General features: G+C 32.8%; 2 protein-coding genes and 1 long non-coding RNA gene across 3 annotated transcripts; 1 reads left to right on the plus strand and 2 right to left on the minus strand.

The window, feature by feature from the left end:
* Nucleotides 1-3,181: 3,181 nt before the first annotated feature.
* Nucleotides 3,182-18,200, minus strand: LOC123272189. Its single transcript, XM_044738888.1, has 5 exons — nucleotides 18,178-18,200; nucleotides 8,272-8,439; nucleotides 8,040-8,186; nucleotides 5,509-5,707; nucleotides 3,182-3,231 (listed from the first exon to the last, which is right to left on the minus strand). Exons 2-5 carry the CDS (start codon nucleotides 8,425-8,427, stop codon nucleotides 3,182-3,184), a joined length of 552 nt encoding a protein of 183 aa, XP_044594823.1. The 5' UTR covers nucleotides 8,428-8,439; nucleotides 18,178-18,200.
* Nucleotides 18,201-57,468: 39,268 nt separating this feature from the next.
* LOC123271204 lies at nucleotides 57,469-58,377 on the minus strand. The gene is made up of 3 exons (XR_006510807.1): nucleotides 58,200-58,377; nucleotides 57,898-58,104; nucleotides 57,469-57,589 (listed from the first exon to the last, which is right to left on the minus strand). It is a non-coding gene; the product is annotated as an uncharacterized LOC123271204 (long non-coding RNA).
* A 19,299-nt stretch (nucleotides 58,378-77,676) lies between these two features.
* On the plus strand, nucleotides 77,677-79,289 carry LOC123272190 (putative uncharacterized protein DDB_G0282129). The gene is made up of 3 exons (XM_044738889.1): nucleotides 77,677-77,880; nucleotides 78,162-78,275; nucleotides 78,327-79,289. The coding sequence occupies exons 1-3, from the start codon at nucleotides 77,677-77,679 to the stop codon at nucleotides 79,287-79,289; spliced, it is 1,281 nt and encodes a 426-aa protein (XP_044594824.1).
* The last annotated feature ends 46,384 nt before the right edge of the window (nucleotides 79,290-125,673 follow it).

Raw genomic sequence — 125,673 nt, forward strand, 5'->3', positions numbered from 1 at the left:
TTAGAATCTGGTACTTTTACCATCACTAGAAGATATCGACGATCTTTCTAGAAAAATACCCTTGTTTGAAGGGTCGATCCAGGAAATCAATTAAAAACTTGGGTATGGACTAAAAGTAACTCTAAAAACAACCTGGCAAACTACGAGTAATTAAAACGAGCCAGTACGATTTCTGATCTGAAAAGTGATAAATAAAAGTGATTTATTGGGCACCTAGTGCATAAATTTATTATTTATTGATATTCTATTAGAATTGATATATGCTTAATGAAAATCATTTGCATAATTCTCTTAGCTATTGTTTTTTTATAATTAATTTGAAATAAGACATTAAAATCTATGTTTCAATGAGCCTAATAAGTATTAAAAATGTTGATTTAAAATTTATAAATATTTGAAGAATCGACATGAATACTCTGCCAAATGTTTTTATTTTATAAATTTTGTCTTTATAAAATTCAACTAAAAATTTATGTTTTGATTTAGTTATTAAAATTGAAAAAATTATTCTATTATTATTATTATTATAATTATTATTATTATTATTACTATTATTATCTATGATTATTCTATTATTCTGTAATTTTTACAGGCAATTTTGAATTTAACAAATGTTAAATAAATATATTATGCTTAAAGCTATTTTTCTATATGGTCTAAAAAACTATTTTTCTGTGAACTCTAAAAAAACTAGAGATCAGTTTGCAAAAAAAAAATAGTGGTATACGTATTGAATAAAAAAAGTTTGAAATCAGTTATATTAATAAATGTAAATATGACTGTACAAATTTTGTTCTCCAGTCAAGAAATTTTTTTTTTCTGTGTGCATCAATTCGGAATTGAAAATTCGAAATTACAAACTATGAATTAAATCGTAAGGCTTAATGATGTTTTTGCTTAATAGCAAAAACACATTTTTATTGCGGATCAGCTGATTCGATTATGGAATCCCGTTATCAAGAATTTTGAATAAAAATTTTTAATTTGCTATCTCTTCCAAGAAAAAGTTCATCTTAAATTACATTGTAGAATTCGCGATTTAATTACTAATGAGTTTTTTATGCTGTTTAGATTTTTTATATGGGTTTAGGATTATATTGTTAAAATAAGTTATAATATTAGGTGTCAGCTGATTTAATATCATGAGTTACTTATTAAGTTTTTTCTTTGGAAAATCTATTTTACTTTTATATTAATTTTGATGAGAGAAGTTTGATACTCTCGATTAGCTGATACTGTTGTCAAATTTAGAACTCAAATTGCTTACATAAAATTTTCCTGTAGCTATCAGGTTTGCAAGCAATTTAATCATAAAACTTGTTTTGCAAAATTATATCTAGCGTAGATTATTATTGAAACGCGTATCTTGTCAATTTTATTTTAAGGTATTACATAACTTTTTTTCTATTATTATTGTCGTTTTTTCTACGAACGTAGAATAATGCGAAAGATAAAATTTTTAAAAAGATTTTTATCTTGTTACGCCAAAGAAGTATAACTTCTTACATGCGTGCATAAGTACACATACTTTTTTTTTGCGGAACTAAATTATTATTTTTTTTTTTTTGTCAAAAGAACTCATGGGAAATTCTTATCTATAAATCCAATTCACACTATAAGATGCAATATCAACTGATTAATTTTTATAATTAGGGCTAGGATTTTTCCCCGTTATTTTGAAATAACAATTCATAATTAAATAAATAAATAAATAAATAATCAATAATGTCAAATTTTTTATATCATCGCAAAAACTTTGGTTGCATAAAAGAATTTTTAACTTCCCGTTAAAAATCTTAGATTTTCAAAAATCGGGAAGTTATTGTTTTCACCCCGTCTTGCAAAAATCGAGTTTTCATCAGATCTCGACGTTTTAAGGTCATAGGAAGATTCCCTGACTACCCACGCGGTGGTGTCTGTATGTATGTATGTATGTATGTATGTATGTATGTATATATGTATGTGTGTGTGTGACCAGCCCTTTTGAATAGTGCCAGCCGCGATCGAATTGGTCAAGCCATCCAAAAGTTATGAGAGGTTTACATACTTACACACACACACACACACACACACACACACACACACACACACACACACACACACACACACACACACACACACACACACACACACATGCCAACATATACACACAAACATACTCACACACATACATGCAGACATACAGACACTATCGCGGGAATAGTCAGGGAAGCTTCCTAGAACCTCAAAACGTCGAGATCTGATGAAGACTTGATTTTCGAAAAACGGGGTAGAAACATTAACTTCCCGATTTTTTAAAATTTTCAAGTTTTTTAGCGTGAAGTTAAAAAAATATTATTGTTATTATTATTTTTATTTTATAATAATTTTGATGAATCAATATCAGTCTTTCATGGTTTTAATATTTTTTCAGGTCTATTTTTTTCGGGTCTATTATTTTCAGTCTGTTTTTTCCGGGATTCAAAAAAAATCATAAGAAACATTTCTTATTGAAAATGGAATTCCCTACAACTAAAAACTTTTTTTATGAGATCAATAATTTCACTGTAATATCAAATATTTATACTAATTGTTGTTTGATTAAGGCAAAAGTCTTGGCCTTAATTAAAATATTTAACTAAAAATAAAAAATTGACATGGTTGTGAAGTAATTATAAGTTTTTAATGAACTAACTAATCAACAATTTCAGTTAGCTTTAGCTTACAAGTATATCTAACTAGAATAAACACTTTAAGTAACTAATGCTAAACACTTCCAATATTTAAATTCAAAAAACCACTAGGAATTCAAATTGCGTGCATACGCGCGCGCTTTAATCCTATCCAATCAGGAATCAGTATCCATTCTTCCGAAATTTTCGATACTAAACTAACTTTTAGTTCAACTAAAAATTCAAATTGCGTGCATACGCGCGCACTTTAATCCTAGCCAATAAGAAATCAGTAACCATTCTTTCGAGATTTTCGATACTAAACTAACTTCAGTTCAACTAAAAATTCAAATTGCGTGCATACGCGCGCGCTGTAATCCTAGCCAATAAGAAATCAGTAACCATTCTTCCGAGATATTCGATACTTAACTAACTTCAGTTCAATCATCAATTTTATATTATAGGATTTGATCATAAATGACTTTTTAGTTAAAAAAGCCATAATAAAGAATTTTCATTTATAAAAATCATTAACATTCAGTTATGCCAGCATGAGCTAATTGACATTCATCATAATCGCCTTTAAATAAAACATACACGTTGGGTGTTATAATTAAAATTTTCTTACTATTCAGCTGATCAGCAGTTTCAGTTTTTTTTAATTAAAATATTAATAGCTGACTAGTGTACTTAAAATAATAAGACGTAAATAGCTTTTGAATAAATTGATCAAGCTTGATGGGCTGAGTGGTAATAATTGACGCAGTTTCTTATACTTTGTAGAAAGTCTGAAAATATAGAAATAATTTCTTGGAAAGTTAAAAATTGATCTAAAATATTTTCTTCGATGAATCAACCAATAAAAAGTTTTCATTCATAATACGTATAAACATTATGAGAAGTCAATATCAGCTGATTAATAGAATATGTGAGAATAGAATTTAATATTCTATAACAGGTATAATGTTAAAAATACCCCACGCGTATAAAACAGATATGCACTGCTGTAGATATGAGCGAGAGTGAGATTCCCAAATGAGGTCCTAAAGTTGGGGTGTCAGATACTCCCCACGCGATTAATAATTTAATACAATTTTAATTTTTGACAATACACAAAAAAACATCGTATATATGAACTTATTATGTCATATATTGAAAATATATACAATAAAATAGCACGTGTCCAACGGGTCCGCGAAAACCATACTGGATAAACATATATATATATATATATATATATATATATATATATATATATATATATATATATATACTACTATATATATATATATATATATAAATTATGAAGCTGAAAAAAAGTGAGCTGTTAAAACCTTAAGTGAAGTTTAAGGACGTACATAGATTTAAAATTATTGTAGTAGATTTTTCACCATGTTGAAAACAAGCAACAACGTTCACTATAAATAGGTATGTCAAGACACTTAAAAAAAAACAAAATCGAATGTAGGTTATTCTTAAATCTGTCAAATGAAGTTAGATGGGGCTAATGAAAAAATTTTCTGAATCATTTTAAGATTATTGATGAAATTCGGAATTTTTTTTTAATCTCGAATAGGGCTGTACAATTTGGCCGGTTAGGCCGGCTAAAAAAGTTAGCTAAGTTAATTAGCCAGTTAGCTGGCCAGCTTAGCTAATTTAACCGATTAGACGAATTAGCTTAGCTAATTAGCCAACGGCTTAACCGGTTAACCTAGCTTAACTCAGCTAATTAGCCAACTGCTAAACCGGTTAAATAGTTAATTTTTTATATGCTATTTGTTGTATACTGAGATGTGTATAAGTATTGAAATTAATGTTAACCTCATTTTATGGGAAAAAAATCATGAAGAACAACAGAAAAAACGAGAGTAAAGTAATTTAATGACCTATGAATTAACTAATTTTTTTTAAATAGAAAACAGTAATAGAATAATTTATTAAGTGGGTCATTCCATGTCAAATCGACCAATAGTTGGAATCGACTCTTTCCGATTTGGATGAAATTTAATCACAAGTTTGCTTTTATCATAAAACAAAGTTGTGCCAAAGGAAAAAATTTTTTTCGAAAAGTTATGCAAAATTAAAACTCACAATTTTCAGATTTTTCAAATTTATTTTTGTAATATCTCGGAAACTATTATAGTTACAGATATAGGCTAAAGTTAATTTTAAAGGGTATACTTAGGACTGTAATAAAAATTTTTTTCGGGTAAAATTTTTGAAAAATCAAAAAGTAGGAAAATTTTGAAATTTAAAAAATCGTAAAAATCAAAGCTCACTATGAAATTTTTGGCTCCTTTTATTTACAGAGTACCTCTTACTAATCTTCAAATATACTGAAATTTTCAAGAGGGTCTTCTTTTTTTCACTTTTTTTATCATGCATGTTCATGCGCCAAAAATGTTTACAATTTTTTCTTGTGACCAACTTGGGAGTAGTACAGATAACATTTGCATTTTCTTATTATTGAGAATAATAAAATTAAATAATTATTTAATTTAACATCATTCGAAGTTTAAAAAAAAAAATTTATTTTCCCAAATTCAAAAATTAAATCTTCGAAAAAAAAAGAACACTCTCTTGAAAATTTCATAATATTTTAAGATTAGTAAGAGGTACTCTGTAAATATATCTGTAACTATAATACAGACAATAAAAGTTTCAGTTATCAATTGATTTTAAATCTCGCGAAGTGTGCATCACTGCACATCGTTATTTATGAAATGAACAATTGAAAATTTTATTATTCAAGTACTGTAACTTTATAAAACTAATTTTCATACCCTTTGATTATATAATTCTTTACATAAAACATAGAAGAGACCCAACAATGTTCATATGAATATAAATAATTTACCTTTTATATTACTTATATCATCCTGTGATACTTCTTGAAGATGCTTATGATCTGATCTTATTTTTAGGCAGAGTTTTATAGCTATTTCATCAGACCAGTAGCCATTTAAAAGACAATTCACTCTTGTTTTTATGTCAATGGCGTCTTGCGCTCTTTCGTACCAGTCCTTATCTATGGCGATACCACTCAGTACTTCTACCTATACACAAGAATAAGTTGAATAACAAAATTAAACAAAAGAATTGAAAATGATAGAGTACTCTACTTCATTGGGTTACAATGCTTATATTTATCAATGTTGACACTTTTTATCAAAAAAAGAGTCGAGCTTTGGACATTTTAGCAGTCATAGTTGATGTTGAGTTTAAATAATTATTACAAAACTTTAAGAAACATTAGGATAACGGTAGACCCTCAAGGCCATCCCTGGAACTTCCCGCCTATTCTATACCTAAACGCTTGAAGTTGCACTTACGACGTTTTGAGCTCTTCGAGCTCATAAATACAATTTGTGCGTTGTTTGAGCTCTTTGAGCTCAAAAAAATAGGTTTTGTATGCTTTTGATCTCTTCGAGCTCAAAAATTTGATAGTAGTTAGATAAAACATTTTTTGAATTTTCAAATCGCAATAACTTTTGAATGAATGAACCGATTTTTACACGGTTGATGGCATTCGACGCAGTTTTTTAAGCTAAAAAGATAAAGAATTTTTAAGTTTCAATTGATAGAACGAAAAATTCCGGAGTAATTCCGAAAAAACACTTTTTTCGGTTTTATTTCGTCAACTCACGAACGAATCAACCGATTTTGGCCGGACTAGCGGCGATCGACGTGGTTTTTTTATGTTAAGAGCTGATTAGTTTTTGAAAATGATCGGTAAAGGCGTTTAAAAGTTATTCCAAAAAAACCACATTTGAAAAAAATTTTTTTGTAATTTTTTTGCAATTCAAAATCTAAGTTCAGTCAAGCCCTTTCGAATGGCACCAACCGCGATCAAATCGGTTAAGCTGTTCAAAAATTATGAAAAGTTTACACACACACACACACACACACACACACACACACACACACACACACATGCATGCATACATACATACAGACACTATCGCGGGAATAGTCAGGGAAGCTTCCTAAGACCTCGAAACGTTGAGATTCGATGAAACCTCGATTTTAGCAAAACGGGGTGAAAACAATAACTTCCCGTTTTTTGAAAATCTTCGATTTTCATAGCGGGAAGTTAAAAAATGTTATTCATGGATCGGCACAAAAAAAGATGATCTCGATAAAATTTTATGAATCCCATTATTTTTCTAATTTCATTCATGCTATAAATAAATTCTTAAAGAACCAAAATTCACAAATTCTGTTTGTGACTGATAAATTGAAAGTAACTTACAACTTCCAGAATTGTAGCTCCAATATTTATTTATTTAATTGTTATTTTAATTTAACGTCTAAAATTGGCTTTCGCGCAACAGTTCTGGCATGCGTGCGCCACCACTGTAGTGAGCGTAGTTTTTAAATAATTTTTTTGTCCAAATAAATATTAATTGAAAAATTTGAAAAAATTCTGATGTCATTTAGACACTTCAAAGAATATAATTTCGCGATAATAAAAGTTGTATTACCATTATTCAAATGTTTATAAACATTTTTTACGAGTTTATGTAGTAACAAAAAGCGGTATGAAAGTATAAATAATAAATCTATAAATTTTTCGTTTTTTAAATCCTTTTCATAAACATACTTAATAAGAAAACGTTATGAAAGTTAATGAGAAATTTTTATTCAATTAATTATTAATTTTTGAAGTAAAATAGTATTTAATATACTTTCATTATTGTCAATGTTGAGGATGTGAAGTTAACATTACAAAGTTCATATTTTTAACGAACTTAAAAAAAATTGATTAATATTAAGCTGTTTAACTTTAATGAAAATTGACAGCAGAAATTTTATAATTTTTCCAACAATAAAATTATCGCAAAAAAAAATTTTTTTTTAAATTGACATGTGAAATTTAAAAAAAAATAAAAAATGCAATTTTTTATAAATTATTTTTTAAAACAAATTTGTTTGTTACAAAAAATTAGTAAAATTGAAAAGTGACAGCTAAATTTCATGTCATTTAATTTTATGTATTGATTGTTTCAAATAAATTTATTTTTTGTTAATTAATATTAATTACTTTGTATTTATTATTTGAAATACATTTGTTTCTTTTTTTTTTCAACTTTTCATTTCGTTTTTAGAGGCTGGGGAGGCCCCTAAACCCCGATTTTGTGCCCGCATATATGGCCGCATTTGTAATAACAAATAGTATGTGCAACTCATGTAGCATTGTCGATTACCCACTCAAGCGAATGAGCGCAATCGCTTCGCTCGTGCGTTCAACTTCGCTTTCGCAAACAATCGACAAATTGTCCCACTCGCTGCACAACATACTATTAGGATTAGAAATAATTCTTCATGATTCAAAATTTTTAATAGTAATCAAATTATATTCAATCATAAATAGATATTTAAACTTACTTTTTTTCTTGAACTCGTTTTTGGTTCAGAATTTTTTTTAATAGAAGTTACTTTAGTGTCTTTGTTAACTTTTAAATCAGATTTATCGAAGGAAGAAGATGAGTTAATTCCAAGTTTGTTTGTTTCTGGTAATACGGTAGAAAAGCTCTGAAAATAATGAAAAGTTGAAAATTTTTTCGCAACAGCTGTTTTTGCAGAAGTTGTAAATTATATAAATGTTTCGAATACTTACGCCCGCTTTACTTTTATTGGTATCGATCATTTCTGTTTCGTCCAAGATTTTCATATGAAGTATTTTAGGTTTTGATGATAAATTATTTTCTATGCCACTTTGCTTAACCGGACTGATGTCATCATTTAAATTTACAATTGTTGAAGCTTCCTGCATATCCTCAGATAACTGTAATTTTAAGAATAAGCTCTAATTAATAATGCATTTCATAGTTCAAAAATCTAATAGTTTTTAAAAAAAATTAAAAAATTTTTTTTTTTTATCAAAGTAAATTTTTTTTAAATTGGCCGACAATGAGAATATGAATTGTTACATTTTTTTAATGTTTAGCCAATTAAAAAAAAATTTTTTCAAAAATTTTTGAAATTTTTTTTTCAAAAAAAAATTTTTTTCAATTGGCTATTTTTGATAAGTGTCAATTTAATCTCCATTTAATTATCTTGACAATAGTATGCAAAATATATTGATTCCGTGAACTAACAAGACTATAATAATACAAATAGTTGCCGAAATGAGGAGAGATAAATTTGTCGATCGTAAAGCATTCTTTGATGCTTCGCATCATAAGTCGTGCAATTACAAAAGCCCAAGGCTTCATAACCAACTAATAATGTAACAAAATATTTATTATAATGATGGAGATAGACATTAAAACTTACCGGTTTTTCACTACCCACTGTACAGGTTTGCTCATCTACACCTGTACTTAGTTTATTTTGTTTACTCGTTTCAATAACAGCTTTAGTTATTCCACTTTGACTTGACTCTGAATCAGATTCAGTTGACCCATAGTGAAAAGAGGCAGAAGTATTGGTCTTATTACTATGTTTCGATAAATCGTCACCTGAGTCCTGAAAATTTTCAACAGTTGGATATTTTTTTCGACAATTTTTTTTTTAAACAAAAATATTCAAGAATATTTGAAGTATATTAGTTGTTATCAACACTGTCCAATTCTTTTATTCATTTTCTATGCTATACTTTGTGGACGTATAACATGTAGTCATTTTGAACTCTTTCATTCAATAACAACTGCTCAAAAATTATAAATTAATTCTGTAATTCGATTACTTACATACGGTGAAATTTCATCGTAATTAATCGGTTTTTCTTTATTAACGTCTTCAGTTTTGCGTCCAACAGATTTCGAGGTGTTATTAATTGAATCCGTTTCTTGTAAAACCGCAGAATCCTGAAATTTAAAAATTCAATGTTAGTCAATTGTCATTGTAAGTTCATAGAATTGAGTTGCTTCTATAGAATGTTAAACCAAAATTCATTAACGATTGGATATTATTGAAACAAGCAATTTGTCACACATAAAAAAGACGCAGTTTAAAATAAAAAGATTTACTGGTTGGGAATTGTACTGTTGAGTATCATTTCCATAACCAAAGTAGCACCTGATGGCTGTTCCCAGTATGTCAAAACCAAAATTAATTAAATAATGGTTCATTTCATTGTAAAGTTCGAAAGAAGATGATAAAATATACTTTCCAGTTTTTGAATACTTTTCAAATGTAAATATTACAATCATCAAAATTTTTTGTAAATACGATATTAAAAATCATTGAAATGTTATGCCCATTCCCTGTGTAGTTTAAGTACTGGATGTTTTATTTTATGTTAATGACCAATATATTAAATAAATTAGCATGAAAAAGCTGTGGTTTGTGCTAACCGGCCATGAACTTATGCAGCTAATCACAACAAGCTTTCAACTATTCATATATTCATTCATACTACATTAAAAAAGCATTCCAACAAAATTCAAATTAGTGGCTTGGATATAGTGGTGGTGGAAACTGAGTACATATTCATGTTAAAAGAAAAAAATTAGTATTTATAAGTTTCATTCAAGCATTATTGCTAAAAACAATTGTTGTAATAACTTACTTTTTATCACCATGATGATTTTTGTAAGTTGCTGTTTAATATTAAAAAACTGATAATCATATCCTAAATAACAGAGTCTATTTTTCTGGTAATACGAAAAATTTTTGTTATTCTATTATAACTAAAATTATTCTTATTACAGTTATTGTTATTTATGTAAATATATTATTATTGATATTTCATATGAATAAAGGCATCGATTTTTTTATAAATATTTTTAAATTGATTACCTTTCTTTGAGAAAAATACATTCCATCACTAGAGTTAATCACATCTTTTCTGGCATCGGATAGTCTTTTCTGAAAAATGAAAAGAAAAATAAAATCGAAAAATGAAGAATGATTTAGGATGAATCGATTAATAACTGAACTTACTTTAATTTTTTTAGTCTCGGTAATTTCATCCTTACGCGAATCAGCTTTTCTTTTCCGGTTAGATTTTTTTTCGGGTTTTTTTTTCTTTATAACTCTCTTCAATTGTTTTGAATTTTCATCCTTTAATTTTTCAGCTGAATCTGTAAGGAAATCATTACGCAAATAAACACGATTGAATATTTATTAGAAAAAAAAGAAAATAGACACAGTGTAAATTATTTTCAAAATACAACACTGAAGTTCATAGACATCTGACACTTTCTTAAATTTTTAAAACAATTAAAATATTATGAATTATTAAGGACATCTCAATAGAAAAAATTCTAAATGTAACAATTGGTATAAATTATAAGAAAGAATTTTCAAAACCCTTTTCCCTTATAAAAATTCGGTATAAACATTAAAAAATTTGTCATTTATCTGTTGAAATCAGTGTCATCGTATGAATAAATGTTTTTTATATTACCATCATTTCCGAGAATTTGTACATAAATGGCCTTTTTGTTATTAAAAATAACGAATTTCTCCTCGTCATTGTATGTTCCAGCGGCTGCAATTGGATTATAAACAAGTTTGCCATTTTCTTCATTTTCGATGAATATTTCCTTTCTTGAAATAATTTCATCTCTGTCAGAATTTTCGCGATTAATCAAGAAAAACTTGCGAATAGCCATTTTAACTCTGAAAAAATAATAAATATTAATTTGAAGATATACGTTGACCATTCATTTATTTTTTTTTATTTCACAAATTATTATAAACGCATTTTATCATGATACTGAAATTAACTAATATTCGGCTATTTTTTTTATTTTTATAATACAGAAATTAAAATGAAAACAATTTTTTTGAAAATTTACACTTATATAATTTCTTGGTTAACTTTTACCTGAGAAAATTTATTCGGAATAATAGAATTGTTATTAGAACCAAATACTTACTTGTTGATTTCAGTATCATATTTTATCACCATACAAAAAAAATCACTTAACCTAGCTTTCAATTACCATATGAATTCATTCGCATATACATAATTAGTTTTTCAGATCAAACAAATATAGAGTACGTACCTTCTTGAAGGTGAAAATAATAAAATTCTACCGATATTTGCAAACAATCACTTGAAAATATTTATTAATAAAAATTCACTTAGAGGCTAACGATGGATAAGTGAAATGAAGTATGACAACAACGTCTGCGAGGCAGTGATATGAGATGACATGCGCAAGCGTCTTTAGCGAAAGTAAAAAATGGCCGCTTTTGTAATGCCTCTAGATGCATCCAGCAGATGACGCTACCAGCAGTGAAGTGCAAATTTAAATGTAATTTAGATTATATTAAATTATTTTATTAATTCATAATTTAAATAGTGAACACTGTCCAAATTAGAAAGTTTAGGTTCTGTATCGTTGAATATTTATTTTATAGAGTATATTTTGTTTCAAATAAATGTATATTTTGTATATTTTGTTTCAAATAAATACTTTTAATTACGAATTCAAAATTTTCAAAGTAAGAAATTTATTTTTTAAATGAACTTTAGATATCTGAAAATTTTTAATTATTGTAAATACTTAGCAAAATACGTCAAAATTCTTCTAAGATAGAGACCATGTTAAAATGGAAGCTTTGAATATTTCTGATTTCGAAAAAATAGATACTGATTAAAAAAATTAGAAAAGAATCCGCAAAATTCTGTATTATTTTTACGTCATAGCAACTGACGAAATGTCATACATGTTCACTAAATTAATTAAGTTCTCATTAAACCTTTATACTATTTATCTTCAATATGAATCTTCAATGAAAATATGAAATTACTCAAAATTGTAGCATTGGATTTCCACAAGATTTTGCAAAATGTTATGAAATTTTATCCCTGAATAAAAAAAAGTATTGAGACAAAGAAAAAAGTATTGAAAAGTATTGGATTGACTACAAAACCAATACTTTTCAACACTTTTTTCTCAATACTTTTTTTTTTATCAGGGATGGAACTTCATCAGATTTCAAACAAATTTATCAAGTTTTAATACCATAACTTCACGAAATTTATAATATTAAGATTTCGTGAGTCAATTTTATTCCGTAGATTGTCATCTTATAATGAGCTATCAAAATACTCGAGATACATTTTCATAGACGGATTTTCAGAAGCTTTATCTTTATTCTGAACGAACTTTTAATCTTATTGCCAAGCCAATTAAATAATCTTACGTTTATTTATGTTGAAGTTTAAATATTGATGTTAAGTTCGCTTATAAAAATATCTTAGTTTTAGGATCTTATATATTTTGAGAGAAACATTTGAAAATAAGTTAACAATCAATAACAATTTCTTATTTAACATTGAGTATCATAATAACAATAATAAAAAAGGCCATTCGGCTGTCAAAATAGAAGTAAATTTAATTTTATTATTCTATTAATCATAGTTACAATTAAATTATAACGTATGATTTTTATTGTAATTATAACAATCGAAGTTTAAACAGTTATTACATTTAATTTGGTTTATTAAATTAATTTTGTATAATATCGACTAAAATTTATAATTTCTGAAGTTTCTTTAAGTAGATTTGATTAGAAATGTAACTATTGCATTAGTCCTCATGGTAAAATTTTCACCTGATTTTGCTATCATAGGTCATAATTAGTGAAGTAAGTTCCAAAAATACCATTGGTTAAAAAATTTATGCATATAAATACATACATGTATAAACTTTTGAACGAACTACATTTTCTGACTCAGCTCGACAAACCGAGTCAAAAAATTTTTAAAAGTTTAGACGGCTGCAATAGTTTCAATTTTCACGAAATCAACTAATAATAATAATAATATTCATAATAATAATAATAATAATAATAATAATAATAATAATAATACCATTAACAATAATATTGATAATAAATCAAGCAATCAGTCGGTCTCCCAACAATTTGCTAATTTGAACACAAAAGTTGCATTTGTATTTGAAATTTTTATAGCTGGTACAAATTTACTAGTTAATTTTACAAAAATGACTCTTTTATTATCATTTACTTGTTTGATGAAGTTGGTACCAAATGAATTTCGCAATATTTTATAGCAATTAAGAAAGATACCGCGTATAGTAAGATTATCAAATTGAAAGCTCACAATTCTAATCATTTCACCGTAACCGTAACCCTTGCAGTACACAATAGAGTTACAGTATTTGAGATCTTTATTAGTTGTAGAACAGTAATGTATACCAGCAATTTTTATTTTATCGGAACTTAATACATTATTAAATCCGTCGTAACCAGCTTTCATTAGAACCGCTTTTTCACAGTCAGTCAGTTGTGTGTCTTTAACTTTGGTTAGTTTAATATCTTCACTTGCTTTAATACCCCTACATCAATACATTTCAACACTTTTTGTACAAATTTTCTTTTCTCTAGGGATATGCCTTTTTTATATGTTTCATTTTCAATAAACTTATTCATAAAAAATCTAGTAACAATTTGTTGTTCTCTTCCTTGTGGACTGGTCACTTTATCTACTACAATCTTCTTGTTCCAACTTTCATAAATAAAAGCATTATTACACCACATTGGTCCCCAGTTCTTGACAGTATCTGCCAAGTGGGTAAGCAAGTGAATATTTGAGCTAATATTAACGATTCCAAAATAATTTTCGAAAAGCTTCACGAATTTTGTGACAAGATTTCGGGCAGTCATTAAATCATTAATGGTCAAAGAGTCGCTGTTAAAATAGTGATAAGCCTGAGAAAGCATAGCGATATGATTAACATATTTTGGTTTCAAAATACCTTCCAAACATGCTGGTGCGTACTCAAGCCAATTCCTCCACTCTGAAGCCTTCCAAACTGAATATTTTGTGATCGATCGAGGTGTACGAGAGCGTCGTGTTGGCGGTCGTATTGACAAGAGCCGTTTATCAATTCTTGCCATAACGTTTTTAGAGCCAATATAATAGAGTTCGTTTGTGTTTGTGATCAATAGTGTTGTGTATTGCTTGACTACTCCAAGATAAAGGGCATGCATGGAGTCAACAACTACACCTGATTGTAGGTTGAATTCTGGTAATTTGCTCAGTGAAGATATTCCTTTTACACCTTTGATTACTGATTGAGTTGTGTATGCTGTTTCCATATCTTTTCTTAGTTCCTCATCCGTCCTGAGTGGCCCAAAACTGTGACTAACGGGATAAACATGCTTTGATGATGTGTGCATCCCGTCGGCGTAGCAAAAAGAGCAACCAAAGTACCCATTATATTGCGTAGTTCGTAATACTTTCACACGTGCTGGGGAATCAAAACAGCGAGTTGTTACGATGAATTTAGATGTTTTAGTACAATTAACGGACATTTTCCATGTAAAACCACTTTCGTTAATTTTCATCAAGATCTGTTATGATTGGGTGAAAAAAGTTATTCATAACTGGTTGATCAATGTCCACGTATATTCCAACCAGAAGTATATATACTTTTTCCGTAGATGAGGTGGTAGTTCGTTTATTTGTAGATATACAGGCCAAGCACTGGCTTTTGACGATTTTGATACTTGGCATCCGTCGGTGTTTAATGAGAACGAAAAATTATCAGTATTACTCGAAAATTTTCCTGGTAAACACAGCTGTCGATACGATTCCCCATCGTAAATATCTTCTATAGCGTTAACGTTCTCTTTAGTCCTCCAAAATCGATATTGCAATAATCGATAAATATTCGGAACTCTAAATATTTCATTCAACTGAGCTATTAAATTTATTTGTAAGAAATAACTTGGCTTCTTATCTTGATTATCAGGACCATATGCTTTACACGGACATTCGCGTTCTATTTCTTTCCCTTTTCCAAGTGGACCTTTACAATTTGGACAATATAAATGCCTTATCACTACCTTATTGTTTCTATTTAGAAGCTTCCATAACATTTTTTTTGTTGTTGGTAATTTGTTTCCATTATTAGTGACTTTGATCCACTTCAATATATTCAGTGTAGCTTCATATGAAAGATTGAATTTAGTCGAAATGGCCAAAATTGCAATTAAATAATCACCATGATTTATATTAGGCTTGCATCTTATCGGTAACTGGAACAAAAATTTTGAAGCTCTCATAAATCGTAATGCCATATCATCATCATCATCATCATCCTCATCATCATCATCATCATCATCATCATCATCATCATCATCATCGTCATCATCATCATCATCATCATCATCATCATCATCATCATCATCATCATCATCATCATCATCATCTGCATCATCTTCATCATCATCATCATCATCACCATCGTCATCATCGTCATCGCCATCATCATCATCATCATCATCATCCGTAGTATCTGCATCAGCATCATCATCATCATCACCACCATCATTATCATTGTCATCGGAGTTATTGAACCTAGTAGCTACAACATCAGTGTTCTGATTATCATCATTGGCATTGTAATCAGTAATATTAAAAATCATTCTATCATCGTGGTTCGTATCTGTGGTTGAAGCTTCACTATTACCATCGCTAACATTATTATGGTTAGGGAAATCATTCGTAAATGGATTTAATTCTGAATCTATCCTATCGTTTGTATTACTTCGGTCCCTTTTTTTCTTCTCAATGTTTCGATGCTTGATATTATTGCCAATGACAATATTGTTAACATTCGGACTTCTATCAATATCATCATCATCATTATCATCATCATCATCATCATCATCATCATCATCATCATCATCATCATCATCATCATCATCTGCATCATCTTCATCATCATCATCATCATCACCATCGTCATCATCGTCATCGCCATCATCATCATCATCATCATCATCCGTAGTTTCTGCATCAGCATCATCATCATCATCACCACCATCATTATCATTGTCATCGGAGTTATTGAACCTAGTAGCTACAACATCAGTGTTCTGATTATTATCATTGGCATTGTAATCAATAATATTAAAAATCATTCTATCATCGTGGTCCGTATCTGTGGTTGAAGCTTCACTATTACCATCGCTAACATTATTATGGTTAGGGAAATCATTCGTAAATGGATTTAATTCTGAATTTATCCTATCGTTTGTATTACTTCGGTCCCTTTTTTTCTTCTCAATGTTTCGATGCTTGATATTATTGCTAATGACAATATCGTTAACATTCGGACTTCTATCAACATCATCATCATCATTATCATCATCCACATCATCATCATCATCATCATTATCATCATCCACATCATCATCATTATCATCATCCACATCATCATCATCATCATTATCATCATCCACAGTATCATCATCATCATCATCATCATTATCATCATCCACAGTATCATCATCATCATCCACAGTATCATCATCATCATCATCATCAACTCATCATCAAAATCATCATCATTATCATCATCATTATCATCATCCACAGTATCGTCATCATCATCATCATCATCATCATCATCATCATCATTATCTACAGTATCTTCTTCATCATCATCCACAGTATCTTCATTATCATCATCCGTAGTATCTGCATTATCATCATCTGCAGTGTCTGCATCAGCATCACCATCATCCGCCGTTTCTGCATCGTCATCATCATTATCATCTTCCGCCGTATCTGCATTAGTGTTATTATCACTATCATCGCAATCATCATTATAATCAGCAACGATAATATCTGCATCACAATAATCAGAAACAGTTCTGAATTTCCTTGGTAATTTCCTAAGTGATTATATCGATTATTACTATATTTCAATTAAAAGTTAAATTGTTAATGGACGTTTTACATACCGCTTTTCTATACGTTGAGTAGTCATGAGATCATCATAAGAAAAACTGCCAACCATTGTCGAAAACCGATGAGACGCTGAGAGTTTACGAATCTATAGCATAAGAAGTTATTGAATTTAATGAGGAATATAAGGAAAAAAAGAGCTATTATTAAATCTGATAGTTTAAAGTTTTAACAAGCCTGAACAATAAATTTTAATTTCCAATGAATTTTAGAAAATTTCAGTCATATCAAACAATTTCATTTAATTTAATTTTGAAATTATTTTTTTATCGAAAAATATTACTCCAAATATTTTCAACACAAGCTTGTGCCCTTTTTGGTGATTTTTGTTAAATTCACAATGAAAGGTAGAAGACCCAATACGGTTCAATGGTAGAATGGTTGAATGATACAATAAATGGTAAAAGATCCAACATGCAATCATGTAGATTCAGATAGACTCCTGACATGGTCCAATGTCAATAGTGATTCAAGTTTTTTGGTGCACTTTTTAGTGAGTCTACATTAATTTTTATTGTTCATTAAACAAAAACCCCCAAAAATATAGGTTTTTGCTAAAAATGTTGTGATAAATCATTTTGATAAAAAATGATTTCAAGATTGAGTGGATTGGAGTAGCTGTCATGAGATAAAATTAATTAACAATTTAGAAATTTACTAATCTTCACAATAAATGATATTAAAAAAAAAATTTTAATATGGATTTTATTCAGCTGAGTATTTATCTCAATAATAAAAAATATAAAAATGTATACAACTTTACTTCGATAAGAAATGTAGTACTGACACAAGATGAAAAAGCAAAAAATGCGAAATTCAACACAATTATTGAATAATTACCTTCGCAAATGAAGCTTTCGGTGAGACAAAATTGGAATTACGAATTTGTAAAAATGCCATCACTTGATATACATTAATATTCTATTCAAAAGTAATTCACTTCAATTTATTTTTTTACTATCGCACATTTGTTTACATTAATACTCTGTCTTTAATTTTAAGGTTATGAGTATATAGTAAACTTTGCTCATCAAAAGTAAAGATATACAGTACAGTTTACGGTATTTTCACCGTACTTGTATACGATACGCGCGCACGCGCGCGTCAGAATGTTAGCATGGAATTATATATATTATCGTGCTTATGATATGTTTGACCGATCACGTTATGAATCGTTGGCTTACACGGTATATTTTAATATTTTTAATCTAAATTATACTTATGGATGAAATATAATGGAGTTAGAAGAAATGTGCAAAAACATTCATACTCAAAGCATTGTAAATTTTTAATTATATTACGGTATATACTTCTGAAGTTCCCGCACTACCGTATTCTAATGATAACCTACCGTCGAATATACCCAATTACAGCGATAAATTACCGTACAATTACGGTACACTACCGTATAATTATGGTACAAAAACAGTAGTTTTTTACCGGATAATTATAGTATTTTACTAATAATAACGGTATTTTACTGTACAATTACGGTACACTACCGTACAATTATGGTACAACCCTGTTCAAAAACTCCCATAGGATCCCATCAAAAGCGACAAAAGCCACTTAGAAACCAATAAAATGTATTGGTTTCTAAGTGGCTTTTGTCGCTTTTGATGGGATCCTATGGGAGTTTTTCAACAGGGAAAAACAGTACTTTTTTACCGGATAATTATAATATCTTACTAATAATAACGGTATTTTACCGTATAATTACGGTATGTTCCCGTACATTCACGGTATTTCACCGTACAATCACGGTATTCTACCGTACCATCACGGTAAATTACTGTACAATCTCCGTAATTTACTGTATCATACTGTATTACGGTAAATAACTGTACGTACCGTACCCTACCGTAACTTACCGTAAATTTACCGTACTTTACCGTATTTTGGATCCGTCAGGGACTAAAAAATAACAGACATCCATCAATTAAAAGGAATTTTTTTGAGTGATGAATTATTAAAATAATTCTCTGAAGAGAAAATTAAAAAAAAAAAACCCACTTCTAAAAAAGAAAAAAAATATCAATGCAATATTTAATAAATATTCTTCTAAGCATTAATTAATTCCTTTGATCATTTTACAAAATTATTTTTACTTTTTATTTAATCACAAATTCCCCGAAATTTTCTGATGTCTGCTAATTTCAACTTAATTCATCAAAAATATTGTGTAGGACATTTTTATTTTTCTTAAACTCTTACAAAATTATTTACTTGATACAAAGTAATAAATATCAAGCCAAAATAATTATTTTGTATACTTTTATTATCATTAAACATTATCAGCTATTATTTTCTTACTCCTACAGTTTCTTTTTTCCATGATAATAGATTGATATAGATATAAGTATTCTTTTACCTTTATCTTTATAAGCTGTCATTACTAACCCTCACGTTCCTTCACTATTGTCAATTATTGTATCACTGTTGGTTGAATGTTTGCATGTTGTATTGTTGGGGATTATACTGTTGCGGAATAAATACTTGTGGATTATATGGTTCAATATTTAAAGTTTGGGGGTTGAATGCTTGATGACTGTATGATTGTGGATTGTATGGCGGGGGGTTGAATGTTTGAGAGTTGTATATTTGGGAATTGTATGTCTGGGGGTTGGATGCCGGCAGATTGGTTACGTCTTGAAAATGGTTGGAATGATAAAATGTCGGATTGTTATTTTCATTCATGGCTTCGTGATCTACTTTTTGAGGTATATGTTGCAACTGGAGACTTACAGAGGGCTGTAAATTTGAATTACTCGGTTGCAGTATGACCTGCTAAATATTTAAATTGTTTGATTGTGGGATTAGCGGTTGGATTGATTGTTTGATTTCGATAATCGCGAGTATGAATTTCTGTAAATTGTTGAGGTTGACTGTTAGGGAGATTACTGTAAAGCTGAGGATCGCCAATGGCTTGATGATAACCGTTATTTAGCGGCTGAAAAAAGCTATTATTCAACTGTACGTTTGGTGAATCTGAATAATTCAAAGGTTGATAATTTCGCAGTGTTGTTTCGAATGCTCGATCAGTATTGATCCGTTGCGAGTGGACAATTGTATTGTTTGACTGTTCACGTAATGAACGTGGATAATTGTATGTATTAACATTCCGTGAATAAGACCTTTGCGTTGTCTGAGGTTGATTTCTAATTTGACGTGATTTATTATCGTCTAGTGTAGGTCTTTCATTATTATTTTCATTTGCTGGTGGCGAGGTTTGGGTACTTGTCTTTTGTTGGTTGAGTGGCCGATCTGATTTTTTTGAGTTTGTTGCAGTGGAATTTTTGAAACACGGGTTCTTTAAGTAATTGCGACTTTCCTTCAAGTCCTTTAAAATTTTTTCAGCATCTTTCAATACAATCATCAAGTCATTCGCCGAAACTTGAGTTGCATTGGAGGCAACAATATTATTTTTTATTTCCTCAATCCTACTAGAAGTAACTGCGGCAGCACTATCGTTTTGAGCTTTCTGTAACAATTGTATTAATTTAGTTAATAAGAAATTCGATTTTTCATACTCTTCGTTAGTTGCATCTTACCTTCGTTTGAGAGATTACTTTCAACACCTTTTTTAACAATCTATTTGAGACGGGAGCGCCAACACTTTCATTTCCTTTTTCTGACATCTAAAATAAATCAATAATTATTTTCATTATTTGTACCTAAATTTTTACCTATTACTGATGCAATAGTTAATGAAATAGAGAGGAAAACAATCAACTTTGAGAAAATCTGGCATTATTTTCAATAATTTATAAAGATTGAAGAGTCTATGATTCTAGACCCAATATAAATGTATTGAAGACAATAAAACTAGATTGGTTCAACGAACTTTACACTATCCTTAAGATTATTTTATTTATTTATTTTTCTTTTTTTTTTTAATTTAAAAAATATTAAATGATTAATTTAAATTAATAAATTGAAAAAAATTTTTTTTTTCATTCAACATTCTTTCTCTTTAATGAACCGAATGTTTTCATATTTTTATGTACTTTTTTATGATTATATAAATTAATAATACCTTCTTTGTCTTATTTTTACTTTCCTCGGGCGAAGGAGTATTACGCGGCTCTACTTTTATATCTTCAATTGGTGATTGGTTTTGGCAAATTCTCTGTGTACCTACAATGATATAATGTGTAATACCAACATGTAGAACAGAAGCAAACAAATTTTTTAGCGTACAATTCTGTTATAAAATCTGCTTGGCTGAATTTGCAGTCCCTACAATAATTTATAATAATTGTTTTTGCCTTTATCTTATAAAATATAGTTTGCAAAAATTTTAAGTTTAATCGTTTCTCATAATGTCAATATATATTTATGTCTTTTTATTATCTTTCTTTTGTTTCTGATTTCTTTTTGGTTTTCAAGCGGGAGGCTTGGGCAGTAGTTGCTCATTTAAATCTATGACCAGTGGGTCTTTCTTAATAATTTCACTAGGAGTATCTGTCCTACGATCTTCTGTAAAAATTATCCGAACAAAAACAGTTTCACTGTAAAAAATTGCGCCAAGTCCACGATCATAAAACTCATCTCAATAACATTTGCACTTTACAAAAAAAATTAGGCTCGTTTTAATAATTTTCATTCTCTACAAAAAGATGTGAAATACAAAAAAATACCAAGAAACCGTCATAATGTTGAAAAAATTGAAAAAAAATTTGTCGAAAATTAAAAAATAAAAAAAAAAATTTTTTATCGTACTTGGCGCGCGTCATTGAGTACCCCAAATTTTTTCGGAAGAATTTCAACTCAAGAAAAATCGATTTCGCTTGTATATATATAATCATATTATATATTTATATATATTTCATTAGTCAAGGATACTGAACTCATTGAAAACATTGCTTAGTGTATTAATTATCGGTTTTAGTGAAAAAACCCGTTCTTAAAATTTTTTTTAGATCTTCAGTGAGAACAACTGTCAATATGGTGGTGTGTTCAAAAAATCTGAAATTATATAAAATTTTTGGATTCATTTTTTTTCAGCTTCGTCATTAATCTTTAATGAAGAACCTTATGCAATATTAAAGTTTGATATTGCTTCGTTTAATTGTAATTAACACATTTTGATTGGCACTCACACCGCATTGTCCCAATTTAGTCGGCCATATGTTTTATTTTTTAGTAAACACAATTCTCACAATGCAAGCGACCCAACGTATGCATGCGCATCGACTTATATGTAGTTTGCATAACTGCGTATGACATGTCAATTTTACCTAACTTTTGTAAAACTTATTATGAAATAACAAAGGTTGACTTACTTATAAATTTCTCAGCATTAAAAGGATGTTTATTTATCCTGAAAAAATTTAGGGTACTCAATGACGCGCGCCAAGTACGATAAAAAATTTTTTTTTTATTTTTTAATTTTCAACAAATTTTTTTTCAATTTTTTCAACACTATGACGGTTTCTTGGTATTTTTCTGTATTTCACATCTTTTTGTAGAGAATGAAAATTATTAAAACGAGCCTAACTTTTTTTGTAAAGTGCAAATGTTATTGAGATGAGTTTTATGAACGTGGACTTGGCGCAATTTTTTACAGTGAAACTGTTTTTGTTCGGATTTCAGTATTTTTTGTAATTATAATAAAAATTGACAATTTTAATTTAATACATTTTCGGTGGCAAACTATCCCCTTTAAGCTATAGTTCATGTAAAAGTTATTCTTGCGCCGCCTGGCGTGTGTAATTGCAAGCTGTCAAATATCTTTTTTTCACTGTAGTTTCCCATCTATTATAAGATAAGCATGCATCCTTATATTATTTAGTCTCTGGCCGTCCGCTTTTTACATAAGAAAAAAGTTAAAGTCTAAAAATCTGGGTCGCTATAGTTTGTGCTGATTATTTTTAATAATTTTAAATAGAAAATATGAAGATAATTGATAATAATCAAGTAATACGCGTAATAAAAAGCATGAACTACTATTATAAAATATCATATAGAAAAAAAATCAAAATAAATTTGAAAAAAAATTTGTAACCTCAAAAAACCGTTCTGCTTACGGTATATACACACTTGGTAGTCTGGCTTGAGAACGGAACTTGGCGCCAGACTCTATCGAGTCTGTTGATTTTTTCATTTTTCTATTTTATATCTTTTTGTAAAGAAAAAAAAAAATTTTTTTTTCCTTAATAGTCTTATGAACGTGGACTTGGCGCGATTTTCTTACAGTGAAACTGTTTTTGTTCGGATTATAATTACTATTATTGTTGTTGTTGTTATGATTACCAATATTATTTATGGTTATTATGATATTGTTGTTAGTAAATGACAAAATGTATCAAACGCATAGTTATGTTACGTATTATCAAGAGATTAAGATTATTTAAAACCCGCCGAATTGAATGACAGTGCTATCTACAGGAAACAACCATGAGATTATAGAATGTACACTATCTTCAATGAAAATTCCCCAGACACTGAACAGCTGGTTTATCCCAAGAAAGTAGAACTCGAACAACGTTTAGTCTGCTGTGTATTTAGACTGGTTAATAAATATTATGTAAGAAATATCATCGTTTCAAACTTCGGTTACTTAACAAGTAGTGCCACCTGCAGGCAACAATCATTAAGACGTTTGTAGTATCTGTACATTGCTCGAACAGAATTACTCAGATCTTGATCAGCTGACTTTTCCGAAGAAAGCAAAATCAAACAATTCTAGCTCTTTTAGGGCCAGTTTTTCAAATCAAGATAAAATTTTATCCAGGATAAAATTATGATGCCAGTATATTTATATATATGAAATATATATATATATATTTTATCATTAGATAAAATTTTATCCTAGATTGAAAAACTGGCCCTTAAATATTGACTCTAGTTAATAAATACAACTAAATGAAAAGAAAGTATATTTAGAAAAATACGAATGGAAAGTTATTTAATAATTAATTCTAGGCATTTTATATTAAAAAAAATATTTTTTCATTTTTTGTTTTTAAAAAAATTTTCAATTCAAAGTTTGTATTTTTCCCGCGGAAATTGAATGTTTATAAAGTTTCAATATAAATCATTTAAAGTATCACTTTTCGTACAATATCTAGCAGCATTGATAAAATTTAATATCAATAGGCCGCGAATACTTTTTAGCTCAGATTGATAAACTAAATGATCAGTTGTAAGCTTTTAATTTCACATATATTTTGAAAAATTTTTTACATTTTTGTAGTTGTGATAGTTGTAAATTTGAATTTAATACTTTAATACTTAATAATTAAAAAACAACATCAATGATAATAATGATAAACCATATTATCAATTTATTTTTACCATTATAAATATTTTTAGTATTATCCTTATTGTCTTTATTAATATTGTCGTTATTTTAATTATTATTATTTTCATTATTATTTAGAGTCAATATCATATTGTTGTTAGTAAATATCACAATTCGTAAACTTATAAAAAATATTCGTATTATGTAAGAAATATCATCGTTTCAAATATCGCTTAATTAACAAGTAGTGCCACTTACAGGCTACAATCATCAGAACGTTTGTAGTATCTGTACAGTGCTCGAACAGAATTACTCAGATCTTGATCAGCTGACTTTTCCGAAGAAAGAAAAATCGAACAATTCTAGCTCTTTTAAGTATTGACTCTAGTTAATAAATGCAATTGAATTAGAAGAAAATATATTCAGAAAAATACATATGGAAAGTTATTCACTAATTACTTCTAGGGATTTTATGTTAAAGAAAAATTTTAACATTATTTTTTATTAAAAAAATTTTCAATTCAAAGTTTGTATTTTTCCCGCGGAAATTGAATGTTTATAAAGTTCCAATATTAATCATTTAAAGTATCACTTTTCGTACAATCTTCAGCAGCATTGATAAAATTTTATATCAATAAGCAACGAATACTTTTTAGCTCAGATTGATAAACTAAATGATCAGTTGTAAGCTTTTAATTTCACATATATTTTTAAAAAATTTTTACATTTTTGTAGTTGTGATAGTTGTAAATTCAAATTTAATACTTTAATACTTAATAATTTAAAAACAATATCAATGATAATAATAATAATAAATCGTATTATCAATTTATTTTTACCATTATAAATATTTTTAGTATTATCCATATTGTCATTGTTAATATTGTCGTTATTATAATTATTATTATTTTCATTATTATTTAGTGTCAATATCATATTGTTGTTAGTAAATATCACAATTCGTAACATTATAAATAATATTCGTATTATGTAAAAAATATCATCGTTTCAAACTTCGCTTAATTACTAAGTAGTGCCACCTACAGGCTACAATCATCGAGACGTTTGTAGTATCTGTACAGTGCTCGAACAGAATTACTCAGATCTTGATCAGCTGACTTTTCCGAAGAAAGAAAAATCAAACAATTCTAGCTCTTTTAAGTATTGACTCTAGTAACTGAATGCAATGAGCCTTTTTCCTGAGAGTAGTACAGCGAACGTGCCACGAGAGGCAGCACTCGTAGTAGGGACAGACATAAAATATTTTCATTTAAGACAGTGTTATTTACGCTATATTATTTTATTATTTAAAAATAATATTTAAACACAAAAACATTTTTTTAATAACCACTATGCCAACAAAACATTGTAGTTTTGCAAAGTGTACGTCGGATAATCGCTATCCAGAGGAAAATCTGTTTTTTATACCATTTGTAAAACCTCATATCGACGAGGTTAGATTCCAATAAAAGATTACGAAATTATAAAGTTCTAAATAACTGATAAACTAATTACTTAGAATCATCAATTACATGTTTTCAAAATTATTTTTGAAATTAATTAAATGAATAAAAAATGAATAGCAAATTTTTTTCACACACTGATAGAAGGATTTATTTGTACCAAAAAATATTTGTTAATAGTTAACAAATCATTTATTAGAGACCATTTTTTAGTATTAAATAAATATTTCTTAGTATTTAAAATGATTTGTTTGTATTTAATAAATCTGATGTTCATTTATTGAATATTAATAAATCTTTTTAAATACTAAGAAATATTCATTAAGGATTAAAAAGTGGTCTCTAATAAATGATTCGTTAAATATTAAAAAATATTTTTAACTAGAAACAAATCCTTCTATTAGTGCAGTTATTGGATATAAATTAAAATGACATATAACCTCTGTCTGTTACTTAATCGTATTCATTTATTACATATAATAACGTTTATTTATTACCATTTATATTTCATTCATATTTCACTCTGAAATAAATCTTAAATTTATAATTATTTTCAATTTTTCTTGTTACAGTTTGAATTTACCGCTAGTTTTTTACTAGAGTTTGTATACTAACCTGTCAATTAATTCATTTTTTTTCCGGTAACTTTTAAGTTACGGCACGCAAACCAACGTTTTAATGTGACAACATTATTGTCTTTTACAGTTGCAAATTTTAATTTTGCTCCGGGAACATCGTCTTCGGTCAAAAACATGTTTTTTATGTCCACTTTACTATGTGATTAAATGGAGCTCTGACAATGTTTGTCCCTACCGAACCACTAGCGCCGCTAGTGAGTAATTTTTCGTACTTCAGGAAAAAGGCTCATTGAATTAGAAGAAAATATATTTAGAAAAATACATATGGAAAGTTATTCACTAATTAATTCTAGGGATTTTATATTAAAAAAAATTTTTAACATTATTTGTTATTAAAAAAATTTTCAATTCAAAGTTTGTATTTTTCCCGCAGAAATTGAATGTTTATAAAGTTTCAATATAAATCAATGAAAGTATCACTTATCGTACAATATTTAGCATCATCAATAAAATTTTATATAAATAAGCCGCAAATACTCTTTGGCTTAGATTAACAAACTAAATTATCAATTGAAACGTTAATTTTACATGAATTTTTACATTTTTTTGTAATTGAGATAATTATAAATTCAAATCTAATCTTCAATACTCAATAATTTAAAAATGATAATAATAATAATAATAATAATAATAATAATAATAATAATAATAATAATAATAATAAGCGGTGCTTGCTACGTGGCCTCCAAGCGGCGCATCGCGGGAAACGCAGACCATAACACCAGGTCTGTAGGCGAACGACGTAGCCGATGCAGTGGGCCAACTACCCACTGCATTGAAATACTGAGTTACAACAAGACGTAATCTCAGAAGTGCTCTCCACAACCGGTCCTTTTCGGATGAGGACCATTCATCAGGTGGGAGGAGCACGCCGGACCCGATGAACGATGACGACCCTGGCGCTTTAAGGACTTACTTTAAGTGGACGGAGGAACTACGAGTCGACCTCTTGGTGTGCTACCAACGTAGCGAGCCGGGGGTGAGCGGTTATATGGCCCGGATGCACACTCTTTGGAGTGATATGCATCCGGAACTAGAACATTTTACGCCTAAACACCTGCGTAATTATGCCGCTTATCTTCGGCGTAATAGAAGATCGCTTGTGCCGGATAGAAGGCAGTCTAATAGACTTTCCTTTCCGGCGCAATTACACCAAGAGCGACGCCGTTCCTTCTTGGATGACAACAATCCCTTTATAGGACGGCAAGTAAGTATATCTAAAAAGATAACTTACTCCCAACAACAGCTAGAAGCGGTAAATGAAGATCTCCGTGCAAACATCCTGGAGAATTCCACCCTGCTCACTGTGAGCCAGGTTGTGTATGATGCAGCAGTTTCGGCTTTTCCGAGAGAGAGACATTGTCTCTCGATCGAGGCAAGGTTGAGACAGCGCATCTCACAACTTGGACTCAAAATTGACAGATCCCGGAAACAGGTCTCCCGCATTCAGTGTGTGATTGAGTTTGAAACAACTCAAAGAGCATACACGCCCCGAATTCGGCGCATTGCTGCTGAACTTCGGTGGCGTCATCACACACTGAATAAGAGTACTCTTCTTGTTATCAAGGAAGAGTCTCTCAATAAATTGCGGGCTCTAGTGACTGCCAAAAAGTCACTAGAGAAACGGCTGAAGCGGTTGGTCGACAACTCGTTGTTTCGATCCAGCCCTTCACGCTTTCTGACACCAAAGACCGATGTTACCGGGAATTATCCAACACCTGAGCGGGTGGAAGCTTTTTGGACTGAGTTGTATGGAGATCAACCAAACGTTAACGCCAATACTCCAGCTCTGCACGACTTTAAAGCATTCTGTCGGGAACACCGTAGACAGAATGCTGATGAAGAGAGCCCTGCAGTCAGTGTGAATGAAGTTCGTTCAGCTCTAAATGGCAGCAAAAATTGGGCTGCCCCGGGACCAGATGGCATAAATGTCTTTTGGTGGAAGAAGTTTACTTCTACCCACCTCCATCTGGCCCGTATATTTACATCGTACATTAGAGCTGACGAACCGATTCCAGACTGGCTCGTGGAAGGGCGAACCGTACTGATACCAAAAAAAGGTGACTTGTCTGACCCAAAGAATTACAGGCCTATCACCTGCTTGAATGCGGTTTATAAAATTTTTACAAAAATTTTGAACAACCGTATTTTGCAGGAGATAGAACCTGTATGGCAACAGATATATGAACAGCGTGGCAGCAAAAGAGGCCTGTCAGGTTGCAAAGAGAACTTGATAGTTGATCGATGTGTCACACAAGATGCGATCTACTATCAACGCAACCTGTCAATGGCCTGGATCGACTATCGCAAGGCATTTGACTCAACTTCTCATGAGTTGATTTTATATCTCCTCAAATGCCTGGGGGTCAATCCTGAAATAGTGGAATGCATTCGGCGTACAATGCAGCTCTGGCGAACGCGTTTTCACATTGGAAGTGGAAACGCATTGCACATAACCGGAGTTGTAGAGTACAAACGAGGGGTCTTCCAAGGTGATTCCTTAAGCCCTCTGCTGTTTTGCATCTCACTGCTGCCTATATCTGTTGCTCTCCGTAAAACTCGTGGGTACTCTGTGGGGCCTCCGGGTGATCGAAAATACTCGATTACCCATCTGCTTTATATGGATGACCTGAAGCTTTATAGTGCTGATGAAGATCATCTACAGGCGGCTCTTAACATCGTAGCAGAGTACACGCGGGATGTCGGAATGTCTTTTGGGTTGGACAAGTGTGCGGTCGTACATCTGGCGAGGGGTAAGTGCTCTGTTACGGGTGATGATGTCGAGTTGGTAGATGGGAGCGTTTTAAGACAATTAGACGCCGGAGAGTTGTATAGATATCTAGGAATGGAAGAGCACCGCATGCATGCGGTCTCCGAAGTCCAAGCAACTCTCCGTAGCGAGTATGTTAGGAGACTCCGGAAAATTTGGTCCTCCGAACTTTCCGGTAAAAATAAAGTCTCCGCTTCTAATATGCTCGCTGTCCCAGTCTTACTATACTCTTTCGGTGTCTTAAAATGGGCCCGAAAGGATCTGCGAGATCTCGACATCAAAACCCGTAAGACTATCAACATGAACCGGAGCATGCACCCCAATTCATCAGTCGCCAGATTATACCTCTCCCGGTCCATCGGTGGGAGAGGTCTGCAGAGTTTGGAGCGGCTGCATGATCGTTTGGTCCTGGGTTTAACACACGAAGTTGTCAATTTCACTGCAGACGAGGATGACTTTCTTATGCAAATTGTTCATAAACATGAGAATGCGCATAAGGGGTCGTTCTTGTATAAGGCAGCTATATATGCAGCAAGAACCCTTGGTCTTGGAGAGATAAACGCTCTTATGGAACTCCGAAAGGAGGAATTCAAGAGCTTCATCAGGAGCGCCGAGGAAAAACTACTCCTAGGCGAACTGATGGACAAGTCCATGCACAGCGTGTTCTTCAAACACGTGCGTGATCATGGCTTGTCCACCCAGCTGACGTTTTCCTTCTTAAAGTCAGCTGGCCTGATGTCCAAGACTGAAGGGTTCATATTTGCTTGCCAAGATGGTGTCATTAACACTCTAGAATACCGTAGCAAGGTGCTCCAGGTGCAGCTTCTGGACACGTCATGTAGGATGTGTAAACAACACCCGGAGACGCTCATGCACCTTTTGTCAGCATGTCCTGTGCTGGCGAGAGGTGCATATATCCAGCGTCACAACGCTGCCCTGAGAGTACTGTACTACTATCTTCGTCATTACTACGGTATTGATATGACACCAGTGCTGCTTTATCTGCCAGGAGATATTCCCCAGGTTGTTGAGAATGACAGTTGCAAAATTTATTGGAACATGCCGTTTGCAACAACTCGGCGGATCGATCACAACAAACCTGATATTGTGCTCTTCGACAAGGCTACTCGTGACATTCATGTCATTGAGTTTTCGGCCCCGGCTGAATACAACATCTCAGCCAAAGAAGAGCACAAAAGACAGATATATCAGGATCTCCTGTTTGAAATTGGCAAACTTTACCCAGGTTACCGTGTCAAGCTCGTCGTCCTGATTGTTGGCGTCCTCGGAGGGATGAAACAGTCTTTTGTATCCTCACTTGCCAGAGTTCCAGCTTGCTCACCAAAAGCTGAATTCTTGGCGGTCAGGATGCAGAAGGCTGTCATACTAGGTTCCCTCCGTCTACTTAGGAAAATGACTTTGGCCTGCTGTGATCACTAACCGCCTTGTTGTGCGGAGTGGTCCAGCAGTAATGGATGGAGCTCAGGCTGGGCCCTCGGAGAATCGGACTCCGGGGACAACCCCCCCTGAGCATTTAATAACATTTAATAACATAATAATAATAATAATAATTATAATTATAATAATAATTATAATTATAATAATAATTATTATAATAATAATAAATATCGTTGCTATTATATTTATCAATTTATTATTAACATTATAATTATTTCCATTTTTTAACTATTATTATTATTATTATTATTATTATTATTATTATTATTATTATTATTATTATTATTATTATTATTATTATTATTATTATTACTTCATTTATTCTGTAGTATGTGTACGACTTCGTACATGTGCCATTCTACAAGCGTGTATTACGTATAAAATTTGGATTTCCCGGGATTTGTAACACTCCGTATATATACGGTGCTGTTTGTATACCGAGTCGTATCGTTTGCTTGCTGTACCTTAGTCTCATCGTTAGTTTATTATATAAAATTATATACAACAATACTTTTTCGCAGTGATCTCAAAGTAAATAAATAAAAGGATAACTGCAAGCAATTTACCTTAGTTTATTAACATGTGTGTGAGCACCTTTAAGATTGGAGTTTACTTTTCTACGGTACTAACTTAAATCTCGCGTTGGCTGTATTTTTTACCGCAAACTATCCCCTTGAAGCTACAGTTTATTTAGATATAATTCCAGTGCGCCCTGGCGGCCGTAAATGTAAGCTGTCAATACTTTTTTTAACTGTAGTTGCGTATCTATAGGAGGATTACTACACATTTTTATTTTATCTAGTCTGTGACGCTGACTTTTCTCCATCAAAAAAAAGTCAGGATCGAAAAATGTGAGCGCGCTATAGTATGTGCTGATAAAATTTAATAATTTCAATTAAATAAATTGTTATAAGTGAATATAAATTAATTAATACGGTAAAATTAATTATGACCCACTGTTATAATATACAAATTAGTGAAAAAAAGTACCGTATAATTAAATAAAATTATACAACCTCAAAAAACCGTTCTGCTTACTGTAAACACATTCGGTAGTCTGGCGCTCCGTTTGCAACGGGATTTTTGAACGGAACTTGGCGCCAGATTCTACCGAATCTGTAGATGATAATCAAATAAGCTGATCTTTGATAATTGTTATGGTACTGAAAGCAGTACACATGTGACAGTTTAGATATTTTTTATACCTAATCAATTAAAAATAAAATTTTTTCCCGAGTGTGAATTATTACAATTTTATAAATTTTATAAACGTTAAATTTTTTTAATTAATTTTACAACAATTTTTTACTAACTATCAAAATCACTATAATTATTAGATGTATGTTGGTTTCAATTTGGTTAACTTATATGAATCATTTATCAAACAAATCCGAAAATAATTTCCTTATAACAAATTTCTATTTCATAGTTGTAAAATAGCCAGTCCCATGGCTAAGCGGTATAATGCTTGTCATGCTTGCTTGGGACTGGTGAGGCGTGGGTTCGAATCCCGGTGTGAGCTGAAATTTAATTTTCAGTGAACATCGGTGCTCGTAACTCACGCCGGGCTGTACAGGTTTGGGTTTTTCGATGGTTTCCCCAAGCCCTGTGCTACCGGTGGGGCACAGGCAAATGCGTGCAGTTTCCCCAAAGTCGGCCCATCGCCGCATTACTCTCCAGGCTGAAAAAGTATGTAATACCGCCAAAACTTATTCTGCCAAAACTTAATGTACCGATCAGCCTGGAGTCCCCTTCCGGTCTCGGCCGGACCCCCATTGAGACAGAAGTCTGAAAAGCGGGGTTAAAATAAATAAAAAAAAATAGTTGTAAAATAGTATGAACTTTTTTAAAAAACCGCGTTTAGGATTTAATTACTTATTTAATTAAATCTGTTCGTTGTCAATTAATTGCTAATTTCAGCATCATATAATATTTATAACAATAGCCATTATCAACAATAATTATAATCCAGGTTATACTGGAAATTACAAACGAGGATATATGGACACTTACTATTTTTTGTGCGTCGGTCACTACCTGTGGTTCTATATTTTTTCAAATAAAAATCCCGAGACATTATTTTTTAAATTTTACACTCACTGGACATCTTTTGTTGTAATTAATATTTTATATTCACCAAATTTTACTAAATAAGCTATCAAATCACTGCAGATCATGCGTCACACCATCAGAGGAACGCTTTGTTATTATGTATGATAGTAGTATGCATGTAAATGTGTTCTCATTTCCATTAGGCGCGTACTTGCGCGGGCACATTATTTCTAGTCTTTGTTACTAGCGAAGTACGTGTGTACATTAGACTGGGCCAAAAAAACTGACTATTTTTTTTTTCTATCGATACTGTGAAAATATCATTCATGATGATAAAAAAAAATTATTGTGCAAGTTTGAGTCCTTAATAATAATATTAAGGGGTGTATCGTTACGACTATTGATTTTTCAACAGTAATCGCATTTTTTACTCAAAATTCGTTAATTATCAATCTGAAAAATTTTAGCGATATGTATTCTTATAGGAAATTAAATTTCCTAAAAAAAAGTTATCTTTGTAAATTACTGTAAAACAAGCCGTTTCCTTGTAATCATGCCTTAAACAAAGATTTATTTTTTCAATTTTGCGTTTCAATTTTGGATTTTTGTAGCTACCAGAAATATCAATATTTTTACAATTTAAAATACTTATTTTCAAAGGAAATTTAATGCTCTACAAAAAAGGTCTCTTAACATTTTTGATTAAATTCACTCCTTTCAAAGTTATTCGACGTTGAAGTTAAATTCAAAAATAATTTATCGTTTTTTTCGCGTTACACATGATTTTTTCCTTTTGATTGAAAAATTTATGACTTTAATATTGAGAATAATTTTTTTTTGTTGGAAGACTAAATTTTTTATAAAATCATAATTTACCAATGTATTATTTTGCTTTTTAACGATTAATTATCGACATAAATTCATTTTTACTGTATTTAACTAACTCCAATAGTAAAATAAATTCGGTCCCTTTATTATAAATTATTTATTTGTATAGGGATATATTTATTTCTATAAACTTACACTTTTAAACTTCCGTTTTAGCCCTCTTGTTGTTTTGTCCTTTTTAATGTCAACGAGAATTTAATTTTACTCTCCCTCCACGATTACATTTGTAAGTGTTTATTAGCGAAGTCGACCACCTGAAAATGACCTTGAAAGTTTCACGTTACAGCGCTGCGAGTTATCGTGAGCTTTTCCGTAATCTGTTACCGAAGCTGAAAACATAGCCTTCCTTTCTCCCACCACCTTGCTTCTATTATTGCGCTTTTCAAAAACGGAATACTATCCGTGTATAATAACTTTGATTTCCTTTGATCGGAAAATGACCTTGATTGTTATACGCTACAGCGCTGCCTTTCTTCACGCCAAAGCGCTGCGAGGTATCGTGAGCTTTTCCGTAATCTATTACTGAAGCTGAAAATATAGCCTTTCTTCACTCCCACCCCCTGCTTTTTATCATTGCATTGTTCAAAAAAATGAATACTCTTTGTGCATAATTACTTTGATTCTATTCTTCATTGTGCAAAGTAACTTAAACGTTGTCAACGCAAATTTGAGTTTTCATTAAGTATTTATTTATTGTTTGGTATATAATTTTCTTCTTTATTTCTTTAGATTGTTTAATTGTAATTGATAGTTTGAATTTATTTATGGTATCTAATTGTTTCAGTATTACAAATTAAGCGTTTAGTTAATTCTGTGTTTGTGAATTGTTTCATTACGTTACTTTGTAACGTTTAAGTTCGATTTGATAAAAAACTCGCCACTATGTCATTGGAGAAAACTTATTTAATCGGTGTTCCTATTGAGAAAATTAATAACCGTAAGCTTCCGACTGTCAAAGAAGTTTTATCATTATTTTTTTATCAACATCAAGTTCTCAAATTAAAAATTTATGATAGTGCTTCAAAAACTGCTAGTGTCGTTCAAGACTACTGGAATAATTTGCAGATTTCAACTTCTGGTTTTTGCAACATTGTAAAGAAAATAATTAGTATTTTCAAAAAGTGGAAATATTTACTGTGCAATCGCAAAAAATCACGTGCTCAAAAACAAAGAGAAAATAGCTTTGAAAAAAAACTCGAACAATTATTTGACATCGCTGGGAAGAATAGTTTAAAAGGTTTCGATAGAAATAATAATATTGATTTTCAACTTCCAATGTCTTCAAATCTGCAAGAAAATAATAATAATATCTCAGACGAAAAACACGAAGAAATAATGGAAATAGAGGCGATAGGTACGTATTCATTAATAATAGTTTAATAAAGTCAAAATAACTATTTTGTACCGTGCTAATAATAAGTTACTATGTTCTAATGAATAAATACTTATCTAAATTATTATATTCAATAAATTTTTAAGTTTTACACAAAGTAAGAAAAAAATTCTTCAATAAAGAATCAATTTTCTCAACTGATGAAAATATATCTAAGAAAACTAAAATAATTTGATTCAAATCGAATTGTTTTAGGCCAATGAAATTATTTCACGCTCGAAAAATCTCGGATTTTCCTAAAATTTATATGGCTGATGATATAATCTTTTTTTCTGTACAATTAACTTAAATTATGTTAAGATTGACAATTTTATAACTTATTTTTGCATATTTTCTACACAAAAATAATATTTTAGTAGTTAATTGCCTTGCAAACTTACACAATTGTGTAATTTTTATCATACTCTTACAAAAATTAAGGAAGTAAGAAAGAAATCCAAGTATTCGGAGGATTTCCAACAGGCTGTAACTTGTGAAAAAATTATCGTACAGTAAATAAAAAAAAAGGAAATTGCAGCAAATTTTGATTAGGCAATTGATTTTTTAAAAACTACGAAAAGCCCTTTTTTGTTGCTTTTTAAATTCATGTAATGATTAAAAAAAAATTTTTTTTCAAAAAATCAATGGCTAATTCTTGTAGAAAATTCATCCAAGTTTTCAAAACCCATCTTGAATTTTCTTTACGATCATTGGTTGCTGAGGTATTGATAATCAAAGACAGAATGGTCTTTTTCATTAAAACGCCGATATCTCAGCGAGAAATGCTCAAATCGAGGTTTTCAAACTAACAAATCGAAGCTCAATGAGCAAGATATCCAGTCCATATAGAGATTAAATCAAAAAATTTTTTCCAAATCCATAAGCTAAGAATAAAAACCAAAAAAAATTTCAAAAATTTTTATCTCGGTAGATTTCTTAAGATTAGGAATAAAAAAATTTTGGAACTCAGATCCAAAAATAAAATACTGAGAGCTGCAATTTGCTTTTTTATTTGTTGTACGATAGTTTTTATAAGTTACAGACTGTTGAAAATACCCCAAATATTTTGATTTTTCTTGCTCCCTTATTTTTGTAAGAAGTGTATTTTCTATTTAACAATGTCAAAATAATTTATATTTTTCAGAAGACACCTCTCGTGATTATAACAGTAATGATGATTGTGATGCTACAACATCTAGTCAGGAGTTGCAATCAAAGTCAGATTCATTTATGAGTCAAAAATTCAAATGTGTCTAACTTTTGAAACAGATTTTTAACAGCAAAACGGACACCAAAAATTAATATTATGACGCCAGAATTAGCTGCTGCACTGGATCGTGGTAATGTAAGTAGCCGAAGCGCCACATATGTTTTGGCAGCTACTTTAAAAGTGTGGGATTCGATACTCGGAATGTAAATTTGAGTTATAAAACTATTCAACGACAGCGTATAATTCATCGGAAAGAAATTGCTAAAGGCTTAAAAGAAGACTTAAAATTCAATGACAATTATGTGGTCCATTGGGATGGTAAACTGCTAAGTGATATTGTTGGGACAGAAACAGTAGATAGGCTTCCGGTGCTTTTTAACATCGTCTGGCAGTGAACAGCTATTGGGTATTCCAAAAATTAATTCAGGATCTGGGATTGAGCAAGCTTTAGCTGTATACTCAACTATGGAGCAATGGGGTGTCAGTAATTACATAAAAGCGATATGCTTTGATACTGCAGCAACCAATACGGGTAAATTTTAATTATTAGTCTTATTTACTTGAAAAAGCTCAGATTTGAAAAAGTAGAGAAAAATTATACTTAAGATCTTTTCACAATTATTTTCAATATTCCAATTAAAAACCTCTAAAAACCGACAAGTTGATTTTTTTGCCAAAAATAAAGTTTTCTGTGGTCAGATGATAATATTTAAAAATAAACTTTATTACAAAAATTAACTCCACTGATTGTTATATTTTCAGAATTTATGGAAGTAATATAGTTCAAAATAAAAAATCACTTGATTTGCCATTCATGTTTCTAATCAAATCTTTATCTTTCTAATCTATAGGAATTCATCATGGCGCTGGCGTAGAGCTTGAGAAAATTCTGAAACGAAAGCTTATATGGTTACCCTGTCGTCATCATGTAATTGAACTTGTCATAAAAGGCGTTTTTGAAGCTTACTGGCCAGTACAATCAGGTCCGAACGTTCCATTTTTAATCGATTTAAAATCGGTTGGAATAAAATCAACACATCCAAATATAACGCTGGCATCAACGATAAGATGAGTGGCTAATATACTATTAAACAAAAAAGATGAACTATTAAGTTTTATCGATAATTATTCGCAGGTATATTTTGAGTTGTTATTTGAGTTGTAAAAGTACACAGAAAAAACTTTTTGGTCAAAGAAAATTTTCATTTTAGGCAAGATAGTGTTCTTTTTAATAATTTTCTTAATTCAAGTTGACCACGTTTTGTGTACACAATTTAAAATCTCCAGTTCTCATGTAAAGATATTACCTTTCAATAATAACAGAAATGATCATATTTTTTTGCAGAAATTTCTTCCAAGAAATGACTATCGAGAATTTTGGAGTTATCATCTATTTTCTTGGGAGCTACGCCAAAGGATAATTACACTTTTAAATGTCCGGGAGCAATGAGTCATGCTCGTTGGATGTCGAAGGCGATTTATTGTTTGAAAATATTTATTTTTCGAACAGAGTTTAAGATTACACCTAAAGAGTTAAATAATCTTCGTCATATTTGTATTTTCATAGTTACAACTTATATAAAAGCTTGGTTTACTTCATCCTCGGCAATTTTGGCTCCACATAATGATTTGACTTTGATGCAACAATTGATATTATATAACAAAATAAACTCGACTGTATCGCAAGCTGCTCTCAAGAAAATGGTGAGACATTTATGGTATTTGAGTGATCAATTAGCCATAATGTCTCTATTTGATGATTCTATTGACCTGACTGTGAAGAACAAACTCATTGAAAATCTAATAAATAATAAATCATCAAATACTAAAACCAGAAAATATGAAGTAGCAAGCGATTCAGATGAATTGCTAGAAAAAGATATCAGTGACTTCATTTCTGTAGAATCGCTCACCATATTCAAAGAATTTGATTTGCCGTATGATTTTATCGATGAAGACATAAGCAATTGGTCCAATAATGATAGTTTTCAAGAGTGTAAGGAATTTTTTGGAAAATTAGCTGTCGTCAATGATGTTGCAGAACGTGGTGTATCATTAATTGAAGATTACAATAAGTGTCTCACTAAAAACGAAGAACAACTTCAGTATTTGTTGTTAGCCGTTAGTGAACACCGGAAAAAATACCCAAATTGTAATAAAAGTAATTTGATTGAATAATTATTTTTTCAACTGATCATTTGCCATGATTTGATAACAATTAAAGAATTTTTTTTGTAAAATATAAATTATAAGTGAAAATAAAATGATTTTTTATCTCTTTTATTGATTTAATTTGTTTTGACTTATTATTCAATTTTTTTTCTGTAAGTAAAAGTATGTCACTAGGCAAATAATTAAATAAATTATTAATTATTTAGAAAATAAATAATTTATAATAAAGGGACCGAATTTATTTTACTATTGGAGTTAGTTAAATACAGTAAAAATGAATTTATGTCGATAATTAATCGTTAAAAAGCAAAAATAACACATTGGTAAATTATGATTTTATAAAAAAAATTTAGTCTTCCAACAAAAAAAAATTATTCTCAATATTAAAGTCATAAATTTTTCAATCAAAAGGAAAAAATCATGTGTAACGCGAAAAAAACGATAAATTATTTTTGAATTTAACTTCAACGTCGAATAACTTTGAAAGGAGTGAATTTAATCAAAAATGTTAAGAGACCTTTTTTGTAGAGCATTAAATTTCCTTTGAAAATAAGTATTTTAAATTGTAAAAATATTGATATTTCTGGTAGCTACAAAAATCCAAAATTGAAAAAATAAATCTTTGTTTAAGGCATGATTACAAGGATACGGCTTGTTTTACAGTAATTTACAAAGATAACTTTTTTAGGAAATTTAATTTCCTATAAGAATACATATCGCTAAAATTTTTCAGATTGATAATTAACGAATTTTGAGTAAAAATGCGATTACTGTTGAAAAATCAATAGTCGTAACGATACACCCCTTAATATTATTATTAAGGACTCAAACTTGCACAATAATTTTTTTTATCATCATGAATGATATTTTCACAGTATCGATAGAAAAAAAAATAGTCAGTTTTGGCCCAGTCTAATATATATATATATATATATATATATATATATATATATATATATATATATATATATATATATATATATATATATATACGTTATAACGCGGCTTGTCAGCACGATAGAGTTTTCAATTCAACATGCTTTATCTATCGATCAAAACCAAGGTTAAGTTCTATGATGAGCTTAATCGGGCGAGTAATTTAAAAATTACAGGATTTTGAAATTTTGAAAATCGTAAAAATTGCTCTTTTTACTACTGCAACTTGGTATTATTACCGAACTAGACAAGATATTAAAATTCGGTAAAATGCATCGTAAAGGTCTTTTAATAAGCTTCAATTTCCACTACTCAGATGTGGTAATAGCCTCAATATTACTCTTTTTAGAGTTCGTTTAATGAAACAGTTTTACTGTTGCAGCCGTTTTAGAATTATTGTCTGCATCATAGCTTAATCATGATGTTAATTCAATAGTTACGATATTGATTAGTCTTTCGTGTAATGTTTTTGTGTGGGTCGTCAGTAAATATGTCACAAATTAGTTCTAAATATTGTTTTCTTCAATTAAAATTTTGTCCGGTTTTAAAATTCTGATTAACTTGGAAACTGTTGTTCCTAAGCGGTTACTTAAAATTTGGACATTTATAATTCAAATCTTATAATCTTTGCAATTGTTTGATAAATATTTGAGAAACTTTTTCTTCACAAAATAATTTTTTTTCCATAATTTGTTCTAAATAGTTTTAAACTTATTATTGAATTTTGTTTTTAATTCATAAACTAAGTTATACGTTATTAGTATTCATATTATTTTATTAAAAATCGATTTTCTTTATTTGAAAAATCTACTTCCATTTCGGCTGCCGAATGGCCTTTTTAATTATTCAATCGATTTTACGTCATAAATAATCAATTTAATGACAAAAAGATTGATTTTGTACTATAAAAATTAAATATAAATTATGAATTACTAATTTAAATGATAAAAATCATTTTTAGATCATAAATATGCAATATTAAATTATAAGTATAAATTCTAAATTATTTAAATTAATTTTGAAATATAAAAATCAACCTCAAATCATAAATTATAAAATTAAAATTAATTCAAATAATTAATTGATAATTAATAGATCGATAGATTTGTTACATTGTACAGCAGTAAGAACTGCCTTTTAGAATTTTTTCATCACAATTGTACTGCCTCTCTCTATTTCACTGCGTTCGAATTTCTTTCAAATTTTTCACTGCTTTCAAAGTATCTGCCGTTCAAATTTCGCACATAGATATCGCAACCTGCTCTTTCAACTTTTTATAATCTTTGCGTATCTCTTGTGGCTGTGGACCGACTTGTGCTTCCTGTACTGTATTTACCGTATTCCTCACCTCTTTCGAATAGCTGTTGGAATAGTGGCGATGGAAAAACCACAGAAAAAACCCATGCTAGTACAAGTCGGCTACCGGAGCGACCCCCGACGGTTTGGAACTATTCAAATAACCGTCGGGGCTCGAACCCTCACCTCACGGCATGATGTACGAACTAATGAACGATATATTGACTTAACCCGCTCGGCCATCCTGCCGCTTTAATTAATAATTAATAATTTAATAATAACAAAAATGAACTCTAGCCAATAAATTATTAATTTTTTACTATAAAAATCAATTTTAGATCATAAATAATTTATTTTATCATAGAAAAATCGACTTTTTATAAAAAAAAAATAAATTTAAATAATGAATATTAGATTTGAATTATTATAATTAATATTTTATCGTAATAATTAATTTTAGATTATCTACATTAATTTATTATCATACTTAATAACTTTATACAATAAATAATTGATTGTATATCATAGAAGTCGATTGAAGATAATAAATAATTAATTTTAAATTTTGAAAATTGATTTTAGATTATGAAAATTGAATTCTAAACTATGAATATTAATTTTCATTATTAAAATCAATTTCATATTATAAAAATCAATTCTAGATCATAAATAATCAATTTTGATTCGTGTAAATTAATTCTAAATTTTTAAAATAAATTTTTGATTATAAATAATTTATAATTATAACTAATAATTAATAATTTTGAATACATTCACAATTTTGTTCAAAAATTCATTTAACATTGTTAATAATTGGTTTTTCTTTGTGAAAATTAATTTTAAACAGTTAATAATCGATTTTAAACTATTTTTATTAATTCTATAATTTAATAATGCTTTTTAGAATATCAAAAATAGATTCTTAACGATACAAAATAATTCTAGAGAATAAATAATTGACATTAATAATATAAAATAAATTTAGGCTGTGAATAATAAATTTTATGATTTTTAGATTAATTTATTATTGTAAAAATAAATTTTGACACTAAATAATTAATTTATATCTTAAAAATTAATTATAGATTACAGAAATATAATTTCAATCCAAAAAAATTAATTTCGCATCATTGAAATCATTTTATATCATAAAAATGAATTTTAGATCACACAAATTCAAGTTTAATTTATGGCAATCTATTCTAAATTATTAAAATAAATTTTTGATTATAAATTATCAATTATTATATCTAAGAATAACTATAATAAATACATCATCAATTTTTTGTTCGAAAATTTATATCATAAATAATTTGTTTTTTTTTTTTTTTTTTTTTGAGAAAATTAATTTAAGATCATGATTAATTTATTTTAAGCTATTTGAATTAATTCTATAATTTAATAATATTGTAACGTTGCGGAAGGTTGGAAGGCCTCAACCCGAATGTTTCTTCAAAGTTTCCTCCGGTGGAATAGCTCGCCGGATATTTTTTTGGAGGATCACACAACTACAGATAACTTTACTTACTTATACTTAAACTATACTTAAGCCATGCTTCTACTGCTACAGGAGTAAGGTTCACTCATTTAACAAAATAATTCAAATAAAATAATAGTTTATTTTATTAATAATTAATAATTAAATGATAAAATAATAAGAAAGTTTATAAACATTTCAATGTCGTGACTTAGATACACCTTACAATTTTGTCAATTGAAATATAATACTAATAATTAGAGTCAGAAAGTTAGCCCTGCTAAAAAAAGCGCGAGACAGATTTTTATAACTACAATTTTGATTGGCTGGGAGAATATTTGAATAAATTGTTAAATTCGATAAAAACAATTGAAAAATATAGATTCAGAACATTTTTAAGTATTAAAATAATATTTGTAATTGATTTCTGACATTCTTCGCAAATAAAGTATAAAAAAACATTATTTTTACTCAAAAAAAAAAAAAAAAAATGGAGATAAAATTTAAAATAATATGAAATAGGATATTTCGGAGGTTGTTTTGGAGGACATATAAAGGATTGTTCGCAAAGCGATATTTAGGCTGTTAAGCAGCATGGACAGTAAGGTTAAGATATCTTGGTGGTGAAACTCATGCAAGAGGATAATCGGACGGATATCGCGCTGGACATTGCGCTGACGGTCTTGCTAGAATCTCGTTGACGGTCTCGCTGAATATCTTGCTTAATATCGCGCTGACGATCTTGTTGGATATCGCACTGACGGTCTTGCTAAATATCTTGCTTGATACCGCGCTAAAAATCTCGTTGGATATCTTGGTTGATATCGCACATACGGTGTCGCTGACGGTTTCGCTGGATATCTTGCTTAATATCGCGCTGATGATCTCGCTGGATATCGTGCTGGCAATGTCCCTGGATATCTCGGTTTATATCTCGTTGATGATTTCGATAGATATCGCGCTAATAATCTCACTGGATATCTCGGTTGATATCTCGTTGACGTTCTCGCTGGATATCTTGCTTGATATCGCGCTGACGGTCTCGCCGGTCATCTCGATCTATGTCGTGCTGGATATCGCGCTGACGGTTTCACTAGATATCTCGCTGCATATTGCACTGACGGTCTCGCTGGATATCGCGCTGACGCACTCGCTGAGGGTCTCGCTGACGGTCTCTATGGATATCGCGCTGACGGTCTCACTGGATATCTTGCTTTGAATCACGCTGATGATGTCGCTGAAGACATGAAGCGCGATATCCAGCGAGATCATCAGTGCGATGTCATGCAAGATATCCAGTGAGATCGCCAGCGCGATATCCAGCGAGATCATCAGCGCGATGTGATGCAAGATATCCAGTGAGACCGTCAGCGCGATATCCAGCGAGATCATCAGCGCGATGTCATGCAAGATATCCAGTGAGACCGTCAGCGCGATATCCAGCGAGATCGTCAGCGCGATATCAACCGTAATATCCAGTGAAATCACCAGCGCGATATCCAACAAGATCGTCAGCGTGATATCAATCAATATGTCCAGCGAGATCGTCAGCGTGATATCGAGTGAGACCGTCAGTGCGATATCCGTCCGATTACCCTCTTGCATGAGCGTGACCACCAAGATATCTCAACCTTGCTGTCCATGCTGCTCACCAGTCTAAATATCGCATTGCGAACAATCCTTTATATGTCCTTCTAAATATCCCCGGAAATATCCTATTTTATATCATTATAAGTTTTATCAACATTTTTTTTTTTGAGTAGAAATAATGTTTTCTCATACTTTATTTGCAAAGAATGTCAGAAAACAATTATAAATATTATTTTAATACTTAAAATTGTTTTTAATCTATATTGTTCAATTGTTTTTATCGAATTTAACAATTTATTCAAATATTCTTCCAGCCAATCAAAATTGTCGTTACAAAAATCTTTCTCGCGCTTTTTTTAGCAGGGCTAACTTTCTGACTCTACTAATAATAATGATCAAACGATAATAATAATTATATATGCGAGCAATATATACGATGTTTATACACGTGTTCTGAGAGACGAGTCGCGACCTCTATTCTTGGGACTCGCGACGCGTTCCACGAAAAGCTAACCCCTACTCGCTTCTAACGGACTTGTACTCTTCCCCTCTACCTACAGAGTTAAGCTCTGTAGCCAAAAGCGTTACTTGAGACGTAGGACGTACCCACAATCTCTCCGCCCCCACCTGAGTACCCCGATTAGACAATCTAATCCAGGAAGTACCCCGCCTAGGTTCTGGGCATAGACGCGACTATGAAGAAACGTCCAGGGATACCTGTGCCGTAATCTCCAACTACTACCCGATAAATAGGTATTACCTCAGTGAGCGTAATACCGCTCTCCTCCATTACCTCGTCTACTAGGGTGTATATCCGATCGTAGGAAATACCTACAATCAAAACACACACGGGCGTTCGGCGGTTCAAAAAGAGTGAATGAATACTGGAGCACAGTACCTGTTTCCGTCGATTCACGACAATCTAAGTAAGCTCAGCGAGACACACTACACTTCACAGCTCAAATAAAATTGACGAAACTGGGCGAGAAAATCGCAGTTAAGTACTCTCTTTCGCAGCGGCGCGCGCACGCTAGATCGATAGATAGATAATAATTTTATTGGATTCTGGAGCTTAGGCTCCCTCAGAACCATCATCAAATATACATTTACAATTAGTGTATGATGTACAGAGTTTTAGATACATAAAAATAAAATCAAAATAAATGTAGTCATTAACAGTAATAACATGTTAATCATGCTTATAAATAATACTTGTGTTATAAAAAGCTCAACAACCTTCAATAGCAGTAATAAACGTTCAACATAGCAGATCAATAATTTTGGAAATAATAATCATAGCACAGTCTACGGAATATCTCGAAACTTTCAGCTTTTGTGATTTCAGCTGGCAGCGCATTCCAGACGCGTATACCACGAACAAGAAACGAGTTATCATACATACAACAATTAGATCTAGATAGCCGCAGATAATCTTCCCTTACATCGCCTCTACGCAACGCAACCGGCAAAAATTCTAAGTGACATTTAAATAGCTGACGATAATTTAAATATATTTCTTTGTAAAAGAGGCATATTATAAAGTAGTTTCTTCTGTCACTCAGCTTTAACCAACCCAGCCTCTTAAAGTACAGAGTAATGTGTTCAGCCCTCGCAATTTTATAGATATAGCGAACACAGCAATTCATTTTGCGCTGTAATCGCATTTACGAGTCATTAGTAATATTGCAGTAAGCCGCACAACAATAATCAAACACTGGGAATATTAACGTGGTGACAAGCTTTATACGCAGTTTTTCGTTGAAAATTTCATTATTAATCTTCAACTGCGCCAGAACCCGCATTGCCCTATTACAAACACTCATAACCTGATTTTTCCAGGTGAGAGTGCTATCAATTAACACGCTAAGATACTTAATTGTCCTATCGTGGTGAATAATGCAATCATTTACGCAAATACAATCAGCATACTTACAATTATTACAGTTAACTTTAACTCTACTACCAAAAATCACAGCTTTTGTCTTCGATGCATTTAACTTAAGGTAATTGATATTGCACCATTCTAAAATTTTAACTATTTCCGCATTCAGGGCAGCAACACATTCATTTATCTGTTCTGGATAGCAGGGAAAGTATATTACTAAATCATCAGCAAATATCGACAGCTCAGCTGTTGAGAGAGATCCGAAATATAAAGCAAGAACAATAAAGGGCCAAGCACACTGCCTTGTGGCACACCATTTAATACATTGCTCCAAGAGGATGCGCACTCATTAGCAAACACCTGCTGCTTTCTTTAAGTCAAATAAGACCTCATCCACGTAATGGCATCAGTAGAAAAATTCATCAATAACAACTTATGTAATAGTCTGTTGTGATTTACAGAATCAAAAGCCTTACTTAGGTAAACAAAACAGCTACAGTGACTTTAGATGCATTTATTGCCAAGCGAATATCATCACAGAGATTTATTACAGCAGTCTGTGTATTCAGGCCCTCCCTAAAAGCTATCTGGTACTCATCTATGAAATTGTTCTCAGTAACATACTTAATAATCTGATCATGTACGCATCTTTCAAGTGCTTTCGACAAATTAATCGTCAGCGATATAGGTAGGTAATCAGCACATATCTCAGCATTTGCTCTCTTCGGTATTGCGACAATACGCGACAACTTCTACTCATTAGGAAAGACGCCAGAATTTAACGAATTATTAAAAAGTAATGTAACAAATGGCAACACAAACGATATGAAGCATTTATACGCCTTAATTGGGAAATTATCCAGACCTACAGAGTTGGAAGTAAGTCTCATTATTGCCTTCTTAACAGTAACATCATCAAGTGCTGAGAAATCAAAGTATACATTACCATCGCCAGTGCAACGGGACTCAATGTCAGATACATCAACATTGAGATCAGAGTAGCCAGACGACTGCACAAAGTAGTCATTTAGCTGATTCAAATCCACCTCAACAGTAGACTGTGTACCCTTCCGCCTTACCAAGCCAAGTCTACGCAGATCATTCCACATCGCTTGCGTATTTTTTGCCGAACTTAGCTGATTGTCAAAATAACACTTTTTAGCTTCATTTATCCGCTGCTTGACCAAACGCTGCACACTGGCATACTCCTTATAGGCATAGCTAGTTCTCCTGAAGATCCTGTACAGCTTGTCACGACGAGCTTGAAGATCCCTGATGTAACTAGTAAACCATGGTGTCGGGGGACGACGAGGATGTATCGTTCTTTCAGGAGCAGCAATGTCAGTAATCCGACGAAGTTGCTGCTGAAACCAAGTATTCATATCATCCACAGTCGTTTGTGATTCCATATCTTCAATGTTGACTCCATCAAACAGCCGTGCCAACACATCACCGTCAATACTGTGCCAGCTCCGATACGTGAAACTTCTCAATCTCTGCTGCTCTATCTGCAAGAACGGCTGGGCAGACTGCTCAGAAGAAAGGACCATTGCTGCATTATTGACGATACAGACATCGATCCAGGTATCAGAATTCTCCAGGTGATGCGTCACTTGATAGGGAACAATATGCAAATTAAAACCAACACATAGTCTACGTAGCTGATCACCGTAAAAATTACTGCAGCTTAAATCAGCGTTGAAGTCACCAATAATAATCATGTTTCTGTAGGTTGCAACCAAATTTTCAAGATCCTTCTCTAAATTGTCGAGATGGCCAGTATTAGGGGGCTTGTAAACAACTCCAATTACGATTTGCTCTTTAGACGACCCGCAAACTTCAATAAACAGATACTCTGGATGTTTATCTTCCAAATTTGCAGACGACAGTACAAACTTAGACACTAGATCATCTCTAACATAGAGAGCAACTCCACCACCGCTCCGCAGACGACGATCATGACGATGAAGTACAAATGATGGCGAGGACATCATTTCATCAGACACCAAGTGATGTAACCACGTTTCAAACACAGCAATAACATCATACTAATTAACTCGGAAATATTCTTCAAATAGTTCAAAAGGACGCTCATTTCTTAGTGATTGAGCATTTATATGACAAACTTTTAAACAGTTCTTTGTAACGGGTGTTGTTCGGTGAACAAGGCCCAGTAGCGATTAACTCGCTCCTGGGGAACTCCCAAATTCAAGAGACGCACCTGTCCACCGCTAGTTCCCGCAAAATCAAACCGCCAATGGAAAATCAGCCTCTCGATCACGCCATGAATCGACCGCTTTATTGGCTGATCGCTCCCGCTAGACATGCGCAATACGCTTCTTCCCCAAGTCAACGAGGAAAAAGACGAACTATTATTATTATCTTTTGCTTCTACGCTTTCGCTGCATCAAGTCGCCATTAGTTTTCTTTTTACTTTCGCTTTTCGTTAATAAACCGCATTTCGCTTATTTAATAATTTAATTTGCTTAAATTAATTGTTAATAATTCGCTTTAGTTTGTTTCAGATAAGTTGTGGTATTTGTGCATTATTTTCACCGCTTTTTCAGTGCCAGCAAAGTGTTCAACCACGTGTCAACCGGCTTCGCTTTTGCAACCCACGCTGTAATTTATAAATCCGCTTTTATCTTAACAACCCGCTATTAAACATATTAAATATTGAGTGTATTTAATGTAAATAAATTCCTAGTGTTATTTTTGATAATAATTTACGCGTTTTAATTGAGATATCCAGACCAAAACCTGATCCTCGCTTTTCCGCTCTTTCAGTAATTATTCGGGTGTGTTTCCGCTCATTGGCCCCTTAATTAATTTAATAGAAATAAAACAATACCTAGCAAAAATGATTCTAAATTAACAAGGGCGCAACCAGAATTTTTCAATGCGGTTCCTGGAACCGGAAACCAGAGCTGAGCTTAATAATCTACAGGGAGAGAGAGTGGAGGAAGGTGGTCTGAAAGAAATAAATCTTTATTTAACAACGGCACCAAAATTTATTAACAAAATAAAATAACAACCCGTGCACTTGCATGCACTCCAACTCACTTACAACTCACTCACTTAATACTATGACTTATTACTACGGTTTTCTTACTTCACGCTTCCCACCGGGAAGTCGCTACTACAACTTATATCTACCTATCAACAAGACACCTCGTACAAAGACGTCAGTGTACGAGGGCTGTCAATAACGCCTGGCTACAGAAGCAACAGCCTAGTGACTGCAACGTAAGCCAAGAAGCCTCTGCAGCTCACACACACACTCCACACTATTCTTACGTCGCGCTGTCCACCGGACCCTCACGCTCTATGCCAGCAAAACTCCTCGCAAACGGACTGCTCGCTTGCGAAGGAACGTTGGTAGCATTCACACACACATAACCCACGCGTCTCACACACACACTGACTCTACTTTACTTTTAATTTCCGGATTACAAAATTACTCCAAAAAAGTCAACGTTAAATTATCACTAAAAATTCCTTCAGTCATTAGCTCGAGATTAAAATCATAAACAATTTTCACAATTAATAATTACTACTTAAAATTTCCGACTTAAAAATCGACGCCTAAACTTATTTCAAAATTACCACGAGTTTAATACTCAGTACATTGTATAATCCTCAGATTATTCTCTATAAAATTTACTAAATTTCTCGGACGTAATCCACACTGATAAATAGTTTTTATAAATAATTTTACCGGAATAATGGTATTAAATTTTACTTATTATAATTTTCACAGGCTTCAATTTCAATATAAGATTCATCCGCGTGGAATTTCCGACTAGACAATTATTATTATTGTTATTGTCGACTGGATAATTAATTAACAACAATTTTATCTCGATGTAAAAATAAATTCCGAAAATCATCCGCGGTTATTTCAATTTCTAATTTCGTCGCAATTTTCTCAATACTTAATTTTCCAATAATAAAATAGTATTTTTAAATAAATAATGTTATAATTCAATGAAAAATAATAATTACTTGATAATTCAATTGCTATAATTTATAATAATAGTCCAGTTATTAATTTTATGAATTTACTGCGTCATACAATTCACAAGGAATTTGCGCGCTCAAAAATGGACTCCGTTGTTCGTTACAGCGTACTAAGCTCGACCTCGGGTACCGAAGCTTGACCAGTCGTGAGTTGCTGATTGGAATAATTCTCGATGTTCAGAAATTAATTAAATTTGATTAATCAAAAGATGAATTTAATTTAGCCGATCTTAAGATGTTAATAATTATTAACTGGCCATTTCAATAATCTAATTACTCACGACTATAAACCCAAGAGGTCTAGAACATTCCTCGGGTGTAAAATCCCCAGGAGGAAATGTTCACAAGCTAGCAATTAACGAATCAATTCAATTAAATAATTAATTATTATTGAGCAAAATTATTAAACAATTGAATTATCCAAACTTGAATAAATAAAATGAGAAGTATTGTGTTTGATGAGCCGGGTATATGGCCCTAAGGCTCATCATTACCAAAGTCCAATACCTGGTGTAAATTTGGTTGAAGAAACTCTATGGTTGATACTCGCTTCCTTCTTTGGACTTCTTGAAGTTACTCGTTCCAACACTTTACTACTTCTGCGGACACCACGCAAGGCTCGTCTATATAACGACCCCAAAAATACCCCCTCCTGATCTCTCTCTAGGCCCGAAGATCGATGCGCTCAAATGCTAGTCGAAAAGTTATCGATCTCTGGCGACTTATCGATTAAGGGTAATTTACCCTGTTACATCTTATTTGTCGGAGGTCGCAACGTGTCAACATCAATATTAGACACACTCCTAGATGATGATGATGATGATATAGAGGGAACCACTCACTGTTAATCAAGTAGACCTCGCAAAGGACCTACTCCCGTTGAAGGCAACAGTTTCACCGGAGCTTTGTCATCTGCGTATCGAACATTGACAGATGCATATAAAATCTAATCATTCTTAGCCTGGATATTGGGATAGGCCTTACGTACGTCAGAATGAAGCTTATAAAGAGAAGGAGGGTGTCGCCTATGAACATAAATCGGAACATCTGGATCCTGCACTGCAGGCATTATGGCACCTAGCTTCACTCCTCATGATATCATCGACATATCTCTGATTGGCAAACTTGACTCGTACATTTCGATTTTCAGCACCAGCTCTACCAAGTCGCTCCAATTTAACAATATTATTTTCAGTAACCTGAACTCCAAAAGTAGTGGAAAATAATATAACCTTCTTCGTAAGTTTCTCACCCCGTTCCTCAGGAATTCCAGCAACTGTTGTCTCATCTGCCGAAAGTTGAGATTCAAGTTGGAGTGTTCTCAACTCCAGACTACCATCACACACCATCTGCGCAGCACACTTTGTTTCTTCAGCGAGGTCAGCAGGAACACCAGGATGTACCTCTTCAACACAAGCCACACGCTCCTCAAGCTCTTTAACAGTAGTTTTCAGCAAGTTATAATCAAGGCTCAACTTAACCATCTTCCCCTATCTTGAAACAATAGACTTTTTTAACCCATGTACTTTGCTCATCATACTATCTACCTTCAAGCTTACTGCTTATCTCATTGATCTTGTTAGCATCGATTTTTCCCAGCTTTTTACTTATCTCATTGATCTTGTTAGCATCAATTTTTTCGAATTTTTCACTCATTTCATTAATCATACCAACGCTGTCGAGTCGTGCATTTATCTGTTTTAGTATTTCTGAAGAATCCGGAATACAGACTGGACATGTATTTGCAACTCTCCCAGCTGCGTGCGATTTGTTTGGCGAACTAAGACACACTTTGACACATGAATCATGGTAATAATGTCTACAATCAGCTTTAGTTTGGACAGTAGCTGACTCATCGGTAATACTGCGACAGCAGATCGCACACCCCACAGCTATTGTAACTGACATCGCTAGATGGCAGCAGGCTACAGTTACAAGCGAGCGAGCCAGAGAAAATGTGCTCAACAAAAACGCAACCTCAAATCAAGAAAACAATAACTATTTTACTCGGAAATAAAAAAACTACACCTCTGACAGTAGAGATTAATGTCTCAAAATACGCACAATAATCTACACTTTAATATTAAACAGCCCAAAGCCGTGCAACAAGCAAAAAATAGGCAAAAAATGCAAATAATCAGGACGAGAAAAAACAACATCCGCCCTGTACACTTTATACTAATATCTTTAATCCCACTCTTCTCGTCTCTGCTTTCTCTTCTTCGCTCAGCGCGCTCGTCTCTCTGGTCGTTCGCGCTGGCTCGTCTCTTTATATCTATATATATTTCTCTCTCTTTATCTTTTCATTTTAATTCTATTTATTTTTATTTGAATTAAATAAATATTTTTTTTACAACATTTTAAAATAATAAATATTATTACTAAATTGAATGAATGACGTGCTCGTCACACCCCCCTTTCTTGAAAAAGAAAAAGGCTGTGAACTCTTTTTACGGACTTTTTTCGTTACTACATTGCTAACAAGGATTGAGAAATATCAACTTTAATTTGTTTTTCAAACTCTTTATTATAACTAAATACTCTATTATCACATGCGTCTTCACTTAGATTATTCTCTACTTTCTCTTTTATACTCTCTTCTTGAAGTAAGGTAATACTCTTAGTACATCACAATACTTAACATTTAAGCGACATGGTACTTTAGATCTTTATGACATGAAAAATAAACGATACAAAAATAAAAGTAAAATAGAAAATTCAAATTCTATAAAAAAATATAAAAATTTTCAAAAATCTCCGGGACTATTGCTCTTTGGGCCGAACTGCTTTCGTCAACTGGCGGGTGTTGGGGCCCTTCACGTATTTTATCAGAGTACCATCTCTCTTGCGATATGACTGGACCAGCATTCCGTCTCCTCTTACGCGGACATGACGCTCTTGACGGTTGGAGCGAGGCTATCGCTTGCGCTTCTTGCTGCAAAGCGTCGGTGGTATCGGATCTGAATCAATAATGACGCGTGGAGTAACTATTGGTGGAGTTACTCGTGATGGCGCTACTATCGGGATGGGTTCATACGTCCTAGCTTCTCTTATTCTCTGATGAGGGATAGCACCCATTACTAATCCCGATCGAGGTAGAAGATTTACCGCTGGTTGATTCGGCGGGTAAATAGTGATTTTCCTGCTTCAATAATCTGGCCTCTGGACTGATGCTGCGGACACAGGTTGGAGAGCCCATTTGTTACGCCTTCGGTCGGTCAGGGCGACGGTGGCATGACGAGTAAAATCTTTCTTCGTGGTGGGAACGGATTCTTCACTACCAGTTTCTTCATGGATCTCACGATCCTCAGCTAACTTATGCAATCGTGCAATAGTTTGGGCTAAATTCGCAGACTTAACTGACCCTTTGAGCTTGTTCTTTTAAAGCCGTTTGTTCATGCGACTCTTCAAAATTTTCTTCTGCTGCTCCCATTTGTAATCAACCAAAACTTGTTTTAAGTTTTCCTTCTTCTTGGTCTCTTTCTTCTTACCAACCGATTCATTACTTTCTTCGATACCAACCACTGCCTTCAATGCTCTCATCTTCTCCTCTAACGATCCTCCTTTGATCTCCGTTCATGAATTATCTCCACCTATTATGCTGTTTGGTATTTTAAAGCAAAAAGCAAAACACAAAAAATAATACAAAGCAAAAGGCAAAATAAAACTGTTTAACATTACAATCAATAACAAAATAGATGTGTCTAAGCGCTTAAAAATCATTCTCAAACGACTTTTTTAACCGTTAAACCGCCAGTATACTTATTTGCGAGTTTTGCTGAGAGTTTGTCAACCGCTGATGACAAATAAAGCTCCCTTTTCGCGACCAAATCACCTACTTTGGGTTCCCAACAACTATGTTTTTGATCATAATGATAACTCTGTTTAGAAAATGCTTTGGCTAAATTCAGACGAACTAATTCCATCGCTTCTGATAATTTACTGAGACTATCTGTATGATTATACTCTGAAATTGGTTGCCCTTTCTCTAATCTGTCGCGTAAGGTATTCGGTGGTGACAATTCGCGTCCGTAATTCAAATGAGCGGGCGTAAATTGTCTCGACTGTGTTTAGACGTATTAATCGCGAACCCTAGTTCTGGTAATAATTTGTCCCATGATCTCTGATTTTTGTTAATGAATTGGGATATCATTGTACCTACAACTCTATTCATCCTTTCCACAGGGTTACATTGTGGTGAATAAGGCGGTGTTGGTAGGTGCTCAATTCCATACTCTTTTAACAGTGACGTAAACTCTTTACTAATGAATTGACTGCTATCATCAGATATGACAACTTGGACGTGACCGAAACGTAATAAGACTCTCTCTTTTAGAATTTTTACTACAGTTTCTGCTTTGGCTTGCCTTATCGGATGCATTTCTACCCATTTTTTTAACTTATCTTGGAGAACTAATACATAACACATACTGTTTGAGAATCTAGGCTTTGGACCTATTATGTCGACCGAGACTACTTCCCAAGGACGTGTAGCGTTCACTGTACCCAGTTTACCTGGACTCGGTGTTTATGCAGGTTTGTATTCCTGACATTTCTTACAACGAAACACGTATTTTCCTATGTCGTGATACATCCGCGGCCAATAATAGTCCTCGCGATCCTGTTAATTGTTTTCGTAACTCCAAGATTTCCTGCTGTAGGTAGGTCATGATTCTCATCCATGACTTCGTCTCTTAAGTGCTCTGGAACGCATAACTTCCATACATCCTAACACTCCGCGTAATTTAGGCTGTGGTGTACGTGTCTGTACAAGTTACCGTTCTTTAAACAAAATAAAGGGTATTTCTCTGGACTTTTCGTTACTCCTTCAACGACCCGGGCGTACCACTTGTCTTTAACCACTGAGAAAGCCATCACTATGGTCTCGTGTAGGTTTTCATTTTCCTCTTCGGCTTGTCCCTCGTTGCTACGAGATAACGCGTCAGCTACTGTATTTAATTTACCCTCACGATACTCTACAACAAAGTCGAATTGTTGTAAGTACTAACTCCATCTGGCTACCCGACCTGCTGGATTCTCCAGTGTCGTTAACCATTTTAAACTCTGATGGTCAGTGACCACGGTGAAGGTATAACCTTCTAAGTATGGGTGCATCTTCTGTATGCCTTAAACTACAGCTAAGCATTCTTTCTCGGTTACTGTGTAATTTAACTCACTTTTATTTAATGATCGACTCGCGTATACTATCACGTGTTCGTTTCCATCTACTTCTTGGGTTAAAACAGCGCCTAAGCCTTCATTGCTTGCGTCAGTCTGCAATTTAAATGGCTTATTGAAATCTGGTGATATCAAAATAGGAGCAGATTTTGAACGATTCTTTAACTTATCAAATGCTGCTTGTTCCCTCTCGCCGCAGTGCCATTTCTTTCGTTTTTGTGATAGAGCGGTTAGCGGTTTTGTTAGGTCAGCACAGTTAGGGATAAATCTACGATATCAGGACACCATTCCGATGAATTCTCGTATTTCTTTTACACAAGTAGGTGTCTTTAATTCATTTATTGCTCTAACTTTTTCTTCATCTGTTCTATTTCCGTTACCGTCTAACACGTGGCCTAGGTAAACTAATTTCGTCTCTAAAAATTTACTTTTTCCTATGTTTACTCTCAACTTGGCCTCTTCCAGGTGTCAATCGACTTCTTTCAATACACTCATATGATGTTCCAACGTATTGCCAATGACTATGATATCATCAAGATATACATACGCGTATGGCTCTAACTCTAGCCCTATAATACTGTTTAACAACCGTTGAAACGTCGCGGATGCAGAGTGTAACCCGAACAGCATTACATTAAACTGGAATAACCCTCTTCCAGGTACGGAAAAAGCGGTTATTGGTTTACTTTCTTCGGATAGTGGCACCTGCCAGTAACCGTTCTCTAAGTCAATTGTCGAGATGTACTTCGCGTAGTTTGTCGAGGGTAGCGTTAACTTGCGGGAGTGGATAGGTGTGTTTTTCTGAAACTTCATTTATTTTGCGAAAATCAATACAAAATCTGTACATTTTATTCTTTTTTTTCACCAGGACTACTGGTGAGCTCCATGGGCTACTTGACGGCTCTATTACTCCTTTTTGCAACATTGACTCTACCTCATCGTCGATCACTTTCTGCATAGCCGGGTTTCGAGGTGAATACCTGAACTTAATCGGTTCAACACCCGAATTGACTTTGATTTTATGCTCTGCTAAGGTTGTTGGTCCTTTGAACTCTGAATTTTTACATAACTCTGCTTGAATCTCATTTCTCGCTTTGGTCATGGGGTCAATGAATGTGTACATTAGGGTGTGCCAAAATGTAACTTCCGTGGAGAACCTTTTAAAATTGGAATTTTGAGTTCCGCTTTCAACAGGGGCTGCGTTTGGGCATTTCCTGAGATATTTTAGTGTGAGATGATGTATTTAATTTTCATAGAATTTTTAACAGGAGATTTAATTGGGCACTTCTGGTCAAATTTTGAATTTCCACCGGAAATACCTCGTCTACTAGGGTGTATGTCCGATCGTAGGGAATACCCACAATCAAAACACACACGGGCGTTCGGCGGTTCAAAAAGAGTGAAGGAATACTGGAGCACAGTACCTGTTTCCGTCGATTCACAACACTCTAAGTAAGCTCAGCGAGACACACTACACTTCACAGCTCAGATAAGATTGACGGTACCGGGCGAGAAAATCGCAGTTAAGTACTCCGCGAGCCGCTCCGCCTCGGGACGCCGCGAGCTAAATTGCGACACCTAGTGGCGGCTGGTGAACTAAGGTACTTTCTCTCTCTTGCAGCGGCGCGCGCACGCTAGCTACTAATCCCAATCTTCTCGTCTCTGCTTTCTCTTCGACGCTCAGCGCGCTCGTCTCTCTGGTCGCTCGCGCTGAATCGTCTCTTTATATCTATATATAGATATAATTTATATATATTTCTCTCTCTTTATCTTTTTATTTAAATTCTTTTTATTTTTATTTGAATTAAATAAATATTTTTTTTACAACATTTTGAAATAATAAATATTATTACTAAATTGAATAAATTACGTGCTCGTCACAATATATTTGAGATCATCAAAGATAAATTCTTAATTATATAAATTAATTCTAGATGATGAATAATTGATTTTAGATCATAAATTATCAATTTTAATTTATAGAAATCGATTCTAAATTATAAAAATAAATTTTTGATGATAAATAAATAATTATTATATCTAAAAAACGCCATTCGGCCATACCCGACATGGATAGGTAGATTTCTTAGATGAATATTGAAAAAAATACGTAATTTAAAAACAAAATACTAGAATAATTTTTTTTTATTCTCAGGGTGAATCTTTGTTTTATAACTCTAAAAGTTTCATGCATTTAATATTATATTGTTCAGCAAAAGATGACATATTTTATGAATGATATCCATCGCTATGTCGAGCAAGTAAAGTTCACTTTTACTTAAATTTTGTGTATCGTTGATAACAGCTTGATCTGAGCTATTATTGTTTAAATTAATTTTACAAGTATTGAAAAAATTAAAAAAAAAAATTAATCAACTATTTAATATTTAACATTTTATTTCCATGACAGCAACAATAATAACAATCATGACAACGAATAATAAATAATAATGATTCATAACAACTTTTATTACGGTCAATTTTTAATCATTCATCTTCTTTTAATTAATTTTATTTTTGATCATTTATTAATTAGTTCAGTATTTTTTTTGTTTGAGTATTCCATCGTTAAGATCCAAGGATGACTTAGTTAATAATTTCCTGAAACACAAGATAACAGAAAGGACAGTACATCTTCTTAATAAAATACTTATGAATATTAATTTATTTTTTTATTCATAATTATTTTTTTCATCTGTATAATTTTATTTCCTTCAATATCATTATTTCAAGTATTCTCCAATAGTCTTAAAAACATTTTCTCTTTGTTTATTACTTTCATTATTTCAATTTCTCATTATCTCTCTTAGTTTTAGTTTGATCAAATAAATATTTTTTTGTCGTTCCATTGTAATTAAATAATAAAAAAAATATCTACTATAATTATATATTATTAATGATAAGATTACCTTATCAAGTATTTATTCTTCATTTTCCGATTCAAGTTCAATTTCAAAATTAGGCATATTTATGAAGTCATCAAGTCCTAATATTATCTTTGTAATTTTCAAATTCCTTATGTTATTAATTTCAAATCTGAATTCATTTATGAGAGGATCATTAATTAACTCACGAAGAATTCCAAGCTTTGGTCTGGATCGTTTAATGATGACAATCTTAAATTGATAATTTAATATTATACTTTAAACATATTTCTAATTTAAAATGATAAAATTGTAAATTTTCTTTTTTTCTCTAATTTTTGATTTACCTGATGCAATTCAATCCTCTTTGCTAAATCTTCTTGAGGATTATCAATACACATCATATATCTCATTAGGTTTCCTTCAGAAATTAAAAATACAAATTTACTCTGATTATTTATTCTTCTAATTCCCAGTATTCTTGCAATAAATCCTGTAAAACTGAAAAGAAATAAGTTGATTGATTATTTTATAATTTAAATGTATACTAGTGGACCCGACAGACGTTGGCCTGGACACATGTCTTAAATTTCATTGAAATCAGTCCAGTCGTTTAGGAGGAGTTCAGTGACAAATACACCCAGAGAAGAAATATATATATATATATATATATCTAAAATTGATTTTACCATATACAAATCATTTATTTATTATTTAAAATTAATTTTTAAACGAAAAACCAATGATTTGTTGTATATTATTTATTTTTATAAATTAAAATTAATCATTCATAATCTAAAATTGATTTTTTTGATCGTAATATTAATATATTATTATATTAATATTATAAAGGTAATTTGAATTACCTTTCATTTCGAATCAATTTTTGTAGTTTAAAATTAATTCTCATTATTAAAAAAAAATTTAAATAACATGAAATTAATCTTTATGATATATAATAGATGGTTAAGATATATAACCAAGTATATATTGTCTAAAATTCATGTTGGAGATATAGTAGTATAGTAATATTTACACGTACACTACTCACACATACGCCGACGCGTCGATCTACTGCGCATGCAGTTATGCCGAAATTTTTTATACTCGAGCCACTTACTTATTAGCACGTTGTCGAGTAAAGTCATAGTATTTTTTTTCCAATCGTTGTAATTAGTCACTTAATAAATTCATACATCGTTTTTATTAATCTTACTCTACTATTATGTATATTCACTCGATCCCTGCCTGACTCCCACAGGTTATGGGCCCAGTGGCAAGTAGTAAGTGAGTGATATAAAAATAATAAAGAAGTAAAAATTCTGTGAATAAAAATCGTCGAGTAAAAATTACGTGAACACGTGGTCGTAAAATAGCTAACCAAAGATGGCGGACGGAGCGTCGCGTATTGAGTTACTAGACAAATGTAACTACGATGTCTGGCAACTGAGGATGAAGTCCATCCTGGTGAAACATGACCGATGGGGATATGTAAGCGGCAAAATACCGTATCTGATTGGAAGCAACGCCGCGGAAAGAGAAATTGCGAAGTGGAACAACGGCGACGAGGAGGCCAAAGCGGACATTATATTGTCGATTGACAACGCCGAATTGAAGACGATCACAAAGTGTAACACATCGAAAGAAATATGGGAAAAACTGCAGTCAATCCACGCGTCGAAAGGACCAGTGAAAAAAATTGAGTGGCTGACAGAGATAACATCTTTTAAAATCGATGAGGAGGATGATTTTCGGGAACGACTGGACAGCTTCACGAACGCCATCGAGCAGTTAGAAGGTATGGACATCAAAATTCCAAGTAATATGCTCGTGGTATTAATTTTAAAGAGTCTACCACCAAGCTTCGAGAATTTTCGATGTGCGATTAGATCAAACGACGAATTACCGACTACAGAGGCGCTGATCGGGAAAACACTCGATAAAAATCGAAGTAGGAGATCTGAAGAATCGGCAGAAAATCACAACGTGCTATACGCAGGCAATCGGTATGGAAGGCAGCCGCGACAAAGAAAATTTAAGTCGAAAGGCAGCAAACCATGCTTCATATGCGGAAAAATTGGTCATTGGGCAGCAAAGTGTCCCGAGCGACAACAAAATTCGGCGAGGAGCGTCGAATCGTCGGCAGAGACTCACTATGTCGTGGATCAACCTGAAGAGGCCCACAACGTGATTTCAAGGTCGAGGTGGTGCTTAGACAGTGGATGTACTACGCATATGTGTGCCAGCGACGAATTCCTGACTGATATCCAAGAGTGTGAGATGACGTTGAACATGGCGAACGCAGCATCGACGAAGGCGAGAGCAAAAGGGATTGCTCACATCAAGGCGAAGACAGACACAGGTAATATTGATCTAAATCTTTGTAATACCTTACTTCTTAAAGATCTGAGGACTAATTTAATTTCTGTATCGAAAATTACTCGGAACGACCGAGACATTTTATTCAGGAAGGACGATGCCATCGTCAGGGACCTGAATGGAGAGGTGCAGTTAGTCGCTGATCGCATAGGAGACCTGTATTACCTACGGGAGCAGACGGAACAAGTCAAGGCAGTGGAAAAGGCGTCAGAAAGAGCCAGTACAACGGATTTAGACCTATGGCACGCAAGGTTAGGACACTTGCACAGGGATACCGTAGTAAACCTGTCAAAAAGTCAAGCGTCGGGGATAAAACCTCTGAAAAAGGACACGACGTCATGCGACGTGTGTCATCGTGGAAAATTGACGGCAAAGCCGTTCTATCCGAGAGCCGAGAAAAGCCAGCGAATGCTCGAAATTGTACATACTGACCTATGTCAACCTTCAGGGACGAAGTCTGAAGGAGGAAACCGGTACTTCGTGACCTCCATAGATGACTACAGCGGCTGGTATGAGCTGTACCTGTTGAAGAGCAAGGACGGAGTATTTGAAGCGTTCAAAACATATAAAAACTACGTCGAAAAGCAGACAGGGCAGAAGATTAAAGCTTTGCAATCCGACAATGGTCGAGAATATTGCAATAAACAATTCGACGAGTACCTGAAGCACGAGGGAATTAAGAGGCGACTAACAACGCCTTACACGCCGCAACAAAATGGAGTCGCAGATCGCATGAATCGTACAATCGTCGACATGGCTAGGTGCCTACTGATCCAAGCAGGATTTCCGACGGTGTACTGGGGAGCAGCTATTGCGACGGCAAACTACCTGAGGAATCGTTGTCCAAGTAGAAGCCACGGAGGATCTACACCATTTGAGTTATGGTTCGGTTGAAAGCCAGGATTAAAGCACCTGCGAGTATTTGGAGCAAAAGTGTTCGTACTTTGAAAGGAAACAAAACGTCAAAAGCTCGAGGAAAAATCAATCGAAGGAAGATTGGTCGGCTATTGCGAAATCACAAAGGCCTACAGAGTACGACGGAACGACGATGGCAAGATAGTCATCACCAGAGATGTACAAATCATAGAAAATAACGTGATGAGATCACGCAGTGCTGTACAATTGGACGTCGAATATACACACCCTCAGGAAGAGGATCCAGAGCCAGGGAGAGTCCTGAGAGACAGGAGGTCATGCAGGGAAATCATAAGAGAACCCTCACTAGCTCGAGCACGAGGAAGACCCAAGAAACAAAAATCTGGGAAGCCAGGACGACCTCGTAAACTTTGCAGATACGTAAGTGCGTCGAGTATTACTTCAAGTCGAGCATCAAGTTGTGAAAATTTATCACAAGAAGAATAAGAAGCACCGGAAGGAGACGACGAGGAAGCATCAAACGATGTTTTCATACCAAGCGTCGAAGATGAAGTTCAAGGAACGAAGAGACCGCTGGAAACGTCGTTATTTCAGGAAGATAAACGTCCTCGAAATGACAGAAGATCTAGTGGCTCAGAGAAGTCACCTAAAAGTGATGAAGATAATACCGACTAGGGAGAGGAGTTCATGGACGCAAAGTTTATCGAAGAACTAGCGTTAATGGCTGATTTTGAGCTCGAAGAAGCGATCCGAGGAACGGAATCGACAGAGTGGAAGCATGCACTAGCAGCAGAAGTACGCTCACATCTAGAAGACGGAACATGGGAACTGGTGAAATGTCCAGAAAATGGAAAAATTATTGGATCTAAGGTAATCTTGAAGAACAAGTTAAACGCCGAGGGGAAAATAGAGCACAGAAAAGCTCGAATAGTAGCCAGGGGTTTTTCGCAGAGACCAGGGTTCGATTTTGACGAAATCTTTGCACCAGTGGCAAGACAGGAATCAATAAGGCTACTCGCGGCATTATCAACGAAGATGGATGCCAAGATTCATCAAATGGACGTGGAAACGGCGTAGTTACACGCCAAGGTCGACGAAGAATTATACATGGAAGTTCCAGGTGGCTTGAAGGAAGCACTAGTGGAAATTACGCGTAGCGAAAGAAGAGACTCCGAAGTCCAAATAAAAGCATCAAAAATGCTGGAGGAGCTCATCAAGGGTGAACGAGTTTGCAAGCTACGAAAGTCAATATATGGATTGAACCAGTCTGGCAAGAAATGGTACGACAAGGTGAGTGGAATACTCAAAAACTTAGGCCTAAAACCGACGGTATCAGACTCATGTTTGTTTGCATACAGGACGACAAACGAAATATTGCTCGTAGCAGTTTACGTCGATGACTTGTTAGTCACGTCGAACAATCCTGAGTGGATTGAAGAACTGAAAAAGGGACTGGCAAATGAAATCCGAATAAAAAACTTAGGAGAAGCCAAATATTGCTTAGGCATAGAGTTCAAGCAAGAAAACGACGAAATAAATCTGAGCCAGCGTCGATACGTCGAAGAATTGTTGGAAAAATTTGGTATAAAAAATTGCACTCCACATCAGGCATCAGCGAGCCCAACATCAATGTTGAAAGCGTCAACAGATCCGAATAGGTCAACGAAAAATCCAAGGTACAGAGAGCTAGTAGGATCTCTGATGTATTTGGCAGTAGTGACGAGGCCGGATATCGCACATACAGTAAGTGTGTTGAGCCAATTCAACGAACACTCAACAGAAGAGAACTGGGGAGCCGCAAAACGAGTTCTTAGATATTTAAAGGGGACAACCGGACTGAGACTCACCTACAGGAAGACAACTGAAAGAATCGTCGGGTATAGTGATGCTGACTGGGGAAACGACAAGACGGATTCAAAATCGTACACAGGGTACGAATTTATGTTTGGAGGAGCTGCAATTAGCTGGAAGTCTAGGAAACAGCGAACCGTGGCCCTTTCGACGACAGAGGCCGAATACAAAGCGCTCACGGAAGCGACGAAAGAATCAATGTACCTTCGGGGAATTATCGACGAAATAGGCATTGAAAAATATTCAGAAGGCCTCACTTATTGCGATAACCAGGGTGCAATACATACGTCGACGGCGACGGGATTCTTAGATCGAACCAAGCATGTTTGAATCCAATTTAATTTCGTCACGGAAGCTGTTAAAAATCCGGAAATACAGCTAGTACACATATCCACTGATTAGATGACCGCCGACATCTTGACGAAAGCATTGCCACGTGATAGACACGCCAAACTCGCAAAAGCCATGGGAATGAGTGAGACAGACGAAGGCGTGTACGTGTTCATATTAAGGGAGAGTGTTGTAGATATAGTAATATAGTAATATTTACACGTACACTACCCACACATACGCCGAAGCGTCGATCTACTGCGCATGCAGTTATGCCGAAATTTTTTTTACTCGAGTCACTTACTTATTAGCACGTTGTCGAGTAAAGTCATAGTATTCTTTTTCCAATCGTTGTAATTAGTTACTTGATAAATTCATATATCGTTTATATAAATCTTACTCTACTATTATTTATATTCACTCGATCCCTGCCGAACTCCCACAATTCATTTTTATAATAATAAATTAATTTATATAATATAAAATGAATTTTGATAATTCGAAATTCATATTTATAATTCGATATTTGATTTCATTCTTTTAGGACTTATTATCTTAATTGAAATTTAATTATTTATGATTTAATTTCAATTTTTATAATAATCAATTGATTGAACTTATTTATAATCGATTATTTATAGTCTTATATATATATATATATATATATAAATATATATATATATATATATATATATATATATATATATATATGTATATATATATATTTATTTATGTATTTATTTATATTTATATTAAAAAAAAATTATTCAATATCAAAAATAAGTTTTTATTATAATAAGTGATTCGTTTTAATATAAAATTGGTTATTATAGTATATTATTATCCATTTACAGTCTTTAATGAATTTTCATAATTTAAAATTGATTGTCTATAATAGAAAATCAATTTTTGAATTTACAATTAATGATTTATTATATATGATTGTTTTTAATAACTGAAAATTTTATCTTATTTTATTTAATTTAAATAAACAAACCTAACAGCCTAGGCCAGTAACAGGGTTACTAATACAGTAGTTAGTAAACAAAAAATAATTGATGATGTATGACAAGATGACTTATAGCTAGCATAGTGATTTCGCATACAAATTCCAAAATTTATCATTTATTATCGAAAATTTATTTTTTATATGTCAATTAACTATCTCCCATTAAAAATTAATTTTAATAAATTAGAATTGATTTTCATTGTTAAAAATTAATTTTAAAATTATAAAATTAATCATTATAATATCGAAACATTCATTGAAAGTCTAAAACTAATTATCATAACTCAAAATTAAGTTTTCATGATCTCGGATTAATTTCTATATATTACATAATATATTATTGATTTTAATTATTTAGATTAAAAATTATCATATAAAATTGAACATCAATAATGTAAAATTAATTTTCATAGTTTAAAATTGATTATTTATAATTCAAAATCAATTTAAACTATATAAAATTAATTTTTCCATCATAATATTTGATTATTCATTGTGTAAAGTATATTTTTATAATAATTAATTAATTGAGAAATCATTAAATTTATCATTCATTGTCTCTATTTAATTATTATGATTAAAATCAATTATTCATTGTCTAGAAATAATTTTTATAATTAAAAATTCATTTTTAATAATCTCAAATATATTAATAAATTCAGAAATAAATTTGAATAGCATAAAATCGAAAATTTATGATCTAAGATAATAATCTTAGATTATTTAAAAAAAAAAACGAATTATTCATGATCTAAAATAAATTTTTAATTGAAAAAAGATGATGTATCTAATATTATTGATTTTAAGATATAATAATTAATTTTTATGATCAAAAATGTATTTAAATAATTTAGAATTGATTACTATGAATCAAAATTCATTATTAATGTTAATTTTCATTGTTAGCACCCACCCCCGCAATCCATATTTGGAGGAGGTTATTATAAAATCCACTATAAGATCATTTCTGGATCACATATAAATGATTCCTACCGAATTTCAAACCTATAGGAGCTATAGTTTAGAAATTTTTTATTTTCATTGTTAACCCCTACCCCGCAATCTTTATTGGGAATGAGTTATCATAAAATCCGCTCAAAGATAATTTCTACATCACATATAGGAGATTCCTACTAAATTTGGAGTAGATAGGAGCTATAGTTTAAAAATGGGAATTTTCCATTGTCAACGCCCCCGCAACCCCCCTTGTGGGTAGAATTTCGTAAAATCCGTTCTTAGCTAACCTCTACTCGGCGAAAAGAATATTCCTACAAAATTTCAAATCCCTACGCCTTATGATTCCAGAGATATCGTGATGAGTCAATATATAGGTGGAAATCTCATATATATAAATAGATTTATTGGCACCAGATGTACAGCTTGTCTAACAAACTCTAATACATCTTTCGCTTAAATCTACTTTTCTTACACTAATTTTATAATTTATTATTTTATTTTAGTATTCTAACTTGATAGTTAGTCTATATTTCAATCTATAACGCTAGTAAATACTTTCTTCGACTTTGGGTCGTTTCCTTAGTTTCAGTTTATCACATATAGCAGATTCTTTTCAAATTTGGAGCTTATAGGAAGTACAGCTCGAAAATTTAAAATTTTAATTGTTTAAACCCACCCCCGCACCCCCTGTGGGGAGGGATATCGTAAAATTCGTTCATAAATTATTCTTACATTACTTACAGAAAATTCATACAAAATTATGAGTCTGTCGGAGCTGTAGCTTGGAAATTTAAAATTTTCATTGTTAACGCCCACCCCCGCAATCCATATTGGGGGTAGGATGTCATTAAATCCGCTCTTGAATCATTTCTACATCCCATAGAACAGATTCTTACCAAATTTGGAGCCTATAGGAGCTACAGCTCGGAAATTTAAAATTTTCATTGTTAAGACCCACCCCCGCACTCCTCTGTGGAGTGGGATATCGTAAAATTCGTTCATAAATTATTTTTACATCACTTACACAAAATTCATACAAAATTAGGAGTCTGTAGGAGCTAAAAGTCGAAAATTTTTAATTTTCATTGTTAACGTCCACCCCCGCAATCCATATTGGGAGTAGATTGTCATAAAATCGACTCTTAGATCATTTCTACTTCACATATAGCAGATACTTATCAAATTTCGAGCCTTTAGGAGCTACAGCTAAAAAATTTAAAATTTTCATTGTTAAGACCCACCCACGCATACCTCTGTGGAGTGGGATATCGTAAAATTCGTTCATAAATTATTTTCATATCACTTACACAAAATTCATACAAAATTAGGAGTCTGTAGGAGCTAGAAGTCGGAAATTTTTAATTTTCATTGTTAACGTCCACCCCCGCAATCCGTATTGGGAGTAGATTGTCGTAAAATCCGCTCTTAGATCATTTCTACATCACATGTAGGAGATTTCTACCAAATGCAAAGTCGATAGGATCAATAGGTTAAAAATGGGAATTTTCTATTGTTAACGCCCCCGCAACCCCCCTTGTGGGTGGAATTTCGTAAAATCCGTTCTTAGCTGACCTCTACTCGGCGAAAGAAATATTCCTACCTAATTTCAAGTCGCTACGCCTTATGGTTCCAGAGATATCGCGATGAGTCAATATATAAGTGGGAATCTCTTATATATACATATAGATAGATTTAAAACTAATTTTCAAACAAAAAACTTGTGAATTATTATAGATTAATCATTCTTATAGTTAAAAATTAATCATTCGTCATCTAAAATTGATTTTTTTATTCGTTATCTAATAACCCTCTATCTAAAATTAATTTTTGTATTTTGAAATTAATTTTGATTATTAAAAATTAATATTAATAATATGAAATTAATTTTTATGATATAAAATTAATCATTTATAATTTTAAATTAATTTTAATAATTTAAGATTTAATATATACCATATAAAATTGATTTTTAAAATATAAACTCAATTATTTATCGTCTGAGATTCATTTTTATGATAATAAATTAATTTAAATAATGTAGAATCAATATTAATTACATAAAATTTGATATTATTGATTAAATACAAATTATCTTTATTTGAATTTAATTATTTGTACATCAAATTCAATTTATATAATAATAAATTGATTTAAATTATTTAAAATTGATTATTCATAGTCTCGAATATATATTCATATTAAAAAATCAATTATTCATTATGAAAAATAAATTTTTAAAATAAAAAATTAATTGTTATATTATAAAATATTTTATTAAATTATAACATTATTTATTTGAAGTCTTGAGTTGATTTTCGTGATTAATAATAAATTGATCATGATCAAAAACCAATTTTTGTATTTATATTTAAAAATTTATCATCTATCATTGTTTTTTATAATTAAAAATTGATCATTTATAATTTAAAATTAATTTTTTCATTTTTAATTAAAATAACGTTTCATGTAAAATTAATTTTTATAATTATTTTTTTTTTGATCGAATTTTATGGAATATATTAATTGAAGTTTTAGCACCTAGCGGTCAAGTGACTAGTAGATCTCAATTGACCACTAGGCGCTAAAACTTTAATTTATATATTACATATAATTCGGTAACAAATATAATAATTAAATTTGTAATAATGCCTCAAAATAAATTACTAGATTACCATCGTAGTACGTAGCTTAGGTGGGGGAAAAAAAATAATGAAGGAAAAGTAAAGTAAGGAATCAAGAATATAAGTATGGATTGAGAAACGATGATGGTGGAAGGGGCCCGGTAGCTTATCTAGTAGAGCTCCTGACAAGTTGTCAGGGAGATCCAGGTTCGATTCCTAGCTTGGCAACCAACCCCATTAATTTTTTCAAAGTTTGTATTTCCTCTCAATTACTTTCTTTCATTTTAATTAACATCTTCATAACGTGAACAAATTCCACAAAAGCTTTCAGCTTCACTAGTATTCAAGTTCGGTGGATCCTCATCGAAATAATGTAAAGAGAGAATATGTCTCTCGACCAATATTTATTTTTAAAATATATAATTAATCATTATAAAATAATATCATTCATTTACAGTCTAAAACTAATTTTCATAATTCACAATTAAGTATTTATGACCTTAAATTAATTTATATATTATGAAATTAATTATAATAATTCAAAATCAAAATTAATTGATTAAAATTAAATATTCATGATGTTAAATTAATTTTCATAATTTGAAATCAATTATTTATTATTTTAATTCAATTTCAACTACATAGAAGTAATTTTTGATTATAATATTTGATTATTCATTGTCTAAAGTTCATTTTTATTATAATAAATTAATTTAAAAAACATTAAATTTATTATTCATTGTCCAAATTAAATTTTTATGATTAAAATCAATTATTTATTTTGTAGAATTGATTTGCATAATTAAAAATATATTTTTGATAATCTAAAATACATTATTGATATATAAAATTAATTTAAATAGCTTAAAATCGATTATTTATAATCTAAAATTAATTCGCTTAAAAAAAAAATAATTTATAATTCAAAACGAATTTCCAAACGAAAAATTGATGATGTATTCAATAATATTGATTCTTGGATATAATTATTAATAATTTATAATAAAAAATTAATTTGAATAATTTAGAATTGATTTCCATAGATTAAAATTGATTTTTTATGATCTAAAATTGATTTTTATAATTTAAAATTTATTTTATAGATGCAAAATTAATTTTTAGAAATTTGAATTATATTTATACAATCTATAATTAATTTTTAAGATATAAATCCATTATTTTGTGTCAAAGTTCATTTTTATAATAATCAATTAATTCAAAAATCATTAAATTCTTTATTCAGTCTTAATATAATTCTAATGATTAAAATCAATTATTTATTGTCTAGAAATAATATTTACAATTAAAAATTTATTTTGAACGATCTAAAATACATTGTTAATTTCTAAAATTAATTTGAATAGCTTTTAGTCCATTATTTATGCTCTAAAATTATTATTTTTCGAAAAAAAACAAATTATTTATGATCCAAAATAAATTTTCAAACAAAAAATTGATCATGTACTTAATTTTATTAGATTTAAGATATAAAAATAAATTATGTATAAATAAAAATTTATTTTAATAATTTAGATTTGATTTCCATGAATTAAAATTGATTATTAACGATCTATGATTTCTGTTTATAATATAAAATCGATATTAATAATGCAAAATCAACATTTTCATAAATGCTAAGAATTATATTTTGAATTTAGATTCTAATTCGAATTAGATAGAACTTCTAATTCAAATTATATTCTAATTTGATTTTAGATTCTAATTTGAAATTAGAATTATATTTTAAAAATCTGTAATTAAATTTCAGGATATAAAAAACTAATGATTTAATGTCAAAGATTATTTTCAAAATAACAAATTAATTTAAATTTCATTAAATTTATTATTCCTACTCTAAATTTAATTTTTATGATTAAAATAATTATTCCTCATCGATAATTAATTTGTATACTTGAAAATTTATTTTTAATAATCTGAAATATATTATAAAATTATTTCGAATAGTTAAAAATCGATTATATATGATACAAAAAAAATTTTCACATAGAAAAAGGAATTATTCACAATCTAAGATAAATTTTCAAACGAAAAATTGACGATATATTTAATATTAATAATTCTTAGATATCATAATCAATTATTTAATACCGAAAATTTATTTTGATGATTTAGAATTAAATTCCATAAATCAAAATTAATTATTCATAATCTCAGATTGATTATAACAATTTAAAATCAATATTTATAATTTATAATTATATTTTTTTGATGAAAAAATGATTTTTAAAATTTAAATTTAATTATTTATCATTTTAAATTAATTTTTATGATATCAAATCAATTATTTATTGTTTATAGATCATTTTTATTGTAATAAATTAATTTAAATAATTTGCAATTAATTATGTATGATCTAAAATTAATAAATATAATACAATATTAATTTTAATAATCAAATTTAATATCTATGATTTAATCTTAACATTTTCAATTTACAATTAAATATTTATAATCTAAAAATAATTTTTATAAATTTTTTATCTCAGGAATATGGATAAGATAGGATCATAATAACAAATTACATTATTATTTCTGCGACGTTTCGGTCATTTATTTGACCTTCCTCAGGCATCTGAAAATTTCACATGTTAAGAGCGGTTTATAGAAAATTTTGTCGATAATTTTCTTACCGACATTTCTTAGTTTTTTTCATTTTCATTCGAATTTCAAACTGTAAGTAAATATAGAAAATCTCGTCAGAAATGAATGAAAACTTACATACATACCATTTATACAATTGTCTATCGAAAAGCAAAGCGATTTTGCTAAAAGAAAATAGAAAAAAAAAAGAAATCTTTGGAAATTTATCAACATTTCGCGAGCTAAATTTGTACGCACTAATATGGATTTTTAACAGTCAAAGATCCTTTATGTGAAAAAAAAAGTTTTGTACTTCGATGCGCAGGATCAAATTACATCACTTTAATCCAGATAAATTTTTTTTTATCTTATTTACATATAAGTATTTTCTGTTTAAATGATTGTTGAATTATAATGAAAAATGTAAACAAAAAATTTGGCGTCTTTTGGCGTCATTATTATTATTTTAACTTTTCAAAGTAGTGCCATCTGTTGAATTCGAATCACACTACCGCGAACGTTTTTAAATTATTGCTTTGAGAACATTACAGATGGCCCTTGAGTATCCCTTTTTAGCTCGATTAATATTTTTAGATATTATGTAAAAATTCCACACTACATCCTACAAAATCGAGAGTGATTTTTTTTTTTAATTTCGTTACAAGTAATCAATTTCTTGAAAACTTGACATCTCAATGAATTTTCGCAAAATTATGGAAGATTATATTGACAGATATTCATATTTGTTGAGAATTAAAATTTTTTAAGAATTGAAATTAAATAAAATAAATATTTTTTACAAAATTGAAATTAAAAAAAAAATGCAGATGTAAAATTACGCATTTTTTATGCATTCCATATATTCTATATTGAAATCCGTAAAGATACAAAATTCCTTCAATTGTTTAAAATTATAAGCAATAAAAAAAATGCTTAATAAAAAATCATTTTCTCAGAAACTATTTGTCTGACGTTTCTAGTATCAAGCGAAAAATTATAGACCGTTTAAAAAGCTACTGTTTCTTTTTTTTATTTATTCCCATACCAACAATAGCTAATAAGTTATTAATATTGCCGTGTTGCGCCAATCAACGCAAGATTTATGTTGACAAATGGTGTATTTGTATATGGTATATCAACTAAAAAATGATCAGTTTGAAAGGTAACTGCTTTTTCTCGACATTAAAGCGAACATCTTAATAAATTATAGGCTTAATAAATTTCGGAAATAATCGCCAACAAATTGTATATTTTGAATTATTTTTTTTCATCTCTATCATTGTTACAAAGAGTTTAATAATTGACTAAATTTTGCTTAGCGTGTGAGAGTGGGTGTCACAAACAGCTGGGCTTATCCCTATACATTCATAAGGTAAGTACATAAAAGCAATCACGACGTCAAAGAGTTTTTTTAGCTGAGTACAACTGCTCATCATCTACACTCTCAGGCTTACTTGACCTCAGGGTACAGGCTTAGTAAAATTTAGTCATTCACTAAACGTTACAACTTCATTAAGGAAGTCGTGCGATTCAAAAAGCGCTATTCTCGAAATGTGATTTTTTTTTAATCTGCAAAAAAATATGAATTTAGCTTCGAATAATTTTTTGGTATGTTTTTTTTTTTTGATATCATTTATAAACCAAAATTGAAATAATATGTTTCAGGTCAAATGTTAAAAAAAATGGATCTATTAAAAGAAAATGATTTTTTTTTTAAGTTTTTAATTTTAATTTGGCTGGGTTTAAAAAAATTTTTGAAATATTCGAAAAAAATTTCATACACGGTAAAAAAGGATGTAAAAATTTCCGACAAATCGGAAGCAGTCTGGATCTAAATTGGTTGATTTGGCATGAAATCCCCCGTATGCGTCTAAACTGCCGTTCAATATATTTGAATTTTAATTTTTGCGGGAACTCGTCAAAAAATTTCTGGTCAGGCCTTATACTGTTATAATCCAGTTGGTAAGGAAAAAAAGTGGTTCATTAAACTTTTTTTGATGAAATGGTCCTATTTTGAATTTTATTTTATAAATGATCAGAAAAATATTCTAAAATTTTGTATGTATGCGGTACTTGTTGCTTATTTTTTTGTATAAAAAATTGGATTTTTAGGCTGATATTTGTATTAAAATATCTCGAAAATTACGCAACAATAGTCGAGATATGCTGTGAATAAAATTTATTAAATTTAATAAAAAACATAATGAGCTTTTATAAACTATGCTTCTCTGTGACCTATAGTTCACGAGATATTAATTTTTTAATTAAAAATTTGAGAACCGTGCACGATCCACAGTAAACTATTACCGGTAATTCCACGCAAAATCGATCGTAATTTTTTTATAAATAAATTAACTTAATAAACTATTACAAAATCGTTTTCACAATATAGGTATCTAACGATTCTGAATTATATAAATAGAATTAATAACCTAACGCGTAGAGACAGATTCTAAAAAAGTTGATTAATTTTTTTTTATAAACAAATTGAAATCGTCAACATTTAAAAAATCGGTCTTCATACGTCAGGTTATTAATTAAGTTCATAAAGTTTGGAAAATATTGTAAAGACGATCTTTTAAATGTTAATTGACTAAAAAACAAAAAAAAAACATAAAAAACAAAAACGGCAAAGAAAATAAAATAGTCGAGATCTGATGAAAACTCGATTTTCGAAAAACGGGGGGGTAGATAGATAGATAGATAGATAATAAACTTTATTGACCCTAGAGCCTTAGCTCCCTCAGGACCATCATAATTATACATTATAATCAGTGTAAAATACAGAGCATGTAATTACATAAATTGAAAATAATAAAATATAAACATATTATAATGAAATAATAACGTGAATTATAAATTATAAATTATAATCGTGGTAGATATGAGACAAGTTGCCAGAAAACCTGGTAATAGCACAGTTAAGCAAAACTAATATCATTCAATATCACTCAAGGCACAGCAGCATACAATAATGACAATCAAAGCTCAATATCATAAATTAATACTTTTGCAAATAATAATTATAGCACGCACTACGGAACAGTTCATAATTTTCAGCTTTAGTTACTTCTGGGGGTAGCGCATTCCAAATGCGTATCCCGCAGATAAGAAAAGAGTTCTCAAATATCCGACAATTAGATCTAGGCAGGCGTAAATAATCCTCCCTTACATCACACCTCCGCAAAGCTACCGGCAAAAACTCCAAATTACATCTGAACAATTGTCGGTAGCCCATACATATTTCTTTATAAAAAAGGCATGCCATGAAATAAGTTCTGTTGTCACTCAACTTCAACCATCCCAGCCTCTTAAAGTACGGCGTAATATGCTCAGCCCTTGAAACCCTAAAAATATAGCGAACACAGGAGTTCATTTTACGCTGCAGCCGCACCTGCAAACTATTGCTAATGTTACAGTAACCTACACAACAGTAGTCAAACACCGGAAATATCAGCGTGGTGACAAGCTTTTATACGCAATTTCTCATTGAAGACTTCATTATTTACCTTCAACTGCGCTAGCACCCGCATCGCCCGATTGCACACTTCTGTAACCTGACAATCCCACGAAAGAGTACTATCAATCAAAACGCCAAGATACTTAACAACTGTGTCGTAGCGAATAATACAGTTATCTACTCGAATGCAATCAGCATACTTACAGCTATTACTATTGATTTTAAAATTACTACCAAAAATTATAGCTTTGGTCTTTGACGCATTCAACTTAAGATAATTAATATTGCACCACTCAACAATGTCAACTATCTCTGCATTTAGCGCAGCAACACAATCATTAACATGTTCCAAATCACAAGACAAGTATATCGCTAAATCATCAGCATAAAGCAAGTATCGACAGCGCAGTCGTTGAAAGAGATCCGAAATATAGAGTGTGAACAGTAAAGGGCCTAGCACACTCCCTTGCGGCACACCATTAAGCACATTCCTCCAAGAGGACGCACACCCATCTGCGAACACCTGCTGCTTTCTCTGAGTCAAGTAAGACCTGATCCACACAATTGCATCATCAGAAAAGTTCATTGATATTAATTTACGTAGAAAACAGCCACAGTGACTTTAGACTCATTTATAGCCGACCGAATGTCATCGCAGAGCTTGATGACCGCAGTCTGCGTATTCAAACCCTTCCTAAAGGCCATCTGATACTCATCTATATAATTATTCTCAGTAACATACTTAACAATTTGATCATGCACACAGCGCTCAAGTGCCTTTGACAAGTTACTTGTCAGCGATATTGGCCGAAAATCTGCACACACCTCCGCATTCAACCTCTTTGGTATCGGGACAATACGCGATAACTTCCACTCTTTCGGAAATACGCCTGAATTTAACGAGCTATTAAAAAGTAGTGTCACAAATGGCAACACAAATGAAAGCAAACATTTATAGGCTTTAATTGGAAAATTATCGGGGCCAACAGAGTTGGAAGTAAGCCGCATTATTGCCCTCTTAACAAAATTATCATCAAGCTCCGAGAAACTAAAACATACATTATCATTGCCACCGTAGTGAGTTGTAATATCAGACTCATCAACCTTAAGCACAGAACAACCAGACGACTGTACAAAATAGTCATTTAACTCATTCAAATCCACTCCAATAGCAGACCGAGCACCCTTACGCTTTATCAGACCAAGCCTACGCAGATCGTTCCACATGGCTTGTGCACTTTTCACAGAACTTAATTGACTATCAAAATAGCGCTTTTTAGCTTCACTTATTCGCTGCTTCATGTGACGAACGAAGTTTATGCCACTACCCTCTTCTTTTATGTGAGATAAATGACGGGGGCTGCTTTCCTTTTATTTATTGTATTACGATTTAACCACAAAATATAATTCAATCTCCACTTTGATAATTGGAACGATAACAGTTAATAGTAGTGTCAATAAGAGCAGGCTCCATCGTTTATCAAGTGAAACCAACAGATTCTTTAGTCACGTAATATAAGTGGTCATATATCACTTCTGACTTCTGTATCTTAACACGTAGTAACCTATAACAATCAATACCCTTATGGAACCACAATGTCGCGGGAATCGTATAAAAACCCCTTGAAGATGTTCACCAGTGCTCAGACTGTCGAAGGCTCTCGCACTCGTCAGTTCTAAATTTCTATGTTAAATTCTACCAAGAATCTAACATAGAAAGAAAGACGGGTACAACTACTTGCTGGCCAACCTAATCTTTTCTTTGAAAGTTGCTTACTCTCGTTAAAGAGGCTTAGGTGCTCTGAGAGCTGGTGCTTTTACAATTAAAATTATAATTTAGGGTTTCAATACCCAAACCAATATATTTATAAAGACTCAAATTAAAGAGCTCCTATGAAACGTTGTGCAAAGTTTAGTTTGTTAAGTGTATTAATAATTATAATCATATTTGTGCATTATCCAGAGTTATTGAAGATTATATTCAACAGCATTTATCAATTGTCCTTAAATTTGTATCATCTATTTAAATAATTTGTAAGTACAAATTGAATATATTTGAAGTGTGAAGCCAATCATTTTCTTTCTTCTCATTCATAAGACCTGATTTCCAACTTACAGTAAGAAACGAGGTATTCACGAGTACCTATAATTCACCAAACCCACCTGCCTCCCTGTTTTTCCCCTTCAGTTCATTAACTACCCTTGACCTTAGCCACGGGGTCGCAACTAGGGTTCCCCTATGATATAAGCCGCTCGATATCATCGGGATAGATAAAGAACAATTATTCAACCGGAAAAGACGCGATCAATTAATTATTTCATAGCTTAGGAATTTGAGATAAAACCAGACTTGAAAGTGTAGAATCATCCGGTAATCAGAAATATGAACTCTTTATCTAAGTAAACCTTTAATAATTATCATTTTAACAAAACTCCGCTGTCTCGACCTATTCGATCGTGACAGTAGAAAATTTGGTGACAGCGGTGGGATACGCTGGTGAAAGAGTTTCTTTCTGTGTAAAGTCATCTATTCTTAATTAAACTCAATTTTCATAACACTTATTACATAACACTATTACAACAACCGGTTTTTGAGAATAAATTATTTTACATCAAATAAACAAAATATAATCAAAGCCCACACATTGAGTATTACATCACTTTCTTGCATTATCTGTTAAATCTGTCAATTGACCATCAAACAAAAATATTTTTGGTTGATCTGTCGAGTACATTGGGTGTCCAAAATAGCAATAACGTTTTGGATTCTTGATGAGGATTTAATAGATGATTAGTAAGTTAAACGAAAAATAGCTGCGACTGCGCTTTATAGTTGCGTTGCGCTCCCTATTTCGTTTAACTAGTTGAACGATTAACCTTTTTTAGAGCCTAAATCGTTCAACGAAAAAAAAAATTTTACACTTACATAATGAATGATTAGTAAGTTAAACGAAAAACAGCTGCGACTGCGCTTTATAGTTGCGTTGCGCTCCCTATTTCGTTTAACTAGTTGAACGATTAACCTTTTTTAGAGCCTAAATCGTTCAACGAAATAATCACACACTAGATTCAAATTTAGCACTTATTTCAAGAAATCAATTTCTTCCAAATTTAAAAATCTAAGCAAAAGAAAGTTGCGACTGCGCCTAAAAGGTTGCGTTGCGCTCCCTGTATTGTTTGGATTAGTTGAATGATTAACCTTCACTGTGCCTAAATCATTCAGTGGAAAAATTTGGAACTTAAATTGATTTTCTCTAATGTTTTTTTTATGAAGAAAATCCGTGGTCGTAGAGCTAAATCAAAGATATTGCTTAGCAAACGATTGCGTCAAACACTGTATCCTTCTACTAAGGAGATTGAATCACATAGCAACTCTACACAGACAGATACTCAAACTAACAATACAACTATAAAAATCGATAACACACCATCATCATCATCAAGCAGTACAACAAGTACAGGAGAAATTAGTAATAAAGTAGAATTAATATATCCACCAATAGAAGAAAGGCCAGATATCACATCAGATTTTATATCTCAATTTATAGATTCCTTATTAGAACTTCATGAAGACGAATTAGAGCCACTGATAAAATTTGAATATTTTGATTATATAGAATTATTCGATTTAAATTATTTTGGTTGTTTCAACGAGAATAAATAAAAGAGATATTTATTAAACATTATTAATTGAATATTTTTAAGTCAAAAATATTTTATAAAAACACATTTTACACATAATGAAACGTAAACAATCGGGAAAGCAATATTATTTAAGATCTCAAACAAAAAGAGTTAAGAATATTCCAGAAACTGAAAACTCTAATAATCAGGTTTCAAGTACTAGTAGTGACATTAATTCAGACAAAACCAGAAATTTAACCTTGCAATTGAATCAACCTATTAGGGATAATCAGAAACAATTCCGTGATTTGCTCGCATCCGTTATTTTTATTACGAATCAATATTAAGGAACTCTATCTTGTAATAGAACGCATGTTAAAATCAGATAAACAATAAGTTTTTTTAAAAAAAAAAAAAAAAAAAAAAGAAAATCGAATATTAAAAATCTAAACATGGAGCAAGCAATTCAGGAAATGTCTCGTCATTTCGAGATTACTGATCGAACCATGACCTCATTAGGAGAGAATCTTACCATGACACAAGCATTAGCAATGGTCCCCAATTTTGATGGGCAAAACATGCCATTACGTTCATTTTGCAGGATGTAGAACAAGCATTACAATTAGTTACTGAGGAACAGAAACCTGCTTTTATTACTAAAGTTCGTACAAAATTAAAAGATACCGCACGAGATGCATTAGAAGATAAAGAAATAGTAACAATAGAAAATTTAAAAGACGCATTAAAAGAATATTTTTCTAAAAAGAAATCGTATCCTCAATATTGCGCAGATATTCAGGCAGTTAGATTAAAACAAAATGAATCATTACTTAGCTATTATACGCGTATTAAACGAATATGCACAAGTGCAATGGCATCATTACGTGAAAGTTTTAATAATGAAAACGAATTATCGGGTATGAAGAAAATGTTAAACGGACTAGCCTTGGAATCTTTTAAACGCGGGTTACCAGACGACTTAATTTATGGTGTTAGCGTTCAAAATCCTGCAACCCTTGATGATGCATATAAAATTGCTTTACGTCTTGAAGAAGATTTAAAAGGGAGTTCTCACCGAAATTCAAATTACTTAGCCTATGCAGCAATTCAACCCAATAATACAGATTTATCCCGTAAGACACGTATGGTTAATTTTGAAGACGAAGATCGGCGAGATGCAATCCCATTTCGATTTTTCCGAGATGATGGGTATAGACCATCATCCCCTCGTAACAAGTCACCAATACGTAGCTCCTCCCCAATTATGAACGACGCATTGGCTCACCCTTACGGTCCAGGAGTATATCCCTCGTCAACCAGTTCCTATTTTACAATGCCTGGATATTTCCCACATATGCCTTATCTACCTTCAATACCTTATCAGTATCCTCCACGGGAAATGTATTCACCCCCTGTAAATTATAATTTTCCGTATCAACCATTCTTCAACGGTCAAAACAACAATCCGCCTAACTATAATAACCCTCCTAATTATAATAGTTACTCAACCTATAACCCTAACTATAATCCTACTAATAATTACAATAGACCTAATAACGGCTACGATAACAATTACAATAATAGTAATAGAAACAACGGTAATTCTCAATCGCCGGTACCTAATAAGGATCATTTAAACTCCGATCCGATTCGCCAGAAGGACGCCTTGACGAATCAAACGGAAAAGCGTCCATCAATGGTCAGATTTTTAACAATCGAACAAATGTAATGTGGACAAGGAACCAAGGTGGAAGAGGGCCGGTCGTTACTTTAAATGCTCCTGAAATATTATATGGTAGTGCTCGCTTTTTAGTCGACACCGGAGCCGACATAAATATTATTCATAAAGATGCTTTAGCCCCTCGTACAATAATCAATACTAGTGATTCTGTTTATCTTAAAGGAATCACCCTCAATAAAATTAACACGCTAGGAACCACTGAGATAACATTCTTTGATAGGCCCGAGAAATTTCATGTTCTCAATGACCCCTTACCTACTCAGACAGAAGGTATAATCGGCATTGATTTCTTAGAGAAAGAAAAGGTAGAAATATCTTTTCATCATAAAACCATAGTTGCTAGTTCAGAACCAATTATGCCTATTCCATTTGAAAATTCAATCAAATCATCCGAAATTGAACCTGAACCTTCAGTATTTACATCATTAAAAGCTCGAACTCGCACTGTGATACCAATTAATCTTATACCCTCTAGTTTAAAAACTGGATTTTTACCTCGTATTGAAACACATGAAAATATTTTCATCGGAAATTGTATAGTAACCAATCGTAACAATACCTGTTATGTAATTGCTATTAATGCCTATGAAGAAGATGTTGACTTAGACATTCCTCCTCAGGAATTAATTCCTTTTGATCATGGTGAAGAATCTGAAGACTTCTTCGATGATTCAGATGAACCTGGTGAACAAGTAAATGATCAAGACAGATTCGCAAGAATCTGTGATAGTCTTCGACTTGATCATTTAAATTCAATTGAGAAAGAACATGTTTACGCTATAATTAGAGAATTTCCATATCTCTTTCATTTACCCGGTGATCCTCTATCGGCTACCACTGAAATAACTCATTCTATTCCAACTGTGGATGAAATCCCTGTATCTGTCAAACAATATCGATTTCCCCCTGTACACAAAGAAGAGATAGCCAAGCAGGTTGAAAAATTATTAGAGAACGGTACTATTACTGAATCCGTTTCTCCGTATAATTCACCATTGTGGATTGTACCTAAGAAACCAGATTCAAAAGGAAACAAAAAGATGGCGTTTGGTCATTGATTATCGACGATTAAATGAAAAGACAAAAGGTGATGCATATCCTCTACCTAATATAATTGAAATACTCGATAGACTAGGTGGTGCAAAATACTTTTCTATTTTTGACTTAGCAAGTGGTTTTCACCAAATTCGCATGGATCCAAAGGACCAACCTAAAACTGCATTTAGTACTCCCAATGGTCATTATGAATATACCAGAATGCCATTCGGTCTTAAAAATGCTCCTACCACTTTCCAACGGCTTATGGATAAGGTTCTTTTGGGTTTACAGGATCAGGAATTGTTCGTATATTTAGATGATATCGTTGTCTTTGCATGTTCTTTGGAAGAACACAATGTTCGTGTTCGACGACTTTTCAATCGGTTGAAAAATGCAAATTTGGTATTACAAACCGATAAGTGTGAATTTCTGAATTTGGAAGTCGCTTATTTAGGACACATCATTGGTAACGGTGGTGTACGTCCAGATCCTAAGAAAACTGAAGCTATTGAAAATTTCCAATTCCTAAAAACGCAACCAATGTTCGTCAGTTTTTAGGCTTGGCTGGTTATTATCGCAGATTTATAGAAAATTTCTCTGCTCGTGCTAAACCCCTTAGTAATTTACTTAAAAAGGACACTCCTTTTAATTGGGCAGATGAGCATCAAGCAAGTTTTGATGACTTGCGCAAAGCTTTATGCACTACACCGGTATTGCAATATCCCGATTTTACAAAACCATTTATTCTCACTACTGACGCCTCTGACATAGCTATTGGAGCAGTATTGAGTCAAGGTAAAATAGGTGAGGATAAACCAATTGCTTATTTATCCCGCTTATTGAGCCCTCCTGAAATGAATTATACCACAATGGAAAAAGAATGTCTCGCTGTAGTTTATGGAATATTACATTTTCGACCATATTTATATGGACAGCATTTCACATTAATCTGTGACCATGAACCTTTAAAATGGATTGATTCAGTCAAACCGCCAGTTCAGCGATTGATTCGTTGGAGAATTAGATTAAGAGAATATGAATATACCTTCATTTACAAACCCGGTAGATTTAATATAAATGCTGATGCATTATCTCGCAATCCGGTGGTATTACCAGTTGTACCTCAGTCGCAGGCAAAAATCTCTGCTCGATTATCCACTTCTATCGCTCAACATGCAGAGCGAATGAAAGCTGCAAAAGGAAGCTGCCCTATCTAATGTTAGTAGTATAGGTGACAGGGTTAGACAACGACACGCAATGATGAAACCACCACCTCCAATTAAACTTAAATCAGCTCTAAAAGAAAATCGGACCAGTGCAAAGATCTCCTATTCAAACAAAAGAATCCCAACCTATTCCTCCGGTTGCACAGGGCAGGAATAGCGGGTTCCCTAGCCTTGTACCTAATCAAATTCCTCCATTGAAGGATCAGGAAACAGACAAGCCGTCATCTATCAAAGATTATACTAAAATAACTTATGTCGATGATTCTGATACTAGTGATACTTCCCCTGAAATGCCACCAAGGATGCCTCTTCTACCTAATGTCATTGAATTGACTTCAGGTCATTCATCTACTTCTGATAGTTATTATTGGGATCCCCGTGGTATAGATTCACTCCGCACTCCACGTAAATCTCTGGTTACCTTTCGCGATCCAGTAGGTAGTTCAACACCCTTTCGTGTTCGTAGTTCTACCGACACAGAATCGGATGATCTTAACGGAACCTATACAAAAGGTAGAGCTAGTAAACGTTGGGCTGGTTTGCCAGTTATACCCGAACTCCTTTCTTCATTTCAAGATATCGAAAAAGAGGAGCTGGTGGAACCTCCAACCTTCGATACTGAAAAATCAATAGCCGACACTATTCTAATGAATTATACTATCCTGGGATATCTGATGTCTCAGATGACCTAAACCTATCAATTCATACTTCTAATGAAAATCTAACGTATTTTAGAGATAATTATTTACACTTTATTCCTGCAGATTGTGAGCTCACTACTATAGTCTCTAGATTATTAATAGATACTGATAAAATAGATCCCCAAGATTTAAAATTGAAAAAGCCTAAACTAAATCAAATATTAATAACCAATAATGGTAAATATAAAATATTCAGCGCAGTAATTAAGAAAAATCATTTTGATGAATTCTCTCTTCAAAACTTTAAAACTCTACTAAATTCTTTTAAAGACGTTATCAAACAGTATAATATCAAGACATTACGAATTTCAAAAACAGGTGATATGCTTGAAGAAATAAATCAATCATTGATTACCAGTTTGCTTAAAGAATATTTAGGAAATTGTGATTGTTCAGTAACAATTTGCCATGGTAATGTTACCATACCCGAAGATGATATCCGAACAGACATAATTGCAGAATATCATGAAAGTCTAACCGGTGGACATAAGGGCATTACTAAAACATATCGCCGAATTCGCGAACGATTTTATTGGCCTAATATGCGTGATGATATTACTGAATATATTCGAACCTGTAAAAGTTGCCAAGAACAAAAATTGGTCCGTATTAAAAATAAGGAACCAATGATCATTACTGATACTCCCGCAGAACCCTTTGATAAAATTTCAATCGATACGGTAGGACCGTTACCCTTAACTCCGTCCGGAAATCAACATATTTTAACCGTCCAAGATAATTTAACCAAATATTGTATAGCTGTACCTATTCCTAATATTAAGGCCGAAACTATCGCCGATGCTTTAGCTCGTAATGTAATAATACAATTCGGATCTCCTCGAGTAATACTGAGTGACCAGGGTAGATCGTTTGTCGGAAAAATATTTCATCATTTAGCTAAATTATTTAGAATCAAACAAGTTACTACTTCTGGTTATCATCCTCAAACAAATGGAGCCTTAGAACGTAGCCACATAGTACTTACCGAATTTATCAAACATTATGTAAATAAATACGAAGATTGGGATAAACTTGTACCCTTCGCAATGTTTTCATATAACACGTCCATGCATGAATCAACTAGTTTTACTCCTTTTGAATTAATTTATGGGAAAAGAGCTCGTATACCTAGTGCATTTCCCCCTCCTGATAAAACCCAAACCTATGGATCATATCTGCATGACTTAATAAATCGTATGGATGATATGCGAAATCTAGCAACCCATCAATTAAATAAATCTAAACACCGCTCAAAACGATATTATGACAAACACATAAAACCTGGTATTTTTAAAGTTGGAGATCAGGTTTATGCAATAAAAGAACCCCGTAAAGGTAAATTCGATTCTCATTATAAAGGTCCATATACTATAACAGAACTACTAGACAACAATACTGCCATAATCAAAGACAAAAACAATAAACGCTCACTCAAACATATTGATAAATTAAAAATTTGTAACACACGAAAATCTTATAGTGATACCTCAGACTAATATGTATGTTCTATGTTCACTAGGATTGGAAGTCATGAATTTGATTAATTCTTGCTCTTGGATTCTATGGGTAATACCAACAGTTATGGGATTTATAGCCTACGACTGCAGCACTCCATTAATAAATATAACCTCATTATCATTAGTAGACATCAAAGATTGTAAGCTACCTATAGTGGAACCAACAATCACTAAAACAAAAGTGCAACTGTTACAATCAATAAAGGTTACTCATGTACAAGTTATTCAGTGCAAGCTTTTAATTTATAGGAAAATTAGTTATTGCGGTATACTTAATCATTTATTCGGAGTTCCAAATGGTGACGTCGAATTTATTAAAGAAATATCGCGTGAACAATGCAAAGTAATTCATGAACTTGGTATTTACACTCTTCATGATACCACACACTCTCAAATTGTTAGAAACGGTACCACTAGAACCCCAATTAAATTGGTAGGATCATACACTACTAGCGGTAATTGTAAAACCGGATCTTATACCGACGATTACGGAAGTTGGGATGACGTAGTTGTAACGAGTTTTGCTACCTTTGAAATACAAGATTATTTAGCATCTGTTAATTTAGACCAAGACGAAATCATATTAAGATCAGGAGTTCGTTGTCTCCATCGACGTGGTGAATGTATTGATTCGGAAGGTGGAAATACTTATTGGAAAACACTACCCCGTGATCACTGTAATTCTCGTAAATTCTCTATCCTATACGAAGGCGAAGCTAATAAAATCTATTCTCCTGCTAGTAAGAATGAGGTTTACTCGGTTATCAGTGATGGCATTACTTTTGCATTGAAAGCAACGGACACATTCGTGAATTGTATATCTACTTTAATTCGTACCGAACATCCTAGACTTTTTATTCTTGATATTGAAAAGGGTAGTTTCTTTAGAACATCAAATAAAATAGACGCAAAATCTATGGATCTTTTCACTTATGTTAATACTAAATTCGTTTACCTTGAACAACATTTCCATAAACAATTAGTTGCATTATATAATGACATAATAAAACAATCTTGTGAAATAGAAAGAAGAGTTTTACAAAACGCTATCATAATAGCCACATTAGCACCCGACGAATTCGCGTTACAATTCCTCAAAGAACCAGGATATATTGCTCATGTATTGGGAGAAGTGATAAGGTTCGCAAAATGTACACCTGTAGAAGTAAAATGTAGAGAAACTGAACATTGTTATCAGGAATTACCAGTAGTACGTGGAGAGAGCGAAGTTCCATATTTCATGTTACCAAAAACACATATATTAGTAAAAACCGGTACTCAAATAGACTGTAACCCTCTTTTAGCACCCGTCTACCGTTTACAAAACGCTTGGTATGAGTTTACACCTAGACCTTCGCTAGTACCTACTCCACATCATCTTTCAATGACTACCAATTATTCCTGGACTTACGTTTCAGCACAAGGTTTAGCAACAGGTGGTATTTACTCTGACGCCGATATTGAAAGACTAACTGATCACTTAATGTTCCCCATCGAACGCACCGCAATATTACACACAATAGCTAGGGGAGCAACTGGTCAACAAATAGCAGATAGTTCTATAAAAATTAATTCTTTAATCGATGAAGCCGCATTTAGAGAAACCCTAAGTAAAGCATGGGGAAAAGTTTATAACTTCTTTAATACCATTGGAACCTTTAGTGTAACTGTATTTGGATTTTACTTGACCTTTAAAGCTATTAAGTTTGTTTTAGATACCTTAATTCATGGTTACGCATTGCATGCAATATACGGATGGAGTATTTGGCTAATCGGTGCATTATGGGATTCCGTAACAAACCTTCTATTACATCTCCGTTTTAATGGTGAAGACCAACCCGAAACTGAGACCAAAATATGTAGGGATGATAGTAAAAATTCCGAACGTCGAGAACGACTCTATCCCTATATACCACATAGTATTACCAATGAGCCTATTACTCCTCCCACATGTCCTACCATTACACAACTTACATATTCAAATGAAGAAACCAAGAAATAGACGCCCGGTAAAGCATTTCCAAAATTGGCCATTCTGTGGACAAAAGAGAAATCCTAAAGCCTTCCACCAAGATTGTACAATAACACTACCCATTTATTTGCCCCAAGAAATTGAGGATAGTTGCAAAAGATACGGATTATCTTGTTGTAAACAGCTTCTACCAGCGGTAGAATTAGGTTATGCTTCCTACTGTACTAAATGCATTGATTTGAATATTTATTCTTATGATTTTGGCATCCACTATCCTCGAATAGATGAAGAAGTACATATTAAATGTGATGATTGTAAAGAATTGCTTTTTGAACTTTCTGACCTTGGCTCGTGTTTATCATGCATGATCCTTCATAAGTATTATGAAGATGAAGATCTAATGACTGGTTATCGTACCTTGAATAAAGTAAAAACAGCTTTGAATATAATATCTTTATTTGTTCATCGTAAACTGAATACTAATGATAATGATAACGACAAGAATAATGATTATTATTTTGATTATGATTATTCTTCTTATGATGAGCTTTATCTTTAATCATCATTATTCTTTTCCTTCCTATAACCTAATATTTAAACACTCATCATTTCTTTTTTTTTTGGTAGTTACCAGGAGAGAGGAAAGGATTTGAACAATCTACATATTTATTATATTTATATGCATGCTTAGTCGTGTTTTGTATGTTTCCTTTGTACACGTATATCTATGTTAGAAATTAAACAACATGCCAAGAAGCTGCTAAGGACCTTCACTGAGAAATTCATGGGGACCACTTGGGTTGTAGCTTGCTACCCCTACGCCCCTGATTTCAAATAAATCATTAATTGTGTGATTCTCCAATAGGGAGATTTATTGAATAAGAATATTTATCCAGCTATTAGCATGTGTAATCTAGTTATATGTTCGTACCATAATCTAGAAGAATTATAATCAACCAAAAATATATAATGAAATACATATTATAATACTATCTCTCAATATAATTTTTCTAAATTAAGAATGCCTGTGTGGAACAACCAGTAGTATAGTATACCTAAATATAAAATAAAAATTATCAACTGACTTCAAACAATTGAGACTGACTTACTAAGACTGTAAAAAAAAAAAGAAAAAAAAAATATAATAAAAAAAAAATTAATTTTCAAATGACATATGTACCTCTAACATAACGAACGTACCTAATTAATAAAAGACTGAATTCTTGAGAAAAGTCAAGAATCAATATGAATAACAATTTAAAAAAAAAAAAAAAAAAAAAAAAGAGAGAGAAAAGAATTAATAATAATGTATATTTGGTCATCTTAAAAATCATATTACTTATTCTCTGTTAATTATTCAATTATATTTTATACATATATACTATTTATTGATTCTTAACGTAATAAATTTGAAAACTCCAATGCTACGAAATAAGGAATCTTCAAATCTGGTCATGACCTATGCAAAGAAAGGGATTACTCGTTATGAATATATAAATTTTATAAAGAATTTTCTCGATGTTTTTACAATTGATCTATTTATATATTATATTGTATATCTTAAGCAATTATTATCCAAAGAAATTATATTGAACCATATTATCGAAGCAATGTACAATTTATACCAAATAAGTATCAGTACAAATAATCCATAATAGTAAAATAAGTAACAATGTTTCATAGTGAGTAAGAATTCCCTAATCAAAATCGATTCTTTTCTTAATAAGCTTCAAGTTTATAAATTAACAATATTACACACTACACTAAGCTACTTACATCACGTGTATGGCATTATAATTAAAGACCTCATCAGTAATTGGGACGACTTCAAGCACGGGCTAAACAACTTCAAATTTCTCCTTGCTGTCTCTACTTACGTCCTCCTTTTGGCAAACTGGAATTGCATGAAGCTGAGCCTATGTCACCTTCTTCAACAATTCATCAAAGTGCCCACTGATTATTTGTTAGTTCACTATCAATAAAATTGGTACCAAGAGCAATTGCCACTACAGACAATTCCAAAGCTCTGTAGAAGGCGACGCTGAAATGCCTTTTACCACAATCATGCTCAACAAGCACCGTGAACACCAATCATGGCCAAATAGAATCTCTAATTTCTTAAAGGTTCGAAGAAATTGCCAACTATCTCTAACTACCTGGATTGATCAGCTACATCAAACCAAGGGGTGGACTTGCAGAGAATGCAGTTACTCAATGTTGATGGCAGGACACCTATACAACGTCTAGTCAATCGTCAAATATCCCTCCGAATTATAACTAATTATAAAAGCCATACATTACGCATTAAAATTGTAACACAAAACATTTACACTTTCTGGTAGTGGCACAAACGATCACCATTCACCTGTTTTAAGCTTAAATAAGTTAACCTTAAATAAGAGTCTTCGAGGACGAAGACGATTCTAGGCAGGGAGGTGTGACGAACGAAGTTTATGCCACTACCCTCTTCTTTTATGTGAGATAAATGACGGGGGCTGCTTTCCTTTTATTTATTGTATTACGATTTAACCACAAAATATAATTCAATCTCCACTTTGATAATTGGAACGATAACAGTTAATAGTAGTGTCAATAAGAGCAGGCTCCATCGTTTATCAAGTGAAACCAACAGATTCTTTAGTCACGTAATATAAGTGGTCATATATCACTTCTGACTTCTGTATCTTAACACGTAGTAACCTATAACAATCAATACCCTTATGGAACCACAATGTCGCGGGAATCGTATAAAAACCCCTTGAAGATGTTCACCAGTGCTCAGACTGTCGAAGGCTCTCGCACTCGTCAGTTCTAAATTTCTATGTTAAATTCTACCAAGAATCTAACATAGAAAGAAAGACGGGTACAACTACTTGCTGGCCAACCTAATCTTTTCTTTGAAAGTTGCTTACTCTCGTTAAAGAGGCTTAGGTGCTCTGAGAGCTGGTGCTTTTACAATTAAAATTATAATTTAGGGTTTCAATACCCAAACCAATATATTTATAAAGACTCAAATTAAAGAGCTCCTATGAAACGTTGTGCAAAGTTTAGTTTGTTAAGTGTATTAATAATTATAATCATATTTGTGCATTATCCAGAGTTATTGAAGATTATATTCAACAGCATTTATCAATTGTCCTTAAATTTGTATCATCTATTTAAATAATTTGTAAGTACAAATTGAATATATTTGAAGTGTGAAGCCAATCATTTTCTTTCTTCTCATTCATAAGACCTGATTTCCAACTTACAGTAAGAAACGAGGTATTCACGAGTACCTATAATTCACCAAACCCACCTGCCTCCTGTTTTTCCTTCAGTTCATTAACTACCCTTGACCTTAGCCACGGGGTCGCAACTAGGGTTTCCCTATGATATAAGCCGCTCGATATCATCGGGATAGATAAAGAACAATTATTCAACCGGAAAAGACACGATCAATTAATTATTTCATAGCTTAGGAATTTGAGATAAAAACAGACTTGAAAGTGTAAAATCATCCGGTAATCAGAAATATGAACTCTTTATCTAAGTAAACCTTTAATAATTATCATTTTAACAAAACTCCGCTGTCTCGACCTATTCGATCGTGACATTCACCAAACGCCGCACATCAGTATACTCCTTATAGGCATAGCCAGTTCTCCTGAAGATCCTATACAGCTTGTCACGACGAGCCTGAAGATCCCTGATGTAGCTAGTAAACCACGGCGCTGGGGGGCGACGAGGGCTGATCATTCTCTCAGGAGCAACAGCATTAATAATTTCACGAAGCTGCCGATGAAACCATACATTCATATCCTCAACAGACGCTTGCAGTTCCATATCCTCAATGTTAACCTCATTAAACAGCCGTTCCAGTAGTTCATCATCAATACTATGCCAGCTCCGATATGTAAAGCTCCTCAATTTCTGCTGCTCTACCTTATAGTTATACTCAATAGATATTAAATCATGATCAGACAAAAACGGCTGGGCAGATTGCTCAGTAGACAGGATCTTAGCAGCATCATCAACAACACAGACATCAAGCCACGTATCAGAGTTCTGAAGGTGATGCGTCGTCTCATATGGAACGATATTCAGATTAAAACTAACACATAGTCTACGCAGCTGATCACCGTAGAAGTTCCTGGAGCTCAAATCAGAGTTGAAGTCGCCCATAATAATTATATTTCTGTAGGTCGCAACAGCAGCTTCAAGATTATCCTCCAAATCATCAAGATCACCAGTATTAGGGGGCTTGTAAACAACTCCTACCAAGATTCGCTCCTTAGATGATCCTGAAACTTCAACAAACAAATACTCTGGATGCTTATCTACTAGATTCGTAGAGGACAATACACACTTAGACATCAGGTCATCCCTGACATAGAGAGCAACTCCACCACCGCTCCGCAGGCGCCGGTCATGACGATGAAGCACAAACGACGGCAGGTACACCATATCATCAGATATTAGATGATTTAACCAAGTCTCAGACACAGCAATGACATCATACTTATTCACACGAAAATATTCTTTAAAAATCTCTAAATGACGCTCATTCCTTAACGATTGAGCGTTAACATGACACACTCTCAAACACTTTTTATTGAACAGAGGTCGCAGAGTGCCAACCACAATGTCAGACACGCCTCCAGGTGATGATGATGATGATACCGAGGGAGGAACTCGCTGCTAATCAAGCAGACCCCGCAAAGGACCTACTCCCGTTGAAGGTAACAGCAATAACAGCAATAACTCATATCGAAATTAATATAAAAAACGATATTTTCTTGGTGGTCAATGTAGATATGCTTAAGGGATGTTCACCCCCTAAACTTAATTTTTCGGAAAAACCCCGAAAGACGTATTCTCTACTTTTTTTTCCTTTTCCGATTGCCGTTGGTTTCGTTGAAATCCATCGAACAGTTTTTTTTTTATAAAAGTTTTGTGATTTTCAACCCTCATAACTTTTGTTCTATCCATTGTTTTATTATAAAACCAAAAGCATTTTTCATGATTTTCCACCCTGAAAATTATGCAATTGGTCCCATTCGATTATTTAAACTGCAAGTATGCGAAACTTGAAAAACACCCCTTTGGAGGCTAACTTTTGAGGGGTAGTTTCACCCCCTAGAAATGTTTTTCCGCAGATAAAAAAAAATACGTGTCTCTTAGATTTCGACGGAGAATAACATATCTCAGTTTCATCAAAATCGGAGGGGGACACCGGAGAGAGTTTCCTTGTTAGAGAGAGTAAGGATGATGGATCCTGCTAACTTCGGTCACGAGTAACCTATTCTATTGTTTAGTTGTTGCTTTATTTTGTAAAGGAGATCTTATTTTATTTTAAAAAGTAAAAATGAAAGAATCGACTTGTTTATTTGTTTGAATTTATTGAGAAAAACAAGTGAACGTGTTACAAATTTGGGTTTATAAAATGGTTAATAAAGATAGAGATAAAAAAAGGAACACAAATGTTAGAAAAATAATAATTTCTTAAAAGTAGATAATGTTTTGGGCCTACCCTGGAAGTTTGTAGAGAGGCTCAAATTTAATGGGCTCTTTCACCTTCTATGGGTAGTTTCACTATCGAAATACCATATCTCGTGTATCACGGAGAAATTAAATATTTACTAATAAAGATATTATTTTAATCTTCGCGACTTTACGCGGAAAACTTAGCACTCAATCGACGCTCAGGTATTTTCGCTACCGAATTACCGGATCTCGTGTATCACGGAGAAATTGAATAATTTCAAATAATGAATTAACCTTCGCGACTTTAAGCGCAAAAACCTAATACTACTCGACGCTCTTCGGCGGAAAACAATATACTTCGCGATTCTCGCGGAAATATCAACGCTCAACGGCGGAATAATACACAATCGACGCTCAACGGCGGAAAATAATAAAAATAAAGACAAACGGAATATAATTATGGCATATATCGAATAGCCGATGAATCTACCACGTTAGTGCTACTAAGTGCAGCCTAACCACGAGCAAGGCACTGTCTCGTGTATCACGGTGTACTTTGTGCTTCCGAAGAATTTGATGCCTGGAGCCGATTTACGCGGAGCTAACCAGTGGTATCCTGGTCTAAATCGAACTGATGAAAAATGATTGTCGGACGGTTTATATAGGGTTAGCATCATCGGCGTTTGTATGGGACTCATAGGAAAATTAATTCAAAATAATAAAAGGGGCTCAAGGGTATTTTGTTGAAATCATGCATCATCGCGTTTCCAGAGTTTTCGAAACCCGGTTGAATCTATGCGTAGTTTGAACTATTGCCTTATAGGTCTTATTTTAACGACTTAAAGCGGAAAACGTGAAGGTGACTTCTGACTTCATCATATTACAAATTCAAAAGTTAGAAAAACAAAGTCGTTAAATTCTGATTATAATAATTTTGTGTACAAAGAGATCCGGGTGATTCGTATGAACGTCATCTAATTATGGGAAATATGGGCCAGATTTCTCTTCCACAGACTTCCAAAGTATAGTAGATGGTAATCAAAAGTAAAGGTAAAACTAATTGTTTCTTAGGTGCTAAATACAAAATTTTCGGAAATATTTCGGAGCAAGTTATGAACTACGTATGTCACACCTCCATGCTTAAAATCTACCCTTTTCCACGAGGGTTTACATTTTATAATATACCTCTTATAGATAGGAATTTTGTAGTTGGTTCGGAGCATGCTCTTGAATAGATATTGAAAATTTTTGGAATTCTGAATAAATTACAAGAAAAATGAAATCTTCCGGATCCATGGTCCACTTTCGAGTGAAAGTGAAATGTGCGTCCTGTTTTGGATACCTTGGATCATATAAATAGATGAGGATGATTAGTATCAATATCAGTCCTCAACTAAAACTTTTGCAAGATGAGCCATTCCGAATCGTCAGTTTCCAGTGCTAATAGTGAACAATTGTACGAACGGACTTGGGTCAGTAACGCTGATCCAATCTTTCAAATATATGACGATGGCTTCGATTTAGAGGATTACGAGTGGGTGTTGAAAACTGCTCCGGAGAGGCAGCCTATTGCTTTTGGTCGTGAATTGACATTTCTGCAGGTAAGTCAGAGTTTTTATTTTTCTCTCTTTTGCAATTAAACATTTTATCCATTATGGCCTGGTGTTTTAGTGGTTTCTACAGAAAAATCCAGAAGATGTCTCTCGATTATTGTCTGCTGTTCCACCTGCGACTCAAGAAAGTCTAGGTAAGGTCTATGAGAAGGTGTCTCTTCGTAGGACCTTGTCATTCGATAATTGGTGCTGGCAGGAGGCCGGACCTGAGATTGATCTTTTGTTTGGTCGGGGCGATGGCTTAGAGGAGCCATCGTGGGTGTTTGCAACTGGAAACCATTTGCGTCTTATTACGGGATGCAGACTGGCTTCAGGGCGCTGGCTGGAGGCGGGGACCATTATCCGCTTGGAATGAAATCAATGGTATTTTAAATGTACCTTCTTAAAGAAAAATAATTAAATAAATGAAAAATCTAAAAGTGAAACTCCCAATAATTCCAAGTGCATCTTCCAAACGATAGATTATAATCTAATATAAGTTTTTACGACTATTACACAAAAATATGTTTTCTCCTTATTTTAATATTTATAATCTAAAATGCTTACTAACTATAATTTTTAACCTACTCCAACTTTTACGAGTTTTCTTAAATATCTCGAGATTCTCCCGACTTACCGTCTTGGGATGAATCCTTTTTAATGGATCGCAGCTTTATCGGATCCATCAGTGACTTTTCGATTTTGCTTTAGTGTTTTTAACCTGTCACTCGTGAGTTGTGTGGGTTTTGTTGTTGCCTTTTTCTCTTGTCATGGAAAATCGATTGATCTTCAATGGAGTACCTGTCCAAGAGGACGAAGTTGATTCAGATGCTGAGACGGAAGTGAATGAGGATCTTCCTGGTCTGGTGGATGATGTCTCGGATGATCCCGGGTATAGCAGCGATACTCCGTCAGAGATTGGCGGTGAAGAACTGGCCAGAATTTGGTTCGGCCTTCATTCGAGGATCGATGAAGCCAATCTGGGGTCGAGGGGCAGCCGTATTCGTAGCCTCTATGTGGACGAGGAGCTATGCCTAGCGAGGTTTAGGCATGCAGCGAACCTTCCTGCGGGGAGACATCTTTTTGATCTAGATTTTGTGCCTCAAATTCGAGAAGAGGGGTTCTTGTTTATGGATTCCCTGCTGGTTTTGCTGGGTGACCTGTCATCCGACGAGATGATGTGGATCTTTGGACAACTCCCGTGGAGAGATTTTCGAAGTGACAACTCCCTATTGCTGGTGGATATTGTTTTTAAATTATTTAGTGCTATGAACAATATTATTATGCATATGTTTTCTGATTTCTTTAGAGATTGGTATACATGGGTTCAAATCTTAGGGAATCTTATCCAGGAGCTCCAGGTCGTATACTTGACGTGCTGGAGTGGTTTATCAGGTTGCTGGAGTCCAATGATGACGTCTAGTGAGTCTGGAGTGACCCAACATGAGCTTTCTTATGCATAATATTCTGTTATTACTAACTATTACTATTGTTATTCTATGCATATATAGATGATTTTTTTTTTTTTTTTTTTTTCAAAATAAATTTCATATATATATTTTATTTTGGGTTTTCTCTTTTTCCCTTTTCTTAATCATTACCCATTTACCGTATTAATTATTTAGTATTATTACTTAGATGTTACTTATTCATTTATGTGTATATCAATAGATGTATATATAATATATATACATACATCTACATATATACATCTACACTTATTACTATATTTATTCTCATTATTATATATATTTATATATATATATTTTTTTTTTTTTTTTTTTTTTTTGTTATTTACCCAAACCATTGGTTTTATATATATGCAAAAGAAAAAGAAGAAAAGACTATTATATTTTGGTCTTTTATTTATGACCATAATAGAAGGAAAGGACCTTTTTAGTTTAAGTGTTTTATGATTTTATTTAAACAGAAAAGAAAGTACTTATTCCAGAATTAGTATAGGCAGCAGAGGTTTGTTACCTATTGAGTTTTATCAAACAAGGTTTAATTGAGTTTAGACCTCGAAAGCATCGTGATGCATTGAGTGGCCTTCCTCTAATTCAATTTCATGATTAAGAAATGCCACGAGATGCACTTTTGGCACGATGCTGCTGGTTTAATCATCAGCATAGTTTTACGACAGATGGCACAATATTCCTCTGAATCACCAACTTCTATTTTATGGAGATAACGCTGTATGCGGTAGGTTTTTCTGTCAGCTCGCGGCAGGATAATGTAGCAAGATGTACAAATTATCTCTTCAGCTGTTATCATAATAGGAGATGCGCGTATGAAGACTCGGTTAAATCCGGGTATTAGTTTAGAGCATGTATAGGTATGGAAGTATTCAAAGATCTCTGGATATTCAGATGGGTCAATTGGAGTGTTTCCCCATTCAAGCTGGTTAACTAGTTCCTTGCAAACTCTGTCTCCACACATTCTGTTTTAACCCTTTTTCCCCTGTAAAGAAAGTAGTTATAAGAGTGAAAGGTTAAATAGTAGTAGATGAAGAAGCTAGTGGTCCCTCAAACCAGACTTTTCTAACTGCAAATGGAGTGTCATAAATTACTTCCTCTGACCAGTAAAACTTAGGTAGGTATTTGTGGTAGGTTCGGGTAAAGCGGGGCGTATCTCCTCCATGCTTAAAGAATTGTACGGGGCCCGAGTTTTCCCTTTTTGTAGTATTATTACTATACCCGTACAAATATTGAGAACGCAGAGCGTTCCAATCAGACCATAAAATATATAATCGTGTGAGAATACCTCAACTGGTTTTTCGACTTTTTTTAAAATCCCAAGTATTGCTTGGTTCAAGTCGAAATCATATTTTAAGGTTCCGTAACTGTCAACTCTTGGCGTGTCGAAATTCCTTATTCTAGCTAAAGATGTTAATGTATGTAACTCAAGTACTGTGTCGGCTATTCGTAATTGGAAGTTAATAGGGTTAAAATATTGAGTATTTACGGTTTGATCCTGGCTGTAAAGTTGTACTGAGTTACCTGTAACTATGCAGCCTGGATTGATCTTAATTAACCCTGTGCCCGAAAGGCTGGTGTATGAAACTTTATTATTGCAAGTTATAATTATTGATTCGGTTTCCGGCAATGAGTAAATCCATCCTGGGGTAGCAGTTAGTTGTTTCCAATAGGCTCGATGTGCTTGACTTATCCTTATGTCACAAGTTAATACTTTAAAGTGAGGCTGGTTGTTAAGTAGTGAGATCTCGCAGGCCGGATCAATAGTTGAATCATACAAAGGAAATATGGGTGGACACAAAAGGAAATCAGCCATGGGAGTGCACTGTTTTATTTCATTCTGTGTTAGAAAGGCGTACCAATACTTATTCATACAAGTGAGAAGGTAGTCCGTTCGAGGTTGTATATAAGCAGAGGCTTTAGTGTTTTTACCAAAGGTTTGCGAGACAGGATAAGGATGAAGATTGTATAAGCTATAGATTTTAGAGTCTAACGGAGGTATTGTTACAAAAATTAATAATCTGCTTTCGTAAAATATAAACTCTAATTTAGATACTTTCAGTAAATCTTCAAATGTAAATTTTTCAAGTAATATAGGTAATATTTTTCCTTGATTATTTTTGACCATTTCCTCAGCTATGGTAATAAAGTTACCCGGGTTCAATATGCCTGTGTAAAGTTGACCAATCCTAGCTAGCTGTATACCCATCATTATTTCTTTTAAAGTACTTAAATAGTTATCGAATAGTTTCCGGACATGAATAGACCATGTTTTTATTTTGTCTAGGAGAGACGAGAGGGTTTTTGTATCAAGTTCCGTGGCTTGGTGACTGATTATTGAATTACTTATCCTCATGCAATGAGATTGCCTTTCTTTTATAGCTTCAAAGGTATCATAAGGGATCAAGTTTATAAATTGAGTATCTTTGCTTAAGAGGAAAGTCTTATTATTTTGAGTATGGTGACTTGTGTTTACTGGTGAGTTAAAATCATCTATTTTTTTAGAATAAGACTCGAATTTGATATTTTCTGAGACTGTAAACGTTGGTATAGGATCTTTAGTGGTGATATCTAATGCTCTTAATTCGCTAAAAATTTTTGCAATATAAGATTCTATTTCTGAATTCATATAGTCAAAGTTATGGCGATAAATAACTTGATTGCATATCTCATGTAACAAATATGTTTCGCAACAATTATAGACCGCGGAAAACTTTAATTGGGGAAGGCTTGGCTTATAGAAAAGAAGATCAATTGGAAAGAGTGAGAAAGCCACTTTCCAATGACCTTGGTTGAACCGAATCTTGTCTATTTCCTCAAATAGAAGACCGGATTGTAACGATGTTGTTCGTATACTATTATTATCGTTGGTAACCACCACAGGTAGTAGAATGAAGAATGGTAAAATTCCAAGGAGCACTTTCATCATTTTCCTGAAGACTTTCCTGATTAATCTTTCCCTAAACAAATATTAATTCTTATTAGCTTACGAATAAGTGTAATAGTTAGGGTTTTTATGCGTATGGAAAAAGGTGTTAATTATGGTCGTTGATTATTAATGTCCCTTAATGGTATAGCTTGTGCTTCTACATCTGCATTGCGTTCGTTGTGACGTGTATGCATTAAAAGATTCGTTAAAGAATCCCATAGAGCGCCAATTAACTACATACTACAACCATAAGCTGAATGTAAGACATAACCATGGACTAAAGTATCAATAGAAAATTTAATGATTTTAAAAGTAACGTAAGCTCCAAAAAGGGTAACACTAAAAGTACCGACAGTATTAAAGAAATTCCAAACCTTACCCCAAGCATGATTAAGGACATTTTTAATTGTTTCTTCATCAATAAGGGTATTGATTTTAATATTCTGGTTAGCAATCATTTGACCTGTGGCGTCGCGAGCAATGGTATTTAGAATTGCGGCCCGTTCAATAGGGAACATCATGTGATTTCTAAGATTCTGTAGATCACCTTCTGAGTAAACACCACCGGTGGCGAGGCCTTTGGCATAAGTGTAAGTCCACGTATAGTTTAGGGATGGACTTAATCTTTAAGGTTCAGCTACGGGTGAGACACCGGGATTCAACTGAATCCACGAGTCGTTAAAGCGGAACATTGGAGTGTAAAGGGGGTTACAATTTACTTGAGTTCCGGTTTTTGTCATAACATGAGTTCGGGGTAACATAAAATATGTTTCATTGCCTCTAGAAATCGGTAATTCGTGGTAACATTCTTTTGTATCCCTACGCCTAACTTCTACCGCGATGCATTTTGCGATTCGGATTACTTCTCCAGCTATCTGAGCGATGTATCCAGGTTGTGCCATGAATTGGTACGCGAATTCATCTGGAGCGATTGATGCTGTAGTTAGGGCATATAATAGGACCTTCTTTTCAAGTTCGCATTGTTGCTGGAATAATTGGTTATATAAAATTATTAATTCCTTTTTAAGGTGTTGCTCGAAATAAACAAATTTAGCATTTACGTAAGTGAATAAATCCATATTTTGCATAGCGACACCCTGTTTACGAGGTATAAAGTCGCTGAGCTCAGAATCTAAAAGGAATAGTTTAGGGTGGATAGTTTTAATTAACAGAGTTTGACAATTGGAATAAAATTCTTTAGTTGTTAATGCAAATGCGTAACCTTCGGATTCTAACACATACAGTATTTCTTCAGTTGAGTTTATTCTTGATCTGATTTTCGTGGCTCTTCCTTCATATAATAAACCAAATTTACGATGACCACAATCATCTTCAGACAGTAGATTCCAATATACGTTACTACCGTCTGAGTCTGTACATTCTCCTTTTTGGTAAGAACATCTTACTCCGGTATTTAAGATAATTTTATGATCATCGATACTAACAGACGCATAATAGTCTTGGATAGTAAGTGTGGTGTAACCGGTTACCGTAACTTTATTCCAAGATCCGAAAGCGTCGGTATACGTACCTCTCTGGCAGACACCGTCTACAGAGTATGCACCTTGAAAGGTTATTGGCCTAGTAGTAGTCGAGTTCGGTTTAAGGTCTAAATGTGTGCCATGAAAATAGAGAACTCCACTGTTATGGATCTTTTTACATTCATCTACTCTTAATTCGTGTATATATTCAATATCACCATTAGTCACACCAAAAATATGGTTCAACTCACCGCAATAGCGAACAATACGACGAACCTTGAGTTTACATTAAATAACTCTAATCATAGAAAAATCAAGGGTCTGTAGTAGTTGTACGTTACTAATAACTGGTTTCGGCGGTGGAATATTACAGTCTTTGACGTCCAGTAGGGAAAGTGTAGTAATATTTAAAAAAGGAGTACTACAGTCGTAGGCTATAAAACCAAAGGTGGCTTGTATCAGAGAGCCTACCAAAATGGCTAGTTGAATGGCTCCCATCATCACCCTGTGAGAATGAATGTTTTCTGGAATGTCTATAAAGTTAGTGGTAAATACAAAAATACGATAATAAGAGAGAGAAGTAAGAAGTATTAATCAGAATCGGTTTCAGAAGCTCTAGATCTACAATATTTAAGTTTATCTACATGCTTAAGTAAACGTTTACCTTTTTCATCTTCTATGATAGCGTTATGTTTGTCAAAAAGGTTTGTAATAGTATAAGGCCCCTTATAGTAAGAGTCAAATTTCCCTTTTCTGGGTTCTTTGAGCGCGTAGACCTTATCACCAATTTTGAAGGGACAAGGATTCAAGTGCATGTCATAGTATTTCTTCGCACGGTGTTTTGATTTTATTAAGGACCGAGCAGCAAAAGTTTTCATGTCACTCATCCGAGTTATTAAATCGTGCAAGTAACCACCATAAGTTTCACTTCTTTCTGATGTAGGGAAGGAACTTGGTGTACAGGCCTTTTTACCATAGATTAATTCATAAGGAGTAAAATTAGTAGATTCATGCACCGAAGTATTATATGAATATATAGCGAACGGTACTAGTTTGTCCCAATCTTCATATTTGTCTACATAATGTTTAATAAACTCTGCCAAAACAATATGAGTGCGTTCCAGAGAAGTATTTCCTTGAGGGTGGTAACTTGAAGTTGTTACATGTTTGATTTTAAATGTTTTCGCGAGGTGGTGAAAAACATTGCTAACAAATGAGCGACCTTGATCAGAGAGTATTACTCGAAGGGAACCGTATTTAAGAATAAAATCGCGAGTTAATGCATCAGAAATAGTTTCGGCTATTAAATTTGGTATTGGGACTGCAACACAAAATTTTGTGAGATTATCTTGGATAGTTAAGATATGTTGATTACCATTAGGTGTTATAGGCAAAGGACCGACCGTGTCTATAGAGCTTTTATCGAAGGACTCGGCAGGGGTATCTGTAATTATCATAGGTTCGCGAGTTTTTACTCGTGTTAACTTTTGTTCCTGACAACTTTTACAAGTTCTAACAAACTCAGTTACATCGTCTTTTAAATTAGGCCAATAAAAACGTTCTCGATGCATCGATAAGTTTTAGTGATACCTTTATGACCTCCTGTAAGGCTTTCATGGTATTCAGCGATTATGTCAGCTCGAGATTCTTCAACGGGTATTACTACATTTCCTCTACAAAAGGTAATGGTGCAGTCACATTGACCTAGTACCTCTTCAAATATTTCAGTAAACAAAGATTGATTGAGATTTTCTAACATATCTCCATCTTTAGATATTCTTAGAGTTTTCAATTCATAATGAGTAATAATATCTTTAATAGTCTACTGTCCCCACTACGAAACTTTTCTTGAAGTAATTGCCAAACTCTATTTTTTTTTTTTTAAATATGTAAAAAAATTCAAGGAATCCAATGGTGCAATTTGCACGCAAATTTTCGATGCCGATTTTTTTTTATTTATAAAAAACTGTCGCAAAAAATATTTTAGCCGACTAAAACCAATATGTACGGAAATTCTTTCACCGTGCAGTTGTTTAAATGTTAATAATACAAAACTTCAATGTTTTCTGAATCCATTGATCACAAATTTTTTATAAAAATATTAATTTTTAATAACAAAATAATAAAATTAAATAAAAATATACTTGCCTAACAGCTGAGCTAGTTACCGACGCAGTCTGCGCAGCTCTCGAGTGGGGAAAGTTGCGCGCGCCGCTGGGTCTGTTTAAATTGTCACGGCGTATGACAAATAAAATTTCCAATAATTTTTTTTTTAATTCTTTAAAATAATTGTGTTTTTCAAAATTATTATCAGAATTATATTAAACGTAAAAGTTTCATGAACCAAAAGTTTTTTTCTATGGAAAATTATTATTTTTTGTAAAAATATTTTTTAAACTTAGCATGATATTACTTACTGTGATTTCAAAAAAAATTTACAAAGTAACTTATAATTATTTTTGTTAGGAAAATAATGTTTTTAAAATTAATTAAGTTTTAATTATCTTTTATTAATAAAAGTAATGACAGAGAAAGTTGGTTAACATAATAAAAAAAAAAATAAGTTGGAAATTAGGTAAAACTTTTATAAATTATTATTGAATGACAATACCAGCAAATAATTTACATAAAAATCAAACAATATATAAAAATTAAGACATTTTTGTTTCAACATATTTTGAGCAATATTATAATTAAATAAATTCAATCTTCTTCTTGGTTGAGCTCTTGAATCGCTTCATTGTCTTCAATTTCTCTCTCTCTCGTTGTCATCTCTTCATCGTCGGAATCTGGATCCATGGTGAGTTGAATTTGTGGACAATTCGTACAATTTTCGCCAACACAAATTCGACACACTGAAGTGCATTGCATGCCTGCTTTTCTACAAGTACATTGAGTTGTATTACAAGCGGTCTTACATGCGCAAGAAATTTCTTTTAGAAGAGTTTCTGGGGCAACTCTTTCGGTCATAGTAATAGGTTGTAGGCAATTCAGTTCACTATCAAGTCGCCAACCCCACTCAGTAGCTTTTAATTCATAATTACCCAGCCATTGTTGCACTTGGAAATATACGCGAAAACTATGGAATTTCGCAGCATCATCGGTTGGTGGTAACGAAGCAGGAGTCAACTCGGTTTTTCTTTTTCCAACCATTTCTTCGTAAACATTATATCGATTGGAAGACAAAGACGAACTGCCGGTTAATTCATATATCTTCGAAAACAAAAAGTTTCCAGCAACTGAGATTCCGTCGGAAGTATTAAATTGATTGGCAAACTGATCCATCCAATTCTTCATTGATTCAATTGATTGTGATATTTTATTGATAACTTTAGTTTTACTTTTTCTGTAAATTGCAGAAGTGGTAAAACAACCAGTAAAAGCGTGAAGTACAAGCATATGTTTTTGAATTTTTTTGTATGCTTTTAGAAACAGATGAATTGCAAAAATGTGTTCGTGTGAGGCACCGACGCTTGGTTTCAAAAAATAAGTTTCATTATCTTGGGCATAGTAACATAGTACTACTAATAAATCAATGTTTTCACTTACAAGACATTTTGTATTTTCTGGTCCAATTTTTAAAAGTAAATCCACGATTAACTTATCAAAACGTTTAGGTTCAAGCAGTTGAACTTGAATGTTATTAGCTGCAAGTAAGTCCGATAATTTTTTTATGAAGCGTATTTTATTTTTATGATTTGATAAAAACTTGTCCTTGGTATGTGTAGCTTTGTTTTCAGAATTAAATTCAATGGTATTGCAGGAAGTGAGTATAGAATTTTTATATTTCAAGGATGTTGATGGCTCTTGATCTGGTCTTCCACTATCCGCGAAAACAATACACACATTATGTTTATAATTAGCTCGAACAAAATCAACGTATAATTTAAAAATCTCAGCATAACGCATATTCACACTCCAAGCTACTTTCTTCAATAAATATTCACCGTCAACAACATAAAAGCAGTCTTGTTTATTGAACTGACATTTGAAATTTTCGAAGAATTTGAAAAAAGAAACAGTGGGTTGTCGCATTTTTTCATGGTTTTCAAATAATGTTTGAGGAAACGGACTTAACTCGAAATTGAAATAATTTTTTAGTTCTTCTTTTGACGGGGCAAGTCGTAACATACGTTGATACAACAGCATACAGTCGATTTCAATTTTTTTCCCATTTACGACAACATTATTTTTACTACAAGCGATTGTTATAACTTTACTTCTTGGCACAGTTAAATTACCAAAATCGTTATTTTTTTGAAGCATTTGTTTATATGCTTCAACTCCATGTTTCAAAGCTTCGTGACAATTAACATCGACTCCACCTATCACTCCAGTGCCGATGTTAATTATTGCAGACAGTTCTGGAAATGGTTCGTGTTTTTCAAACCATGCAGAGAAAATTTTTAAATCTTTGTAAAATCTTTTGATATTGCCCTCATTTAAATCTTTATGCTGCTCACTGCGAATTGAATGAATCCCTGCAAATTCTTCAAGAGATTGGCCAACTGGAATTGTAAATGGTAGACCGTGAATCCAATTAGAAACTACCTTTGGTGTAATTATAATAATTAAAAAACCATTAAGAAAAATTTTCCAATTTTGTCATTAACTACTTAAGTATTAACATCGAAAATTAATATTTAAATAATATACATTTACATTTTTCATTATTTAGATAATAGTTTTTGAAAAACACAATTATTTTAATGAATTAAAAAAAAAATTATTGGAAATTTTATTTGTCATACGCCGTGACAATTCAAACAGACCCAGCGACGCGCGCAACTTTCCCCACTCGAGAGCTGCGCAGACTGCGTCGGTAACTAGCTCAGCTGTTAGGCAAGTATTTTTTTATTTAATTTTATTATTTTGTTATTAAAAATTAATATTTTTATAAAAAATTTGTGATCAATGGATTCAGAAAACATTGAAGTTTTATATTATTAACATTTAAACAACTGCACGGTGAAAGAATTTCCCTACATATTGGTTTTAGTCGGCTAAAATATTTTTTGCGACAGTTTTTTATAAATAAAAAAAAATCGGCATCGAAAATTTGCGTGCAAATTGCACCATTAGATTCCTTGAATTTTTTTACATATTTTTAAAAAAAAAAATAGAGTTTGGCAATTACTTCAAGAAAAGTTTCGTAGTGGGGACAGTAGACTATAAGAACGAGTAGTATATTTTTAAGTTCTGGAATAGAAATTTCATCAAAGTGTTTACCGGTAATTACTGCGCTAAGAATTTTATGTTTACTTTTAGGAGTTACTAAAATTTGCTGTACTTTAGGTTTCTTTAATTTAATATCTTGAGGATTTATATAATCGGTATCGATTAATAATCTAGAAATCTGAGTGGTAAATTCACAATCCGCGGAAATAAAATGTAAATAGTTATCTCGGTAATAAGTCAAATTTTCATTAGTTGAATGAATTTCTAAAAGGTTAGGTTTTTCTCGATGTATATTCGGATAAAAGAGTTCATTAGTAATACTATGAGCGAGAGAATTGGGGTTCTCGAAGTTTTCAACTTGTTCGGGCGGTAGCGAGGAATCTGATGAAAACTCTTCAGGTATTTGGGGTAACGAGCCAGTACGTGCGTGCTGTGGGGGACGATCATCATCGGTCTCTGAATCACTAATATGAGAAAGAGGCGTAGAATTACCTAGTGGATGTTGAAAAGTGACCGGAGAAGACTTTCGATTTTTGTTGTCTTGTCCTTTTGATGTTGTGGCTTGGTCTGCTTGTACATTGGGATCCCACCAATAAGGATCTTGGGAAGAAGATTCAGCCGAGACTTCGACTATTTTTTTATTTGGGGGTGGTGGAACTGAAGGATCTATTATGGTATTAGCAGACGATTCATCAGTGTCATCCTCAACATCGAAGACAAATCTTAGGGCATTCGTACGATTTTTCGCAGGAATGTTTCCTTGTTCAGAATCAGTTTCTACAATTTCACTACGTTTTTGCACAAGGTTAGGAAAAGCACTGTTTCTTGCTCTAGGTTCTGGTAAAGGATCATCAGGAGGATCAGGAGGTTTCGGAGGATCCACGGGGTTCGTGAATTTAAGTCGGCGTATTGATTTATTTGCAGGTTCAATTGTATTGATTTTCTTTTTCACGGGGGTTCGTTGAACTCGGCTTTTCATTTGAAATGGATTTTGAATTCCAAGATCTGGTGGTAGCGGTTTTGGAACGCTGGTATCTTGTTTTTCATTTTGATTCGCGTTTTGTTTCGCATGCCGTGCTTTGACGGCCGCGGTTATAGAGGAGGAAAGAGGGACAGGTTTACGTTTTCTAAGTCCTGAATCAACTCTGGAGGAAACAGCTTGTCTGCTCTGTATTTTTTTATTGGGTTGAGGAACAACTGGTAGTAAAAGAGGACACGATTCGGTTTCAGTGATAACTGGATTCCGAGAAAGTGCGTCAGCATTCACATTTAATCTACCTGGCTTGTAACAAAAAGAATACTCATACTCTCTAAGTCTAGTTCTCCATCTTATAAGTCGTTGAACTGGTGGCTTGACCGAATCAATCCATTTTAAAGGCTCGTGGTCACAAACAAGAGTAAAATGGCGGCCATAGAGATATGGTCTAAATTGTAAAATACCATTAATAACAGCTAAACATTCTTTCTCTGTTGTTGTATAATTCAATTCAGCCGCTTTGAAAAGTTTAGATAAATAGGCAATTGGCCTATCCTCACCAATCTTTCCTTGACTGAGGACTGCACCTAGGCTGTAATCAGATGCATCGGTAGTTAAAATAAAAGGTTCATCAAAGTTCGGAAATTGTAGTACTGGAGAAATACATAGAGCCTTTTTTAGATCTTCAAAACTCTTTTGATGTTCATCAGTCCATACAAATGGTTCTTCCTTTTTTAGAAGGGTGAACATAGGTTTAGCCCTACCAGAAAAGTTTTCAATAAAGCGTCTATAGTAACCCGCCAATCCGAGAAACTGTTTAATATTAGTAGGATTTTTCGGAACCGGAAATTTAGAAACAGCTTCTGTTTTCTTTGGATCAGGTTTGACTCCTTCTTCGCTAATAATATGTCCCAAATAACCGACTTCTGTACTCAAGAATTCGCATTTGTCGGGCTGCAATTTAAGATTAGCAGTAACAAGTCTGTCAAATACTCTTCTTATTCGAACGAAGTGATCTTCGAGATCCTTTGAGAAAATAATAATATCATCCATATAAACAATTGCAAATACACCAATTAATCCGACTAAAACTCTATCCATGCCCCGCTGAAAAGTAGGAGGGGCATTCTTCAGTCCAAAAGGCATATTTACAAAATGATAATGACCGTTTGGAGTTGAGAAAGCTGTCTTTTCGCAATCTTTAGGGTCTAATTGGATTTGATGAAAACCGCTGGCTAAATCTATTACAGTAAAATATTTAGCTTCTCCCAAGCAATCGAGAATTTCTATGATGTTTGGTAATGGATAAGCATCGCCAATTGTTTTCGCATTTAATGCTCGGAAATCAATCACTAATCTCCATCTTTTTTCACCTTTACTATTGAGTTTCTTAAGAACTATCCATAAAGGTGAACTGTAAGGTGAATTGGACTCTACTACAACACCATCTTTAAGTAGTTTGTCTACCTGTCTAGTAATTTCTTCTTTATGTACCGGCGGATAACGATACTGTCTCACAGAGACAGGTAAATCATCCGTGGTATGAATGGAATGGGTAATAACGGAAGTAGTAGTAAGAGGATCGCCAGGTAACTGGAAAAGTTGAGGATATTCCTTTATCAATTCGATTATTTTATCGCGTTCTTCAGTATTTAAATAATTGATATTTAAATTATCTATGATTCTATCGATTTTATCCCGGGCGTCTATTGGATTTTCATCACCGGATTCTGAATTAGAATCTGAATTGAAGAAATCTTCAGAGAATTCGTCACTTTCAAAAGAAAAGATCTCTTGAGGAGGGATCTGAATCTTCATGTCTTCCTCATATGCGTTAATGACAAAAACATTGCAAGTATTATCAAAATTTGTTACTAAATTCTCACCCATATAAATGTGTTCGTGTTCAGTGTGAATTCGCAGTAAATAACCGGTGATAAGATTGCTCGGTTTTAATTTCAAATTTACACAAGCTCGAGTGCGTGATTTAACAATAAAATTTGTGGGCTCATCGTCCCAAATAGGAATGTTTTGTAACGTTACATTTTATGTAGGGTTACAGTAGTAGTATATTTGTGTTATATCGTGAGTTTTATTGTGTGAGTACGGTAATTTCGGAATATTGGGAACTATCGTGAGAGTGTGCTTGTGAGATAGTTGTCTCGAGGATATCGAGCTGCACTGCGGAAAAGTGACCGATGTAACGTGTCTCCCGGTCAGTTACCGATGACTGAATTTAGGTTCAGCCTCTTGGAGCGAGGTGATTATCGCGGAGGAGCGACTGAAATGTCGTCGCCCCGAAGTACGGGAGTTTGGCAGGCTCATGCGGTAGCTTGCAGTTGACAGGCCTCGATTGCTGGATGCTCGAGGGTAGTCGCGAGTACTGTCAAGGCTCCCAGGGGAGCGGAATCGCTGGTAGGTCTGGGACACTAGTTGTGTGAGTGGGAATGAGTGTGGAGTTTGTATGTCTGGGAGTAGCGTGAAAGTGAGTTGAGCGCATGTAGCTAAGGGTATGAATGTAGTAGGGGTACGGTGAGAGGCAGCCTGGCTGGAGTAGTGAAGGAGTAAAGGTTGTGGAAGTCTGGATTTATGAAAAAAAAGGAGTGGGGAGGTCCTCGTAGAGGACGGACGTATCGTCGTTGCTCGGCAGCGTTTGATGTTTTTTTTTCGAGGAGAGTCTTGTTTTGGGTCCTCGTAGAGGACGGACGTGCCGTCGCTGCTAGGCAGCGTTAGTGATATACCGTGAAAAGGGTCAGTTACGAGCTCTCGTAGAGTGAGCATCGTGTTTGAGAGTCGAGTTAGTCTCTCGTATCGTAGCTGGCCTGCCTCACACTTGCTATTTTCGTAGACAATGACCTGAGCTATTGTCTTTGTTTCGTATTCGTTTGGGACTGCTTCCGCGATATATTTTAATATCGATTTATTTTATTTAATCGGTTAATAAAGTTGAGTGTTAGTTCGAAGTACCGATTATGGTACTAGGTATCGTTTAGTCTCGTTTTGTAAAGAAATTGCTTCCTCTGAGAGACCGAATCACGACCCTCTCTCCATAACCTGCATAACTGAGCGACACCGAGGTATTCCGTTACCGTCGAGGCTGCTCTTGGTCTTCTGGGGACATAAAAATTAACTTATCGTATCCCGGTTGCCGATACCGGTGAAACAAAAGTCGGCTGGCGCCTGTCGGGGTTCCTGGGGATCGAGAGATGGCTGAGATGGACGAAGTGTAACGTAGTGAATTATGAGTTACCGTGAAAATTTACCGCGTGAGAAAATCTACGTTACAGTTTTCAACAGAGGGAATATTTGCTATAGGAGGAGGATTTACTGGAACGAGTTCATTTGGTTTTGAAGGCTCAAAATAAATAGGAGAAATCGGTCTAGAATCTGCGACTATGGTGTTATGGTGAAATGAAATTTCAACCTTCTCTTTCTCCAGAAAATCGACACCTATAATCCCGTCTGTGGGAATCGGTAATGTTTCTCGAAAAACATGAAATTTTTGGGGTTTCTTAAAGAAGGTGAGTTCAGTTGAGCCTACAGTATTAACTTTATTATTTGTAATACCAGAGACTGTTAGTGCTTCATGAGCGGCTATAATTGAACGAGGGTGCAATGCTTCTAGTTTAACGATATTTATATCGGCGCCCGTGTCTACTAGAAAACGACTTTGACCACCTTTTAATTCAGGGGCTTTTAACACGACTACTGAACCTCTACCTGAGGTTCCCGACCAGTGGATACACTTTCAGCTGTTAGAAAATTGATTGTTGAAGATTGACGCGATAAGAGGGGCTCGCTCGTCGGGGCGTCTGACCGTCGAGCACCCTGGGAGTTTAAAGACTCAGTGCGTTGACTATTAGGTATTGGGGATTTTGATCTGTTTCTATATGCACTAGGATAATAAGGTGAATCCTGATAATAAGGAGCAGGATAAGGCATTTGAGGTGGATAATATGGAGGGACATATGGAGGGTATGGAAAAGGGGGTAAATAACCCATTTGCGGAGGATAGTATTGGGAAGGGTAATTTCTATTAGGAGAACGTCTTCTATTGTAACGATTTGAATTGTTTGAGTTATTCTGATTACTAAATTCTTTATTGTTTTCTTGATTAAAATTATTTCTTGGGTACGTCACATCATTTCTATTAAGAGAGTGAGGGATTGTACCTCTTCTTTCCTCATCTTGAAAACTAACCACGCGAGTGGGGCGTTCCGAGTTGTTTGATTGGTCTTGAGTTTGGGCATACCGCAGGTAGTTAGAATTTCGAGCGCTACTACCTTTCAAATCTTCTTCTATGCGCATGGCAAGTTTGTACGCATCTTCGATATTAGCTGGATTTTGGACTGATACCGCGTAAACAAGGTCATCAGGTAACCCACGTTTAAATGACTCTAATGTTAACCCGTCTAATAGTTTCTTCATGCTAGTTACTTCCTGTTCGTTATTAAATTTTGCTTTTAAAGAAGAAACGGCGTTATTAACAAGGTTTTTGATGCGATTGTAGTGACTAAGAACAGATTCGTCCTGATTTAATCTTACCGATTGTATATCAGCACAATACTGGGGGTACGATTTCTTACTGGCAAAGTATTCTTTTAAGGCGGTTTTTAATTCGTTGAAAGTGAGAATTTCTTTGCCGTGGATAGCATGTCTGGCTAAACCTTTAAGTTTCGATTTTATGTTTTTAGAAGAGTGGGGTGAAGTCCATCGGGGGAATCTTCCCTCGCGCTTTCGACGTCTTCTAAAAATGATTTTAAAGGCATGTTTCTGCCGTCAAAAGTAGGAACTCTTAATAATACTTGATGCAACAACATGGATTCGCCCATAGTTGTTATTATTGCATTAATTATGTTTTGATGGTGGGTAAGGTTTTGAATTTCAGCCTCATGACCCATTTTGACATTGTTTTGGCAAGAAGTTCAATAAACTAAGTTGAATTTTAAAAGAATTCAAACAAATGTTGTAAGATGATGTTATTCTTTTTGAGAAAAAAAATGATTTTAAATTGAATTCTTAGTTTCAGGAAAATTAAAGGTATAAAAACCTGTTTTCGTTTAAATTGAAAGTGAAATAGATAATATATTCTCTAACAATTTTTATGATGTTGAATCATCAATTGATGAAAAATAATATAAATTTTTTTTTTGTTATATTTTGAGTTAATTTACAATTTTTAAAGATTAAAAATCCTGATTTTGTAAAAGGAATTTAAGATTTCCTGTTATTAATTTTCAAAAAAAAATATTATAAATTTAATAATTTTTAGATCTCAAAAATAAAATTCAATAAAACAATAGAAAAATCAGCGTGGATCCCATTTCTGACACCAAATTTGTCACGAACGGAGTGAGTGATGGGCGCAAGGAATATGAAATAGAAATCTCAAATATCCGAACGTTGTCACTTTGTCCGTTCGGGAGCTAAATTAAAAATTGCGTTGGAGTGTGGAGCGGTACACAAGCTCGAACGTTATCTCTAAGTGTTAACTTAGAGAGAGTAAGGATGATGGATCCTGCTAACTTCGGTTACGAGTAACCTATTCTATTGTTTAGTTGTTGCTTTATTTTGTAAAGGAGATCTTATTTTATTTTAAAAAGTAAAAATGAAAGAATCGACTTGTTTATTTGTTTGAATTTATTGAGAAAAACAAGTGAACGTGTTACAAATTTGGGTTTATAAAACGGTTAATAAAGATAGAGATAAAAAAAGGAACACAAATGTTAGAAAAATAATAATTTCTTAAAAGTAGATAATGTTTTGGGCTTACCCTGGAAGTCTGTAGAGAGGCTCAAATTTAATGGGCCCTTTCACCTTCTATGGGTAGTTTCACTATCGAAATACCGTATCTCGTGTATCATGGAGAAATTAAATATTTACTAATAATGATATTATTTTAATCTTCGCGACTTTACGCGGAAAACTTAGCACTCAATCGACGCTCAGGTATTTTCGCTACCGAATTACCGGATCTCGTGTATCACGGAGAAATTGAATAATTTCAAATAATGAATTAACCTTCGCGACTTTAAGCGCAAAAACCTAATACTACTCGACGCTCTTCGGCGGAAAACAATATACTTCGCGATTCTCGCGGAAAAATCAACGCTCAACGGCGGAATAATACACAATCGACGCTCAATGGCGGAAAATAATAAAAATAAAGACAAACGGAATATAATTATAGCATTTATCGAATAGCCGATGAATCTACCACGTTAGTGCTACTAAGTGCAGCCTAACCACGAGCAAGGCACTGTCTCGTGTACCACGGTGTACTTTGTGCTTCCGAAGAATTTGATGCCCGGAGCCGATTGACGCGGAGCTAACTTGTGGTATCCTGGTCTAAATCGAACTGATGAAAAATGATTGTCGGACGGTTTATATAGGGTTAGCATCATCGGCGTTTGTATGGGACTCATAGGAAAATTAATTCAAAATAATAAAAGGGGCTCAAGGGTATTTTGTTGAAATCATGCATCATCGCGTTTCCAGAGTTTTCGAAACCCGGTTGAATCTATGCGTAGTTTGAACTATTGCCTTATAGGTCTTATTTTAACGACTTAAAGCGGAAAACGTGAAGGTGACTTCTGACTTCATCATATTACAAATTCAAAAGTTAGAAAAACAAAGTCGTTAAATTCTGATTATAATAATTTTGTGTACAAAGAGATCCGGGTGATTCGTATGAACGTCATCTAATTATGGGAAACATGGGCCAGATTTCTCTTCCACAGACTTCCAAAGTATAGTAGATGGTAATCAAAAGTAAAGGTAAAACTAATTGTTTCTTAGGTGCTAAATACAAAATTTTCGGAAATATTTCGGAGCAAGTTATGAACTACGTGTGTCACAAGGCGAAGGCTGATTGTCCAGTTGTGGCTCGAGCGTGGAACAATATAGGTTTACCAAGATGGGCTTTGCAATAATGTCCCAGGCATGACTCCGTCGTTCAACTCTGGGGATTCCTGTACGGGATCGTGCGAAGGCATAGGCTCTACTAGGGCCCAAAAATCAAGTTTCCTTTCTCATCAAGACAAATTGTATTTTTAATCCATAATCCTCGTAGAAATGTTTTAAAAATATACACTGGTGGCAAAAAAAATGATTACTGAACTAATTCAAAACACTGCTTCGTAAATTAATTATTAATTTTAGTGAAAAAAACCGTTTTTTTTTTTTAATTTTAGTAGAAACAACTGTCAAAATATGGTGGTGTAGTCAAGAAAATAAAAAATATATACAATATTTGGACTCATATTTTTTCAGACTTGTCATTAAGCTTCAATGAATAACCCTATGTAATATCAAAGCTTGGCATTGCTTTGCTTAGTTGTAATTTAAACATTTTGATTGGCATTCACTCGAATTTTCCTATTTTGGTCGGCCATATGTTTTATTTTTTTAGTAAACAGAGATCTGATAGTGACTCTGCGACGAGCCAACGTATGTATGCGTATCAAAATGTAAGTAGTTGATACAACGGAACATATGAAGGCGTTTTATTCGCGTCATGAATAATGCGCGGGAAATTAAAAAAAATTTGAATAACATACCTATGATACGAGCGTTTAAGGCACGCACATTTCGTTTTACCTTTTAACTTTTTTCATTTTTTTATCGAATATTTTCAAAAAGTCGATGATAATCATCTGATATTGTTTTGGGACGTAGCACATGATAAAATTGACAAGAATTTAGAAACTATATTTATAAAGTGCATCAATTTCAAGAACATACTCAAAAATGATAACAAAATTTAGAGGTCTGTCCTCAAAAGTTTTAGCAATGCATGTTATAGTCAAATGTATAAATTTCGAAGACTGTCTTGGAAATAAGTAGAAATTTTCAGCACAGACCTCAAAATATATATGTGGTCTCAAAGACATAAGTCCTCAAACAATACATTCGCTCGTAATTGAATCCAAATTTTGAACTCATGTCCTTGAAATATAAGAAATTCTTCAAATATTGGGGACAGTCTTCAAAGTTTTAACTTTTGAATTTATAAAAAAAAAAAAACTTCCATCTCCAATTGCCTAGTGTATTTTGAACGTGATTAAAGAAAAAAAATAGGGTGTCTCAAACTATACGTTACACATACATATATATATATATATGTATATACATACGTATATAAACTTTTGAACCATATGCATTTTCCGACTCAGCTCGACGAGTATAGTCGTAATATAGCAAAATTTTTTAAAAGTTCCATCATGAGGACCAATGCAATAGTTAGATTTCAATGAAATCTACTAAAAAATACAGGCACTAGGAAAAGTGGCCATAGAAAATCCGGGCCTTAATTTTTGGGACTTTTTTTTATGTGGCGTAAATATTTGGGGATTCATACGGCTAATGAGATATATAATTTCAATTGTCAACGGTTGCATCTCTAGGAAAAAGTTTAAAAAATCTGGCACTGAGAAAATTGGCCATAGAAAGTCCGGGTGCCCATTTTTGGGACTTTCTTCTATCCAGCGTGAATATTTAGGTTTTTCTGAGATTACTAATAGATGTTTGTTTAATTGCCATCAGTTGCAATATACAAGAGAAAATGAAAGAAAATCAGGCCCTGAAAAATTTGGCAATGATAATTGCCGGTTTCTATTTTTGGGACTTTTTCATGTAGATCTTGATTTATTAGGGTTATCTGGAGTTGATAAAAAATATTGTTCTAATTGTTAACAGTTGCAGTCTACAGGAAAAAATAAAAAAAAGGCCTTAAAAAAATTATTAGAGGAGATTCGGGGCGTCTATTTTTGGGACTTTTCTTTATCTTGTAACAGGGTAAATTACCCTTAATCGATAAGTCGCCAGAGATCGATAACTTTTCGACTAGCATTTGAGCGCATCGATCTTCGGGCCTAGAGAGAGAGCAGGAGGGGGTATTTTTGGGGTCGTTATATAGACGAGCCATGCGTGGTGTCCGCAGAAGTAGTAAAGTGTTGGAACGAGTAACATCAAGAAGTCCAGAGAAGGAAGCGAGTATCAACCATAGAGTTTCTTCAACCAAATTTACACCAGGTATTGGACTTTGGTAATGATGAGCCTTGGGGCCATATACCCGGCTCATCAAATACACTACTTCTCGTTTTATTTATTCAAGTTTGGATAATTCAATTGTTTAATAATTTTGCTCAATAATAATTTATTATTTAATTGAATTGATTCGTTAATTGCTGGGAGCGTTCCTCCTGGGGGTTTATACCGGAGGAATGTTCTAGACCTCTTGGGTTTGCAAGTCGTGAATAATTAATTTCATTAATACAGTTGGTTAATAATTATTAACATCTTGAGATTGGTTTAAATAAATCTATTTTATATTAATTAAATTCTGAACACCGAGAAGGTTCCAATCGACACGACATAGTATTCGGTACCCGAGGTCAAAACGTGCTACGTGGTAACGAACGCCGGCATCCATTTTGAGCGCGCAAATTCCTTGTGAATTTTATTACGCAATAAATCGTAAAATTAACAACTGGATTATCATTACTATTTACAACAATTGAATTATCTTTTATTAAGACTATTTATTATTTTGAATTAAATATTGATATCGTATTAATTTTCGAAACTATTTTATTATTTGGAAAATTAAGTATTGAGAATTGGCTACTGAGTTTCGACGCAATTGAGATCGAATTAACCGTGGATAATTTTTCGTGAATTTATTTTATATTGAGACAAATTGCTTTATTAATTATTTATAAATCGAAAAATTCCACGTGGTCATATATTGAACTATGGAAGACTAAAATTATTATTGGAATTCTTTGTAAAACTACTTATCAGTGTGGATTACGTCCGAGTAAAAATTTAGTTAATTTTATAAAGAATGTTCTTCGAAAGAATTTAAGTTAATGCGCAGAGTTAAGCTCGTGTTAAATTTGGAATAAAAGAAGCGTCGGTTTTAAGCCGGAAATTTTAAGAAATAAATTTATTAATCGTGAGGATAATTCATGAGTTTTATTGTAAGCTAATGACTGAACAATTTTAGTGAAAATTAACGTTGTAAATTTTGGAGTCTAATTTTTGTAAATCCGGAAATAAAAGTAAAGTAGAGTCAGTTGTGTGTGTGAGCGGGATATGTGTGTGGAGACGCGTGGGTAATGTGTGTGTGAGATAGTACCGCTCAAGAGGCACGTTGAGCACGCTTGAGTCCATCTGACTCCGGGGCGGGAAATCCTAGAAGCCGTTGTATAGACGCCAAGTGGGCTACAGCGGTAGTAAGGTAGAAACTACAGTATAGTCGCTCCATAAGAGGGTACTGTGGGATTAAGCAATTTTTTGTAAGCTCACGGGAGGACATCGGTCTACGTTTAGTCACTGGGTTGACTACTTTCGTGAGCCGAGTTAACGAGCCTTTGCATACGATTAGTTCCTTTGCGGGGTGACAAGGCGGTGGGGTCGTGGAGTTGGTTGACCTGAGGAGAGTAGTCATAAGTTGTAGTGTTAAGTTTAGTTGTAAGTGAGTTAGTTGTAAGTGAGTGGGAGTAAGTGCAAGTGCACAGTTGTTAATTTGGTTGTTAAATAAAAACCGGTTAATTTGTTAAATAAAAATTTATTTATTTTCAGAACTACCTTCCTCCACTCTCTCTCCCTGTAAGTGAGCGGTGTACGTGCAAGGGCACGAGTTGTTATCATATTTTGTTGTTAAATAAATACCGGTCATTTTTGTTAAATAAAAATTTATTTCTTTCAGACCACCTTCCTCCACTCTCTCTCCCTGTAGATTATAAGCTCAGCTCTGGTTTCCGGTTCCAGGAACCGCATTGAAAAATCCTGGTGGCGCCCTTGTTAATTTAGAATCATTTTTGCTAGGTATTGTTTTATTTCTATTAAATTAATTAAGGGGCCAATGAGCGGAAGTAAAGCACCCGTTACAACATCTTATAAGTCTTAAGTTCTATTACAAAATAAGCTATAAAATTATTAATACAGTATGTTTTAATTAAATCAATTGCACTTGTATTTTATTGCCGCCGTTGATTCTCTGGTTTTAGATCGCCGTTCAATCCTCTGATTTGGCTTCTGTAATAATAGTATGTACAATTAATTAGATATCATTTCGTTCCATTCATAATTCTTTTCAGTCAGTCGTTGGTGCAAATTAAATGGAAGTGGTTTAGTAAATATGTCAGCGATTTGATCTTTGGAGGCTACCCAACTAATTTTTACAAAATTAAGATTAACACACTCTTTAACATAATGTTCTCTGACTTCTGTCATGTGTCGTAATTTATGTCCTCCATTCGTTTGTGCACTTGCTTGAGCTGCCTTATTATCGCACCAGAGCACTACTGGATAAAACACTTGGTTCAGAATCAATTTCAGCGAATTGTTCATTTCGGTCAATTTCTGACACGCTTCACTCATAGCTACATACTCTGCCTGACAAGTTGACAGAGCTACATAACTCTGCTTGTGTGTTTTCCAAGTTATTGTGTCACCATATAACTGAATAACATAACCACAAGTCGTTATTGAGCCTTTGATTCTTGATTAGAAAAATAGTAAGTTAGAAGCCGTGGTATAGACGCCAAGTGGGGTACCACGGTAGTAAGATAGAAACTGCGGTATAGACGCTCCATAAGAGGGTACCGTCAGGATTAAGAATTTTGATAGAAGCCGTTGTATAGACGCCAAGTGGGGTACAGCGGCAGTAAGTTAGAAACTGCGGTATAGACGCTCCATAAGAGGGTACCGTCAGGATTAGGAATTTTTTTGGACGACCCCTACTTGTTGATGAATTGCCGAGTGGAGGACTAGCACTGAGTTGAGGCGACGGTTTTAGCCCGAAATCCTCCGGTAGTTATAAGCGGTAGTGTTAATTTAGTTGTAAGTGAGCGGTGTACGTGCAAGGGCACGAGTTGTTATCATATTTTGTTGTTAAATAAATACCGGTCATTTTTGTTAAATAAAAATTTATTTCTTTCAGACCACCTTCCTCCACTCTCTCTCCCTGTAGATTATAAGCTCAGCTCTGGTTTCCGGTTCCAGGAACCGAGATAAAAAATCCTGGTGGCGCCCTTGTTAATTTAGAATCATTTTTGCTAGGTATTGTTTTATTTCTATTAAATTAATTAAGGGGCCAATGAGCGGAAAAACACCCGTTACAATCTGGCGTGAATATTTTGGGTTCTTTGAGGTTAATAAGAGATGTAATCACTAAAGTTACTCTTTTAAACACGCCTTGCTATAATAGCCTTAAAAAATCAAAGTGTTTAAAAAACAATGATATTAATTTCCCTGGAAATTAAATTCTCTACACTATATTTCTTCGTTATTATGTTGGGGAATTTTTCTGACTTGCAGTGTTCAGATTTTGATGAAATTAAATATACCTGAGTCAGACTGCTAAGTAAAAACAGTCTTTATTTGTTTTTATACATTATTATTTTTGAATATGTTATTCTTTTATTTTAATTATTATCACTATCTTTATTGAATTGGTTTCCTTGACGTTGTATATAACAACGTATGGTATTATCATTTTGTTTTCATGCAAACGATAACTCAATTGCAATTTATAGTTGTTAAAGTGGATTATTTTCCGATTTAAAATACCGTCATTGAGAATATTTAGTGTTCAAAATGATTTTTTCGAACCAAATGATTGCAGATGCAATTCTAAAACTCTATCCCGATTGTAAAATTAGTGAAAAAATTGAAAAATTACTTTAATCTTCTCGTAGGTTAAAAGCTTCACCATTATTCAATGTATGTAAAATTATTCTACCACCTTCCATCAATGACCGAACGGTCCAAGCCCATATAAATAAATTTTGGTCTCGATTGCGGAATAATAAAGAACTTATCAATCGGTTAATTTTAGACGCTAATTCAGGTAATAAAAATTTTTTAATTTATAATTTTTATGAACAAAAAAATGAATCAATTTTGACTGTGAATGATAGGGCGCTTTATACTTTGGTGTTTCGTGTTGCTATTCGCTGCAGTACAGAATTTCATTAACACGTCGTTTAGTTTGTCATTACCCCCAACTTGCATAGGATTTTGCAGATCGGAAGAGGAAGAACTTTCATTCTTTGCGTTTTTTCGTTGCGGATCGTTTTCTCGTTCCGTCGTTTTCAGTCGTACTTCTTCGCCTGTCGCTGTCGTTTTCGGAAAGTCACTGTCATTGTTTAGCCTTTTATCAATTTCATCTAGTAAGTCAATGGTTTCATATTGGTTTCCAGTTTTTGGCATGAGCATCTTTCTTCATTTCTTCTCCGCTTCGTTCGTTCGCTCGTTCAACAGCTTCCACTCTTCATCTGAGAGTGTTATTTTGTCTATAAAATTCCAGAATTTTATTATGTGCCAAAAGCTGTGTCTCAGTCTCGGTTGACCGAACATCAAGTATGGCCGAGCTGTGACTGGTTGTCATACATGCATTTGAACATCAAAATTACATATATAAGAACCATAGTCCTTTCAACGATAGGTTAATGCACAGCATTAATTATTATTGAAATGACCCAACATCTTATTCTAAACTAAACTATTCTGTAATAGTTATTAGAATATAATTATAGTATACTATTTTATTTATAGTTTCAATACACACCTGCTTTGTATTCAGTTCCGGATTGTGTTGTGAGAACCACATTGTTTTCTGAGATCGTTATCGTTACTGCTTCATTCGTCTGATTTTGATTGAATTTGAAAAAGTTTTCAAATTTCTTCATCAAATTTTTAAAAATTTGTTCTGTTGTTCCTCTTTCCACTTCTATGAAATTAAATAACATGTTAATATAAGTTTTATTATGACTGATCAGTACAATGCATTATTATTATAAGTACTCAAGGTACTTAAGCATATTCTGTTATAAAAGAATACATTAGTACAGCAGAGTCACTGTTCGAAAGTCTCAAGAGCTCGTATTCATCGTTTCGTTTGGTCGACCAATAAATTTTAAACCCATAAAAATTTGAGACAAAGTTTGTCTCTTTTGTACGTACTTTTTTTTATGTGTTTGTGAAAACTCTCGTATTTATTTAAAAGAATGTTACGCTCTCTTATCAACTCGACCAAAAACACGTGCTGCACTTCATGTTTTCTTTTGTGTTCCTGCTAGCTAGTCGTTTTTCTTAGCATAAGGCCCTCTTTCTTATAATTTTCGTTAGGGTATAATCAAGTTGTAAAACTAAGAGGCATCGTAAATTTACTATTTTGAGTAAATGCTTTCATAAATATATATATATATATATATATATATATATATATATATATATATATATATATATATATATATATATATATATTTTATTTTGTTTTTTTTTTATTTTAATCTTGTAGTTTATGACTCAAAGAAAGTATTTTCTCGTAAAGTTTTCCCTTTTTTTTTATAAATAATAATTTTCTACTCATATATCACTCGTATCGTTTCTATTTAATTATATAATTATATATATAAATATATTGTATATAGTATATAGTATAAGCATACAGTCGCATTTTTATTAGTCATTCTACAATAGTATTAAAAGTGGAGTAATTTGTCATCTACATTGTATATTTGATATTATTAAATTCAGAAAAAATTCCTGATCATTCGTAAATATAAATTGTGAAAGTGCATTGATTATTTAATTAATATTGGCTTTTATATAAATTCATTTTGTTTTCGAGGTTAGTTGTGCAAGTGAATTTTTGTTGAATCAGTGCCGAGTGCCGTCACCTATCTCAGTCTTTAAATACTCACTAACTGTTTTACCTAATGTCTTGCATACTTTGCTTCGGTGATATTGAAGATGCAGCATATGCTGTTAAATCAGGTGATGACTGTAAACAAAAACATAAATTCCACGTCACGTCTGCCAAAATAAAATACAATCTCCAATCTTCAAGTGAGGTTGTATCTTTTATTAAAAATAAATGCCCAGCATGCGTTGAAACAAATTTTATGGTGGTTATGTCATCTTTTCAAATGCAACTTTCAAAATTAAGCAAACTAGATAAACTAGATGGACTTGAGAACTCAGCGAAGTCAATGCATGAAAAAATTGACTCTATACAAAGGCAACAGGAAGATTTAATTAACAAGTTTAGAGATTTAGAACATAGAGTAGCGACCTTGGAAAAACATGAAAGCTCTAATGAACTCAGAGAAATATCGGAAAAGGTATTAAAGACAGCTGAAGTTATAAACAAAAGTAACTTTGAATTACGTGCATTACAGATTGAATCTGATTCATTAGCCGATGAAATTGCGATTTCTGGATTATCGGAATCTCCAAATGAGAATATACGATCGGTTGCTAACAATTTGTTACAATATTTGGATATACCAGTTGTCGACTCATGTGTCAAACTTGTTAAGAGGATAGGTAAACCTATGGAACAGACGTCCGGGCGTGTAAATCAGCGACAGCGTGATGTCCTAATCAAGTTTGAATCTAAAAATATTGTTAATGACATAATATCAAAGGCTAAGACCAAAACTATACCTGGTAATGCACTAATTAAGAATTCTAACTTCCCTGCGGACCCTGTGCGTGTACATCGAAGACACCCGTCATCTCTGTACAAATTTAGGCAACTTATTCTTAAAGAATTTAACAAATTATCTCCAAAAAATGTTTGGATTACAGCATCGTCAGTGTTTGTACGGTTTTCCTCGGAAAAACCACCACTAAAATTACTTCCGTCTTCTGGAATGGAAATACTTCGCAAAAATCTCGAATAACATAATCTACTATCATCACCGCACACTAGTCACTGGAGTCAATCATCATTAACTGGCTACAAAGAATCATTGAACATTTGTCATATCAATATTCGTTCACTACACAGCAACTTCAATCAATTTAAAGAGTTTTTTAGGATACATGACTTCGACATAATCACTGTTTCTGAAACGTGGCTTAATTCAAATATATCTGATGCTCAGTTTTCACTTCCTTCTTTCAAATTATACAGAAATGATAGAACCAATAAACGTGGTGGAGGAGTAGCAATATATGTTAAATGCAGTCTTTCATCGCGCTATGTTTTAGGCTCAATATACACAGAAAATAAAACTGAATATTTATTGGTGGAAGTCTGGCATTCTACAAGGCATAAATTACTAGTTGGTGCAGTATATAATCCTCCTTTATCAGATTGTCTAGATCACCTTGAAATTGACTTGGATGAAATCATGTCTCATTATAAGCATGTAATGATCCTGGGAGATTTTAACATCGATATGAACATTGCAAACAATAAGTCAGACTACTTACTCGAATTCGGTAGCTGCTTAGGATTACAACTAATAAACTATAACCCAACTCATCATACTCTTGCTTCACACACTTGGATTGACCATTGTCTGGTAAATAATCTAGACTTTGTGCTATCATCTAAACAATCAAGTGAACCATTTTTGGCTGATCATGACTTGATTTCCATCCAATATAATTACAATGTTCCTAACAACAATAAAAGAAAACTATAGAAAAGAAATTGGAATCGAATTGACACCAATAGACTCGATCTGCTATGTGCTAATTTAAACATTTCAACTCTTGAAGACGCTAGTTCAGTGGACGAAATGAATAATATCTTACATAATATGATTGGCGATGTTATTGATAATGTTGCACCGTGGATCACTTCAGAAATTAAAAACCTACAACGTCGTCGTTCAAAATTATACAGAATTTTCACTAGAACTGGCTTCGCCTATAAAGAGTACGCTAATCTACGTAAGATAATAAAATCGAGAATAATTACAGCAAAGAAAAACTATTTTGATATGCGTATCAATACCTGTAAGAACTCTAAATCGCTTTGGAACGACTTCAGAAATCTCGGTTTAATAAGACGTTTTGATTCCGTAATACCTTCTGATTTGGATCTGTGTGGACTGAATGACTATTTTGTAAACTGTGCAACATTTATGAGTGATGACATTGATTATGATTATCTAGATAGCTGTACAATCAAATGTGACAGATCATTTAACTTTAAAGAATTGGACAATCTTAATGTTAGGAGTGCAATTATGAGATTAAGTTCAGGTGCTATTGGTCCAGATGGTTTCACAATAAAAACATATAAAGTCTTACTTCCATATTTTTTGAATTCCATTACTGATTTATTTAATTACTCATTAAGTTCTGGTCGCTTTCCGTCTGCTTGGAAGCAGTCATATATTATACCACTACCTAAAACTCGCAATGCATCTAATAATTCTGATTTTAGACCGATATCGCTGCTATGTACATTATCGAAAGCGCTTGAAAGATGTGTGTACGATCAAATCTTGACATTCGTAACAGATAATGACATTATTGATAGGTACCAAACTGCATTTAAGATCGGCATGAACACACAGGATGCTTTACTGAGACTTTGTGACGACATTAGACTAGGGATCGACCAATCCATGGTTACGATTGCAGTATTTTTCGATTTCAGTAAAGCATTCGACTCTGTTGTTTACGACATTTTGGTTTATAAATTAAAAGCTATGGGCTTCAGCGATGTAGTTTTAAATTGGATTGTGTCATATTTAAAAGGCAGACTTCAGGCTGTTATTAATAATAATACTAATGATAAATCAAACTGGAATGATATTTTAAATGGCGTACCTCAAGGCAGTGTACTTGGCCCATTATTATATTCTTTATATGTATCGGATTTAGGTTCACTTCTTAAACAATGCAATCATTTATTTTATGCGGACGATCTAGTAATATATTTGAAATGTAAACTTAACGAAATTCCATACTCTGTTATTACTCTCAATGATGAAATTAAATTAATTAATAATTGGTGTGACAAAAATGGTCTAAAATTAAATGCCTGTAAAACAAAAAGCAGCAATTTTTGGAAGTGTATTTAAAGTTGACGATGAATTACGTAATTTAGCGCCTAAAATTAAGATAAATTCCATAGAAATTAACTTCTCTAAATCAGTAAAATACCTAGGAGTAATCTTAGATGATAGATTATCATGGTCTGAACAAGTAAATGATGTATGTTATAGATGTATGAGAACTCTTGCACAATTAAAAATGTATGGTAACATTTTTAATTTACGCGCAAGGAAAAAACTTGTTATCACTTTAATACGGCCTATCTTTGATTACTGTGCTGCAGTTTATAGCGATATAACTGCACAACAACAGCTTAAAATGCAAAGAAAGTTAAATTCCTGTGTGCACTATATTTTTAAAATAAACAGATACGAACATGTTACTCCGTATTACCGTGATTTAGGCTGGCTTACACTTAAAACTAGACGTGAATTCTTTTATTGCTGCTTGATTTACAAGGCAATTAAAATGCGTCAGATGCCTCTATTTCATAGGGAATTACTTACAATTGAACCTAGATTCCGGAGAGGCGATGATAGACAAGACTTATTAGTACTTCCTAACTGTAATAGTGTTAAATATGATAAGTCGTTCATTGTTAGCGCAATAAGGGCGTGGAATAAACTACCAATAGACTGTACAAATGAATGTATTTTTAAGGAATTTCGGAGTTCATGCTTTAATTTCTATCTGTCGAATTTAAAAGAATAACTGATTGATTGATAAATGATTGATAAATGTGTAATGATGTGATAATGATAGTGCATTATTATTTACTTTTTACTTTTTACTTTTTATATTTTATATATGATTATAAATTTATACCATATACTTTTTGTATTAAATAATTGTATCTGTGATGGCCGCAAGGAGCCTAGACTCCATGGCCAAATAACAATAAATAAATAAAATAAATAAATATATACATATATACACATATATATTTTATTATATAAGTTATTAGTAAAATAAATCATGAGCCGAATTATTTTACATTTTTAATAATAAATTTAAACTATGCACCTCGTTAATATCATTTTTAATTTTTTTTTTTTTTTTTTTTTATTTTTTTTAAATTTTTATATCGTGTTTATAATTTAAATTTGAGTAGTTAAATTACTTTAAATCTTTAATTATTGATAGTAGTTTTGAATTATACATCTCGTTAATGAAATTATTTTCAATTTAAAGTTTTTCATGTCATGCTTAGTAAGCATTGCTTATAATTTGAATAAAATTTTCTAATTTTATTAAATTATATTGAATCAAAATTTATTTTTGTTCAAATCATTCGTTTATTTTTGTTTTAATTATATTAATAGACTTTTCATTCTTTCTCAAATAATTATCAACTTTATTGTGTGCTTCTAGTAAATTATCCCACGTGAATAATTTTATATTTAATTTAAATAGGTTTTTTACTTACGTGTAGATGGATTATCGGTCGTTTTGGACGTATTATCGTTCGAACCCATCTTCACTTATTCAATTTGATTTTCACTTCGTTAATTAACACTTCGTTAATTCTTGAAATAGATTCAAATTGTATAAATTCGCGCAGTGGAGGCGTGCTGGTCCTATAACCTGACGGAGGTATGGATCAAAAGTAAAAACATAGATAGTTAGAGTATAAGGTTGTAGTTTATTCAAGACACTCGTTTATCGCAGTACACACTAAGGGATCTCGCAAGAGAGTGAGTACGTACCCAAAAACACTTAGGGGTACAGTACTAGTTCTAGAAGGGAGGGGGATGCGGCCCAAAGGCGCATGTAAGACGATAAGTGTAGGCGCAATGTATTTCCAACAACTATGCTAAACAAAAAAATTGTTATTGAAATAAATTTTATGTGACTGACAAATTATTTGACTTGATATAAGTGTACTCATATTAATATGTAATTGTGATATAAATAACGAAAAATCAATTTCAGTTTCGAGAAAACTGCTTTTTTTTAAATGTCGAGAGTAGAGCACAACCTCAACGCTTCGCTTATGAGGCGTGCAATTACACTTTTGCACAGGTGGTATGACGAAACAGAGAATAACAAATTTTTATTTTTTTTGGTATTCCAGCAGTTCCGCAATCTTTAAAAATCACTGATATCTCCTGACCCTGTTGTTTTTTGTGAAATTATTAATAAAAAAATTGGGTAAACAAAAGTAACCATTAGTAAATTCTTTAACTTTAAGTTTTCGTTTATTCAAGAGAATAATAATGTGAAAAGCTTCGGTTTCATCTATAGATCACATTAAGAAGATCCTCTCCACAATCCTTTCTCAATTCTTTCCTACCAATTATCCTGTTACGTGAATGTTAGAACGCTTCACGTAATAATTACCGTAACTCCTATTCTTTCCCGCTTCACAGCATTATTTAAATTTGTTGTTTCTATAGATTGAAAATTGTTGAGTTTGTTGCATTTTACGAACATAATTTTTCAAAGCAATATATATATATATATGTCGGATTAGCGTTGGGTTGAGAAGGGCGCATACTATTATTATTATCTTGAGACATTTTATTATTTAATCACAATATCTAGATGACACAAATATCGTACAACTTTATTAATACACAATTATAGTTTCTTGTAACAATGTTTTACTTAAGCGTAGCACACACACACGCATACACACACAATGTTATCTAGTCACTACACTAAAAGTATAATTATGGTACAATATTATTATTTGAAATTTATTAACAATTATAATTTATTTAATACACTGAACTAGCTTAATATGAACAATATTAACAAATAAGATATCGTTAATGTTAAACGCGTTAGAAATAATAAAATGAGCGACGAACTTGGATGAAAGAGAACGAATCCACGGTCAGAAGGACAGCAACAATCAGTTATCGCTCACTGTTCAGAAGGAGAACTGGCTCTTCACTCAAGAAACCTTATTTTTCAATCCCGTAGCTCCTTGCCTAGGTAATTATTCTGAAAAAAATGTGCAAGCTACGTTTTGCAGTTGTACATTCCGAAGATGTACACT

Source organism: Cotesia glomerata, linkage group LG9, assembly GCF_020080835.1.
Source record: "Cotesia glomerata isolate CgM1 linkage group LG9, MPM_Cglom_v2.3, whole genome shotgun sequence".
NCBI classification, from domain to species: Eukaryota; Metazoa; Arthropoda; class Insecta; order Hymenoptera; family Braconidae; genus Cotesia; species Cotesia glomerata.

Coding starts and splice junctions, on each gene's coding strand:
- LOC123272189 (XM_044738888.1), bottom strand. CDS start 8,427: ATGCAGGAAGCTTCAACAATTGTAAATTTAAATGATGACATCAGTCCG. Junction 5,708..8,039: donor AAACGAGTTCAAGAAAAAAA/GTAAGTTTAAAT, acceptor TCTTGTGTATAG/GTAGAAGTACTGAGTGGTAT. Junction 3,232..5,508: donor TGATATAAGTAATATAAAAG/GTAAATTATTTA, acceptor TTTTATTTAAAG/GCGATTATGATGAATGTCAA.
- LOC123272190 (XM_044738889.1), top strand. CDS start 77,677: ATGAAACGTAAACAATCGGGAAAGCAATATTATTTAAGATCTCAAACA. Junction 77,881..78,161: donor TCCGTGATTTGCTCGCATCC/GTTATTTTTATT, acceptor TTCATTTTGCAG/GATGTAGAACAAGCATTACA. Junction 78,276..78,326: donor CATTAGAAGATAAAGAAATA/GTAACAATAGAA, acceptor TTTTCTAAAAAG/AAATCGTATCCTCAATATTG.